Source organism: the organism of the source record quoted next, unplaced genomic scaffold (assembly GCF_019419815.1).
Source record: "Pyrus x bretschneideri cultivar Hongxiangsu unplaced genomic scaffold, Pyrus_bretschneideri_v1 Contig69, whole genome shotgun sequence".
NCBI lineage: Eukaryota > Viridiplantae > Streptophyta > Magnoliopsida > Rosales > Rosaceae > Pyrus > Pyrus x bretschneideri.
In genome coordinates, this window is record NW_025999808.1 from 573,482 (window position 1) to 717,660 (window position 144,179).

At 37.4% G+C, this 144,179-nt stretch overlaps 7 protein-coding genes, 1 long non-coding RNA gene and 3 pseudogenes across 25 annotated transcripts; 2 read left to right on the forward strand and 9 right to left on the reverse strand.

Annotated features, from left to right (window-relative positions):
* Positions 1 to 33,673: 33,673 nt before the first annotated feature.
* Positions 33,674 to 48,083, forward strand: LOC103941649. Of its 14 annotated transcripts, none has more exons than XM_048573554.1 (17): positions 33,674 to 33,867; positions 34,011 to 34,072; positions 34,216 to 34,247; positions 34,673 to 35,144; positions 35,837 to 35,902; positions 35,997 to 36,065; positions 37,398 to 37,625; positions 37,897 to 37,954; positions 38,065 to 38,273; positions 38,793 to 38,910; positions 39,652 to 39,752; positions 39,835 to 39,902; positions 39,974 to 40,114; positions 40,626 to 40,657; positions 40,931 to 41,089; positions 47,614 to 47,715; positions 47,801 to 48,083. In XM_048573554.1, the coding sequence occupies exons 8-17, from the start codon at positions 37,934 to 37,936 to the stop codon at positions 47,927 to 47,929; spliced, it is 1,080 nt and encodes a 359-aa protein (XP_048429511.1). In that variant the 5' UTR covers positions 33,674 to 33,867; positions 34,011 to 34,072; positions 34,216 to 34,247; positions 34,673 to 35,144; positions 35,837 to 35,902; positions 35,997 to 36,065; positions 37,398 to 37,625; positions 37,897 to 37,933; the 3' UTR covers positions 47,930 to 48,083. The 14 variants fall into 14 exon arrangements, with proteins under 14 accessions (XP_048429511.1, XP_048429512.1, XP_048429514.1 ...); XM_048573555.1 differs by having other exon boundaries at positions 37,514 to 37,625; XM_048573557.1 differs by having other exon boundaries at positions 34,926 to 35,144.
* A 1,446-nt stretch (positions 48,084 to 49,529) lies between these two features.
* Positions 49,530 to 52,930, reverse strand: LOC125468189 (annotated as a pseudogene).
* On the reverse strand, positions 52,894 to 55,597 carry LOC103941643 (folate synthesis bifunctional protein, mitochondrial-like). The gene is made up of 4 exons (XM_009351850.3): positions 55,439 to 55,597; positions 55,035 to 55,190; positions 54,855 to 54,940; positions 52,894 to 54,650 (listed from the first exon to the last, which is right to left on the reverse strand). The coding sequence occupies exons 3-4, from the start codon at positions 54,919 to 54,921 to the stop codon at positions 53,167 to 53,169; spliced, it is 1,551 nt and encodes a 516-aa protein (XP_009350125.2). The 5' UTR covers positions 54,922 to 54,940; positions 55,035 to 55,190; positions 55,439 to 55,597; the 3' UTR covers positions 52,894 to 53,166.
* A 4,944-nt stretch (positions 55,598 to 60,541) lies between these two features.
* LOC125472293 (26S proteasome non-ATPase regulatory subunit 13 homolog B) lies at positions 60,542 to 66,796 on the reverse strand. Its single transcript, XM_048573525.1, has 6 exons — positions 66,519 to 66,796; positions 64,257 to 64,703; positions 63,115 to 63,195; positions 62,160 to 62,356; positions 61,966 to 62,065; positions 60,542 to 61,057 (listed from the first exon to the last, which is right to left on the reverse strand). The coding sequence occupies exons 1-6, from the start codon at positions 66,666 to 66,668 to the stop codon at positions 60,872 to 60,874; spliced, it is 1,161 nt and encodes a 386-aa protein (XP_048429482.1). The 5' UTR covers positions 66,669 to 66,796; the 3' UTR covers positions 60,542 to 60,871.
* Positions 66,797 to 76,856: 10,060 nt separating this feature from the next.
* LOC125472302 lies at positions 76,857 to 83,683 on the reverse strand (annotated as a pseudogene).
* A 5,399-nt stretch (positions 83,684 to 89,082) lies between these two features.
* LOC125472278 (protein FAM170B-like) lies at positions 89,083 to 89,883 on the reverse strand. Its single transcript, XM_048573504.1, has one exon. The coding sequence runs from the start codon at positions 89,881 to 89,883 to the stop codon at positions 89,083 to 89,085; it is 801 nt and encodes a 266-aa protein (XP_048429461.1).
* A 5,162-nt stretch (positions 89,884 to 95,045) lies between these two features.
* On the reverse strand, positions 95,046 to 100,085 carry LOC125472303. Its single transcript, XR_007254222.1, has 3 exons — positions 100,018 to 100,085; positions 99,878 to 99,942; positions 95,046 to 95,237 (listed from the first exon to the last, which is right to left on the reverse strand). It is a non-coding gene; the product is annotated as an uncharacterized LOC125472303 (long non-coding RNA).
* Positions 100,086 to 109,516: 9,431 nt separating this feature from the next.
* LOC103940770 lies at positions 109,517 to 110,549 on the reverse strand. The gene is made up of 3 exons (XM_009350947.3): positions 110,216 to 110,549; positions 110,076 to 110,129; positions 109,517 to 109,974 (listed from the first exon to the last, which is right to left on the reverse strand). The coding sequence occupies exons 1-3, from the start codon at positions 110,532 to 110,534 to the stop codon at positions 109,820 to 109,822; spliced, it is 528 nt and encodes a 175-aa protein (XP_009349222.2). The 5' UTR covers positions 110,535 to 110,549; the 3' UTR covers positions 109,517 to 109,819.
* A 5,185-nt stretch (positions 110,550 to 115,734) lies between these two features.
* LOC108866725 lies at positions 115,735 to 118,774 on the forward strand. Of its 5 annotated transcripts, XM_048573490.1 has the most exons (3): positions 115,735 to 116,056; positions 117,952 to 118,086; positions 118,124 to 118,774. In XM_048573490.1, the coding sequence occupies exons 1-3, from the start codon at positions 115,926 to 115,928 to the stop codon at positions 118,239 to 118,241; spliced, it is 384 nt and encodes a 127-aa protein (XP_048429447.1). In that variant the 5' UTR covers positions 115,735 to 115,925; the 3' UTR covers positions 118,242 to 118,774. The 5 variants fall into 5 exon arrangements, 1 of the variants encoding a protein (XP_048429447.1); XR_007254192.1 differs by having other exon boundaries at positions 117,963 to 118,774; XR_007254193.1 differs by having other exon boundaries at positions 117,975 to 118,774.
* A 6,147-nt stretch (positions 118,775 to 124,921) lies between these two features.
* On the reverse strand, positions 124,922 to 126,831 carry LOC103940774 (annotated as a pseudogene).
* Positions 126,832 to 130,833: 4,002 nt separating this feature from the next.
* Positions 130,834 to 134,196, reverse strand: LOC103940771 (plastoglobulin-1, chloroplastic). Its single transcript, XM_009350948.3, has 3 exons — positions 133,594 to 134,196; positions 131,511 to 131,706; positions 130,834 to 131,413 (listed from the first exon to the last, which is right to left on the reverse strand). Exons 1-3 carry the CDS (start codon positions 134,145 to 134,147, stop codon positions 131,102 to 131,104), a joined length of 1,062 nt encoding a protein of 353 aa, XP_009349223.2. The 5' UTR covers positions 134,148 to 134,196; the 3' UTR covers positions 130,834 to 131,101.
* Between the last annotated feature and the right edge of the window lie 9,983 nt (positions 134,197 to 144,179).

The following is a 144,179-nucleotide window of genomic DNA, read 5'->3' on the forward strand; positions in this document are numbered from 1 at the left end:
GTCCTGTCGTACAGACCACTTTAGGTGGTTCCGACTCGTGTGCAGGTATAGTTAGCGAGATGGAGATTTGAGCTCTAGATTTAGCCGTACAGGTCACGTTAGGTGACTCCGGCTGACAGATTACATGGCATTGATTTGACATTTCCTGAGCACTTGCATTTTATTTCGAGGCTTTTGGCATGACATCTTTTTGAGCGTGATTTATATATATATATATATATATATATATATATATATATATATATTCTATTTTTCTGGGAAGTATACAGGTTTTACGACGAGGGGTTAAAACTTGTTTATGAAACGGTTTTGAAAAGCTTTGTTTTTGCCCACTCACACTTTTTGTTTTGCGCCCCTCTAGGTTCTAGTTGGCTAGCACTTTTGGTGGCTTCCCAGAGGATTTCCCCGGCATATCTGACAGATTATCACCAGTGTAGGATCACCTTTGGGGTGTGTTTTGTAGTGTTATTTCTCCCAGACTGCATTAGGTCTTCGTGCTCTGAAATTTGTTTTTCACTCTTACGCTTGCACATGTATGTTCTTACTTTGTGTAAAGTTGGTTTTTAATTATTCGTACTTTTATTATTAATTTATTAGCTTCCGCACTGTGCACATGGTTACGTCACTTCCACGTGACAGCCAGCATGCCCTGATCTCGATCGGGGTGTGTCATATGGTGTCGGTTCAGTGTTTGTCAAAATCTATATATTTTTAGATTAAAATGTTTATAAGATTAAATTTGGATAGTCTACATAATTTTTTTTGTTTTTAAAAAAGTTACTTTAAGAAGGAAAAAAATAGCCTAAATTCTTTTTTTAATAATCTATGAATAAAATTTTAGACAAGAAGGGTTTGAATAGAAAAGTTATTTTTGGGTTAAAACCTAAGGGTTGTTTGGTATTGGATTTGAGTCCAAAGTTTTTAACTCAAAAACAATTTTTAAGTTTTAAGGTAAAAAAAAACCTATTTGGTAGGACTATCTTGTAAAACTGGACTAAAATTTTTTTAAAAACAACCGTTATAATTTGAAAACAACAAAAGTCAGGTTTTATGGGTTTTTTTTTCACGATTTCATATCCTGCGCCGCGCAGGCAGACCACGAGCAGGCCTTACACCTCACCAATGACGAATGACGAACAACCAATAATAAAGACGAATAGGTAATCCCTTTTTTCGAGTTTCTGGGTCTTTGAGACTGCAATTCCTCAATCCAATTCGAAGAGACCATTTTCACATTGCGTATTTGTGACTCCAATTTCGGATGTAATTTTCTGTAACTCTCTCTCTACTTTCTCTCTCTTGTATTATCTGTTTGTGTTGAATTGCATGAATGTTTGATTGTTTGTATAATTGGTCAATTCTGTGTTTTGATTGGTGGTTTCAGAGATTTGTTGCATCTGCATGTGACAATTAGTAGTCACTTGAAAAGTATTACCCACTCAAAGATGTCTCCAGTTGTTAGTCTTTATTGAAATCGACTTTGTAATAATGATGCATTTAGGATGACACTGAGCCAGCTAAAGTAAAATGGGTGAAATTGTAGTCATTGATTAGTGTACTGCAGGTCATCTGTTTTCAATTCTTGTCTAGACTGGTTCTTCTACCAATGCAATGAGGCATTCTTGCTAGCGTTGTTGATTTCTTATTCTCTGTGTATTGGGTTTTTGTGTGTATACTATTTGTCCGATTGTTAGATCGAAGAAGGAAATTCAATTTATCAAGGATCAAGTTTTGGAGTAGCAGACGCCACGCCACCTTTGGTTCGAGGCATGGAAATCTCGAACTTGGAATCTACTTGGAGTTATGGTTTTATCTGGAATTTACTTGGAGACCCTGCAATTTTTTTTTCTTTTCAATTTTGTTAAAAAACGTATTGATATGATTTTTCCTTATAAGATACATATAACAGTTGCTAATAATTATACAACTACAAAAACTCCGTGGTTTGAACTGGGGAGATTGTGGGGAAGTTTTGATTTAAATTCTTCATATGAAAAGGGTATAGTTTTCCTCTGTGCATTCATGTATTTGTGCCCTATTCTTAGTGTAATCTGTTTATTCTTTGTGTAATATGTTTCTTCATATGAAGTGGTCTCATTATTCAGCTCGAAAGCATAAGGAGATAGAGAGACTTCTCGTCATACATATACTTTCGACATCCTTTGTAAAACTTATAACATATTCCCCTCAGTGACTCTGCACTTTCTGCCAAGCCTTGTATATGTTTCCAAAATAGCATAATAGCAAACATCAATACTTCAAGTGCCCAAATTGTGTAGAGTAGCAAGTGTCGGTTAAAAGGTCTTTTTTGTTATGATCACTGTTATTGTTAGTCACAGTGACCATCTGCAAAGTTGTAAGCTTTCAATGTGTTGTTATATGCTTGCTGCTATAGTCAACATTGTATACCTTTGCGTTTTGTTCATTGGAAATGTTGGTGTTGGTTTGACCTTTTGTCGTTACCATCAACATTCATATTATTTCAATGTATTATATTGTTTTCAATTTTTAGAACACCAAGTTTACATATGCAACGAAACTGCAAAGAAAAAGAATTTCTTATATGTATATTGTAACGACGCGTCCCCAATTATTACGATTTTTATAATTTTTAAATGTGAATTTACAAAAATGCATTCGAGGCAAAGTGTTGACTTTTGTTGACTGCCATGTCGTGTCACATAAGGTTCATTTTCTTGGCGTATCCTTGTAGCACTCGTCACCACGAACCCGTGGGTGCAAACGGATCGTGATTTGGAATTATAACAAAGGAGATATTAATCTTTAAAGCTGGGGGCATTTTAGTAAATTGGTTATTTTATGGAATATTCCATATTTTTGGAGAAAAATCTAGTAGCCACATGTGTGGCCCAGATTAAAGCAGAATGGTGATGAGCGGTGGAGATAGGAAAGTAAAGGAGAGAAGGAGGGAGAGGTGTAGGCAAATGGGGAGATGAGAGAAAAGAAAGTGCCCAATCAGAAATAGAGAAATGAGGGGAAACAAGAGAAGATAATAGGTTTCCAATGCCTAAAGAAGGTACAAAGTCATTGACACATATCAAATTACTTATAATTTTTTTTCTTATTGTATTTAGCTCAAGTGAAATACTTACATGCATTGTTCTTGGAATAGGAAAATATTATGTTGTTGATTCCGACTATGCCAACATGAGTAGGTTTCTTGCACCATATCACAAAGTGCGTTATCACTTGCGTGATTTTAGAGGAAGAGGTAAATGTCCAAGAGGAGCAACGGAATTGTTCAACTTTAGGCACTCATCACTACGTAATGTTGTTGAACGAAGCATTGGAGTGCTTAAGAATCGTTTTCCTATTCTAAAGTTGATGCCAAATTATCCAATTAGGAAGCAAAGACGCATTCTCGTTGCATGTTGTGCCGTGCACAATTTCATTAGAATGCAATCAAGGAATGATATTTTGTTTCAACAATTTAAAGACAATGATGTTGATGTGATAGATGAAGAAAGCTCGGGGCGAATCAAGAAAAGGAAAACATGCATTTGAATGGCGACAATGTTGTGAATGATGTTAGAGACCACATAGCCGGATCAATGTTGCTTGATTATGTCAATAACAATTAGTCTCAAAGTTTATTGGTTTTCTAGAATGTTTTAATGTAATATTTATTACCTAAGACTTCAAGTTTATTTTGATTATCGAGCATATATGTGTTGTATTAGCACATGGATATAAAAATAGTATGTTTAAGGTTTAATTTCATATGTTATGTATATCTTAAAACAAATACATAATTGGAAGAAAAAAAAAATTAAAAAATTGTTTTCAAGAGTTAAACCAAACAAGTTTTCAAATATTTAGATTCAAAAATAACTTTTAAGGTCAATGCCAAATGCCAAATACGTTTTGTTGCAACTCTAAAAATTTGGGATTGGAATTTCATAGTTTCGTAATATACTAGATCTAATCCTTAGACATCATTTTTCACTTTGATTAAGATGTGTGCCTGCCTTCTCAGTACAAAACTAGCTTACATATCATTTTACACCATATTTTCATGTTTTTTTAATGCATTTTTACATCTAGTAGTTTCAACACTCGCATCAATGCGCGGGCACTATTACTAGTTTTATTCCGAAAATTGGACTCTTCGTTTCATAGTAACCGGTCGAACCCCAAAGCTGTACAAATTAGGACTTGCAGATTCTCTCCTCGAGAATTCTGATCGCATCATATCCCTTTGTCTTTAATCGAACTTGGTTTTCGATACCTAGGGCTTGAAGGCAGAGGAATCAGAATCGCACTTTTAGTGTCTCCGCATAGTTCATCCTCGATTTCAGAGGCCTCAAGATTTTCGATCGGCGTTGTGCTTGAAAGGAATTTCATGTGAGTAGTTTCGTTCTGATTTTCAGTTTAAGGAGATTTGGGATTGGAATTTCATAGTTTCGAAATGAAATTTATGCATCCGGACTGCGGATTCAGCATTGGTTTGGCCAATTTCAAAATTAGGGCACAAATGCGATGCCAAATCCATGGAATCGAACAAAGCCTATATGGGTTTTGGTTATAATTGTTTGATTTAACGAAAATTGCCGATTTTGAACAATTGTTTCAATTCAACATGATAAAAATTAGAGTTTTCTTTTGTGAATTTTCAGGTACTTTGCATTTGTAATTGTTCAATTCGAGAGGGAAATGCAGGGATATGATAAAGATGTAAGCAAATTTTGGATCTTCATCTATCTGTTTTTTATTATATGTAAATTTTTGATATTGATACTCTATTAGTTTTAAGAGAAAATTAGTTTGACAATTTTTTGGGATAGGATTATGGTCCGTTAGGTGACAAATATGAGGATTATGAGGACGATGAGGATGGTGAAGTGTATGAAGAGGAAGAGGAAGATCCGAAGCCTACCAAGGAAGCATTGGCATACCTTGAGTTGAGACAACGCTTGAAAGTACAATTACGAAAGAAGAAAAGTGGTTCTTGTTTGGCCAACTCCAGTAATAAAAAGAAGAACCTCCCTTTTGACAAGTGAGTAACTACTATATAACTGCTATTTTTCCTTCGTGGAAAATCCATGCTTTCTTAGTAAGACAAGATAGGTGGTTCTGTTTGTTTCTACTACTAAGTTCAATGCTTCCTTATTGTAAGTAACTAATGATTATTTGATGAACAATATCTGTCTTTGTTATCTGAAAATATTTTTATAAGAGTTGCAACAAAATACTTTTCTGCAACAAGATTTTAGGCATGTAAAAAATCTTATTAAGCATATCATTATAAACATTAGCGTGTTCATAAAATGAAGAGAGTTCCAAGAAAATATTTTTTGTTACATAAAAAGCAATAGCTAATGCTAGGGTTAAAAACTAAACAAAATAAGCAGCAAGACACAAATCAAGCATGCCAAGTAAGTCATAAGTTTCAAGATATAAACCTATGCGGGTAAATCTAGAAATTCCTAGACCCTCACCAAGAATCGAGTGATTGGTAACCCTTTCATCAAATTTAAGATTAGAACCAATAAAAGAGGTGGAAAGCAAAAGCAACTCCAAAATGGTTCTAGCAACAATAAGATTGTATATTACACCACATGGAAAGAAGAATCTCAAATAATATGCATGTCAAATCAATTTCTTTTAACAAACTAAAGTTCCCAAAAATTTCCACAAATAACAAGATACGACATAACACAGAAATTACAAGGCCAAAACTATCCCATAATCATTTTGGGATAATGACGGCATAAGTGGACTCATTATATGTGTAAAGTGTAGACCAATTGTATATGACAGGTACAGAAAAAAGTCAATATGAGCAAGTAATGTTATGAATTTATGAGCTATATCAAAAAGAGGGAGTAATAATACATGCATGAGGGAAAGAGTTGGTAGCACTGGATGTTAGGTGCTTGGTTTCTAACAACGATTTGCTTTCTTAAATCACTCTCACATCAATAATTGGTTGAGATGGGCCAAAGAAAGATCCAAAACTGCAAAATAAGTAGGGAAACAATTTAAAATCAATTTCAAAACTTCTATTTTACCAATTACCACTATATTGTCCACAGAAAAATTATGAAACAAAATATCTGTCTGATAAGCTTATCACAAAAAAAGAAAACAAGGAACTGCAAATAAAGTTGCAAGGATGACAACTCTTCAGAATGTATTCTCATTTCTCTATATTACTTTCAGATGGTTATACCCTTGAAAAAGAAAACATTAGCCTGTCCTAGAAATTCCAACTATAAAACCTATATCATTACAGGCTTTGGTAGAATATAAGCAAATCAATACATTACAGAACTATTTTAGTTGCATCACTTACTGCTTCCCTAGAACTTCAGATAACAAGGCTAGATATTGTTCATCAAATAATCATTGGTTACTTACAATAAGGAAGCATTGAACCTATTAGTAGAAACAAACAGAACCGCCTGCCTTGTCTTACTAAGAAAGCATGAATTTTCCACAAAGGAAAAGCAACGGTTATATAGTAGTTACACACTTGTCAAATGGGAGCTTCTTCTTTTTATTATTGGAGTTGGCCAAAGAAGAATTGCTTTTATTCTTTCGTAATTGTTCTTTCAAGCGTTGTCTCAACTCAAGGTATGCCAATGCTTCCTTGGTAGGCTTTGGATCTTCCTCTTCCTCTTCATACTCTTCACCATCCTCATCGTCCTCATAATCCTCATATTCGTCGCCTCACAGACCATAATCCTATCCCAAAAAATTGTCAAACTAATTTTCTCCAAAAAATATTAAAGTATCAATATTGAAAATTTACATATAATAAAAAACAGATAGATGAAGATCCAAAATTTGCTTACATCTCTATCATATCCTCACATTTCCCTCTCGAATTGAACAATTACAAATGCAAAGTACCTGAAAAATCACAAAAGAAAACCCTAATTTTTATTATGCTGAACCGAAACAATTGTTCAAAATCGGCAATTTTTGTCAAATCAAACAATTATAACCAAAACCCATATAGGCTCTGTTCGATTCCATGGATTTTGCATTGTATTTGTGCCCTAATTTTGAAATTGGCCAACCCAATGTTGAATCCGCAATCCGGATGCATAAATTTCATTATGAAACTATGAAATTCCAATCCCAAATCTCCTTAAATTGAAAATCAGAACGAAACTACTCACCTGAAATTCCTCTCAACCACAACACCGATTGAAAATCTTGAGGTCTCTGAAATCGAGTATAATCTGTGCGGAGCCACTAAAAGTGCGATTCCGATTCCTCAGCCTTGAAGCCCTAGCTATCGAAAACCAAGTTCGATTAAATACAAATGGTTACGATGCGATCTGAATTCTCGAAGAGAGAATCTGCAAGCCCTAATTTGCACAGCTTTGGGGTTCGACCAGTTACTTTGAAACGAAGAGTCCAATTTTCTGAATAAAACTAGCAATAGTGCGCTCGTGCGTTACTTCAGGTGTTGAAACTATTGGATGTAAAAATGAATAAAAAACATGAGAATATGGTGTAAAATGATATGTAAGCCAGTTTTGTACTGAGAAGGCAGGCTCACATCTTAATCAAAGTGAAAAATGATGTCTAAAGATTAGATCTTGTATATTCTGAAATTATGAAATTCCAATCACAAATTTTTAGAGTTGCAACAAAACGTGTTTGGCATTGAACTTAAAAATTATTTTTGAATCTAAAATTTTGAAAACTTGTTTGGTTGAACTCTTGAAAACAATTTTTTTTTTCCAATTATGTATTTGTTTTAAGATATACAAAACATATGAAATTAAACCTTAAACATACTATTTTTATATCCATGTGCTAATACAATAATAAAGATTACATTAAAACATTCTAGAAAACCAATAAACTTTAAGACTAATTGTTATTGACGTAATCAAGCCACATTGATCCGGCTATGTGGTCTCTAACATCATTCATAACGTTGTCGTCATTCAAATGCATGTTTTCGTCTTCTTGATTCGCGCCCGAGCTTTCTTCATCTACGACATCAATGTCATTGTCTTCAAATTGTTGAAACAAAGTATCATTCCTTGATTGCATTCTAATGAAATTGTGCACGGCACAACATGGAACGGGAATGCGTCTTTGCTTCCTAATTGGATAATTTGGCATCAACTTTAGAATAGGAAAACGATTCTTAGCACTCCAATGCTTCGTTCAACAACATTACATAGTGATGAGTGCCTAAAGTTGAACAATTCCATTGCTCCTTTTGGACGTTTACCTCTTCCTCTAAAATCACAAAAGTGATAACGCACTTTGCGATATGATGCAAGAAACCAACTCATGTTGGCATAGCCGGAATCAACAACATAATATTTTCCTATTCCAAGAACAATGCATATAAGTATTTCACTTGAGCCAAATACAATAAGAAAAAAAAAATTATAAGTAATTTGATATGTGTCAATGACCTTGTACCTTCTTTAGGCATTGGAAACCTATTTTCTTCTCTTATTATTGCATCCATCAACACTCTCGAGTCATTAGCTGTTCCTTCCCATCTGGTGTAGACATATGTAAACATCATGTTAAATGAACATGCCAACATAATATTGTGTCACACTAACTTTAATACCTCGGTATGAAATTTGTTTTGATGAAGGAGCCCATGCACTGATATGTGTTTCATCAATAGTGCCAGTGCAATTCTACCATTTTATAGTTCAAATCATAACATGTTAGTACACAAAATATAGTTTACTTCAACCTAAGTTGTTATTCTAGAGCTTTAAACATGTATCTTTCTAGGTTTTGTAGAAAAATAATAGTCATGATCTAACTAAATGATAAAATGTACTTTATCAATACATTACCTAAAATCATGGGTCGTACTTCGGATTTCCCAAAATCTCAGAAGGTGTTGCATCCATATTTGGAGGTTGAATTATACGAGTACCAAGTCGACATATTGCTTTGAGAACTTGGTTAAATTGTCTTGACACAGTCTTTTTAGAATGTTGAAAAGTTTCAGCAATTACCCTGTTGCGGATTGTATAACTGATAGTAAACAAGAACATGCATATGGCCTCCTCAACACAAACTGATCTATCATCTTGTAGAAAGTTTAGTTCTCTCAATGTCGAGCACAAATTCCTGAGTGTGTTTATATCCATCCTTACAATATCAAATAACCTATGTGGATGTCCATTCAATAAGTCTATGACACACCGCGACCTGGAAAGTCAACTTGGACTCCAAATCAAGTTATGCTGGCCAACACCAAAAGGGTGACGAAGCCATAAAGTATAGTGATGTGGGAAAATGTAAATAAATTTAAATATAAAAGTGCCCAAATACGAGAGTGCGTTGTGAGTGGAAATAAACCCATTTCACACGTGATGTCAGAGCATAAGTATAGTATAGTAGATTAAGAATCATACCATCGAAGGTAATCTCCAATACCAAGATTTGCCACGAATCCTCGTCGATAAAAAAACTCAGCTAAAAAAAAACATGGAGGGTAGAAACAAAACAATGGTGAGTGGCCCTGGAAATAAAATTTTAATAAAAACCTTCTAAATCGTTATAACCCCTCGCTGTGACACCTGTATAGTTTCCAAAAAAAATCATACCACATATCATTGTAAAATCAAAAGTATATCAACAGTAAATCCATAAATATACCACGACACAGCATCTCATGAGCAATATAAATAATCATGTGCTTAATAAATCAATGCTAGCACATAAGTTGGAGTCACCTATAGTGACCTGTACGACTCATCCATATATCATCAATCAATGCTAGCATATAAGTCGGAGTCACCTGTGAGTTCCCAGAAACAAAATCATGAGGGCGTGGTCGGGGCCCAAAGCAGACAATATCATCCTATCCCAGGCCAGGATGTGACAGTCTATCACATATTGGAGGCCTGAAAAATGTGAAGTCATGCATGGCTCTTTATTTAAACATGAGCAATGATCATATAATCTTGTAACTAAAAGCAACCATCCAAGTGAATCATCCAAGATGATGAATCACTTTCTGAACTTGAGCCACTGTTGTCCACTTCATTTGAATCTATCCTATATAGACATACAAATAATTATATTATACAACTATTATGTAATTAATAGCTAAACAAAGTGACAAGACAATACTATAGGATAATAGCATAACAATAATCATATTACCAAAACTAGTCATTTCCATACTCATTTAATTATAGTTCATCATAAAGCAAAATATCTCAATACCAAACACAAAAGCATATTTATAGTCATCTTACTAACCATTATATAATACAATAAATACCTTAATATAAGTTGGCCAATCTTCGTCCGATGCTTGAATAGTGTTTGCAACAAGGTCCTAACCCATCCCAGTATGATTAACAAGCTTGGCAAACTCATGGTGAATCTTCCGCAACCGATTATATTTTTGCTTCAATTTTTCACGAGTGTATCTCTTACCATATTTGTCAAACAAGTTCATGCCAATAGCATCCCACTAATTCTTTTCTAAAGTGTTGGTTTGCAAGCCTTTTTTCTCTTCATACAACATACTAATAAAGTACTCTTCAATAGGTTTTGGCCAATTAGTTTTATCATCAAGGTCATTTTCAAAGTCCTTGTTTGACATCCCTCAAACACATGCTAGAACAATGTAAACAGAAACATCGAAATTAATGCAAAGCTAAAAACTACATTCACTTAAGACCAAAATACTGATATTCACTTTCACACACTTCCTACTTAAAAAGAAGTTCTTTAGCATTTTCTGCAGTACAGATTATTAATGTTAAAACTTAGGCAATTACTAAAGATAATAAACTAATATCCAATCTTTCTGCATAAATATTAAGTTCACTAAATTTGGTGTTACCAGGTCAAAGAAACAACATCCTTTTCCTATGCCAATACATCAAGTTTCTCAATACATCAACTTCAGGTGATGGGGATCAACTACTGAATGTTATAGACACTCTATCAGAAATTTAGGGGCAATTAGGTAACTACTGCAACTATAATATTATAATGTATACATATAAGAAATTCTTTTTCTTTGCAGTTTCGTTGCATATGTAAACTTGGTGTTCTAAGAACTAAAAACAATACAATACATTGCAATAATATGAATGGTGAGGCTAACGATAAAAGGTCAAACCAACACTAGCATTTCCAAAGAACAAAACGCAGAGGTATACAATGTTGACTATAACAGCAAGCACGCAACAACATATTGAAAGCTTACAACTTTGCAGATGGTCATTGTGACTTATAGTAATAGTGATCAGAACAAAAAAGACCTTTTAACCGATACTTGTTACTCTGCATAATTTGGGCACTTGAAGTTTTGATGTTTGCTTATTGATGTATGTTATTATGCTATTTTGGAAACAGATACAAGGCTTGGAAGAAAGTGCAAAGTCACTGAGGGGAAGATGTTATAAGTTTTACAAAGGATGTCAAAAGTATACATATGATGAGAAGTCTCTCTATCTCGTTATGCTTTCGAGCTGAATAATGAGACCACTTCATATGAAGAAACATATTACACCAAGAATAAACAGATTACACTAAGAATAGGGCACAAATACATGAATGCACAGAGGAAAACTATACCTTCTTCATATGAAGAATTTAAACCAAAACATCCCCACAATCTCCCCAGTTCAAACCATGGAGTTTTTTACATCTTAAGAAAAATATATGGAATTGCGGAGGTTGTTGTTGTAGTTGTATAATTATTAGCAACTGTTATATGTATCTTATAAGGAAAAATCATATCAATACGTTTTTTTAACAAAATTGAAGAGAAAAAAAAATTGCAGGGTCTCCAAGTAAATTCCAGATAAAACCATAACTCCAAGTAGATTCCAAGTTCGAGATTTCCATACCTCGAACCGAAGGTGGCGTGGCGTCTGCTACTCCAAAACTTGATCCTTGATAAATTGAACTTCCTTCTACGATCTAACAATCGGAAAAAATAGTATTCACACAAAAACCCAATACACAGAGAATAAGATAGGCATACACAGAGAATAAGAAATCGACAACGCTAGCAAGAATGCCTCATTGCATTGGTAGAAGAACCAGTCTAGACAAGAATCGAAAACAGATGACCTGCAGTACGCTGACTAATGACTACAATCTCACCTATTTTACTTTAGCTGGCTCAATGTCATCCTAAATGCATCATTATTACAAATTCGATTTTAATAAAGACTAACAACTAGAGACATCTTTGAGTGGGTAATGCTTTTCAAGCGACTACTAATTTTCACATGCAGATGCAACAAATCTTTGAAACCACCAATAAAAACACATAATTGACCAATTATACAAACAATCAAACATTCATGCAATTCAACACAAAAAGATAATACAAGCGAGAGAAAGTAGAGAGAGAGTTATAGAAAATTAAATCCGAAATTGGAGTCACAAATACGCAATGTGAAAAGGGTCTCTTCGAATTGGATTGAGGAATTGAAGTCTCAAAGACCCAAAAACTCGAAAAAAGGGATTACATGTTCGTCTTTATTCTTGGTCGTTCGTCGTTCGTCATTGGTGAGGCGTAAGGCCTGCTCGTGGTCTGCACGGCATAGGATATGAAATCATGAAAAAAAAAAAAAACCCTAAAACCTGACTTTTGTTGTTTTCAAATTATAATGGCAGTTTTTATAATTTTTTTAGTCCAGTTTTGCAAAATGGGCCTACAAAACATGTTTTTTTTTACCTTAAAACTTAAAAATAGTTTTTGAGTTAAAAACTTTGGACTCAAATCCAATACCAAACAGGCCCTGAGGTTTTAACCCAGAAATAACTTTTTTCCTCAAACCCTTCTTGCCTAAAATTTTAGCCATTGATTATTAAAAAATAAATTTAGGCTATTTTTTTTTCTTAAAGTAACTTTTTTTAAAAGGAAAAAAATTCTGTAGACTATCCAAATTTAATCTTATGAACATTTTAACCAAAAAATATTTCGATTTTGACAAACACTGAAAAATTACTAATCGACACCATGAAACTCGTTAAGCACTATGAAAAAATATGAAACAAATAAAAGATTTTTTATTTTTATTTTAGCCGTTATATTTAAATTTGGACTGTTAAATTTTTTTTTTACCATTGAATTTCATCAAATTAGATCTTAACCGTTGGATTCAAAGAATTTATAAATATAAAACTAAATAAAATGGCCAGCCCCACTAATCCTAGGCTAAATCCTGTACTAAATTTGGCTTTGTTTTAGGTTTTAGGTCCAATTTTAAGCTTGGGTTGGATTCGATTTCTTTTTTTTGGGGGGGGGGGGGGGGGGGGGGGGAGGGAATAGAAGGGGAAAAATAGGTTATAGGTCAGGGTTGGAGATGGTATTAAGAGTCTGTCCTATCAGATCCATCTAAATCGCGATTCTCGCTTAGACAAAAAATAGACAACTTTTATTTTTTTAATAAATTGTAAGACACTTATTGAATACTGAACACATATTATAAGCTTGTTTTCCACTTTTTCATTATATTCTAATACTTTAAACCTATATATCATTTTATTTTGTACTTTAGAATAGGAAAACGATTCTTAAGCACTCGAATGCTTCGTTCAACAACATTACGTAGTGATGAGTGCCTAAAGTTGAACAATTCCATTGCTCCTCTTGGACGTTTACCTTTTCCTCTAAAATCATGCAAGTGATAACGCACTTTGCGATATGGTGCAAGAAACCCACTCATGTTGGCATAGCCGGAATCAACAACATAATATTTTCCTATTCCAAGAACAATGCATATAAGTATTTCACTTGAGCCAAATACAATAAGAAAAAAAATTATAAGTAATTTGATATGTATCAATGACTTCGTTCGTACCTTCTTTAGGCATTAGAAACCTATTATCTTCTCTTGTTATTGCATCCATCAACACTCTCGAGTCATTAGCCATTCCTTCCCATCCGATGTACACACATGTGAACATCATGTTAAATGAACATGCTAACATAATATTTTGTGTCATACTAACTTTTCTACCTCGGTATGAAATTTGTTTTGATGAAGGAGCCCATGCACTGATATGTGTTCCATCAATAGCGCCAATGCAATTCTACCATTTTATAGTTCTAATCATCACATGTTAGTGCACAAAATATAGTTTACTTCAACCTAAGTTGTTATTCTAGAGCTTTAAACATGTATCTTTCTAGGTTTTGTAGAAAAATAATAGTCATGATCTAACTAAATAATAAAATGTACTTTATAAATACATTACCTAAGACCATGGATCGTACTTCGGATTTCCCAAAATCTCAGAAGGTGTCGCATCCATATTTGGAGGTTGAATTATACGAGTACCAAGTCGACATATTGCTTTGAGAACTTGGTTAAATTGTCTTGACACAGTCTCTTTTGAATGTTGGAAAGTTTCAGCAATTACCCTATTGCGGATTGTATGATTGATAGTAAACAAGAACATGCATACGACATCCTCCACACAAACTAATCTATCATCTTGTAGAAAGTTCAATTCTCTCAATATCGAGCACAAAATCCTGAACGTGTTTTTATCCATCCTTACAATATCAAATAACCTATGTGGATGTCCTTTCAATAAGTCTATCACATATTGACGGCCTGAAAAATGTGAAGTCATGCATGGCTCTTTATTTAAACATGAGAAATGCTCATATAATCTTGTAACTAAAAACAACCCTCCAAGTGAATCATCCAAATCAGATGATGAATTACTTTCTGAACTTGAACCATTGTCGTCCACTTCATTTGAATCCATCCTATATAGACATACAAATAATTATATTATACAACTATCAAGTAATTAATAGCTAAACAAAGTGACAAGACAATACTATAGGATAATAACATAACATTTATCATATTACCAAAACTAGTCATTTCCGTACTCATTTAATTATAGTTCATCATAAAGCAAAATATCTCAATACCAAACACAAAAGCATATCCATAGTCATTTTACTAACCATTATATAATATAATAAATACCTTAATATAAGTTGCCCAAGCTTCGTCCGATGCTTGAACAATGTTTACAACAAGGTCGTAACCCATCCCAGTATGATTAACAAGCTTGGCAAACTCACGGTGAATCTTCCGCAACTGATTATATTTTTGCTTCAATTTTTCACAAGAGTATCTATTACCATATTTGTCAAACAACTTCATGCCAATAGGATCCCACTGATTCTTTTCTATAGTGTTGGTTTGCAAGCCTTTTTTTGTCTCTTCATACAACATACTAATAAAGTAGTCTTCAATAGCTTTTGGCCAATTAGCTTTATCATCAAGGTCATTTGCAAAGTCCTTGTTTGACATCCCTCAGACACGTGCTAGAACAATGTAAACAGAAACATCGAAATTAATACAAAGCTAAAAGCTACATTCACTTAAGACCAAAAGACTGATATTCACTTTCACACACTTCATACTTAAAAAGAAGTTCTTTAGCATTTTCTGCAGTACAGATTATTAATGTTAAAACTCAGGCAATTACTAAAGATAATAGACTAATATCCAATATTTCTGCATAAATATTAAGTTCACTAAATTTGGTGTTACCAGGTCAAAGAAACAACATCCTGTTCCTATGCCAATACATCAAGTTTCTCAGTACATCAACTTCAGGTGATGGGGATCAACTACCAAAGGTTATGGACACTCTATCAGAAATTTAGGGGGTAATTAGGTAACTACTGCAACTATAATATTATAATATATATGACACACCCCGGCCCAAAATGTCCACTAGGACTCTGAATAGAGCTTTGCTAGTCGTCACTTGGAAGGTGACGAAGCCATAAAGTATAATGATGGACAATGTGAATAAATTTAAACCTAAAAGTGTCTAAGGACAAGAGTGCATTACGAGCGGGAAGGAGCTCGTTTCACATGCAACGTCAGAGCATAAGTAAAGTACAGTAGTGTGGGTAAGGATCATACCCTCAAAGGTAGCCACCTATATTGAGATTCGCCACAAATCCTTGTCGATATGGACTTTCAGCAGCTAAAACCTGGAAGGACGCAAAAATAAGGGTGAGTAGGCCTAAAAATAAAGTTTTTAATAAAAACCTTTTTGAAAACATTATAAGCCTCCGCCGTAAAACCCCGTATAATTTTCTAGAAAATAATAATACATACATATATAGAAAATCATGCCCGAGAGTAGTGAATACCAAGTATATGCCATGTCAAGTATCTTAGCAATGAAATAAGTAAGCCAGGTAAAATAAATCAATGTAAACTGATATGCCAGCTGGAGTCACCTAACGTGACTTGTACAGCTCTAAACCTTCACACGAGTCAGAACCACCTAATATGGTCTGTACGACATGTTGGATGTAAATAGATACGCTCAAGTGCTACGATCACGTGAAGGTTGTGCGAAGTATGGCAAGTCACCTACGAGTCGGAACCACTTAATGTGGTCTGTACGACAGGCTGGCACCTACCTTGAATCTAAGGTGAGCATACGGTGCGGGAGGTGAACAATCACATGAAGGCAGGCCCAGACCTCGGGCGAAGCACTAACACCTTGGTACAGGATAATGAGTACCAAATGCATCCAAGCATAACCATATACATCACAACCATTAACAACATAATGTACTCACATATAGCTTACCTGGGCTCCGCAACATCACATAACATTATGCAAAGCTATACTAATGCATATACTAAAATATAACGCAAGTATGACATGACATTTCAATCACATTTCATTTAAAACAATTTCTGGGAAAAACGTAAAGTATACATACGTATATATATATATAGAAAACCAAAAACCTGCTCACCTAGAGTCCGCGCTACAACTCCTAGCAAAAACGTCAAGGCGTCACGAACGATCGGCGGCTAGAATAATTATCAAATCATGTCTTAGAATTCTTATCAATAGAATATATAACTTACATGTCCTAATTAGGAAGATCCGTACGTCGGATTCCCATTCCGTAAGTTTTTAATATCTTTAAATATTACGTGTTATAATGTATCAAAATTTAGTGACTATCCAACGGTCAGATTATCGATTACTATAATAATTAAGCGGCGAACTTTAATGGAACTACGTTCAAATGATGGAAATTCGTCAATCGGACTTCACCAATAGAATTAGAGTATTCAAATTTAACCTAGGAAGGTCAGGGGACGTCTCGACCCATGTGTAGCCGCAGGTGGCGATTGGCCGCCCAGACTTGCCAGAAAATTCAACTATTTCTAAAAATTACCAAATTTTATAGGAATGAAGATCTCAATGATTGGAGCAACTTTCATACCTGTGACTAAGGCCAATTTGGCTGGGAAAAGCCCCAATTTCACGAAAACCCGTTGGCACCTTAGAAATGGGTGGTTCTTGATTGGACTACATACAAGCTCCGACGCCTTAACCAATGATTAGGCATTGTTTCTAGGTTCAAGGAGCCTAATGGTGGTAGAGATTGAAGGACTTTGCTTCAAAAATTGGCGAATTGCCACCAAGAACACCATGGTGCCACCGGTGCCATTCTCATGAAACCAAGACCAAATCTTGTCTAATTTGTGTGGAAAATCAAAAGGGAAGGCTGGTGAGAAGTTCCCAGGTGATAACTCAGTGTAAATCGTCGGAAATTGGCTAGAAACCCATCGAAACCCATCGGGTTTCACAGTTTCCATGGGTCGGGTCTTAGAGAACCGGTAGGGATCCATGATCCCGTGCTTCTCACCCTTCTCCTTTCCCCTCATTTCTCTATTTCTGATTGGGCACTTTCTTTTCTCTCATCTCCCCATTTGCCTACACCTCTCCCTCATTCTCTCCTTTACTTTCCCATCTCCACTACCCATCACCATTCTGCTTTAATCTGGGCCATACACGTGGCTACCAGATTTTTCTCCAAAAATCTGGAATATTCTAGAAAATAACCAATTTACTAAAATGCCCCCTGCTTTAAAGATTAATATCTCATTTGTTATAATTCCAAATCACGATCCGTTTGCGCCCACACGTTCGTGGCGACGATTACTACAAGGATACGCAAAGAAAATGAACCTTACGTGACACGACACGGTAGTCAACAAAAGTCAACACCTTGCCTCGAATGGCATTTTCATAAATTCACATTTAAAAATTATAAAAATCGTAATAATTGGGGACGTGTCGTTACAATATACATATAAGAAATTCTTTTTCTTTGCAGTTTCATTGCATATGTAAACTTGGTGCTCTAAAAATTGAAAACAATATAATACATTGCAATAATATGAATGTTGAGGGTAACGATAAAAGGTCAAACCAACACCAGCATTTCCAATGAACAAAACGCAGAGGTATACAATGTTGACCATAATAGCATGCACGTAACAACATACTGAAAGCTTACAACTTTGTAGATGGTCATTGTGACTAACAGTAACAGTGATCATAACGAAAAAGACCTTTTAACCGACACTTGTTACTCTGCATAATTTGGGCACTTGAAGTTTTGATGTTTGCTTATTGATGTATGCTATTACGCTATTTTGGAAACATATACAAGGCTTGGAAGAAAGTGCAGAGTCACTGAGGGAAATATGTTATAAGTTTTACAAAGGATGTTGAAAGTATACGTATGATGAGAAGTCTCTCTATCTCCTTATGCTTTCGAGCTGAATAATGAGACCACTTCATATGAAGAAACATATTACACCAAGAATAAACAGATTACACTAAGAATAGGGCACAAATACATGAATGCACAGAGGAAAACTATACCCTTTTCATATGAAGAATTTAAATCAAAACTTCCCCACAATCTCCCCAGTTCAAACCACGGAGTTTTTTACATCTTAAGAAAAGTATATGGAATTGCGGAGGTTGGTTTTGTAGTTGTATAATTATTAGCAACTGTTATATGTATCTTATGAGGAAAAATCACATCAATACGTTTTTTTAACAAAATTGAAAAGAAAAAAAAAATTGCAAGGTCTCCAAGAAAATTCCAGATAAAACCATAACTCCAAGTAGATTCCAAGTTCGAGATTTCCATACCTCGAACCAAAGGTGGCGTGGCATCTGCTACTCCAAAACTTGATCCTTGATAAATTGAACTTCCTTCTTCGATCTAACAATCGGAAAAATAGTATTCAGACAAAAACCCAATACACAGAGAATAAGAAATCAACAATGCTAGCAAGAATGTCTCATTGCATTGGTAGAAGAACCAGTTTAGACAAGAATTGAAAACAGATGACCTGCAGTACACTGACCAATGACTACAATCTCACCCATTTTACCTTAGCTGTCTCAGTGTCATCCTAAATACATCATTATTACAAAGTTGATTTCAATATAACAACTGGAGACATCTTTGAGTGGCTAATGCTTTTCAAGCGACTACTAATTTTCACATGCAGATGCAACAAATCTCCGAAACCACCAATCAAAACCCAGAATTGACCAATTATACAAACAATTACACATTCATGCAATTCAACACAAACATATAATACAAGAGAGAGAGAGAGAGTTACAGAAAATTACATTCGAAATTGGAGTCACAAATACGCAATGTGAAAAGGGTCTCTTCGAATTGGATTGAGGAATTGCAGTCTCAAAGACCCAGAAACTCGAAAAAAAGGATTACATGTTCGTCATTCGTCATTGGTGAGGCATAAGGCCTGCTCGTGGTCTGCACAGCGCAGGATATGAAATCGTGAAAAAAAAAAAAACCCTAAAACCTGACTTTTGTTGTTTTCAAATTATAATGGCTGTTTTTAAAATTTGTTGAGTTCAGTTTTGCAAAATAGGCCTACCAAATAGGTTTTTTTTTTTTTCGTTAAAACTTAAAAATTGTTTTTGAGTTAAAAACTTTGGACTCAAATCCAATACTAAACAGCCCTTAGGTTTTAACCCAGAAATAGCTTTTCTGCTCAAACCCTTCTTGCCTAAAATTTTAGCCATAGATTATTAAAAAATGAATTTAGGCTATTTTTTTTCCTTCTTAAAGTAACTTTTTTAAAAAGAAAAAAATTATGTTGACTATCCAAATTTAATCTTATGAACATTTTAACCTAAAAGTATATAGATTTTGACAAACACTGAAAAATCACTAATCAACACCATGAAACTCGTTAAGCACTATGAAAAAATATGAAACAAATAAAAGATTTTTTTTTTATTATTTTAGCCGTTATATTTAAATTTGGACTGTTAAATTTTTTTTTAACATTGAATTTCATCAAATTATATAATAACCCTTACCCAAAATAACCTAGATTTCATTGGGCCAAGCCCAGCCCCCTTTGTGTTAACTTAAGGCCCAAGGTTAGGTTCGATTACCCAACCTGTGAACTCTGTCTCATTCCTCTTTATTCTTCTGAAATTCCCTTTCTCTCTCTCTAACTCTCGGAAACTCTCACTCTCCCCAGAGCTCCGAGAGATCTCGTCCCCTTCCCTTTTCGAAATTTAAACAAATCCAACAAAATAACCACATATCTAGAATCCTTAGGGCTTGAGGAACTCAACTGTAATCCTGCATGCATCATTAGAACACCTCTATGTGTTCTGCCATTGAAGCCGTGAACTTCAAATCTCTAAAACTTGAACATAGGTAAGGCTCACTGCCTTATTCTGTTTTGTTGAGTTTTTCTCAATCTAAATGGAAGGGGTTCTAATCTGTGCATGCAATCTAATTTCGTTATTCCAAAACCCGGCATGAAAATCTGGTGAGCTCTAGGACCAAACTCGGCCAATCTCGACCCCATTTGATTCTATTTGTGGTAAAATCTTGCTTCCTTTCTTTTTCAGCATCATTTTTATGATTTAACTTCCTATTTTTACTTAGTTTTAGGTCCAAATTGGAATCTGGACGAATCCCGATCAAATTTTCTGGCGTTCTTCTTCGATCAGCACGCAGGCCCTTCAGGCCGTTTTGGACACCCACGGGCTTTGGGCTTGTAAACCAAACCGAGCCGGTTCTATTTTTTTAATTAATTTTTTGGTTATTTATTTTAATGACCCAAAGGGCCTTGGGCCGTTTTTATTTAGAAAGGGCTTAAAGCCCGGCCCCGTGTGTGAGGCTTTTGGGCTGTGCAGTGCGTGAGTGTGTGTGTGTGTATGTAGACTGTGTGTGTGTGTGTGTGTATGTGTGTATGTGTGTGCATGCCGTGCATGCGTATGCATGTTGTGCATGTGTGTGTGTTTATGTAGTGTGTGTATGTGTCTCCGTGTGAGTGTGTGTGTGTGTGTGTGTGTGTGTGTGTGTGTGTGCGCGCACGCGTGTGTGTGTGTGTGTAAGCATGTGTGAGTGTGTGTTGTGCCGTGCGTGCGTGTGTGTTGGTTTGGGCTTAAGCTCAAACCACCCCTTTTCACCCTAACCCTTTTTAACCAAAAATCTTAGGACCCAAAATCTCTCCTAGGCCAATTTCGATGTTCCGAATCCGTTTTTGGCGTCCATTTCCTAGAATTATACCGTTTGGGCATAGTTTGATAAATTGTACATTTTTGTGCTTAGGTGAACTTGCTAGTGGGGATTTCCTTAATCCTTTTTCCGCACAACTCTGCTGCTACGGAGTATCTGTGAGTGGACCCCTTCTAAAATTACATGATTTGATAGTTTAATTGCATAAATGAAAAGCATGCCTTACGAGTTTATGAACTGATTTTATGTTCAGCATGTTTATTGAAATGTTGATTATCGTCTCATTATTTAGTAAGGAATTAATTGTTGGCCTATATTGAGCTATATTTTAATATATCGTATTTTCTATAAAAACCATGAACTGGTAGACTATATGATGGATGGCGATAGAATGCTAGAACATGTTTAGAAACCCCTCTTTATAGTATAGACGATGGATGACTTTATACTATGAAGTTATTATTTATGAGAGGCATAACTATTTGTGCGTACCTAGTGGACACTATGCCGCTTGGGGCGAGGATCTGGTGTTGGCAGTTAGGTCGGGAGAAATAATCCCTAGCTACGGGCTAAGGGACATGGAGCAGGCATTGGGCCGGGAGTTGGTAATCTCTGGCTAGGGGCGCATAAACCACGGTGCTAGCATAGGGCTGGGAGTTATATTTATTCAGTGATCTTACTAGCAACACATCGCGCTTACGAGACGATCTGTGAGACGATTGATATTTTGATTTCCGCGATGTTTTTCCGTGATATGTCTTTTCAGATGTTTTTGGCATGCTAGGGTTTTCAGTAAAACTATCACTTATTATGCTAGTAGTTTTCTTTATATAAACTGTAGGGGTTAGTATCTTGATAACTGTTTTATTATTATTGTATATATATGAACCTGGTCCACTCACCTTTGTTTTGCGCCCCCATTCCGGTCTTAGAAACAAGGACTACGACACAACATACGAGGCATTTCCTTACCAGTAACGGTCTATCATTCACTTGTGTGATATCTTGTAATGATCTTTTCTTTGTGATCTTGTTTTAGAGTGTGTTCTGTGCACTCTAGCTATTTTCTTAAACTCTATTTAATTCACTTAATTTCCCCTATGTTTATTTATTCATGTATATTTCCTCCTAATCATTACTCTTGTATTCAATAAATGGCTTTCGTCACCGTCGGGTGTCAGCCAGCACGTGCTTATCCTGGTATTCGAGGAATATCGGGGTCGGGACATGTCAGATTGGTATCAGAGCATGGTGAGGATTTCTTTCCGCCAATTTGGTAAATTTCAGCCCTTCTAAATCTTATTGTCTTTGTCAGAATCATGGCTAATCCTAGTGGGAATGTACCTCGACGACCTTGTTCTTCTATAATGGGGGGAATCTAGCAGTTTTCCTCTGCATTAATGAATGCTCTTCCAGGTCATTGGCCGAATCAAACGTATATAGAAATCGCTAAAAGTTATGGAGTTACTGAGTTGAAATATATGGGAGATTATGAATAGGCTGAGCAGTGGTTAGAAAAAATGGAGGATACTCTGAAGGCTATAAAGTGTCCGCTAAATGAGTGGGCAAACACAGTAGGTTATTTTATTCAGGGTAATGCTAGGAGTTGGTGGAAATCAACGAATGAATCTTGTCCACCTGGTTCTTGGATGACATGGGCTACCTTCAGGAAACGTTTTATTGCTTACTTTCTAAGCCCCAACTACAAACTGAGAAAGAGGCAGGAGTATTTAGAGTTCCGACAGGGTGACCTCAGCATCACAGAATTTGACAATACCTTCAGGCGCTTGGCTAGGCATCATGATGAGACTTATGATAAAACGTAGGCACAGTTAGACCAGGCGATGCTTGCACTGAACCAGGAGTACCGTACACTGGTAGTTGCTCAGAAACCCAGAACTTATGAAGAGAAAATTGAGATAAGTCTGAGTATAGAACAGTCTAAGTGGGTTACGGAGATGCAGGATCAACCTCAAAATTGGAGTTAGCCCTATAGACAGAATAGACAACGAAATCAAAATCAGAGGAGCCAAAATTTTCGATCACAGGGTACCAGAGAATCAGCTAACCCCTCTAGTTCTGTAGGTCCCAGACACTTTTTTTCATTTAAACGGCGAGGTCGGGGCTCAGGATCGTCTAGTGAAGGCTTAGGTAACGAGTCGGCGAGATGACCTTTCAACCATTTCACTTCGAGTTATCCAGTCTGTGATCGATATGGGTTACGTCATTGAGGAAATTGCGGGATAACTGCTGTAGTTTGTCACAGGTGCGATGGCACTGGGCATTTTGTTCGTGATTGTCATTCAGCATCACCACCTGGTGATTTTGCTTCTAGTTCAGGTTACAGTGGATATCAGGCCGTTCAGAATTATGGCGGTCAGCAGAGTTATGATGGCAGTGGCAGTAGTAGATGTTCACACAGTTTCTATCATTCGAGCAACTAGGTTGTTGAATAAGGGTTGTGTGGGGTTTTTAGCCTACGTAGTTGTGAAGGATGAACCTTCTTTACGTCTAGAAGAGGTGCCAGTTGTAAAGAACTTCATTGATGTGTTTCCTGATGATTTACCAGGATTGCCACCTGCGAAGGAAATTGAGTTTACTATCGATTTACTCCTAGGTACAAACCCTATTTCCTTGGCACCTTATTGAATCGCACCAGCGGAGTTGAGAGAATTGAAGATCCAACTCCAAGAATTGGTAGACAAAGGTTACATCCAGCTGAGTACATCTCCGTGGGGAGCTTCTGTTCTTTTTGTTAGAAAGAATGATGGATCACTGAGACTCTGTATTAATTATAGACAGCTGAATCAGGTGACGGTAAAGAATCGTTACCCTCTGCCTTGAATCGATGATTTGTTTGATCAATTGAAAAGTGCTCAGGCATTTTCCAAAATTGATCTTCGATCAGGTTACCATCAATTGAGGATTCGTGAGGATGATGTCCCGAAAACTGTTTTTCGTACGAGGTATGGACATTGTGAATTTCGTGTCATGCCTTTTGGATTGACCAATGCACCTGCAACATTTATGGATTTGATGAATAGTCTTTAGACCATATCTGGATCGGTTTGTGATTGTGTTCATTGATGACATTCTAGTTTATTCTAGAAGTGTTAATGAGCACAAAAAGCATCTGAAACTAGTGCTAGAACGGCTGAGGAACAACCACCTTTATGCCAAGTTCAGTAAGTGCCAGTTTTGGTTAACTTAGGTTGGTTTTCTTGGACACATAGTTTCTGCTAAAGGAATTAGTATAGATCCTTAAAAGGTGTCAGCAGTGTCTAACTGGGAATAATTGAAGAATGTCACTGAAGTGAGAAGTTTCCTGGGTTTGGCAGTTTGGCAGGGTATTATCGAAGATTTATTCAAAAATTTTCTACAATTGCTCTGCCTCTCACTAAGTTAACTCGCAAAGGTGTGAAGTTCGAGTGGGATGAGGATTGTGAATGAAGTTTTCAGGAGCTTAAGCAACGTCTCACTCAAGCCCCTGTTCTTACTCTTCCAGATGACAGTGGTGAATTTGAGGTGTATACTAATGCTTCTCTATCAGGATTTGGGTGTGTACTGATGTAACATGGAAAAGTTATCGCCTACACTTCCAGACAACTTAAAACTCATGAAAGAAATTATCCCACTCATGATTTAGAGTTAGGAGCAGTGATTTTCACTTTGAAGATTTGGAGGCACTACTTATATGGAGAGAAATGTCGTATTTTTACGGATCATAAGAGTCTTAAGTATGTGTTCACCAAGAAGGAGCTGAATTTGAGACAGAGAAGGTGGATGAAGCTTATCAGTGATTATGACTGTTCGATCGAGTACCATCCTGGGCATGCTAATGTCGTGGCTGATGTTCTTAGTCGGAAACATCATGAGTAGCTTGCATCACTTCAAGCTGTGCACATTCCATTACTATTTTCTCTTCGAGAAACTGGTGTCAATTTGGAAGTAGGTGAGCACAGACCTTGGCTAGCACATTTTCAGGTAAGACCTATCTTCGTAGACATGGTCAGGGAAGCTCAAGAACTTGATCCGGAGTGTGCAGAATTAAAGGAACAAGTGTTGAAAGGGGAGAATGAGAAATTCGTCATTTGTAGGGACGAAGCTTTATTGAAAGGGAACCATTTGTTCACGCCTAAAGATAATGAAGCTGTTAAAAAAGAAATTATGGATAAGGCACATACTTCAGCTTATGCTATGCATCCGGGAAGTACTAAATTGTATCGCACCATTTATCCTTTCTATGATTGGGAAGGGATGAAATGAGACGTAGCGGAGTATGTGAGTAAATGTTTAATCTGCCAACAGGTTAAAGCAGACAGACAAAGACCCGGGGGACTGATGCAGAATCTTCCGATACCAGTTTGGAAGTAGGAAGATATCACTATGGACTTTGCGTACGAACTACCTAGAACACCGTCAAGGTACGATGGTATTTGGGTAATTGTCGATCGGCTTACCAAGATCGCTCATTTCTTACCAGTTCGACAGACCTACTCGTTGGAGAAATTGGCGAAGTTATTTATTGATAATATCGTTCGTCTCCATGGTGTACCTGTTTCCATCGTGTCAGACAGAGACCCTACATTTACTTCCAGGTTTTGGAAAACCTTTAATAATGTTATGGGTACCCAATTATTGTTCAGCATTGCTTATCATCCATAAACTGATGGTCAATCCGAGCGGACGATTCAGATTTTAGAGGACATGTTCAGAATATTGGTTTTACAATGGAAGGGTAGCTGGGATAACTATTTGCCATTGGTTGAGTTTGCCTACAATAACAGTTATCACTCGAGTATTGGTATGACACCTTTTGAAGCACTTTACGAGAAGGTGTGTAGGACGTCATTATGTTGGATGGAAGCAGGAGAAAGGTCGTTGGTGGAACCGGAGATCGTGGATACCACTAATGCTAATATACAGATCATCAAAAGAAATTTGAAGGCTGCTCAGGATAGGCAAAAGAGTATTGCAGATCAGCATTCCAAAAACTGAGACTACAAGGTTAGCAATTTTGTTTTCCTGAAATTTTCTCCCTGGAAGGGTGTAGTGCGGTTCAGAAAGCGAGGGAAGTTAAGCCCTCGTTATGTGGGTCCCTATCAGATTTCAGAAAGAATTGGTGCAGTGGCTTACAGATTGGAATTACCGCCAGAATTGTCTCATATTCATAATGTATTCCATGTTTCCATGCTCCGGAAATAAGTACCGGATCCTTCTCACGTTATTCAACCAGAACCTCTGGAAGTGAGTCCAGACTTGAGTTATGTGGAGGAACATGTGTCGATAGTTGATAGACAAGATAAAGTGTTGAGGAACAAGACCATTCCACTAGTAAAAATACTTTGGAGGAATCATGCAGTTGAGGAGGCAACGTGGGAGACTGAAGAACAGATGCGAGCACAGTATCCATTTCTTTTTACTTAAGGTAATTAAATTTCGAGGACAAAATTTTCTTTAAGGGGGGTAGATTGTAATAACCCTTACCCAAAATAACCTAGATTTCATTGGGCCAAGCTCAACCCCATTTGTGTTAACTTAAGGCCCAAGGTTAGGTTCGATTACCCAACCCGTGAACTCTGTCTCATTCCTCTTCATTCTTCTAAAATTCCCTTTCTCTCTTTCTCTCTAACTCTCGGAAACTCTCACTCTTCCCAGAGTTCCGAGAGCTCTCGTCCTCTTCCCTTTTAGAAATTTAAACAAATCCAACAAAATAACCACATATCTAGAATCCTTAGAGCTTGAGGAACTCAACTGTAATCCTACATGCATCATTAGAACACCTCTGTGTGTTCTGCCATTGAAGCCGAGAGTTTCAAATCTCTGAAACTCGAACACAGGTAAGGCTCGCTGCCTTATTCTGTTTTGTTGAGTTATTCTCAGTCCAAATGGAAGGTTCTAATTTGTGCATGCACTCCAATCTCGACCCCATTTGATTCTATTTGTGGTAAAATCTTGCTTCCCTTCTTTTTCAGCATCATTTTTATGATTTAACTTCCTATTTTTACTTAGTTTTAGGTCCAAATCGGAATTGAGGCGAATCTCGATCAAATTTTGTGGCGTTCTTCTCCGATCAGCACATAGGCCCTTCAGGCGGTTTAGGACACCCACGGGCTTTAGGCCCGTAGACCAAACCCAGCTCGTTCTATTTTTTTAATTAATTTTTTTTGTTATTTATTTTAATGACCCAAAGGGCCTTGGGCCGTTTTTATTTAAAAAGGGCTTAAAGCCCGGCTCCGTGTGTGAGGCCTTTGGGCTGTGTGCAGTGCGTGAGTGTGTGCGTGTGTATGTGGACTCTGTGTGTGTGTGTGTGTGTGTGTGTGTGTGTGTGTGTGTGTGTGTGTGTGTGTGTGTGTGTGTGTAAGCATGTGTGAGTGTGTGTTGTGTTGTGCGTGTGTGTGTTGGTTTGGGCTTAAGCTCAAACCACCCCTTTTCACCCTAACCCTTTTTAACCAAAAACCTTAGGACCCAAAACCCAAAATCTCTCCTAGGCCAATTTCGATGTTCCGAATCCGTTTTTGGCGTCCATTTCCTGGAATTCTACTGTTTGGGCATAGTTTGATAAATTGTACATTTTTGTGCTTAGGTGAACTTGCTAGTGGGGATTTCCTTAATCCTTTTCCGCACAACTCTGCTGTTACGAAGTATCTATGAGTAGACCCCTTCTAAAATTACATGATTTCATAGTTTAATTGCATAAATGAAAAGCATGCCTTATGAGTTTATGAACTGATTTTATGTTCAGCATGTTTATTGAAATGTTGATTATCGTCTCGTTATTTTGTAAGGAATTAATTGTTGGCCTATATTAAGCTATATTTTAATATATCGTATTTTCTATAAAAACCATGAACTGGTAGACCTATCTGATGGATGACGATAGGATGCTAGAACATGTTTAGAAACCCCTATTTATAGTATAGACGATGGATGACTTTATACTATGAAGTGATTATTTATGAGAGGCGTAACTATTTGTGCATACCCAGTGGACACTATGCCGCCTGGGGTGAGGATCTGGTGTTGGCAGTTAGGCCAGGAGAAATAATCCTTAGCTACGGGCTGAGGGACATGGAGTAGGCATTGGGCCGGGAGTTGGTAATCTTTGGCTACGAGTGCAGAGACCACAGTGCTGGCATAGGGTCAGAAGTTATATTTATTCAGTGATCTTACTAGCAGCACACCGCGCTTACAAGACAATCTGTGAGACGATTGATATTTTGATTTCCGCGATGTTTTTCCGCGATATGTCTTTTGAGATGTTTTTGGCATGTTAGGGTTTTCAATAAACCTATCACTTATTATGCTAGTAGTTTTCTTTATATAAACTGTGGGGGTTAGTATCTTGATAATTGTTTTATTATTATTGTATGTGTATGAACCTGGTCCACTCACCTTTGTTTTGCACCCCCATTCAGGTCTTAGAAACAATGACTACCATTACTAGAATTATGCTCATTACACACCATTTTTTGCCCACCCTTTGCAATTGGTGGCCATAGATATAGAGTTGCTACTCTTACTAATTTTTGGTGGCTTTACAGTGGGGTGCCACTAATATCAGTGGCCTTAAAAAATCAGCCCCCAATATTGGTGTCTGTTAACTAACTTTATTTCTTAAAATTACTTTTCTTCTACTTTTTTATTTCATTATTTATTTTGTTGGCGCCTGAGTGGTGCTAGTTAATTATGTTTTTTTCAAAGCTGGGATATATATTGTTTCTCAGGACCTACGGATGCAAGTCAAATACAAAAGGGAAACAGAGAGGCCAAAACCCATAGAAGGACAGAGCCTTGGACCATAATCGTATCTCTCGACCATTATTGCATCGGTGATGAAGTCGGACGGTTTCACAAACTAGTCGCATTCGCAGTAAAAAAGACACCATTTGTTATCGGTGGCCATGTAAAAAGAATACCACTGTTGTTTATTTTTGGTGTCTTTTAAGCACAGGTTGGTGGCTTTTAAGTTAAGAGCCACCAATGATCGGTGCTAGGCTAACCCTTTCGTGCAAAATACAATTAAAAAAACAAAAAAAACTGAAAACAAAAAGCTGTTAATGTTCTCTCCCCTTTAACAAAAGACAAACTCCTATCCTACATTCTTTATCCTCTCTTCCCCCTTCATACCGTCTCTTCTCTCTTCCCCCTTCATTATGTCTCTTCTATCTTCCCCCTTCATTCTGTCTCTTCTATCTTCCCCCTTCATTCTGTCTCTCCTCCTTTCTCCCTTCATTCTCTCCTCCTTCCCGTATCCTCTCTGCCCCTCTTCTCACGAGACAGCACTGCCATCCACCGGTCGCCAATGATCGTCATATTATACCTCCATAATCCTCTTCCCATCCTCTTTCTAAACCCCAAGTTAGTTTCTACAAATTCGTTGCCGAATTTCCTCAATTTAAGATCTAAGAAATGGTGACCGCGGGCCTTCCGACCAAGCTTGCTGGAGTTAGACCTCCAACGGTCTTAAGTACTACGTTGGGATGTTTTCCTTTGTCGATAAGGACTAATTGGAGCCTGGGTGGGCGATTTGATGAGTAATATGGTAATTGGAATTCTGGGTTTTATGGTTTTTGATTGGGTTGATATTGTTTGGTTGTTGATGCTTTTCTGTTAATGTTTAGCTTTTGTTGGTTCAAAAATTGAAACTTCGAGGAATTTTGATGTGAACTTGTTAGGGATAGGTCGGCAGTGGGTGTGATGAGGTTAGAGCCGGTTCAACCCCATCACCGCAACAAAAACCATTGCAACCAGAAAGCCTCGTCAGCCTCAACCATGAGTTTACATGCAAGGGGTAAGTGACTGAAGCTTGTAATGTTCAGTCTTTTTATTTTAATACTAAAGATTTTTTTTTGCTTGATGTAATTAAAGATCAAGTAACGCTCCATTGACAGTCAAGGGGTGGAAAGAATTAACTATGAATGAGAAGATGGAAATGGCGAATGGTTTGAAGGTGAGTTAACAAGTTCTTTGGCAATAATTTTATTTATCTGATTAAAGTTTGATAAAAAGTTGAATTGTGGAAGTATGTTTATTTATTAATTTGAGTGTGAGCAATTGTAATACCCGGTGAAGAAGTAAGTTGTTAATGTTCCACTTCTTAATTTGTTACTTGTTTCTAGTAGCTGTGATTATTATTGAAATATACACATATACATTGTTGTGAAATACTATTTAACATATGTGATTACTCTGTAATGTTTGAGAGCTCTTCTTGTATTCTATGTTCGGAGTCTAGAAACTGAAAAACTATTTGTTTTTAGTGTTTGTTTTATGCTTGAAATATGCTTCAAGGTTGATTTGCTTTTTTTTTTAATATGTTTCAAGGTTAGAGAAAGCTGATTAAGGGATCATGGCAACTATAAGAATAGAGTGCCCTGTTTTGGAGCCAAGCTCTGGTAATTTCTTATCATCGTTACTTGCTACTACTCCATAATTAGTTTGGTAGTATTATCATGGAATTCATTTTTATTTATTGTGTTTTGGTTGGTCTTATTTCATTTTTATGTTACATGTAATCTCTTCATAAAGCTAACTCCAAATCTTAGTTTCTCTTTTGGTTTTGGTAATCTGTCATTCTCTAAAGCTCTTTTCGTTGATTTGTGAAATAAATTTGGAGCTTTTACATAAACTGCAGTCTTAATTAAATTTTGTTGTTACCGGTCATAGAAAAGTTGATAGCAAAGGTATCCTTTCGAACTTGATTTTAATTTTTTAAGTTTTTGTTCTTAATTTTTTTATGTATTATTTTTTGGAAACTTCAAGCATCTAATTTGTGCATTATAGTGCACTGATTTGGTAGAGAACCTACCTGAGGATCATTCAGTGGAGAACCTTAAGAGTATACTTGGTGAAGCTGGAAAGTATGTTATTTTCCTTCTTTTTCTACCCATACTGTGGCATTACTGTTCTCTTTAGTTTTGGATATAGCATGGTTTTCAATCTTTCAGTTAAGAGTATACATATGAAGTTGTATTTCATACGATAAAAGTGTAACATCTGTGTCTTTCTATCTCAATCTCGCTCTCAGTTGCTTATAATTTTTTTTTTCACATGTTAATCACATTTGCTAATCTTCTGCTATCCAAAATTTTGTCTTCCATTGTTTGTCTTTCCCTTCCTTATATCTATCACTATTACTGATAATCAAATGTTTTTGTTCAAGCTATTAGTCATGCAAGTCTGCACACTAAGTAAGTTTTCAAGACATTGAAGTTACGGTAAGTCATCATACTTTATAAAGAATTTATAACTTTTAAGTGATTGCAAATTTGTTTGACAGTGGAAACTATGAAGATGTAATGGATTTTCGAATCATTGATCCAACCAAAGTGGATATTTGTGTCACCTATTTCATAAATAGAATAAAAAACTCATTTATATAATTGACTGATATTTTGATTCCTATTATTGTTTAGATGGTGAAATGTTGGGTCAAGCATGCATACTCTGTTGCTCCAACTTTTAATTGTCAGACTGTAGTTGGACTTGAGTTAACGTTATTCTTACGAAATTTGTGGGTTTGATTTTGGGTGCAGGCTGCAGCTGATAATCAGATTCAATAACTATGATTAAGCTCTTGGAAACAAAGGGTTCGAAGACTTTGTAAAGTTTGGTTCCAACATTTGTACAAAATTTTATAAAATATCAGTTATGCAAATTTATAGTTGTATTCTTATATTTTAATGATATAACAATTTGTTTTCTCACCAAAAATAGAAAAAGAAATATGATACTCCAATTTGGATGCCCACACACGGCATCATTTTTTTAAATATTATTTTGCAACTTTGCCACCGATGTGAATTAGGATGGCACTATAGGAAATGCACCAATGCAATATTGGTAGCCATTGTTACAATAGAGTCATCTACATAGATCACACTCTTTAGTTTAATGGGTGCTTGGTGCTCATAGAGGTTTGCCACCAATGTGAGTGGCAACACTTGACAATAGCCACCAAATGAAAAGGGTGGCTTATAGCCAAATTTCTAGTAGTGTACGACACAACGTACGAGACATTTTCCTACCAGTAGCGGTCTATCATTCACTTGTGTGATATCTTGTAATGATCTTTTCTTTGTGATCTTGTTTTAGAGCGTGTTCTGTGCACTCTAGCTATTTTCTTAAACTCTGTTTAATTCACTTAATTTCCCCTATGATTATTTATTCATGTATATTTCCTCCTAATCATTACTCTTGTATTCAATAAATGGCTTTTGTCATCCTCGGGTGTCGGCCAGCACGTGCCTATCCGAGTATTCGAGGAATATCGGGGTTGGGACGTGTCAAATTAGATCTTAACCGTTGGATTCAATGAATTTATAAATATAAAACTAAATAAAATATACATATGTAGTGGGCCAGCCCCACTAATCCTATGCTAAATCATGTGCTAAATTTGGCTTTGTTTAAAGTTTTAAGTTTTAGGTCCAATTTTAAGATTGTGTTGGATTGGATATTTTTTTGTTGCGCCGGGGGGGGGGGGGGGGGAGGGATAGAAGGGGAAAAATAGGTCATAAGTCAAGGTTGGAGATGGTCTTAAGAGTCTGTCCTATCAGATCCGTCTAAATCGCGATTCTCTCTTAGACAAAAAATAGACAACTTTTATTTTACTTTTTATTTTTTTAATAAATTGTAAGAGACTTATTGAATACTGAACACATATTCTAAGCTTGTTTTCCACATTTTCATTATGTTCTAATACTTTAAACCTATACATCATTTTATTTTGTAGTTTTTGTTATCTCAATAGGATTATATATTGTTATGTATAAATTAACACTTATGTAGATGATATATAATAAATTTATTTGAACTCGCTTAATTCGCTTAGCGCTAAGCTTTGTGCCTGAACGCGAAACTCCAGCTGGCTACCCGTCCAGCGCTTAGTGTCTTTTTAAACCTTGAATACAACGTAGAGAAAAGAAATAGGGACAAGGAAAAAAAATGAAATTGTGAAATTTTCGCCAAACTGTCTGTGGAAACGAGAGGCAAACTGAAAGGACAATACTTGGGTTATAGACTGACGTCATGATGTGGCGAAATAAAAATAACTCACATGTCGTACAATATTTATTTGATGGAATGCATTTAAATCATCATTATTTAAATCATCAATAGTTCACGGACAGTAAAATGGCAAAAATACTCTCGATTTGGTTTATTTGCTGGCCTTTTTTTCACTTGGTTGAACAGTTAAAGGGCGGATTTGCCCTCCTTTGCCACGCGTGTTCTTCGCAGACCACAACGTTTCTCTTCCGGATTCTTCTTTTCTTTTCTCTCTCTCTCTCTCAGAAGCCTTTTGTTTCTCTCAAACCTCTCTTTGCCTTGCTCTCCGATCTCCACTTCTCTATGTGCCTTGCTTTCTTCCAGAAAACGCTCAAGTCAGTCAAATTGGTTTAGATCTATTCGGCGGGGGTTAAAACGGCAACGCTCTCTTGCTGAAAAGTAGCGAATTTGGTCTCGATTTGAAGAAAATTTGAAGCCCATAAAAGATTGCATCTCCTGCTGCCGATTTGATTTGGGTAATTCTTTGCTTTGAATTTTATGTTCTTGCGAGTGTAAATTGGGATTTTAAATGGGGTTTTTGTTCTGATTTTGGGAATTTTCTTTGTAGCTTCGGATTCTGGGTGATGATGGTTAATTTAGTTTTTGTTTTCGATTTCAGGAGATTGGGTTTTTCGAGTTTGTGACTTTTCTTTGAAGGCTGCGAAGACCTCTGTGTTTAAGGTGAGTGGTTTTGAAATTCCATAGTTTTGATTCTACTTGCAGCTTGAGGTGTGATTTTAGATCTGAAATTTCCAAGCTTTTTGATTAATCTTAACCCAGATTAGTTAAACTATAATTAAATTAATTTTTTTCCGGTTATGTAGCTGAAGTAGCTAAAGTTAAGAAAGAACAAAAGGTAAATTCTTTTCTCATCCTTACAAAATTTGATATTGATTTTGAAAATAGTGAAAACCCAATAAAACAAACTGACTTTCTCAACCGAAGATTATGATATATGTTTCGCATTTGATTATTTAGGATAATTACATGCGTGAGGATTATTAAATGATATATTTGATAAATACGTCTAATTTTAAGGTAGGAGCCTTTAGATTACAACTCACTTTATGGTTTTGCATTAAGCAAATCTGGAGGAAATCTGCTCTTAGTTGATGCTCTGTCTCCATCTTTTTTGCCTGCTTTAATATGCTTTCTTATGATTTCTGCTGTCTTCTGCTCTTAGTTGATGCTCTGTCTCCGTCTTTTCTGTTCTTATGTAAAAATATTGGTTTTGTTCTAACTTCTTGTATATACTAAACGTGAGTTTCCCCGGCACTGTAGATCACCAGTGTCCGGACGGAACTGCCCTCGCTTCTCTGTTTTCTTTCCGTTTGTGTCCCTGTTTTCCACGAGGCGCTCATCTTATTCTCTCGACTTTGAGAGTCATCTTGAGTTAGGGTTTTGTTCCTTCGTTGCTTTTCTTGATTTCGGCTTTTGCTCTTTTCGTTTTGGCTGTTCTTTCTTCCAATCCTCTGTTTCCTGTGATATCCGTGCTTTCTTTCGCGGAAAGGGTTTCTGATTTTCGTGGTTTAAGGGATTTTGTGGTTGCCAGGCCGTTGTGCGTCTATTTAGATTCGGGATTTTTTGCGTTCCGAGGGTTTCGACATCTCTAATTGGGGTAAAGAATTCCTGCTGTTTCCCCCTTTTTCCGTTTGGGATTTCTGGGTTGTGGCTGGGTTTTTGGCCGATTTACACCTCTTTTCAAGGGTGGCGTCTTTGCAGCCCGCTGTGGAACAAGTGTGATCCAACTAAGGTTTATTTTATAATCATTTTCTTTTGGTTTTTATTTTTGGTTTTTCCTTTGTTTTGATGAAACCTTAATCGTTTCCTTTTATTGTCAATTGTGGTGCTCTCTTTGGTTTTCCCTGTTAAAGGAGAATTTTGCGTTTTTGTTTTTCAGTTGGCAAATCTCTGATTTGCTGGTATTTGCAACGTTGCTGTAATTTTTTGGGTATTTTTTTGCGCTTCTGCTTTTTTTCCGATTCGGATATGGATTGGTAATTATTGGATTTAAACGGATTCGTAGTTTTTGATGAGAGCAGTTGTTGAGGTTGTGTGAAGGTTTGTTTTTCTGGGTTTTATGCTGCAGGGGGTTACAAACACGGAGAGGAGAGGAAACATTAGTTTAGATTGTGATTTAAATTTTTTTTATATGTTCTTGGTGATATAAACTGTGTGAGTGCGGTTGTTTTAAAATTATTTGCGTGTGCTTTTTTATAGTTTTGCTTTTTTCCAGTTTGGATTAAAATGGATTTTGAATTTTTGAGAAGAAATTAAAAGGGTCGTTGGAATTTTGGAAGCCTTTGTGTTTTTGGTGAACACGCAGACAATCTTGAAAATTTGTGTTAAAAGACTAATGTTTGTACATAAAAAAAGTGAGTTGGCTAAAGAAGCCCTTTGGATGCTTTTTGTTAATATCTCATGGGCTTTGCTCTTTGATTTCAGAAATTTTGTGCCCATCTTGGGTTCGCTTCGAACTTGGTTGAGACCGATCTAATCCGGCGTTTCCAGGTGAGTTTTGCATGTTTATCAGCTTATATGGTTTGGATCTTCTTTTTTTTCGTTGGATCGTTATTGTGCGTGTCTGATGCATTTTGTTTTCTAGATTCGGGAAACCGTCCCTTTCAGATTTTTGGATTTTCGATTCTGATTCTTGGAACTCTCTGTGCTAAAGGTATATAAATGTATTATTTGTTTTCTTTGCGGCTAAATTTTACTTTTTTTTTGGTTTTGTTTTGGTGATTTGGGACCTTTTTTGTGCATGTTTGGGTTGTTAATTGGTAATGCATGTTTTCTTGCTGATTTTTGTGCTAGCAATTTTATTTAAATCCACAGCTGCTTTTTTTTCATTTGACTTGCTGTGATGGTTATGCTTGATTCATAAGATTTGAGGTAGTTGTGATAAAATTAGAAGAGTGATATCTATGTTATGTTGGATTTGTGAGAGTGATTTGTCAGAGCAATGAGTAAATTTTCATATGTAGTGTAGGGTCAAATTTAATAATCATTAATGGGATTTGGTATATGTCTGGTAGAAATGCTATCAAATTGTAGATACACAGTTTGTTGGTGCAGCAGGGGGCTGGAAAATTTTTTCAGTATGTTTTTTATGGTTTGGCTTTTTTCTGTTGGGCCTTTCCCCGGCTAAAACAGTACATTTTGGTTGCTCGGTTAATGAATTTGAGATCTGGTGGCACCTGTGACGCTCTTCTTATATTTTGGATAAGTTTTATGTCCTGCTTTTTTCCAGTTTTAAAATGCATTGATAATTGTTGGATTCAAATATATTTATGATTTTTGCGAAGAAATGAGAGGATTCGTTGGAATTTTGGAAAGCTTTGTCTTCATGTTTTACGAACAGGGAGAGGAAGAAAGAAAACATTAGTTTAGATTGCAATTTTAAAACTTTTTATGTTGTTAGTGCTGGAACCAATGTGTTTTGTTGCTAAATTGATAATGTGTAAAGTTATTAGAATTTTGGAAAACTGTCTTTCTCACTTTTATCTGGCAAAGTGAACACAACTCTTACGTGTATGATTTCAAGTTTTTCCTTTAGAAATTTAAGCTCTATTGGATACATGAGGTATAAGAGTCTGTTTGGGATATTTTCAAGTTTTACTGATTCGTGAAAAAAAGCATGCTTAAGGGTAATCATGTTTCAGTTTTTATTGAATTCAGTTAGCCATCTTCAGTTTTTTGCTTTGGTCTGAAGGCTTTGTTTTGTTCAGATATCAAAGTTGGGCATGAATTCATATGTTTTTCAATGTTTTTATTCCGATTTAATAATGTCATTTAATGGTGCGATGCTGATTTAGGCTATAAATTCAGAGGCTTTTCAATGGGCAAGTTTGCAACATGGAATTCAGAGGCAGTTGTATCATTAGCTGAAATATACTAGATCTAATCTTTAGACATCATTTTCACTTTGATTAAGATGTGTGCCTGCCTTCTCAGTACAAAACTGGCTTACATAGTTTTATTCTGAAAATTGGACTCTCCTTTTCAGAGTAACTAGTCGAACCCCAAAGCTGTACAAATTAGGGCTTGCAGATTCTCTCTTCGAGAATTCTGATTGCATCGTATCCATTTGTCTTCAAATCGAACTTGTTTTTCGATGCCTAGGGCTTGAAGGCAGAGGAATCAGAATCGCACTTTTAGCGGCTCCGCACAGATTATCCTCGATTTCAGAGGCCTCAAGATTTTCGATCGGCGTTGTGATTGAAAGGAATTTCAGGTGAGTAGTTTCGTTCTGATTTTCAGTTTAAGGAGATTTGGGATTGGAATTTCATAGTTTCGGAATGAAATTTATGCATCCGGACTGCGGATACGGCATTGGGTTGGCCAATTTCAAAATTAGGGCACAAAGGCGATGCCAAATCCATGAAATGGAATAGAGCCTATATGGGTTTTGGTTATAATTGTTTGATTTGACAAAAATTGCCAATTTTGAACAGTTGTTTTAGTTCAGCATGATAAAAATTAGGGTTTTCTTTTGTGATTTTCAGGTACTTTGCATTTGTAATTGTTCAATTCGAGAGGGAAATGCGGGGATATGATAGAGATGTAAGTAAATTTTGAATCTTCATCTATTTGTTTTTTATTCCATGTAAATTTTCGATGTTGATACTCTATTATTTTTTGGAGAAAATTAGTTTGACAATTTTTTGGGATAGGATTATGGTCAGTCAGGCGACAAATATGAGGATTATGAGGATGATGAGGATGGTGAAGATTATGATGAGGAAAAGGAAGATCCAAAGCCTACCAAGGAAGCATTGGCATACCTTGAGTTGAGACAACGCTTGAAAGAACAATTACGAAAGAAGAAAAGCGGTTCTTCTTTGGCCAACTCCAGTAATAAAAAGGAGCTCCCCTATGACAAGTGAGTAACTACTATATAACCGTTGTTTTTCCTTCGTGGAAAATCCATGCTTTCTTAGTAAGACAAGGCAGGTGGTTCTGTTTGTTTCTACTACTAGGTTCAATGCTTCCTAATTGTAAGTAACCAATGATTATTTGATGAACAATATATGGCCTTGTTATCTGAAGTTGTAGGGAAGCAGGAAGTGATGCAACTAAAATAGTTCTGTAATGTATTGATTTGCTTGCATTCTACCAGAGCCTGTAACGATATAGGTTTTATAGTTGCAATTTCTAGGACAGGCTAATGTTTTTTTTCCAAGGGTATCACCATCTGAGAGTAATATAGAGAAATGAGAATACATTTTGAAGAGTTGTCATCCTTGCAACTTTGTTTGCAGTTCCTTGTTTTCTTTTTTTTTGTGATGAGGTTATGAGACAGATGATTTGTTTCATAATTTTTCTATGGACAATATAGTGGTAATTGGTAAAATAGAAGTTTTGAAATTGATTTTAAATTATTTCCCTACTTATTCTGCAGTTTTGGATCCTTCTTTGGCCCATCTCAACCAGTTGTTGCTGAGCGAGTGATTCAAGAAGGCAAATTGTTTTTAGAAACCAAGCACCTAACATCCAGTGCTACCAACTATGTCCACCATGTATGTATTATTACTCCCTCTTTTTGATATAGCTCATAAATTCATAACATTACTTGCTCACATTGACTTTTTTCTGTTCCTGTCATATACAATTGGTCTACACTTTACACATATAATGAGTCCACTTATGCCGTCTTGATCCCAAAATGATTATGGGATAGTTTTGGCCCTGTAATTTCTGTGTTATGTCGTATCTTGTTATTTGTGGAAATTTTTGGGAACTTTAGTTTGTTCAAAGAAATTGATTTGATGTGCATATTATTTGAGATTCTTCTTTCCATGTGGTGTAATTTACAATCTTATTGTTGCTAGAACCATTTTGGAGTTGCTTTTGCTTTCCACCTCTTTTATTGGTTCTAATATTAAATTTGATGAAAGGGTTACCGATCACTTGATTCTTGGTGAGGGTCTGGGAATTTCTAGATTTACCCGTATAGGTTTATATCTTGAAACTTTATGACTTACTTGGCATGCCTGATTTGTGTCTTGCTGCTTATTTTGTTTAGTTTTTAACCCCGGCATTAGCTATTCCTTTTTATGTAACAAAAAAAATATTTTCTTGGAACTCTCTTCATTTTATGAACATACTAATGTTTACAATGATATGCTTAATAAGATTTTTTACATGCCTAAAATCTTGTTGCAGAAAAATATTTTGTTGGATCTTCTTTTTTGTTTTGACACAAAAACAAGTCTATAAGTTATAGTGCATTAATTTGATGATGGCACTTGCCTCTGCAGAACAAGAAGGGGTCTGGATCAACCTCTGCTGGATCGAAATCTGTATCGAATTTTGAATTCGAAGACAAAGTTATCAACCTGTTCAAAGATTTCATGGCCAGGTAACTCCTCTCTGATCTTTTATCACTAGAAGAAATTCGCTTTTTTCATCTGGGCAATCTTTAAAATTCATCAAATCTGCAGACTCGGCAATTTTGACGAGTTGGTGGCCACTGGAAGCACATTACTTGTCGACTTTCAGCAGGGGCTGGGTAAGTAGCATTCTGGGTTTTGTTTCAAATTTGATTTAGTTTCTTCGTAAGTAATATTTTTGTTTTTGCAGAGTTTCTTCGACGACCTCAGATAGATGAGACATCGGATTTGGTTAAAAATGTAATCCGAGGTAATGAAACAAAGAGGGTTAAGTCATATGTTGAAGCTGGATGTCTCAACGCTGACGATGGCAGGCGAAATATAAGCAAGTGTGAGTGCAATTCTGTATATTTTCTTATGCTTTCTTTGGATTGTTGGTTAGATAATTGAGTGTTAAGACCCTCCCAAGCTCTTATCAGTTTTATATCAGCAAAGATTTATAATGTTATAGAAATATGCTTAATTATTTGTTAAAACTGTTATCTTTCACAATTTACTGGAAATAATTGGAATGAGTTGATAGCTTGATAGTCTCTTCTTTCTCTTTACTTGAATTCAGTTCTCCATTAAAAAAAATTGGATATCGGTTAAAGGCCACTGATAGTACTTATGCTCCCGCAGTAGTGACAGTTTGTTTGTAATTGGCTGATAATTTGTAGCATTGATTTACCGAGTATCTAACTAACGAGCATGTTTTTCTGATATCTGCCCTTGAATTACTATCCTTTGTTTTTGTATGGTGCTGTTCCCTTACTTTGAGTTCTGCCACTTTCTGATACGTTATTGGTGTGGACTATGAACGTGATGTATTTCTTATACATGGTGAAATTCTTGTAGAGAAGTGCATACATGCCAACTTGGACTTTGTGACCATGTAAGTAAAGGTAACATGTCTTTCCGAAATTGTCAGTATTGTTTCTTTTATTATATATCACAAAAGAATCTTGTTAAAGGGAAAGCGAAGTGGTGATGCCTCTACATCAATGAGCTGTTTTATCTGTTCGTAGTAGTAGTTCTTTCATATCTCGTGTGCTGCAGTTTGTAGTTTGAATGTTTGATATATGTTGCAGTTTGTAGTTTGTTAATGGTACATTTCCCTACTTGATGCAATCTCGCACTTGATGTACTCTTGAATTTTTTGTTTAAGAATGCAAGTGCTGTTGTAGGCAAAAACGTACTTAATGAACTTGAATGCCTCCTGGAGGATATAAATGGCGCAATGCGAACTGCAATGGGAAATTTACCCGACTTTCAGGATGACAGTTTTGCGGACAGGTTGAATGAAAAAGCATGCAACGGTGACAAGGTAGTCTTTATCCTTCTTTTCTCTTATCCCAAGGAATATCTTGATACTGTTTGTACATTCAGTTCTGATATGTTTCTCATCTCTGTTTGTTCCTTCTCCTAGTATAACTCTGTTCTAACCTTTGTGTTAAAAAAACCCCGACACTGGACCTTGTTCTTTGATGTAACCAACGGCAATAGACTAAACTAGCAAATATAGAAAACTTAGAAACACACAAGAATTATACTGGTTCGGCAGAACTTATGCCTACGTCCAGTTGTGATTTCCCTAGGTAGAGAAATCACCGCTTCTTTGATTAATAATAGAGATTACAGAACTTATGCAAACCCTAGAACTAATCTCAAACCTCTCTGCTGTTTGGCTGTTTTCTCTCTGCTGTAAATCAGCCTTGCCGCACCCTATTTATAGATATAGGGTTGGCTTACATGTCCTTTACAGATTATAATTCCTATTCTAAGTGGAATAGGAATTTAGACTTCCTTTCCAATTCCAAATAGACTTCTAGGATTTCTAATCTACATTGAATAAGGAAACTAAGATTCTTTCCTAGCCCTTTTAGGAGAAGAATTGGTGCACCCTTTCCCTAAAACAATCCTAAACAGAAAAGGACACAAAATTGACGAGCCAAAAACTAATAATCTCCACCTTGGTGAGTCAAACCAAGTCTTGATCGTTTGCACCCCAGAGTATCTTTGAACCTTCTTGAAGTAGCTCTGGAAAAACTTCAAGAGTCTTCACCTTGGCAACCTCCTTCTTGCCTCATTGCACCTCAGGTGAGGAGGTGCTCCACTTTAATCAATCAACGAGATTGATCAAGTTCAAACAATGCTTGAACTTCTTGGCCGGCACTATCTTTGTAAGGAAATCTGCGGCATTGTCATCCGTATGAACCTTTTCAATCCAAATTTCCTTAGACTCCCCAATCTCTGATTCTGTGATATCTTGCTTCAATGTGCTTTGATCTTCCAGAAAAAACCTGATTCTTTGCCAAGTGAATGGCACTTTGACTATCACACTTAAGCTTCACACAATCTTGAGTGATTCCCATTTGACTTACCAAGCCACTAAGCCAAATTGCTTCCTTTCCAGCTTCGGCCAATGCAATATACTCTGCCTCTGTGGTCGATAAAGCTGTAATTGGTTGCAGTAGTGCCCTCCAACTGATTGGTCCTCCTGCGCATGTAAACACATAACCAGAAGTTGACCTTCTCTTGTCCAAGTCCCCTGCATAATCGGCATCCACATATCCTAACACCCCTGCATTATCCTTTTGCTTCTCAAACATAATCCTTTGTTGCCAAGAACCCTTCAAATAACGCAAAATCCACTTGACTACATCCCAATGTTGCTTTCCTGGATTTGCCATGTATCTGGAAACGACACTGATTGCTTGAGCTATGTCAGGACGTGTGCATACCATTGCATACATGAGGCAGCCCACGGCATTAGCATAAGGCACCTTCTTCATTTCTTCTTGCTCTTCCTCGGACGTAGGACACTGTTGTCCACTTAACCTGAAGTGAGTTGCCAAAGGAGTCGAAACTACCTTTGCTTCTTGCATGTTGAACTTCTCAAGAACCTTCTGAATATACTTGGCTTGTGATATCCAAATCCTTCCAGCGGTCCTATCTCTCTGAATTTCCATGCCAAGGATCTTCTGTGCGGCACCTAGATCCTTCATGTCGAACTCCTCGCTCAACATCCTTTTCAAGTCTTGAATTCTAGAGTTGTCTTGACAAGCAATTAACATGTCATCCACATATAGCAATAGCAATATGATCATCCCATCTTGGAACACATGATAGTACACACAACAGTCATACAAACACCTTCTAAAATTAATTTTCAGCATGAATGAATCAAACCTCTTGTACCACTGTCTTGGAGACTGTTTCAGGCCATACAGGGACTTCCTTAGCTGACATACTAGGTTTTCTTTCCCATATTCAACAAACCCTTCTGGCTGAGCCATGAATATCGTCTCCTCTAAATCCCCATGAAGAAACGCTGTCTTCACATCCATCTGCTCAATCTCCATGTCATGCTGAGCTGCCATTGCTAAAAGCAATCGGATAGAAGTATGCTTGACTACAGGTGAAAAGATCTCATCATAATCCACCCCTTCCTTTTGTGAGTACCCCTTAGCCACGAGCCTTGCTTTGAATCTCACGGCATCTTGTTCATGTAGTCCTTCCTTTTTCCCAAATACCCACTTGCATCCAACTAGCTTTTTGTCTTTGGGTTTAGGAACCAACTCCCAAACAGAGTTCTTGTAAAGAGACTCCATTTCCTCTATCATAGCACTTATCCAACTATCTCGCTCATCACTTGCTATAGCTTCTCGATAAGTAGTCGGATCTCCTTGACTAATGTTAAGAGCATAATTAACTTCGTTTTGGTCAAACCCAAACCTGTCAAGTTTCTTCTTGTTCCGCTTAGGTTTGTCCAGTGCTATGCATCTTTGAAATGCAGGTGGATTGTTGGGTGGAGTTTGACTCCTTTGGGATATCTGGCGGATTGGAGTACCTTCAATCTGTCCTGTTTCTTGCTCCACCTGATTCCTAACTAGTGAATGATGCTGATGCTCTTCTTCTTCCTCAAAACCATCAGATTCGGCCTCTTGCTCAATTTGCTCCACCTGAGCTTCTTCTTCATCTGAACTGATTAACGGAATCTTTGTTGCTTCAATTCCAGCATCATCCTTCTTCTCCCTATTGCTCTCGACTTTATTCAGAGGCATGGTTGTCTCATCAAAGACAACATCTCGACTGACAACCTTTTTCCTGTTGTTGAAATCCCAAAGCTTGAAACCCTTCACTCCTTTCTCAAAACCTAGGAATATGCAATGTATAGACTTCGGTTTGAGCTTGGACCTTTCATCACTTGGAATATGTGCATAAGCACTACAGCCAAACACCCTGAGCTTGGAATAATCCACCGGCTTCTCAGACCATACCTCTCTGCACTCTTAAAACCGAGAACTGTAGATGGTGATCTGTTAATCAAATAACTTGCATGATTAACAGCCTCTGCCCAAAAACTATCAGGCAATCCTGCATGAAATCGCATGCTCCTTTCTCTCTCCATGAGAGTTCGGTTCATCCTCTCAGCAGCTCCATTTTGTTGGGGATTCTTCTTTACTGTGAAGTGCCTTATGATGCCTTCCTGCTTGCAGTAATCGGTGAACTCATTACTTGTATATTCACCTCCATTGTCACTTCTCAGATACTTGATCTTTCTTCCAGTTTGATTCTCGGTTTCTGTTTTCCATTCCTTGAACTTTGCAAAAACCTCGGATTTCTGCTTCATGAAATAAATCCAAACCTTCCTAGAAAAATCATCCATGAAAGTAACAAAATACCTGGCTCTACCATTTGATTTAGTTGGAGCAGGACCCCAAACATCTGAGTGAATATAGCTGAGTTGCTCCTTACTTCGGCTATCTGCACTGCTACTTGCGAATGATACCTTTCTTTGCTTCCCAAGAACACAGTATTCACAAAAGTCCAGTTTGCAAGCTGACACGCCTTCCAACAGGCCTTGCTTGTGTAATTCTTGCAATCCCTTCTGGCTTATGTGCCCGAGCCTATGATGCCATAGTTCAGTCTTGTCTTCTATACTTTGATTTACAGAAACAGCTGCTCCCCTGACTATAGTGGTCCCAATTAACTTATACAACTTATTGGGTTGTAGGTCACCTTGCATTACCACTAGCGATCCTTTGGTTACCCTGAGTCTTCCTTTTTTAGACTTGTACCCATAACCGGCCTCATCTAAAGTACCCAAGGAAATCAAATTCTTTCTTAGTCTAGGGACATACCTGACGTTCCCTAAAGCTCGTATCCTCCCATCGAACATTCTGATTCGAACAGTGCCGATTCCTCTTACAGGACATGAAGAATCATCCCCCATTAAGACTTCCCCGCTGCTGACTTCTTTGAAAGTATCGAACCATTCTTTTATTGCACACATATGAAACGTGCATCCAGTATCCAAAATCCAATTGAAAGCCTTGGAGCCCGATGTTACCGAAAGAAGTTCCCCGTCACTCTCATGTTCGGTGACTGCACTAGCGGAACCTGAGCTTCCTTCCATCTTGGCTTTCTTTTCTTTCCAAATCTTGCAGTTCCTCTTCCAATGATCGGCTGAACCACATTCGAAGCAACCTTCCTTCTTTTCCTTTTTCTTCTTGGATTTTGACCTACCTCTGTTGCCAGTTTTCTCTTCTCTTGTCTTTTCCCGCCCCCTCTCCTTGCCTTTGGCATAAAGGCCTTGAGAGCTTTCAGTTATATCATCTAGTTTAGCATATGACTGAAGAGCTTGAATTACGTCTTCAAGCTTCAAGGACTCTTTTCCAAACATTAGAGTTGTTCGAAAGTGCTTGAAAGACGAAGGTAGAGACCTTAGCAGGATGATAGCCATATCATCATCTTTGTAAGTTTCTTCGACTTTCTGAAGATTAGCTATGCAATTCTGGAACCTGCATGTGTGATCTTCAATATCACCTCCTTCTTCTAGTCGAAGCCCGAATAGTTCATCCTTTAGAAAAAGTTTATTGGACACGGTTTTTCCCATATAAACAGTCTCCAATTTTTCCCATGCTTCCTGGGCAAACATCTTTTCGGTGATGTGTGACCGAACTGATCTTGTGAGATGGATCTCGATGGAACTCTTGGCCTTCTTGAGAACCTTATTCCATGCTACTTCTGTCATGCTTTCCGGCTTCTTACCATCAAGAGCATCATCCAAATCCTGCTGTTTCAGTACGTTCTTCATCATCCTTTGCCAGTCCGTGAAGTCATCCTTGCCGTCAAAGGGTTTTAACGTAGATCCTTGATCCGCATTCATCTTCCCTTTTAACATCGTACAACACCTTGATCCTAGCTCTTGATACCAATTGTTAAAAAAACCCCGACACTGGACCTTGTTCTTTGATGTAACCAACGGCAATAGACTAAACTAGCAAATATAGAAAACTTAGAAACACACAAGAATTATACTGATTCGGCAGAACTTATGCCTACGTCCAGTTGTGATTTCCCTAGGTAGAGAAATCACCGCTTCTTTGATTAATAATAGAGATTACAGAACTTATGCAAACCCTAGAACTAATCTCAAACCTCTCTGCTGTTTGGCTGTTTTCTCTCTGCTGTAAATCAGCCTTGTCGCACCCTATTTATAGATATAGGGTTGGCTTACATGTCCTTTAAAGATTATAATTCCTATTCTAAGTGGAATAGGAATTTAGACTTCCTTTCCAATTCCAAATAGACTTCTAGGATTTCTAATCTACATTGAATAAGGAAACTAAGATTCTTTCCTAGCCCTTTTAGGAGAAGAATTGGTGCACCCTTTCCCTAAAACAATCCTAAACACAAAAGGACACAAAATTGACGAGCCAAAAACTAACACTTTGCACTCGTATGCTAATACTTCTCTGTATTATTGAATACCAATGTTTACAAAATCACAAATCACCTTGCATTGCACAGATGACAAGTATTAGTACCTGACTCGCAAGCTAAGGTTAGCCATAACAGCTATAACCAACTCCTAATATCCATCTAACAAACACTAAACTAAACCAATGACTACATGACACTTGGCAATCAATATCGACAGATTATTTGTACAATTATCAGCATCGTATAATCTACTCTCCCTGCCTCCGAGTTCAGTAATTATCGTTGCCCATCATTGGACTTCTGTCCAATTGTCCGTACATTTCTGTTGTATTTGTACCTGTATATGCACAGACACATGTATCAGTGGTAATCACTGATTTAAATGTATCACTAAATTACTCCGATAATTGCATGCTTGGAATTTTGTTAGGGTTGCTGAAACATGTGTGCCTCTTTGTAGCTTTGGTGTTTAAGGAGTTACTGTCTTTTTTATTTTATCGGGTTGGAGATTTTTGGCAATCTTTACTGTTATTGAAAATCAGAGTGCCTGCACTTGCCTATAAGCATGGTTTAATCTGCAGAGTTTCGGTCAAAGTTATATGATCCGTCATTCACATGTCTCCTTTCACTACAAAATTCATAGTACAACATTTATACTGTGTATCCGGCTTAAATACCCTCCTTTCTTTACAGTTTTTATTTCACTGCTTGCCTATTTTGAAGGTCAATCCTTAATATCTCTGATTTCCAGATTATCCCTTATTTTACAAGTTTTTCTATTCATTTCCTGATCGAGTTTGCTATGGTTGGAAAGTAGGAAGAGGAGCGGTACATAGAAGTGTTGAATGCATATTTCTGTCGCAAAATATTATGTTAAGAAAGTAAGATTTTTCGGGAATGAGGGAGCTATATCTTTGAGTTCTAAAGATATTTGGCTGATCTTTCCATCACCTAATTTTCTCTCCTTTTTTCTTTTCTTTCTGAATGTTCATTCCACACTAAGTATTCCGTTCCTAGTTCAGATTTGCATGCTGCTCAGTAAAATTCTTACGCCAATTCTGATTTCTTATGGTTGATGATAAATTCGAAACACCTCTTACTGATGCCTAACTTCTATAGGAGGAATTTACGTCATCCCATCCCAAAAGAAATGAAGTTACCGATTATGCTGTCGTGATGGGGGTCATTTACAGTATGGTCAAGCAAGACTATATGATGCAGGTAATTAAGCTCTCACCCCGAATTCCCACTATCTGTGCCCTTTGGTATGAACTTTTAAAACATCCAATGTAACAACTTGATGCAGGAGAGGATCGTCTCTGCTGTTAATCTCAAGTCATCTTCGGGAGAATTAGAGAGCTACTGCCTGATGTGGTCTTTGCGTCCGTTCATAAATAATGAAATTATGGATTATGCTTGGAAACTTATTCCCTGAATGTTGCGGGAATCTGAATGCCAAGGTTTGCTTACTGTCAGATTGTTAAATTAATTGTCATAATTTAGTTTATTTCACAAAATTATAAATAGAACTTAAAAAAAAAATTAGGGCTTTTTCTTTAACAAGGAAATAAAACTTTCTTTATATTGAATATTAGTTTACAAGGTTAGTGTAATTTACAATCCACTTCTGTTAGCTTGTTTTCCTCACCAATCTGATAGTGAAGGTCTCAAACTTGTTCCTGAATAGACCAGCCAACTTCATCGGTGTCTCATTGTATGCATTCCTGTCCGACCACTGCGAAACCGGAAAAGAAAAAAAAATGAGAGAGAGGCAAGTCGGATTGGAACTTCCTATTCTTACCAATTCCAATTTGAAAGTCATTTGAGTTTGGAACACCCAAATCAAATTAGACATTTGAAATTGGGTTCGGAGTTGGACTATTAGTATTAGGAATATGTTCAACATTGCTGCGTCTTCTCAGTCAACATTGCTGCGTACTTGGTAGGATGCAACATAAAAATGATGCTCCTTAATACCCTCCTCGGATCCAGCAACCTTGTAATTAATCAATAATACAAATAATAATAATGTATTCGATGGGGTAGGCTGCACGATTGGATATGAGAAATGATTTTCACGCTCTCTCGTTACCTGTACGAGATTTGTTTGAATAATCCACCACCCGGGCATGCTCGTCGAACACGACGTTTTCCAACACTGCCCCAAACTTGATGGCTTTGAAAATGTCAGGCTCCTTCTCCCTTGAGAGGTCAATGCACTTGGTATAGCAAGCACCTTCGATGTTGGACAGACCAATCTCACTCCAACAGTGGTCATCGTCTTCAATTAAGAACCTATTGTGATCCGTTTACAGAGTTGTCTTTCTTGTACCTAATTATTCAAACATGCTAGCAAACATTTATCAGAACCAACTAGCCTCTTAGCATGCACTCTACGATCAAACATCAGTTGGTTCTATATCCCGACAATCCAAACAAGAGCACGACATCTCCGTCTTTCCCCATATTGCAACCAGAATGTAGGGAGAGGATACTGTCCGGCACTGTAGATGGTGAAGTCCGGAGTTCCGAAATTCTCCGGCTCTTCAGGAGTGGGTGGGATACACCTGCAAATGTACACTAATGAAGCTCATGCACGAGTTTTACAATGACATCAAAATCAATCGTTCGTGGGTCTTTATGTATCTTCGTACAGGTCTCCGACGTGGAACATGCCTCAAAACTTGCATGTTGCGCATGAACAATGAATGGAAAGCCCTGGCAGACATGATCCGCACTTTGATTTTGTTTTGTGGATTGCATCATCCCAGTTCAAGAATTGATCATTTAGAAAACCTGCAAATCGAAAATTCAAGACACAAACAACGATCTTGTACCCTGTTGAGAAGAACGACACCGTCTTCGCTGGCTACCAATGAGGGAGGCGGGGTTCTTGCAAAAAATACTGTCCAAAACTACTCAATTTTGTTAATTGGTGACTGGAAACTGCCTTCTTTTCTTTGTTTCCTTTTAAATTTGTGTCCAGAATTTCAAAAATTAACTTCGAAACAGATGAATTTTGAAGAAAATGAGGGGAAGGAAATGGAGAGAAACAACCTCCTTTGATTATATATATTAATAGGACCTTAAAAAGTACAAAAGAACCGTTTAGCATATCTAATGAATAGAATAACAATACGCCTACTTCTGAGTCTGTCCAATTCTTATTTCCATCAATTGCCTTGCCCCCCAGCTTCCCTAGAGTTTCTAGTTATTCTTCTTTTCTGCGAAGGTTTTAGAAATTTGTTCCAACCGCAAGTATCTCCTCGGTCAGCTTCTTGTTCTTCCCAGTCTTGTAATTTGTGAAAGTCTCAAGGTTCCTCTTGAACAGGCCAGCCAGCCTCATCAAAGTTTCATTGTATGCATTCTTGTCCGATCACTGCAACCACAAATAAAGATTCGGATATCACATTAACAATGAAGGTCAAGACCGAACAAGGAAACGGTATATAGAGAGAAAACCAACTTACAGTGTTCACTGGATCCAGTATTTCTGAAGGCACTCCCTCGACCTCAGTGGGGATTTCAAGTCCAAACACTTCAGTCTTCTTGTACTTCGCGTTTAAGAGGCTGCCGGAGTGGATGGCGTCAATGATTTTCCTGGTGTAGGGCAACTTAATGCGCTTTCCTGATCCATAGCTGCAGGAAAGAAAGATGTTTGTTTGGTTAATATTTTCTCACGGAAATGATTCTCTAAAATTATGATGATAATCGAATGAACATATACCTTCCACCGGACCAGCCACCAGCCATCCTGTTGCACTGTGCTTCTGCATCTTCTCAGCCAGCATTGCTGCATACTTAGTAGGATGCAACATTATAAATGCTGCACCGGAGCATGCTGAGAATGTTGCTGTTGGCTCCTTGATACCATCTTCAGTTCCAGCAACCTATAAATTTATCAACAATTAGTTAATATAGTAACCGAAATGTTAAGTGTTCACGAGTACAAATGCATCGCACGCCAAAAGTTTGACGTTCTTTGGATGTGGACCAATGCGTTGGGAATGTATTCGATGGGGTAAGCTGCACGAGTGTTCCCTGCAACCGGAAGAAAAACAGCTCAATATATTATATGGTCCATCAGAATTATGTATAAGCATAATCAATCACCGTATCATGAGATTCAAACTCAAATTGTGTGAATTTTGGGATGAAAACAATTGATATTTACCTGTAGCAGATTTGTCAGAATAGTCCACCTCTCGTGTATGCTCATCAAACACGATGTTTTCCAACACTGCCAACGAAGAAAAATCCGATAAATTCAAGTCGAATTCAAAAGACCAAACAAATTAAACACTATTACTTCTTCATCATATTGATTCCATCATATCCACATATCCAAGAAATCAAGGTGACATATTACCAGCGCCAAACTTCATGGCGTTCCAAATGTCTGGCTCTTTCACCCTTGACAGGTCAATGCACTTGGCGTAGCAACCACCTTCGATATTTGACACACCGTTCTCAGTCCAGCAGTGTTCATCATCTCCAATCAAGTACCTATTGTGATCCGTAGACAGAGTCGTCTTTCCAGTACCTAAATAGTAAAATGAAAAGAAAAGGCAAATACCATAAGAAACAATTAAACTGTCATACGCTAACAGAGAGCGAGCGAGAGTAAGAGAGCACATATCATATGGCTGTGAGACCAAGATGACAACCGCAATCTATTGATGATACTATACCTGACAATCCAAAGAAAAGGGCAACATCTCCATCTTTCCCTATATTGCGGCCAGAATGCAGGGATAGGATTTGTCACTTAGGCATGAGATAATGCATGACACTGAAAAGACCTTTCTTCATTTCCCCAGTGTACATGGTGCCGAGGATGACCATTTCCCTCCTAGCAAGATTAAGGTCTATGCTAGTAGAGGATGTCATGTAGTGGGTGTAACGATTACACGGGAAGTGGCCAGCATTGTATACAGTGAAGTCCGGAGTACCAAAATTCTCCAGCTCTTCAGGAGTGGGTCGAATACACCTGCGACCCACCAAGTTATAGAATTGTACGTACACTAAGCTAATATCACACGTGTTTGCACCTAGCTAGACGGAAAGCTACGTGCTTAGGGACGATACATAGAGAATACTCGGAAAAGATTACATGTCAAAACTTATACGCAACGTTAAGAGGACTTATCTGGCAGGCTTACCCAAAGGAGGAGGGAACGTATACAGAAAAATACACTGCAGAGAAAGCAAATTGTTCATAAAAACTCTAAAGCTTTACTTACATGTTGTGCATGAACAATGAGTGATAAGCTCTGGCAGACACGACCCGAACTTTGATTCTGTTTTCCGGATCTCAGTGACTATATTTGACAAGGCGTTTAGAAAACTTACCACACTGGATTTCTTCTCTTCATAACCTGGTGAGACTCTTTTTGAAATGGAGTCGGCTAAAGGAGGATCCTCTAGTACATCTACAAGGTTTGCCAAATCTGGTACATCTTGAACTGCTTCAGGTTTATGACGGGGAATGTTTGCATTTTAAGGAAGGAGGGTTTCCAAGTCTAAAGGTATTAGGTATGACAAATTAGGAGTGGAAAAGATTATCACGGATGAGGGAGTAATGCCTTGTCTAGAAAAGTGAATAATCCAGCGCTGCAACTTGTTGAAGAAGGACCGATCAGGCATTGAGCATTTAAAAAATTTAAAAGTTGCTAGAATTTTTCGATATGCCAAATGAATTAATCCAGCCACTACTTCCTGATAGTGGGGAAGATCATTGGAAAGTTGCTCACGTTCCAGCAGTTTACTTTTCTTATTGGAGAGGTGGGGCAGGGGATGTGAATTCATTAGAGATGATTCATCCAGTAACTTCTTCTGCCATGAGGAGGCTTCAAATATCCTATGGAAGGCATAGTTTAGGCTATGGCCTATATTTATTTAGTTTGTCATTCCCGGAAGGGGAATTCTAACTCGCAACCTCTTCAAACATTGTGGACGAGAGATAACACTCGACCAATAGAAAGTTGGTGGCTTTGGCCTATGATCAATAATTATAAAGAAGTCTATCATGAATTCATGACTCAGCTTCTACTCCTGCTTATAACTTGAATTAATTCTTGTACTCTTTTACAACCAATAATTTTTGGCTTTTTATAATCATGCTTTCGGTTGACTGAAAAATAACTTTACTTATATGAATTATGCACAGCATCAAACAAAAGTCACCGTACATGGGATGGGCTCCTCATGTTCAGTAGTGAATTTCCGAATGTTGTGAACGCCTTCCTACTAGTACAAAAAGACCAGGGAAAATGGTTCCTGAATGTTTTTTAGTTTTTCTTTTCAACCAAAAAAACAAAAGAAAAGAAGAGATGTTACGCCCCATAGCTTCAGTTTCACTTTAAGCAGTTAATGACTGAATTGACAATAAAAATAAAATAATTGCAATTACCTGGCCTGGGCATGGGCAGGGCATTTCTTAAATATCATTTATCCTTTCCTCTGAAAATTGTAATAGCACCCTATGTGGTTGGTCACAGAAACAAAGACAAAGTAAAACTGAGAGTCCTAGTTACTTCATTGGCAGCCTCCCTACATTGCACCTGAAAACAGATGCTAACTCATCCATTCTCTCTTTGTGAGCATTATTCCCGGCTACCAAATGCTTTGCTCCAATCTCCGTTTTTATGCTTTTCATGGGCTGAGTTGTCATCATTTTTTATTACTTGGAGGAATAGATCTCCTCTGTCTCAGCATTGCATCACACAGCTTTACAGCATCTACATTATCTCTTACATTATGTACTCTTACAATATTTGCTCCGCCCAGGACTGCGGCAGTGACAGAAGCAACAGTAGCAGCATCTCTCTCAGTTGCAGCAGTGCGATTACAAACTTCACCTAAAAATTTCTTTCTCGAAGGTCCAATTAGTATGGGCGCATGAGACAAAGCCAAACTTTTCCTCCCAATCTCTGCTTGAATATTTGGTAACCCCATCAAGATTTCCAAATTGTGTTCACAGTTCTTTGAAAATCCAAGTCCAGGGTCAATTATCATCCTCCAAGCTGGGATGCCTAATATTTCAGCTTCTCTCACCTTTGAGTATAACTCAGACACAACCTGCTTACAAACATTATCATATTGCAGGTTCTCGCTGTTCTGCATTGTCGATGGATCTCCCCTCATGTGCATTGCAATGTAAGGAACTTTAAGGTCAGCAACGACTTTTAACATGTTAGAGTCCAACTGCCCGGCAGATACATCATTTACAATATGAGCACCCTTACTGACTGCTTCTTCCGCAACTTCTGAATAAAATGTGTCCACAGATACAATCTTTCCCTCTGCTTCAGGCAGCCCAAGAACTGCTTCTAAGACAGGAATTAGTCTATCCAGTTCTTGTTGAACTGAAATCCTAGAAGCCATTGGCCGTGTAGACTGTGCGCCAATATCAATCATATCTGCCCCCTCTGAAATCATTGAACGGACCTGAGAAATTGCTGCCTCCACAGACTGAAACTTTCCTCCATCACTGAAACTATCTGGAGTCAAATTAAGGATACCCATTACCGAGGTTCTCGTTGACCAGTCCCAAAAGCCGTTTCCAATAGGCAAAACCCTCTTTAGTCCTTCCTTTCCAATGAGTGGTTCACCGCCCAATTTCTCCCAAGAATCAAAAAGCCCATCAGAATGGTTTGAGAAAGAATGCCAACAAGAAACTGTATCGCTGTCAATACTTGAACCCAGCAAATCCATTAGTGGGGCCATTACAAATGGTCTTTCCCAAATTCTTTCATGGGGGACCATAAGAATCTCAGAACTGATTCTTTGCTTTCCATAGAACAATATATCCAGGTCGATTGGCCTGGGACCATACCTAATACCATCAGTACGACCCATGTCCTTTTCAATTTTCTTCAGTGCTCCTAACAACTCATGAGGCCCAAGTTGTGTAACAGCTCTAACAGCAGAGTTGAGAAAATTAGGCTGATCAGTCACATAGGCTGGTGCTGTCTCATACAAGCAAGCATGTCTTGTGATGTGTATGCCCGATTTTCTCATTAACTGCAAGGCTTCATTGAAATTATGCAGTCTGTCACCCACATTGCTTCCCAAAGCAATCACTATCTCCTGGTCTGGAGAATGAACTTGTGCTGAGAAGTTTGGGGATGAATGTATGAAAGAAGAACATGATGCTGCATTGAAAGTGTAAACAAGCATCAGGAAGGCTGTTTAGGCCTCTATACTCAAAATGAAGCATTCGTGATACAAATTCATAGTCTCTTTTCCCATCGACGGCCTTTGTCGCTATTATACATGCAAGGATTTCTTCACCAATGAAAACATATTTTTATATTGCTACGACATAAAAAACACGAGTGAATGGAACTTGGGTTTACCTCGACAATACTTTGTGACATCATTCAATCGCTTCACTGTGGGCACGAGCTGCTTGACTATATTCATGTTAGAACTAGGAAGCAATCTACAGTCGTATTACTATTAGTCAGTTTTTGACATTTCAATTTCTCAAACACCAAACTTGAAAGAAACAGAAATTGAGCGGGGGGAAAATTAACCTCACTCAAAGTTGGAAGTTGAATCGAGCAGAAGAGGAGAGCAGGGCAGCCACTTGGCGGGCGATTATTGTGAATTACCTTCAAGGTGACCAACTGTTTGGAATGGAGCAGGAGCAAGGGCTAGGGCTAGAGAGGTAGCCCTCCCATTGAATTATTCTGCAATGGCATTGGGTGTGACTCAGACTCACAACAACAACAGAAGCTAAGAAAACAATCTGGAGAAGACAGCTCTCAACCAATTTCCCAAACCATATCAACACAACACTGCTAATCCCAAATTCACAAATTCTACTGCACCGAAATTTAATAAAGAAAATCACTTGGACCAAAATTAATTTTATATATATATATATATATATATATAGAGAGAGAGAGAGAGAGAGAGAGAGAGAGAGAGAGTTTACCTTGTTGGGAGATAGGAGAAGTTGACAGTGGAGCGGAGAGCGCATAGAGAAGAGAGAGACGAGAGAGTCAGCGCGGGTTACGTTAAAGAGGGAGAGGCTGCTCGGGAGAAAAATGTGTGGAGCTAAACCTAGGACTCTTCCTAACTGCAGTTCCACCGTTGCTAAGGCCCGGGCTATTCACCGTTTAATCCAGAACAGTAACTATTTTTAATCAACAGTAATTATATTTTACATTTCCATTCTTATATTGAATAGCTTTAGTAATAAGTAATAAAATATTAGTATTTTTTTTTAAATAATACAAACAAAAACCTTTGTTTTTTTTCACATGGTGCCGATGCACTCCAAAATCTTTTTTTTTAATTATTTTTTTCTTCTTCTTTTCACATGGTGCCAACTAAGGGTGGTTTTGGTACATTACCGTACCAAAATTTCTATATCAATTATCATACCAAATATTTGATACGGCAAAATCTATTATCATTACCGTACCAAACTTTCAGTATACCAAATAGTTGGGTTGGTATGGTATACCAATAGTAATTGTCATTTTGTTTTACGCCACTTAGTTTATCCAAAATATAATATTTTTTAAATTAATGTAGAAGTGTAAAAAATATAGAAAAAAAATATATAAATGCTCGTAATGACAAGCTTTACAACTTTCGTGAAGAGCTTAACTTTGAAATTTGCCATTATAATCATATAAATCATAGATCAAAATTTAACCGTTGATTGTTGTTTACATTCTTCATTTTTCTCATCAAATTTTGTTTTTTTCGGATTTTCTTTTTTGAAAACATGTTATATTAGATGATGTAGAAAGATGAATTGGATCGTTGACATTATCTTCAGAGTTTTACGGTTAGTGAAAATATTGCTTAATGTTTATAAAGTTTCTACAAACTATATGGCATCGACTCATATTTCTGTTAACCATAAATATTGAAACGTGATATCAAAGATCTGAACCGTTCATCTTCTTACACCCGCCAGATGATCATGTTTTCAAAAAAAGAAAATTTTAAAAATGAAATTCAATAAGAAGAATAAAGCGTAAATGACAATCGCCAGTTAAATATAAATTTAAGGTTTATGGATTATAGTGTTGGATTTTGAAGCTGACCTCTTCATGAAAGTTATAAAGTTTGTCAGTACGAGTGATTGTATATATTTTTTTACATTTTTTACACTTCTACAATAATTATTATTAATTTTGCCCTCAAATAATTATATGAATAAATACATAATATAATATTAATATTATTGGTAGGTACGGTATACCACCGGTACTGATTTTGGGTACCAGTACTGTACTGAAACAGTATGGTACGGTACAAATACCGTACCATTACCAATTGGTACAAATTTTTAGTAATAATTTGGTATGGTATGGTATGGTTGGTAAGGCGGTTGGTATGGTAATTTAGTAAAAATTTCCACCCCTAATGCCAACACATCATTCCAAAAGCTGTGTTTTTTTTTTTCCTTTCTTTTTCAAGCTCAACAGCTCTCTCTCACTTGAGCTCCGAAGGCAGGGCCTCAGACTCTGACAACATCAATAGCCGATCCGCACAAAAATTCACAATTTTTCCTTAGTTCGCCACCTCCTTAGTTAAAATCTCTCTCTCTCTCTCTCTCTCTCTCTCTCTCTCTCTCTCTCTCTCTCTCTCTCTCTTCCCCAAAAACAAATCCCAAGTTGTGACAGTCCGTCCCGGAATATTTGTACTGTAGGTGTGAAAAGACTAAATTGCCCTTGAACGTTAAATTGCGTGTGGGGTGTTGTTTAGTTTGTTTTTTTGGTTGTTGACTCAACTAGGACCACACACACACACCCACATACACCTAAACACCCGTGGACCCTCCCTCTCTCTCCTCCTTCTCGGATTTTTTTGCATTTCCGTACAAGTCATACGGACATCACCCAAATCAACCATTTTAGGCACGGATCGCCGTCTAGAAGGTAAGATTCGAACTCCTTGCAAGTTCTTGAGTTCATTTATACCATTTGTGAGACTTGAAACCTTCGAAAACCTCGAGAACCCTAACCCCATATTTCATGCATTGTTCATGCACACATGATCGTGAAGTTTTTAGGAGTTTTTAAGGTCGTATAAAGCTTTAGAACACTCTCACGAAGCTCAGAGAAGAAAGTTGAAGTGTTTAGGATGTAGGGAAGCCCAGTTTCAATGAGTTGCAGGTTTGGTTGGAATATCGTGGGTTTTTCGGGCGAGATTCCGTTGGTTTTAGGTCCCCAAAGTGGTAAGGTTTTGTTCTACTCTTCGTAAGCTTCATTTTCATACAAAATTCATGAATTTTGATTGAGAAACGAGTGAGATTTGAATGGAAGTTTTTCCCAGTTTTTCGGCGACGGCGACGAAGTCCGGCGGCTAGCCGGAGAAGAAAGGGGAATATTCCGTTAGTTTTAACGGAATATTCATAAAGACAGTAACGGCGTCAGGTTAGTTTTAACGGAATATTCCTAACGGCATTAACTACCGCCGTCAGTGTGCTAGGCACGTGCTTGTACATGGACGGCGCGTGTGGCCGTGCCTTGGCCGACACGTGGGTAGTCATAAAATTATTTTAAAAATATGGGGATGTTCATGAGGTTGAGTAGATCATGTTGGTATATTCAAACACCCCATTTGAACATTGTATGAGAAGTTATTACTTAGTTTTGGTTATGTGCTTTAAATTAACATTTATATAGTTGTTTCGCATATAGGTGAGACCTATCCTGAGGACGAGCGCAGTCGCTCGAGGCTTGAGGGCTACGACCCTTCCACATACCAGTGAGTGGGCTTTTGGTTTTCCGTATATATCTATATACTTGAGAGTTTTCCCAGAAAATGAAATTGAATGTTTATTTGTTTTAAAATGCCATGCAAAGTGCCTGCCTATTTATTTATGCATTAGTAGTCGCATATATGTATGTGTGGTGCTGCGGACGCACGGGTAAGTGCCAGATAAGTTTATAGTTTATGGTTGTGAATTAGTGGTTAGGTGAGATGCATTGAGAGCTCATAAACTTGCACCCCGGTGTTAGTGCTCCCGCTTAGAGTTAGGGCACAATTCTTCACGTGATGTTCACCTCCCGCACCACACGCTCATCTTGGATCCAAGTTAGGTGCACAGTCCTGTCGTACATACCACTTTAGGTGGTTCCGACTCGTAGGTGACCCACGATTATTCGCACAGTCTTCACGTGATCGTAGCACTTGAGCGTATTTATTTACACCCAGTCCTATCGTACAGACCACTTTAGGTGGTTCCGACTCGTGTGCAGGTATAGTTGTTGAGATGTGGATTCGAGCTCTAGATTCAGCCGTACAGGTCACGTTAGGTGACTCCGGCTGACATATCATTTGCATTGATTGATATCACCTAGTTTACTTATACTTTATGCTGAGAAATTTGTCGTGACATATTTATGAATGTTGTTATTCTGAGCATGATTTCGTTATATTCATATATTCTATTTTCTGGGAACTTATACAGGTTTTACGGAGAGGGGTTAGAACTTTTGAGAATGAAATGATTTTGAAAAGCTTTGTTTTTGCTCACTCACACTTTCTGTTTTGCGCCCTTCCAAGTTTTAGGTAGAAGCGCTTTGGTGGCTCACGAGAACTTTGACGGTGGTTCTGACAAACAACACAAATGTAGGATCACCTTTGGGTGTTGTGTAATTAGTATTCGTTCTACTGGACTACACTTAGACTTTTTGTGCTCTGATTATATTTATCACACTTAGTCTTACACTAGCGTATTACTTTAACTAGTTTATCTAGTAGTTTGGTTTTTATTTATTCGCTTTTCTATTATTATTTATACTTCCGCACTGTGCACATGGCTACATCACTCTCACATGACGGGCAACATGCCTTGATTTCGGTCGGGGTGTGTCACAAATCATGCGATCTGGATGCGCGAGTGGAAGAAGGGGGATCGCGAGTGCGTGGAGGTGAAGGCAGTGTGAGGTGTGGCAGCAGCTGCAGCGGAGGAGGGACTGGGGTGCGACGACAAAGGAGGGGGATCGCGAGTGCCCGTTGGGTTTTACATTCTTTTAATTTTTTTAAAATTTTAAATTTTTTATTAATATTTTTTATTTTTATTAATTTTATATTGTGGTTGACGTGAGCCCATGTCACATTGCCTTCAGGAGCTCGGGCTAGCATGAATCGTCGGGCCTTTCCCTCGGGCCTGCTCAGGCTCGCTTGCCAGCACACGCTGGGCTTCATCACTTGGGCTACATGGCCCTGTTCTTGCGCCTATCCCTCGGGCTGGAGCACACAGTGGACTTGCTCTAATTAAGTTTAGATACTTCTATTTACACACATTTTTATTTCTCACTTTTTAAAATTTTTGGTTATTAATCTTTTTAAATTCATTTGATCCAACAATATTGTGTGATAAGCATCATTCTAAAAATTCTCACCTAATGCTACTTAGCCCTAGTCTTGATACTAGGCGACTGACTACCATCCTGATTAGTTCATAGATGTTTGAAAATTAAAAAAATACGCCTACATCTACTTAGCCGTCCGCCTAGCTCACCTAATCTCACAAAGAATCTTCGTTCAATAAGAATAAAATGACAAAAATTCCCTTAGTTTTTGTTGGATTAATTTGGTTTATTTTTTTTATTCAATACGAAATGATCAAAATGATTAACGGTGAACAATCTCAATGACAACTTCTATCAATTTCAAATCACAATGACAAAAATGAAAAGTTAGCCAATCTCAAGGGTCATTTCAAGCTAAAAAGCCAAAGATTTATAATAAAAGTACTTCTAGTAGAAACACTTGTGAGCAACGCCACTTTCTGCTTTCTTGAAAGAAGCAATCTCCAGCTGCAACGGGCACCAGAGAAATACTCTGAATTTTGTCAAAGCTGAATTCATGCAACCAACCCTAAACCCTAAAATACATGTCACACAAATACTCTGATGCAATGTAACCCCATTTTGGCAATGCACGCACTGCAAAAATGAAGGATTTTTAGGTTCAAACGGTCATCCATCCGCGAGTAACAGAACACGAAACATTTACCGCGAAATGAACCAGTAGCGAGAAGGAGAAAATCATTAAAACTAAAGAAAAAGCATAAAGTTAGGTTATCTAAGGAAAGGAAAATTCAAAATACAAAGGTATAACGACAGCGCGTTTTAATCGATTCACCACGTCTCTAGGCATGCCATGCCACTAAACAATGGAGTATTACTCCCAAGTACAGTACACAAGGCCGCTCCTTCCAGGAAAATGATTCAACAAAAAAGCATCACCAATAAGAAAAGCAGCATAAACAAAGTTGGCCCGAAGTGCTCAATCAACCGAAAACTAGTGTTTCCTGGCCGCCCTTGCATTTTGAACCCCCCATTTTTCCGATAAGGATTTGTTACACTAGGCAGAAAATAAAGCAAGAGGCGACTCAAGACGCAACCAAATCAGGTGTTTCCGCCTCGATCGATAACAAAGCAGTATGGACTTTGTCCAACCAACCGTCCAGCCTATCACGCAAAGATTGGATCTGTGGAATCCCCAAAACTCTTGGCTGCACCCAGGACACATGCACCGTCTCCTCAACCTGATCGATTATTCCCTCAATCAGATGAACCTGCAGTCAACATCTCTCCCATAATTATTAAATAGAAAATAGAAAGAAAGCAACACTTTCTAACTACAGAATAAGCGAATAAGTCATCTAACACCCTGCTTGTCTGCAATATAGAAAATCCAAATGCAAATCAGATTAACAAAGAAACTACCAAATCATAACGTATTCAGTCTCCTTTTATTTATAAAATTAACTGTGCCAAGTCTTAAGTAAACCCCGCAAAAACAGAAAGAAAAAAAAATCCGATTAATTACTTCCTTGTTAAGGCAGAAACTACTATCCTAAATCTTCCCTTGTTACAACTATTGTACAAGACAGCTATACAACTACAAAACAATTGGATGCAATAAAGGCCTTAAATTTATTGTCTGAAACTAAATTGTATGTAAAATAATATTACAAATAAATACAAGAACAACATATAATTATTTCTACTCATTTGCATGTCACATGCTGCATGCTGCATGCAACATACAATATATCCTAGGTCAGTTATATTGAATTGAAAGTGTGGAACCCACAACATATGTGCAAATAAGATTTGAAATGCCAATACCATATACATAGGATCTAACACGTCTCAAACGTGTTCATGTGATCAACTTTAGAATACTAGCACTTTACCAAGTAAAAAGTTCAGTCTCTCAAATCATAAGCTTCTCATTTTTTTTTTTTTTTTTTTAAAATTCCTATTCTGAATGCAAGAGTTATGAAAAGTATCGTTGTGAGTACTTAATCTTTACTTGTTACTAAGACATGCATTGAGAACTGTCGTCATAAAAACCATTCTTCTCTACTGGTATACATCTGCAAGTGGGGAGAAATGAAAGGGCAGGGGTTGTAGAACTTTAGTTTGGACAATCCAAATTAATTCACTGTCCATCAAGTTTAAGAATACAGGAACTTACGGAAAGGCTCTTCACAAGAAGATGCTCCACATCCTCAACAGAAAGTTTGGTGCGCTCTGCAATGATACTCAATGGTATAGTCCGATCTTCAGATGGCCGGCTGCAAGGACCATATCAATTTAGTGAATAGTAGTTCAAAAGCACACACCTTTGTTACAGATTACAAGTGAAAGGACAATCTAGAACACACAAACCTGAAGATAATTTCCATCAAGCATAGAATGTTAATCTTCTCCAAAAGCTTCTTCTCATTTTCAACTAATGCTGGTTGTGCTCTCAAAGCAGCATTGTGTACACGACATAATTCTTGATACCGAACTAAATCACCAGAGTTGAACGCTTGAAGAATATAGTAAAGCCACTCTACCTTTGTCCCTAGAAGGCTCTTAATCTGGATAGATTGTTAAAATTTGTCATATATTAAAAAAGAAAAGTGAAGCACAAATAACTTATAATGTAGCCTACAGGCTACACATATCAGAAGAAACACATGGCAACTACATAGAAACTTTTTAGGTATGTAATTAATATCTATATAAGCAGTAGGTCTTTCTAGTTATGTAATTAATATCTATATAAGCAGTAGGTCATCCACTAAAACACTAATGGACGGTGCAAGCGTCCACGGTAGGGTAGATAAGAGAAATTCAGATCCTAAAACCACATGGTTCACTAAATCATTATGCAAACCCAATGTACAAACATTTATCCATGTAAAAAGAACCATGTATGCACATATCATACATAGATCCAGGCAACTAGGTTTGAGATGACAATCACTTCATGATAGTCTATAGCAGTAGAAATCAAAAGTAATTTATCAGGCTCTAGGTGGGAAAGTGAAAATAAAACCAAAGTAAAAAAAGGTACATGAATTGCGGTAATAACTGGTGACTGTACAGTGTATGATAAATAGCAGTATCAACAAGACTGCATTGCGAATCTACATACAGGCTTAGTTGCGCATGCATTACTTAGTTTCTGATCAATTTCAAATCCAATGTCCTAGTATTTGGTGCAAAAATATTTCATATAAAGTAACAAAAACACCTTGTGCATCTTGAAAGGGAACTCTTCCACGTAACACGCAGTGCACAGGAAGCAAAATATTATGAAACCAAACAAAAAACTCAGCAAAAATGTTCTTACGATAGGATGCGCAAGCAGCTCTCCAAAGTTGTAGATATTATCTCCCAGGAGTGCAGAAAGGGACAAATCAAATGCCAGATCCTTAAATACGATGCAAACAACCAAACCGTTAAAAAATTATCATGGATTAAACAAAATAAACTACCAATCAGTCACTCAGAAGTAAAAGTAAAATTAAAAAGTTACCAAATATGAACAGTTGACTCATAGGAATCTGAAAGATAAATATTACTGTCGGCAGAGGCTATCACTCACACCCTAATCACAACTGTTCAAATGCAAACTGAACCAGTAAAGAGTAAAAAAGTATGAAATGAGACCCTTAATTAACTATGGGTTGAACAGAGTCAATGTTCAAGGCAGCCTGCACACTACAAGTGCACTTAGCCAAGTTAATGGATTCTCCTAGAAGGGTACTAACATGTAACTACAAACCTTTCCAGTTCTTGCAAACCAGAAATGCCCAATTAACTGACAGAAATAGAATTGAATGCATTTCTCCTCTTTCGTCCACCTATGCTACAATAAATAAAAATTATACTACACCATTTCTATTCAAGAACATAAAAGGTTAAGTTCCCTGACATTAATCCTATTCCATATTTGTCCAACCAATAACATCTTCACATTAAGTTGTATTCTCTAAACTACCCTATTAAAATTATGGCTACAATCATGGAACTCAACATTAGGTAACTGATGATGGCAGGAAGTAGAAGATTGTCCATTCTCTTTATTTTATTCCTTTGGCATAATATATTTATAAGGCAAAGCATGGTTTGGAAGATTTGAATCCAAGCATGGAACTCAACAAATTATTACACTTGATGCAAGAAAATGCTCTGTGTTTCTACAAAACTAGTGATTTGGTGAAAGCAAAGCCAAAAACAGTTTAATAAATACACATGCATTTAAAAGATCCTGCAGACAGGAATATTTAGAAGAGACGTTTTGCCAAGGGAGATGCAAACATAAGAAATGGAAGATATTTAAATTTAACAAACCATTTGTCTCTAGTATGTATGTGCAACTACAGATTTCAAGCCTTCTTGTAACATAACATTCCAAAATAATGATGGGATGTAGAACCTAGGAATAACTGCAAAGGAAAATGGTTCACGCATAAGACTATCAATGCATACCAGCTTGAATGATTCTGAGAGAGACTCCACTGATGTGTATGCTAGATAAAGAAGAGCACTTTTGTAGAACTCAGCAAATTCTTGACGGAACTTATGATATTGAGATGATACCCAATAATAGCTAGCATATACAGATGGATCAATGTCAGTCATACTGTCAAGTGTAGTCTTTCCATCTTCTAGAAGCCTTTTGCACTCTTTTTGGTCTTGTTGCTCAAGTTTGAATATTGCTATTTGCATCTTAATGTAAAGGATTGGTTCCTCTATGCGTTTCTCTCTAGTGGCTTGAAGCTTCTCAATCACCCCTTCTAGGTAACTGATAGCAGCTTCCTTCTCTGGGTACTGTCGAGAAACGATGACCGCAAAGTGTGCGAGCTTGAGAAGGTTGATTTTAGTCTCAAAATCGGTGATGAAATTGTGGTATAACTGTATTAAAGCATCACCAGCCTGATATTCAATAACAAGAAACAAAAGTCAGATGTGGGAAGAAAGGACACATCCAAGAAACAAAACGTCATACTGGAATGCTTACCAATTCAAGAAAAAATACAACTTGTACATACATCCACAGACATAATACTAGCAACTAGTATTAAGAGATCATACATAACGGCATTCAACAGACCACAATTCAACAACTGATGAATTCGATTATTCAAGAAAATGTGCCAGGTTAATGAAATTCTTCGTACAAATGAATTACATGATAAAACATAGAACCAGATGAATCCAATGCTAATTGGCTTTGTACTTTTTATCAATGCTATTGACATGTTCGGTCAAGTATAGATAAGTGCAATCTAATCTCATCTCAAGATGCTTGTAAAATAGCATTATCCTGATTAAGATCAAAACATACTTCAACAATTAAATTCCTTACGGCACACAACCATAACATGTGATGTGAAGGCACAAAGGAAGCTAAACATGACCAATTATAACTTACAAAGCAATCAAGCTACTGGCCTTGGGATGAGGATGGCAAACCTAGTTCCATGCAAATGCATGCCTAAATGTTTTTATTTTTTCCAGTTACATGCATGCTGAAATGTTATAAATGCATTTCTCATGATAAATGCACTGCACGGAGATCGAAAACTGAATAGAAAATACAATACCTATTGCGTCACATTTGTGACAACTACAATAAAGTACTTAAACTAACTTCAATTATTTGCGAGATAGTCTCTATATCTTATACAGTTCAAATTCCATTATTCTCACCTTTTAAACATTAAGGGTCTCCAATCTAATTCAGTTAATTCCTTAATCTACGAAAACAGGCATGTTGTAAAAAATACATTGAGAAAGAGAGAACATTTAGACTATGGGTTAATTTTGGTAGAGGCAGTTGGAAAGCATCTTCAAAGTAGCTTTTAAACCGTAGTTTACTTTGATATATGTTTCTATACAATGCATGGGTCATACTAAACACTTTAAACAACTTCGCTATAACTGCGTAACCTCATAACAGGAACCCATTTAACCTCCTATGAGCTCCTCCCCCCTCCAGGTAGCAATGAAAGTTAAATTGCACGCCACAAAGTATACATACAAAAATACAAATTATTTGATGCATGGAGCTACATGATAATTAAGCAGCCACATGCTAATTAAGCAGCTTACTTCAAACAGTTACAACCCACTTTGCGCCCAGACAAATAACTGTAATTGGAATGGGTTCCAAGGGAATTAAAACCCATAAAAAAAAAAAGGCATCAAGATTTAAGCCTTTGGCTCCAATCTAATAATTTAAAAAATTCGGATCAAAAGAATTAGTTACTCACAAAGAATAAAACTCAAAAGCAGAATGAATGGATTCCTAGTTCTTGGACCTCTAGTTACTCAAATTACCCGAAAAGAGTAGAACCACAACAAAGGCAAACGCTTTCAAAGACTTACACTAGGGTGTCACTTAATGCAACCAAAAGCAAAAATTCTAAAGATCTCTTCAAGCGTAACTTGTGCATCTTATCCAGTATGAATCACGATCTACAACCCAAGTGAGAAAACAAAACCAAATGGAAGAATCTCACACAAAAAAACCCTAGTTCCACAACAAAAAACCTAATTTTTCAATCCAAAAGCTCATTTCCCTATTAATTTCCCCTAAAACCCCTAATTCAGCATCAAAACCCAAATACCACTTGAAGCCCCCAACCTAACGATTTCACAAACCCTAAATCTCCAGAAAAATTGTCTCAACTCACATTCCTACACTCAAGCATCAAGGAAACCCAAAATTGGGGGTGGGAAACAGACCTGAAAGACGGCGAGAGCAACGAACTGCTCGAGCTTGAGAGTGAGCTGGTGCCATAGCTTCCTCTGGTACAGATCTGCGAGTGAATTGTACCATTCGGCGAGCTCCGGATGCGCGTTGCGCAGCAACTCCAGGTACTGCAGCGCGGCCATGGCTGGTTCAGAGAGAGTTTGCGAGGGTTGGAGACCCAAGGCCTGGTTTGGTTTCTATTTATGTAAATCCCCAAAAACACCTCATTTAGCTTGTGCTCAAAGAAAGAATACAACACAAAAGTGAGACATTTGTTGGAGGCCTTATTTACTTGGTTTAGGAGATGGATGTGCGGCATGCCAAGTCGGGTCGGGTATAAGTGATGCCTTGGTTCGTTCTAGATGGAACAAAAATAAGAGAAAAGAAAAGAGTACTATTTAGCGGTGAGCACGGTACAATTTTATTTTCAAATTGAAACCGAAAAGTATCAACTGTTCGGTTCGGTGTGATTTTGCTTAATTTTTTACAAAATTCGTAACAGTTGTTTATATCGGTTCCTGTTCGATTCATGTCGGTTTACGATTCGGAATACTAAATCATTTGAATATCAAATCACAACTTGTTTTTCGCATGCTTACATTCAAATATATCTTCTAAAATGGTAATACAAAGTTACAAACAAAACAAAATTCAAAACAAAACAAATTCTTTTGAAATACTAAATCAAAATGCAAATGTTCTTGGCATTGGCACCAAGCAAACAAAAAAAGAAACACGCTTCAAATGTCCTTGGTAGCAACAGCAAGCAAACCGGCCTTAGCACCTGAAACTAAACAGCAGCTCCTTGGTACCGAAAAGTAAAGAGCAGCTCTTTTTCAAGCAGCAAGCAAACAAGTAGTAGCAAACGAAATATACATTCACACACACATACTGAATTACACAAATATACATTCACACACATATATATATATATATACACACACACATTCACACATATAGCTTTGTGGTAGTGTGCAGATATGTTGGAAACTTGGAACAGTATCAGAACTCACATTCACACACATATATATATATCGCCGTGCCTCCATTTCTCTGCGTGTATGTATATGTTTTTTCTAAGTTTTGATTATGAAGCTCATGATATTGTGGTCCAAACTGCAGGAACATTTGTGAATGCAATCTCGAGAAGCAATAAAGCCGGGTCTCTAACATATACATATAAATTCACATGTACATGCATCTTCTTTATCATACAACTATTTAATTTAATTTAATTAATTCTTTATATAAATGGTTCGGTTTGGTTTTGAACAATTCTACCAACATGAAAATCGAAACTTGAGCTGGTCGGAACGATTCAGTTTGGTTCTTGAACCTATGTTGACTTTTTTATTGTTAATACGATTTGTTATAGTTTATTTGTCGCGGTTTGATTCGGTTTCACGATTCTGCGGTTTTTATGTTCACCCCTAAGTATTATTGTGTCTACACACCTATCTTAATTGAGGATTAACTATAATTTATATTACGAGATCTAGAAGTCATTTGTAAAATGAGTCACAAGATTTCAATGTCCTCATATTATACCATGTAGTTTTTAAAATTAACTAATTTTACCCCTCTGTCAATTTTAGCGCTTACTTAAATGTTAAGTGTTGTTGTGGCATAGACCGATTCCACATTTGAAGTACACATTGCAGCAATTTAACCTCTTGGTCACAACAATTTAGAGTATTGGGTTAGGAAGCATGAAGTGTTTTAGGCGCGAGATAGTTATTGTAGAAATTGCCCTTGGGTGGATGATAGTTTAGTCTACATGTGCTTCAAATGAGGACACAGTCTATACCACATCAGCAATTAACGTCTAATTAGACGGTGAAATTGAAAAGGGCATTAAATTGATGCAATTCAGATACTACGTAGTGTAACATGTGAAAATTGAAATCTCACGGGCCATTTTACCAATGACCCCCAAACTTTGTGGTGTAAAATGCAACCCCTTCTCTCTTACTTTATATTAGTTTGTCATATCTATGATATTAAGAGAAGAGGGCATATATACCCTTTTTGAGAGGGCGTTAAATTGCCCCAACTTATTTTGTTTTATTTCATGTATGCTACTTTTTCAGAAAATGAGATTATGTTATTCCATCGCATCTCAACTTTTTGGTTTTAAAATCTTATAATCACAATCTTTCATTCTGTGCCCTTGGATCCAAATGAAAGGACAATCCCATTGAATCCCAACAAGCGGTTGAATCAATCCTATTGAAGCCGCAAGTTCACCGTAGGCTTCATTTTCATCGTGACCATTACTTCAATCCAGCTGCCTCCCCTTTCCCCTCCACTTCTACCATAACATCTTGGGTTATCTCTGAAACCTTTGTAGATATTGAAAGTACTCTAGGTATATTGTATATTATCTGTGTAATAGGGTTTGTGTCAACCCTAGTAAGTGCTTTACCTAAAGTAAGTGCTTTACCTAATTGTATAAGAGTCTTGTCTTGTTGGCAGCTGTCTTGTCTTGTTGGCAGCTGGTTGGCAACTCCTTAATTCAAGGAGGTTAATTATTCTTCCTATGCCGACTTCCAGCTTGATTAAGGTTGTTCTAGGTTAGAGTCTTGAGTGTTGAGTGTTGTTTGCAACTCACTCAAACTCCTCTATATATTTGTATTATGTTTCGGTTCCTAGACATAACAATATATACAAATACACAAACTTCAAAAGTTAACATGGTATCAGAGCAGGCATCCCTCTGAAGCCTGTCTTTGAATATCTTACGCTGTGATTTCTCTTCAGCAAAACTATGGCTGATGAGCATTCGGAGAAAGAGAGCACCATTGCTTCTCCTTCCACTCACATCTCTGAAATGGATATCAATCCAAATCAACGACTCAGTTCAGTGTTACTGAATGAGTTCAACTATTTACCGTGGGCAAGAGCGGTTAGTCTCACACTAGGTGGAAGATCCAAACTGGGTTTCATCGATGGCAGCCTTCCTGCTCCTAGAGTCACTTCTCCTGAATATGGAGGGTGGCTTTGCAAAGATCAGCTGGTCATGTCATGGCTGCTTAATTCCATGGAAAGAAAGATTGCTGAGATCTTCAGCTATTCCGAGTCGTCACTCACTCTCTGGACAACAGTGAAGGAGATGTATGGTAATCAAAATAATTCTGCCCGCATTTTTCAACTCAAGAAGGATATCTCCAGCGTTCAACAAGAAGGTAAAACCTTTGTTCAACATCTTGGCTCTCTAAGAAGCATGTGGAATGAGCTGGATGTCTATAGACCTCACACCACTGATCCCACTGTGCTTCTTAAAAAAACTGAAGAAGATAAGATATTTCAATTGCTGTCTAGTTTGAGCTCAGACTATGAGGATTTGAGAAGCCATACCCTCATGAATCTTGAGCTACCATCCTTCACTAGCATTTGTGCAACCATCCAACGTGAGGAAGTAAGAAGAAAAGTCATGAACAATGGTACAAAAACCATTGTGACTGAAGCTAGGGCATATCTGACAAATGAAAAAAGATACAAAGGAAAAAACCCCCATCTAAAGTGCCTACACTGTGACAACATCGGGCATGTGATAGATAAGTGCTGGATTCTCCATCCAGAACTTAAGCCAGATTTCATGAAGGACAAAACCACGCAGAAGACAAGTCGAGCACATCCTCGTGCCAACACCTCAACATCTTCATCTTTCAACAGTTCTGATCCATACAAACAGTTCACTGCAAATCCTGCTACTCTTATAAATGAGTTCGCAACCTATCTCCATCAAAAGAAGGGTAGGGAAGATCGTGCTGCTGAACATGAAGATGGAAGTACCTCGGCATTGCTTGGCAAGTTTGCTGGTTTCCTGGCTGATGCTGATCGCTTACCTCAACAAGACATGAAAGGTATCATGAATGCTTTCAAAACTGCTCTTAAAATGAATGAGTTGCATGATTTTTGGGTTGTAGATTCCGGTGCCACAGATCACATGACTAATTAAGTGTCAAAATTGCATAAATTCGAGAAACTTCATAAACCATCACATGTGTCTGTAGCTAATGGTGAAGGTGCTAGGATTGTAGGCAAGGGAAAAATTCACTTAATATCTGATCAAATAGAGTCCATGGCCTTATACGTGCCTTCGTTTCCATTCCAACTTCTCTCAGTAGGAAAAATCACAAATTCCTTAAACTGCTTAGCCATTTTTTCACCAGAAAATGTCATTTTTCAGGATCTTGTCACCAAGAGGAAGATTGGTGAGGGATTTTACCTAGATGGTCTCTATTACATCTCGAAAAGCTCTCCCAGTGGATTACAAGCAAAGTCTATACCCGTACATGTCTCCATTCAAGACCAGTTTTTGTGGCACCAGCGATTAGCACACCCATCTCAACATGTTTTGTCCACCTTGTTTCCAGATTTAGACAAAGAACAAATTCATTGTGAAACTTGCCACATGTCAAAGGCAACAAAGCTACCCCTTCGTTCATCTTTGTCTAGAGTTTTTCATCTTTTTGAACTTGTACACTCGGATGTATGGGGACCAACTAGTGAGTCTTTTGATGGTTACAAATATTTCATAACCTTTGTTGATGACTATTCAAGAGCAACTTGGTTATATTTGTTAAAATCAAAGAGTGAAGTGATGGAAGTGTTTAAAGACTTTCATAGTCTTGTTAAAAATCATTTTTCCTCTCAAATCAAAACTCTAAGGTCTGATAATGGCACCGAATACATGTCCCAAGTCATGAAACAATATTTGAGCAACAATGGCATCATGCATCAAACTAGTTGTGTTGGCACACCTCAACAAAATGGTATTGCCGAGAGAAAAAATCGAGATCTCCTTGAAAAAACTAGGTCATTGATGTTTCAAATGAATGTACCTAAACGTTTTTGGTCTCAAAGTGTTATGGCAGCCACTTACCTAATCAACAGGTTACCTAGCAGGGTTTTGGGGTTCAAATCACCAATGGAAATTGTAAAAAACAGGAAAATAGACCTGTCACACCTTAAAGTCTTTGGATGCATTTGTTTTGTCCATGTTCAGTCCTTGCATCGAGACAAACTTGACCCGATAGCAACCAAATGCATTTTCCTTGGTTACTCATCCACACAAAAGGGATACAAATGTTACAATCCACAACTTAAGAGGTTAATTGTTTCCAAGGATGTCAGATTTCATGAAACTAACCCTTATTACAGCCAAGCTCTGGATAGTTCAAGTGAGGGGGAGAATTACTTGGATTTGTTTCCATTGCCAAGAACTGAAATCCTTGCCACTGAAGTACCTGATGCAATGGGGCCTGTTCATCACACAAATATCCCTACTGAAAATGACAACCAAGCCTCAAGTAATGATACCAACAATTCTGAATCAATCCACAGTATTGCTCCTGAGGAATCATCCTACGAGTTGCAATCGACTGCACCTCGACACAATCCTACTCGTGAAAGACATCCTCCAGCAAGACTGCAAGACTTTGTCACTTACAAACCAAGACATCCACTGTCTCACTACGTATCCTATCACAAAATGTCTCCTAAACACATTGCTTTCCTGTGTACTATATCTGAGCATGTTGAGCCTCAGTCATTCCAAGAAACAAATCAATCACCAGTTTGGCAGCAAGCCATGCAAGATGAACTGCATGCCCTTGATCAACACAAAACCTGGAGCATTGAGACACTGCCTAAGGGAAAGAAGACAGTAGGTTGCAGGTGGATATACAAGGTTAAATTCAACTCAGATGGATCCATAGAAAGACACAAGGCAAGATTAGTGGCTCGTGGTTTTACTCAAACATTTGATGTGGACTACAAAGAAACATTCGCCCCTGTTGCAAAGATGAACTCTGTAAGAGTACTCCTTTCAGTTGCTGTTAACAAAGGATGGCCTATGTTTCAAATGGACGTAAAGAACGCCTTCTTACATGGTGAGCTTGAAGAAGAAGTCTTCATGAGGTTACCCCCAGGCCATCCTCAAAGTCATGAACCTGATCTTGTGTGCAGATTACACAAATCAATTTATGGTCTTAAACAGTCACCAAGAGCTTGGTATGCCAAGCTAAGTTCAGTCCTCACAACGGTTGGTTTTAAAAGAAGCAATGCAGACTCTTCATTGTTCGTACGCACGGGCACTGCTGGGAAACTGGTCGTTCTTGTCTATGTCGATGATTTAATCATCACAGGAGACAACATGGATGAAATAACTAAGCTCAAGCATTCACTGCAACAACGTTTTGCCATCAAAGATCTTGGCATACTTAGATATTTTCTTGGCATCGAAATGGCTACCTCTCCCAAGGGTTTCTTTCTCAGCCAACGGAAATATGTTCTGGACCTTCTCAAGGAAGCAAACATGAGTGATGCTAAACCTGTCAATACACCCCTAGACACGAAACACAAACTTAGCTTGGAAGGGCAACCACTGCCCAACATCAGCTATTATCAGCGTCTTGTGGGTAAGCTGATCTACTTGACTATTACAAGGCCTGACATAGCCTATTCAGTAAGCATTGCTAGCCAATTTATGCACTCTCCCACCATGGAGCATTTTAATCTTGTCAAGAGACTACTTCGGTATCTCAAAGGTTCAATAGGTCGTGGCATCATCATGAAAAAGAATGAGAGCACTGAGATCACAGGCTATTGTGATGCTGATTGGGCTGGCAACTCTATTGATCGTAAGTCTACAACGGGGTATTGCACATTTGTGGGAGGCAATCTTGTTACCTGGAAAAGTAAAAAACAAGCTGTAGTTGCTCGATCCAGCACTGAGGCTGAATATCGCGCCATGGCATCTACTGCCTGTGAACTAATATGGTTGAAAGGTTTGCTGTGCGACTTAGGTGTCTCTACTACTCAGTCCATGTCTCTTTTTTGTGACAACCAAGCGGCAATGCACATTGCGTCCAACCCTGTCTTCCACGAGAGAACCAAGCACATCGAAGTTGATTGTCACTATGTCCGTGCACAGGTACAATCACAGGTCATCAAAACTCATTTTGTCAAGAGCTACGATCAACTTGCAGACCTATTCACTAAACCTTTAGCATCACCTCAGTTTCAGCGGCTTCTCGGCAAGCTTGGATCCATCAACCTTCTGGATCCAGCTTGAGGGGGAGTATTGAAAGTACTCTAGGTATATTGTATATTATCTGTGTAATAGGGTTTGTGTCAACCCTAGTAAGTGCTTTACCTAAAGTAAGTGCTTTACCTAATTGTATAAGAGTCTTGTCTTGTTGGCAGCTGAGTCTTGTCTTGTTGGCAGCTGTCTTGTCTTGTTGGCAGCTGGTTGGCAACTCCTTAATTCAAGGAGGTTAATTATTCTTCCTATGCCGACTTCCAGCTTGATTAAGGTTGTTCTAAGTTAGAGTCTTGAGTGTTGAGTGTTGTTTGCAACTCACTCAAACTCCTCTATATATTTGTATTATGTTTCGGTTCCTAGACATAACAATATATACAAATACACAAACTTCAAAAGTTAACAGTAGATGACTACATGTTGTGCTAATTTTAGATTTAGGTTGTCTTTAAATATGCCCCAACAGTCCTATTGTTGTGGTGAAGCTTAATTTTGGATTACATGTCTTAAAAATTAGTCCTTTGTTTGAAGTTTGAATTGAGGTTACCATTCCTAATGAAAATTGTTACACCACATAAATCCTCTTTTTAAAAAATTAGTCCGTATTTAGTAGCCATGCTTGAATACTTCTCTATTTCATCGTCACCCTCTTCACATCTTCATCTAAAATATTCTTTGACAAGTTCTTTGCTGCAAACTGAGCAGCTTTTGCTCTTCGTGCCCATCAAATATACCAAAAATCGCCTATAAACTCATCGGCTTTTTTATTTTGTGCATTTTTAGGTGGAAGGGTTGAAGGAGATTGAAACTTAATCTGAAACTCTAGATTCTGACGAGGTTTTCCAGCGAATTTGGAAGCTTCCCGACTTTTTGAGGCCCTCTCAGTCATTCAGTCACCAAATCATATGTATATTTTGATTCTCCTCCTCTTGGATTTCTTTGACCATCTAATTCTTATAGGTAATTGCGGGACCATAATTTTCCAGGGCTGAAGTAAGGCTAATTAGAATAGTGTTAACTCAGAAGTTTGGTCATAGATCATCAACTCTAAGTGAAGTTGTATTAGACGGAGCAGTGGTGCCACCATCACCCTGGTATAGGGCAATAGGCAAAGTCCGAGCGACTCCACCAAGATGACCATGCTTGTTCCGCAAGACACGTGGTCTAATCTGGATATGGGCATAATTAGATCCTTATATGTCTTAGAGTTCCTACAATCTAGGAATAGATGTACATTGCAAGTAATCACGCTTCTAATAGGACGTAATATCTAATCCTAGATATCATCTTGGATTTTTCCGATTGGATGAGAATTCTATCCTATAATGGACTCTCACACAGTCAATATAAGTACACCCTCCTGGGGTCCATTTAAGGGATCTCATTCTAAGTATTCTAATTCTCTTGCCCACACACTATCTGCGACTCTCCACCCTCCCTCCACCACACACAGTCACACACCTAACTTTCTCTCTCTCTAAGACTGCCTCTAATTCTCTCCAGTGATTTTCTTTGTGTGTGTGGGGTTTCGAACTAGGGTTAGGGTTTCAAATTGGGGCTTCTACAATGGGGTTTTGAATTGGGGTTTTCGTGTGTGGGGTTTAGAATCAGGGTTAATGTTTCAAAATAGGGCTTCTACAATGGGGGTTTGAATTGGGGTTTCTTTGTAGAGTAAGACCTTCAAATCTTGGCTTTGATTGGGTTTTCCAGTCCCAATCCATCCCGAAATAGTGAAAACATTTCAAGAATCCCGAAATTTGAGAATACCGAAAGTTCGGTTTGAGATCAGTATTCGGATTCCCCTCCCGAAAGGGATCGGTTCGGGACTTGGATTCCTAACCCTATAACTAATTACAAAAAAATAAACTAATTTGCTTAAGTATGTTTAATTTTAAGTGTGTCATTAAAAAAAATTTGTATTGTTTGTAAGTTTTTGGGATTTCTTTTACATTTGGATTAATTATGACTGTTGATTTCCAAACTTTCATTTGGATTAATTATGACTGTTGATTTCCAAATTATGGCTCTTGCCCAATTGCCTTCCCATTTTGTAACCGTTGAACCAAGTTTTTGAGACAAAAGCCAATTTAACCCAATTGTCCTGCTAATTACGCAATGGTGAGCTTGCTCACAAGAGGACCTGAAAACTGGTTAAAACCTTTTCTATCGACATGTAAGAAATGAAAGTTTGCAAACATATCATATAAATTAATAAATACGTTGTTTCACATGAATTAATCTTTCTCACTCGGCTCTTAAATTTCATGTCCAAGAAAAGAGGCAAGTTAGTCAATTTCTCTTATTTAAACTCTGACAATTTACATGTGATTTAATATCTTAGTGGACAGTGTAGGGTAGAACATGTGCCGCGAGTTTGAAACTCTTCATTTTCTGAATTAATGTAATACTTTTAAACCTTTCCCAGTTAATAACAACAACAAAAATAAATAAATAAAATAGAATACTGTGAGAATTTATTAGTTGACCATTACCCATGCACAAGGCTCTAATCCACAAGTTTCCAATACAAGTCCAAATTACAAGTTTCCGAGTCCCAAACACAACGGCTCCACACCACCACAAACACAAAGTGCCAGCAACAACCGCTTTTTTACAACCACCACTGTTTCTTTTTATTGTTCGGACTTAAGAGTTTGTGAGGTTTTCCACCAAAAAGTGTATAAATCAAAATAATTTTTTTTTGGGTGGTTTTAAGGGTATAACTACGTAATGAGAGTGTTAATTCCTATGCAAGAGAATTCAAATCTTGTCTAATAGTTTAGTTTTCAATCTCTTCATGCATTGTTCATTATGCTTAATAATATAATGACGTCATACACCTTAAATACAGTGAATTATCCAATCCAATCCAATCCAATCATAAATATGAAACGAGTCCTAAAGTACCGCGACCTGACAATCAAACCGAAGAATAGAAAAGGTAGTGTCTAAACTCAGAAAAAAAAAAAACCCAAGCCTCGTTAGCAAACCAAAGATTACATAAAGAATTGATACCCTACATATGATTTCGAATCAGATCCAGGTCAGGAAATCAACTTTCAAATGTTATCTGCCCACAATGAAAAAAAATGGCCCTACACATACACCCTTCTCTTTCAAGTTTCGATCTTTCAAAGGCATACTCCACATCTCACTAGAAATTTAAGCAAGCAAATTTCCATATATTTAACTTGAGACCCCGAGCATGCTCAATGTCAAATTAATTCGAGACCCCCTCGATATCATTATAATTTTATCAATTATGTTTACAAGAGTAAAAATATGCTCTTAATCCGATGAGAAGACTACAAAGAGCTTTACAATTTCCTCTCACTCTTCACTTTAATTAGGAAGCAAACGCAAACGCAAATATAAAGATATTAAACATCACCCCTACTTGGCATAAGGTGAGGAGCTCATGTCTGTATTGTAAAATGAATCCTCTGGTCCGCCATAATAGGTCTCCTCCTTCTCGTCATCCCACTTCAGAACCTCCTTTATGTACTTGAATGCTTCATCAACAGTCACTCCGTCCCTTCCCCGAGCTTGCCACACAAAAAGCTTTCGCCCTGTGATGGAAGCATAAAGATCTTTGAACTTCATTGCAACATAGAAGTAAGCTTGACGGTCTAGTGACTGATTATTGTTGTGGGGTTTCACCGGACTAAAATCATTGAACCATTCGCAACAACTTAAAGGTGCCTTATTGACTTTGTCCTGTCCTCAAAGAGATCATACTTGTTTAGTATTAATATGAAAGGGGTATCCTTAGAGCAAGGGTGCCTGACCATATTCTCAAAGAGCTCATTACTTTGTATCATCTTATTTTGAAGTGACGCTTCATTGCTGCTATTGTCTGGGGAAACCCACATCTGGTTATAATCACTAAGCGCGACGCAAAACACTACCACGCATACATCTTCAAACATTTCCACCCACTTGCCCCCTTCATTCATCCCCTTAGCATTTACTTTTATAAGTTGGTATCTGCAACATCAAGTACAGAAAGTTTAGAAGAATAAAAAATCCCCAGCATTTCTCATATAAACAGGAAAATCCCCAAGAGTTATATAAATCACACACACAAGAAGAAAATAGCATTACTTGGCTACATGAGGGGGTGGAGCTTCCAGATTTTCTGTGTATGTTTCAGACATCGGACTACGATCATCAAGAGAGAATTCTATGAGAGCCAATCCATTTGCTTGAGTGACCCCTTCTGCATATAGTATATCTCGTTCCGAAGGTTTATACTCATTGTTAGATACCTCAACAGCCTGAAGAAAACATAGCAAAATTATATTCTACTTCACCAAAATTTGTTACTACACAAGTTTCGATACATGTTACCTGGCTTAAAAAGTAGTCTGCAACATTAGGAAGGAAATGAAGCTCATCTCTTCTTTTATATGTTTCCTGAATAGCAGGATCCTTCCACACTTGTTCAACTAATGGAGCATATTCACGTGTCGCAGCAGGGAAGAATGCATCTAAATCTCCTCCAGGAGCCAGTCAGAGAAATGCTTCAATGTCAGGTTAATGGAGTAAACACATTTAGTAGTTTCATCTAGGTCGACCTCACCACCTGAAACAAGAATGCAATCAGATATCACATACTGAATTTTCCAAAATGCAGGGAAGAAAAGATGATTTATTTTGCAACTGGATTAATCAGCGTCACTCTTATCCAGAATGATTATCTTTAGCCTGCATAAATCATCAATGACGTAACTAAAACCTTACATTTCTATCACATGTGCAACAGATTATCCTCTTTCAGATGAAATAGTCATTAGTAAGGATAGCTTGAATGGTAAAAAAAACACACGGGTTTGAGTCTCTGCATAATAAAAATGATTGCTCCCCCAATCAAGTAAGATCGAGGTAATGTACTGAAATGTTGTGGCCAAAAAGCCCATAAGGATGCCAAAAAACCTTCTCCCTCCATACGAAATCCATATCCTCTCTTATCTTCAATATCCTGCTATTTTTGCCAAAACTTCACAATGGCACCAAGTACTAGCTTTCTTGTTCGACCTAAACACCCAAAGATCCTCATAAAGCAAGGAATAACAATCTCTGGGCAAAGCACCCACAACCCCAAACATTTTAGGAAACCTACCCCAAACAAAAGATGAAAAAGGAGAATGCAGAAAGATATGATTACACTCACCAACAGTATAGCACAAAGAACACAAATATGGCTTCAAGAAGGTATTTGGTCTTCATTTTGTGAGATCACATGTGCTAATTTTTCATTAGGCCACATTCCAAGCAAATACCTACCTGTTTCGAATACCGGGCATCAGGCATCCAAATCATCCAATAAGGCTCAACAGACAACAGGCCATGGTTTTCCAACAAGGATTGAAAGTAAGACTCGCAAGAAAAAATCCCCGAACTTGAAGGACACCCTACACGTCAAAGAAGCATTGGTTACGCGAGATGAGACAAAGGGTTAGTCAACTCTAAGAGAGTTATGGGTGTGCCTAAAGGTCAAGTCTCATGAAACAAATGGTAGAAGAAAGCAAAGCAGCAATATAAGAGATCACAACAGAAACGGTTTGTGGATACCCACTATAAATTAGGGATTAAAGACTCAAATATGATTCCCCATCGGATATCGTTGCTAAATCTGATTCTACAGTCATCTCCACCAACATATTGATCCTCTGGATGAAAGAAGAATATTAAAGATAAATGAATATCTAAGGACAACGAAATGAACCTTACTCCACAATCCTAGAATCAACCACAAGAATTTACTATTTAATTTATTGCAAGGAGAAAAATTCTGTGAGTGATTTTGGAAAGAATAGTGATAGACGGAAATGTTCTAGAGCAACCAACACTCATCAGAAAAGTTTGAGAGTACTCCCTTCTACACTAAAGTCCAACAACATATATGATATTTTCCGTTCCTCCTCCATTAGTACTGATAAATGCTCAATTGATTCATGCATATACAAGTTGAAAAAAGTTGGAGTTCTACCATAAAACCAATTGGCAATATGGGGAGTAGCTCAACCTCTTATAAGTTCATGCAAGGTCCCTTTTCGCATCAATGTGGGACTCATTCTCAACATGCCCCCTCACGTATGGCGAATTTTTGAGCCTAATAAGTGGACAACACAACGGGGTGACGTGGAACACATGTGGCCGTTTGGCTTCACACGTGGGACAACCTGGCTTTGATACCATGAAAAAAGTGGTTCCACCATAAAAGCAATTGGCAGTATAGGGAGTAGCTCAACCTCTTATAAGCTCATACAAGGTCCCTCTTCCCATCAATCTAGGACTCATTCTCAACACTAGTTTCCACTATATTGCAGTGCAGCAAAGATTACAATTAATAACCTTTCTACTTGAAATTTCTATTAAGGGAACAAAGCATGAGTGACTTTCAACTACAACTGGGGAATAAAAAGAACAACATGATTGAAGCAATTAATCAGTAGAAATTTGAGTTAAAATTGAAAATTCAATATTGTATCTGTATTTGCAAAAGTACCTGCTTCAGCGTTTTGATCATGAGAACGTCCTTCCATCCGAGACAAAGCCTCTTCTTCAAAGCGCTCTCGTCCATAAAGCAAAATGCTTAGATATTTGTACATGTTACTCTAGATCATCAGCTTTATATCTTGCAGTTCTTCTGAAGTAAACTTGTTTCCATACAAGAACTTGGCCTACCGAGTGACCACAGAAAAATACTGATTAACACCAGCTACAAAAACTAGTATTAAAAAGATCTATAAGAGTTTAGAGTTTAGAGCAAAATTCCATTGAAAATGGCACTCATGAAAAACAGACAAATGTGTAGAGCAAATGCAAGGCTGGCTGCCTCAGTTACAAACCTAATGGACTAAACATCAATGAACAAATTTACTCTTTCCGTAACACGGGGTGCAGGTTCTAGACATCCCTAGACCCTAGCCTCTGACTATATCCAAATAGCTATTTCGTAAATCAGTCCCAAGGTCGGGAAATGAGATTTCAAATGAACAGAAAGATAGATGAAACCTTAAATATAATACTCAAAACCCATATGAACAATCTGTCATAATAAGTTTTGAAAAGTTCTCTACTTAACCTATCTCAAAGGCAGTAAAGCAACAAACCAACTAAAAAAAGTGCCTCATTATTTACCAAAATAACATACACATACAAAACAAAGATGCTCAGCTCTGGAATCAGGTCAGCTAAATGAACTCTCCATTCCATTTGAACCTTTAAGGTGACTTGTTCTCGTCTAGTTTCTGACAACTCTGCTCATTACATGGTTATGACTAGATAAAACAACATATGCACTTATTTGTTCTCTAGACTGACAGGAAGTTCTGCCCTCCAAATAACTTATACAGGACTAGGAAACCGTGAAGGGAAAACATATATTTGTAAGAACAAATAAATTCTCAAAGCTCTCTTTTTTCTTTTACTTCCAGGGCTCCCACTCTATCAATCAATCATAGTAACTGCAATTCATAGAAAATCACAGTACAAAGATTTTAAATAAAGGGCTGCATCTGTTTGAAGATATGCTGGTCCCAGACCCTTGAAGTCCAAGAAGAATCAGCTTCTGAACTTTTTTCTGCTCCAAATAATTTGGAACAGTGGTATAATTGCTAGCCTCATCTTTAGGTCCATTAGGTTGACCTTGAGGCACAGGCAAAGAGAATAGGGAACAGACAAACCGTGGAGTTGCCTATCTAACATAAAGCAAATAAATATGCTTCATAAAGACAGCCATAATCAATATAGGCTCAGAAAAATCCAACTGAGTTTTCCAGTACATACCTTCTCCCAAATATTTCCTCTGATATTATTCCGACCTTTTTCCTAAGAGCGTCCATCATCATAGACCCAAAAATGGGTGTCACACGGACATTGCACATTTGCTACCTAACAGTGTAAAGATGTATATTAGAGTAAAGGCGGTACATCGATTTGCAACAAAAGCATTAAAGACAGACATAGACCTGTAAACGGATCGGATTTATTGGGTTTGGGTCGGGTTGAACCCGACCCGTTAAGTTAACCGATCATCTGAACCCAACCCGTTAAGCTAACGGATCACCCAAACCTGACCCATTTCACCCGTTAACAATTATTATTATTATTATTATTATTTTTTGCATAGAGTTTATTTTTTGTTGTTAAGACTTGACCGAAATTACCAAAATATCCTCAACTAACGGGTGCTAACGGGTCTAACGGTTTGACCCAAAGTGACCCGTTATTTAATGGATTCACCCGTTAGCGACCCGACCCGTTAAGCATCCACCCAAATACTAATATTAACGGGTCGGGTCCAAAATGTCAGGTCCAGACAAACAAAGTATTTAGGGGCCCTTATCATGTTATAATAATAAATAAGTTTTGAACTTATAGTATTCATAATACATTACGCACTACCAACAGTGCGCTTCAGCGTGGCATGCATGTAATGTGAACTGTGTCCCTGATTTCACTGATATACATCAAGTTCCTATGTATAGGAAACCTTTTAACTTCCATTGAACACTTACTCTCATTGCTGATTATAGCTTCGCGTCACCTTTTACTTCCTATTGTTTTTAATCTCATAAATGTAATCTCACCATGTGATGCAGCTCTTATATGCATGGTGATGATCCTTACGTAAAAGAACAAGAACACTCATATGAAATGGAATACCAGATTCGTAAGAGCAAAGACTAAAGGGTAATCTAAAACCTAGTTGCTTTCTACAAGCTTAAAAGTTACACCTTATGACTTTAAAACGAAATAATATTTTCATTGGAAATTCACGAGACATACCTTTAGCACCCTGAGTTCAAGTTTTGTAATTTCTCAGCCATTGATATAAACCTCAGTGTTTCCATTGCTTGCATCTGGGCTGAGTTTCTGGGAAAAATTTAGGTTTGAACTCATGATTCTATCTGGTCTTTCTCCCTCCTGTCAAATCAAAAGTTGAGATATACAATGGAATTCATGGCAGTACCTTCTTTTAGCAGAAATGGGAAAAAACGATGTCAAATATGAACTCACCTTTCCCCACAGACCAGATTCTTTATCATACCAATATCTACCAGGCTTCAAATTCCGGGGAAGTAAGGGGCATCCAAGTAATTCAGCCATCTTTTCTGACTTTAGAGGGAACCCATTCACTATCAGCTACTCTGGCCGAAGCTGATTGGCTGAACTCTTTTTTCTGCTTTCATTATCTGCTTAACTTCCAATGGGCTAAGCAATCTGGACAACACCCTTGACTGTTTACCCAATTTTAACTGCTTTGATTCATCAATTGGCTGACCAATACATGTCACACACTTACGCCCTTCGGGCATGGAACCCATAGCCCTAAGCACACAATTGCTGCAGTACTTAGCATCACAAACCAGACACGACTCCTTAGTTTCCCATTTTCCTTTTCGGCAACGGTAACAAACTCTACTTTTATTCTTCTTTTTCTCCTTAGAAACCCCAACATAAGCTGCAAAGCCGGCTTCTCAGCATCAACCTCTCTCTTCTGAGACCTATCCACAGTATTAAAAGTGACAACTTGGAGGATTATGAACTGAACCTGGAGATGCTGAAGGTGAGGCTGAAGAATAATCTTGGTTTTGCAAGACAGACACTACAGATTCTGAGCTTCCCGATAACCTTGGACTTTGAGTAGGGGAACTTGTGACACCAGCAATAAGAGACACTGGCAGAGGTATTGGTTCAATAACTGGTGGATCGGTACTGGTAACCGATCTTTGTGATTCAGATAGCGCATCTGCAGTTGGGATTCCATGTGAATTAACATCAAGGGGTTTGACCCTAGGTACATCATAAGGGACATGAGGGCCCTCATACTCCATGGCTAAAGAGTAATCAAGATTGGCAGCATCTTCAGGGATTGAAGAACTCGGTGGAAGCATCTTTCTCACCGATTCCTTCCAGCTTTCTCTCTCCTTTTGCTCCATTGACTTGTATCGGATTCCTTTATCCTCGACTACACTCAACACTCTAACTATAACTTGTTAGATATGAAGAACACCATACAACTCTACTCTAAGACATTTCTTTTTTCGAATAAAGAGTTTCGATTTCCTCCGAATTTAACACAACACCATATTGCTGCAAACTCTAAGAGATGCACAGCTAACAATATCAGCAAAACTAAGTTGAAGTACCAACTTGTATGAGATTTGGGTGATGTGGGACACCTTCAGAACCAGTAAAAGTCTCCAGGCCGTCGCAATCGTTCATACTTCAAAACCAACAACTAATCAAAGATTTAGGTGATGTAGGAAATTTGATGCAGGACACCTAATCCACTACTTTAGAAAATTTGTGCCGTTAAAATTTGATCCAACGGCTGAAGTTAATAAAATTTTTAAAGTAAGTTTCTGTTTATAGCAGTTGGATTAATTTTCAACTGCATAAATTTCCTATGTGCCCATATGAAATATACGACACTTCATCATGTGAGGTGTCACTCAGCTTTTCATGGATTGCCACTTGGCCTTGTATCCATGAGTCATCAACCACGTGTTTTACTCTCAAGTTTCTTCTCAGCCCATTAGTTTTTCTTATAGCCGACTATGTCTACCATAAATAGCATTCAACCTTTCATTGTTATTCATTCAATTCCTCCAAATCTTTTTATCTTGTACGTTGCATGTAGTTTCCATGCAGAGTACATTAGTTTGTATTATATATATATATATATATATATGTATGTATGTATGTATGTATGTGTATATATATATGTGTGTGAGTTAGAGAGAGATTAGGAAATAAAAGACCATATAATAAATATATGGTGTTAGGAGCGATCAAGGAGCTTCCTCAAGTATGTGAAACTTAGCTATTGACATGGATAAGTACGTGGAGCTTAGCTATTTTAGTAATGACGTGAATAAGTATGTGGAACTTAACTATTTCGGTAGTGACGTAGATAAGTACGTGGAGCTTAACTATTCCAGTAGTGACATGGATCTTTATTTTAGCTTTGGAATCCAGGTAGGGGAAATACGGCAAACCTTTACGGAAATTGATTCTATTAAATTTCGTGAAGTGTTATAATATTCTTGATCCTTTTGGTTGATTAATGTGATTGGATTTTAATTGGCTAATTTCTTCAGTTAAGTGTTTACTTGTTATTGGTTATGGAATTATTGCTGAAATGTTATTCGTTGAGAATATACTGTGATACATGTGAAATATGAAATGACATTATTTGTGCATCATTCATGTTGATGTGGTTGGAACTTCAGTGTTGAGATTGGAATTCGGGAAATGAGGGTAGTTAGAAAGGATCTTTTGTGTAGTTGAATCTCTTCGTTGTGAAACCAATTCCAGGCGAGCCCGGTGTGCACATTAGAATAGGATATCAGCGGGATAATTGTTGATGTGGGTGATTTGGGCTGGAGATCTATGAATTAGATGAGATGACTACCAAAAGGGGTTTATGAACTTGGGATATCGTAAAGGGGTTAGTTTCTATAATAGAACATTTGAACCACCACTACAGTGGTAAAATGCATGGAATGAGACGTGCAGGTCCACATGTTTTATTATATAAATTAACAGGTGTAGCTGAAGAGGTTGGATTGCATACATGCATTGTTATCAATAATAATTTGATATTTGGCTATATGATTTCATGACACTTAATTTAATATTGTCAATTTAATGTGATAAGGTTATGTCCCTACTGAGCTATTGAATCTCATCCCTCTATTATTATGCAGATTTACGAATTAAACATTCAAGAGGGTAGGCATGATGAGATGGATTAGATTGGAGTAGAGAAAGTTTATTCATCTTTTTTACTTTAGAATTGTAAAGAGTTCTTGATTTGTTTACAAATCATAAGTTATTTTATAAGAAGAAATTTATTTTCCAACCCGTTTCAATTTCCTTTTATTTATTTAGTTTTTAACTCACGTTTTAGATTCAAGTTCGAATTTTTATTACCGACCCTGAATTCGGAGTAGGACATCAATTTAACTAATGTCTAAGAACACTCTATTTTATCGGGAGTTATGAAGGTTGTCCTTAAGAGCCTTGATGATGAGGATGGAGGGAATAAAGAAATAAAGACTTCAAAGGAGAACAAAAAGGAAATTGACCTGAATACGATGCCTTTCACTGAAGAATCAAAATTGTCGTTAATTTTTTAAAAAATCACTTTTTCTTCTGTTTTGTCAAATGCATTTGATATTATAAATTTTTTAATAAGCTTCTTTTAAAATAAATATTTAAGCAATCACAAACTGAACTTAGCCAAAGCAAGCCCATCCTAAAAGCAGTTCCAAACTTCCAGTGTAGCAAGGCATCATTGGGCAATAGGCAACTTAATTAATTCCAATAAATGAACAGTAACTGCCCAAGTGCATCTCCATTCCTAAATTGAATAGCTCAAGCAATTCGTATTAAAATAATAATATCTTTTATTTTATAAAATAATAAAAAATAATTTTATTTTTAATTTCAAATAGGATTTTTAACTGATCTCATCATGTCATGTGTCATTATCCAATAGTACAATTGTTGTGAATAGATCTTTAACCAATTCTGTCGCCCACTACTACAATATATGCTATCACCGGCGGAGGAAAAACCGACGAGAAATCAAATTTCTGTCGAAAATTTGGCACAAATCCGACATTAAACAATGTAATGTCGCATTTCAATAGCGACACTATTGCTAGCGTCGCGAAAGGGCTTCAGTGTCGCTTTTTGAGCTTAATCCGACACTACACAGCGTCGGTTTAAAGCGACACTAACCTTAACGTCGGTTTAAAGCGATGCATACTTACACGTGTATCAGCTATTTAATTATAAAGTATGCAATCTACTGTCGCTTTTAATCGACATTATATTAAAATTAAATAAATAAAATATCCCTTAAACCGACGTTAGATAACAATTAAATAAATAAAATATAAAATCTAGTAACTGTGACATCCCGTCCCGAGATTATAAAAACGTACGTGTGAATTTACCTTTTTACCCCTAGTTCGTTACATTTACGCTTAGTGTTGCTTTGTGTGGTGTGGCATGTGTTGGACCACACACACACACTCACACACACTGTCTCTCTCTCCCGTGATTCCCTCTCCCTCTGTCTCTTTTCTGTCACTTCTCTCTCTCTCTCTCTCTCTCTCCCCGAGTTCCTCTCTTCTTCTTCTTCTTCTACATACGGACATACACACAAACATACTCAAATCTTCACCAATCGAGAAACCAAGACCACCCTCGTGCTCGTGAGGCTGAGAGGAGTCCAATGGTGCCAATTCCAGGTAAGAACTTTGACGTTTTCACGTCGATATCACCATGGCCGATTTGAACACTGTTCATGCAAACCTAAACTAGTGTGTTTTTGGACATTTGAAGCTTGTAGATGTGTTGGTGAGGTCCCAAGGAACCTCGGAGTGTATCGTTGGACGAGTTTGGACGTCGGGATCGTCCTGTTCAAAGTTGGCCGAACTTGGATTGTTGTTGCAGGTATGATCTAGTGAGTTTTAGCTTGTAAAAGTGGTCTAACGTTGTTCTACTAGTCCTAAGCTTCATTTTGGCGTTTGAATCATGAAAAACGGTTGAGAAACGAGTGAGAAAACACGGTTGGAAATTTTTCCAGTTTTCCGGCGCCGTCGCCGGCGCCGGAGTCTCGCCGGAGAAGGTGACGGAATATTCCGTCAAATCTGACGGAATATTCCTGATGCCGTTAACGGAATCTGTCAAGTTTAACGGAATATTCCGTCAGTTTAACGGAATATTCCTGACGGCGTCTGTTGACACCGTCAGTGTGCATGGCACGTGGCCGCGCGTGGGGGGCGCGTAGGTCCGTGCCTATTCAGGCGCGTGGGGGCGCGTGCGTGGTCCAAAAATTATTTTAAAAATATGGGTGTGATCCTGAGGTTGTGTAGAGCACGTTGGTATATTCAATTGTCCATTTTGAGCAATGTATGAGAAGTTATTACGAGAAGTTGGTTATGTGCTTTTAAATTAACGCTTTCGTAGCTTTTTCGCGTATAGGTGATTCGTTTTCCGAGGACGAGCGTACACACTCGAGGCAGGGGGGCTACGACCCTTCCACTTATCAGTGAGTGGGCTTTTGTTTTCCGTATATACCTATATACATTTATATTCCCAGAAATTAAATAGAAAAGGTTATTTGTTTTATGCCATGCATCATATGAATGTTGTTTACGCATCATCGCATGTATTAGTAGTGGCATACATATATATATATATGTGTATTTGGTGCTGTGGACGTGCAGGTAAGTGCCAGGTAAGTGGTATTCATGTTGTTATGCAGTAGTAGTTTGAAATGCTTAGAGAGCTCATAATCTGCACCCCCGGTGTTAGTGCTCCCGCCCAGAGAGGGGCAGAGTCCTTCACGTGATGTTCACCCGCACCACACGCTCGCCTTGGATCCAAGTAGGTGCTTAGTCTTGTCGTGCAGACCACATTAGGTGGTTCCGACTCGTAGGTGACCCGCGATTATTCGCACAGTCTTCACGTGATCGTAGCACTAGAGCGTATATATTACACCCAGTCTTGTCGTACAGACCACGTTAGGTGGTTCCGACTCGTGTGCAGATTCAGTTATTGAGTTGAGATTGGAGCTCTATATGTAGCCGTACAGGTCACGTTAGGTGACTCCCGGCTGCCAGATTATACGTTATTGATGTGAATTACGCTTGAGCATTTACATTTGATTATGAGATTCTGTTGTGGCATATTCTCGAGCATGAATGGAATATTTTGGAGCATGATTGACATATCTATACATACGTATATATGTTCATTTTCTGGGAAGTATACAGGTTTTACGGCGAGGGGTTAGAATGTATTTTGCTAAAGAGTTTTCAAAGAACTTTGTTTTTGCCCACTCATGCTTTTGTTTTTGCGCCCTTCCAGGTTCTAGTGGTCTAGCAAGTGCGGTGGTTTATCCCAGAGGGCGTCCCGGCAATTCTGACAGACATTCACCATTGTAGGGTCACCTTCGGGTGTATATATGTCGCATTTTTCCTTTTTGACTGCTGTAGACTTGCTCTGAAATTGTGTCTCACATACACTAGTACTTTGTATGCTAGTTAGTTTTTAATTATTCGTACTTTTATATTACTATCTTCATAGCTTCCGCACGCGTACATGGCTACGTCACCTTCGTGTGACGGCCAGCACGCCCTGATCTCGGTCGAGGTGTGTCAGTAACGGTCTTAACCGACACTATATTTGTTAATAATAATAAAAATAGATGGACAACTGCATGCAATTTTAATTAATTCCAACTAAAATAAATTATATAATCAAAATTATAAATTTTAAGATCTAAATAAACATTAATGAAAATAAATAACAAAAACAATAGTGCCAAACTGTACATCTAACATTTCACATAAAATCCAACAAGTCGTCCGTCGTAACAAACATTAAATCCGACATTACAAACATAACATAAAAAAACAAAAAGATAGAACAATTATAGTGTCGTATTTAACCGACAAGAAAAAGAACCAATTAAACTACCCAACCGAATCTGCGCCTGAACGTCGTCCAGATCCTTCTGCTTGAGAACCTTCTCCTTGAGATCCTCCTTCTTGAGATCCTCCTTCTTGAGATCCTCCTCCTTGAGATCCTCCATCTGATCCAAAAATCCTCGACAAGTCCACATCAAATCCAACACCTGCAAGCATTCCAGAAAACCCCCCAGCTGGAACTTCAGGAAAAGATCCACTAGGAGCAGCCATCTCAGGTCGATATACTGGCACTTGATAAGGTGGCTGCTGCATGTATGGCATGGGCGGCTGCTGCATGTATGGCATGGGCTGCTGCTGCATGTATGGCATGGGCTGCGCAGGCATCGGATACACAGGATATGGAGGTTGCTGATTATGGCCAGCATACGGATATGCAGGGGGAGGCTGACTTTGGCCCGACTGTTGAGGAGGTTGACTCTGGCCTGATTGTTGGGTTCCCGAGCTATACGGTGGTTGTGGCTGAAATCTTTGAAAAAACCATGCAAACAACTGATTTTGCTTGTTCTCTAGGTCCGAAATCCGTTTATTATTATTTTCGTCCCTCATTTTCAACTCATTATTTTGAGTCATCAGCAACGCCATTGAACTCTTAGATGATCTCCTGGAGGAAATTGATGTAGAAGATGAAGAAGATGCATAAGACACCATATCAGGAGTCACACCATGATCGTATCCTCTGACTCTATTATGCCTCTCAGGACCCATAGTATCAACATAAACTTGGGTCCTAAGATCTTCACTATCCTCCTGGCCCGACTCAATCAATGTTTGCAGATTGCTCTCCATTGTTGACTTGCATTACAATTTTTAAAAACAAAAATTCAATCGTAAAACAGAAAAATAAGCTATAGATAATAAATACTAATAAAATCAAATACTAACACGAAAAAATCTATTACCCCTGTACGCTCCGATGTTTCATCAATCCATGTTTTATCTTTTCGTGTATGACATTCATGAAAAAAGGTTACAGGATCTGCTTCTTTCCCATGCGTCTTCCGCTTTATCAAAAATAAAATTTCATACAAACAACTTAAGCAAACCTCATACTAAAAATAAATATAATTATTTAAAATTAATCATTTCTTCAAAATGTACAATCCATACATATTCTTCCAGCACTCTTGCAAAGGATTTTGTACCAGTGGTATGGTTCATTGATTTCAATCCCCGATTAATCTTATTTTTTTCAGCAACCTCCTGAAAAAAAAACGAAAGAAAAAAAAAAGATTATATTAGGCAACTTTAAAGTTATAACGAAATAAATCGTGTGAGGTTTACCTTTGTTTTGTCTCTATTCCAATATGCCAACAAATCTTCCCACTGGGCAGGAATCACATCAGGAGGAGGCTCGCTGCGCACCTCCTCTGCTCTTTTTGTATAATACTTTTTTTTTAACTTATTTCTAAACTCTTTATGCGCATGCTCCGCAATCTTAAGCGTCATATGACGGATCAAAGGCATTTTTACTATATTTGCATCTTCAAAAAAAATATTTCCCTACATACATAAAAACAAGAAACAAAAAAAAATCACGCTAGTCAATTATTATTACAATCATTGACTTATTCTTCTATTTTCAACTAAAAATAAAAACACCCATACCTTTATTCTATTCCAGAAAGCTTCCTTATCTTCTTCCGTAACCTTACGCCAATCTTTCTCCAACGGCAGATTTCTATAGTCCCTAACCTCTGCTGCTACATGTTTTGAAAAAGCACTAGCATTATCACTAATGCATTTTCCGGACGAATCAAACGAACAAAGCTGTTTCGTCCATTTAGGAATTGAGGGTCCACGCCTCCGTTGAGATGTACCTTGTTAATACAAACACACAATTAAAAACCAGGAAACAAATGTATATTTTCAGTTTAGCAATAATAATAGTTCAAACACAAACACAAAAAAATTAAAATAAAAACTGACATTAATAACAATTCAAAAAAGAACCAGCATCACCTTCGTCCTCTTCCAAGTGACGTTCTTCAGAACGTTGATCTTCACGAGAACTATCCATAGCAAAATTTAATGGAAGGAGAAGGAATATGGCTGAAATGGGGGAAAGAGACGAGAGACAGAAGTGGAAGGAATATGGCTGAAGTGGGGGATAGAGACGAGAGACAGAAGTGGGGGATAGCTAGAGACGAGATAGGAAATAAAGAAGATTTAAATATGGATAATTGCATAGCGTCGAATATTGTACACTTTGCGTCGGTTAAAACCTACACAAGGTCTGACTCGACCTAACAGCCTTTTGACAGAAAGCCTACACACGTAACTGACATAGTTTAGGCTTTCGCCTACACACGTAACCTGACATAAATTAGGCAGAAAGCCTGACAACTTTTCAGACCATTGCGTCGGTTAAAACCGACGTTATGTGGCATAGTGTCGAAATAAGGACCCATTGCGTCGGTTAAAACCGACGTTAGTTTGTAGAGCGTCGAAATAAGGACCCATTGTGTCGCTTAAAACCGACACTATGTCATTATTATAGCTTTTGACTGAAAGCCTGACAGTACCGTCTGACTCAACCATCATTATAGCCTGACATACTATGTCAGTAGCGTCGAAATTAGGCCACATTGCGTCGGTTCAAACCGACGTTAGACTGACAGATTTTTATAACGTCGAAATAAGAACAAGTTTGTGTCGAAATAAGATAAAATTTGCGTCGAAATAAGAACAAATTTGTGTAGTGTCTCTGACAGAAAATCCATTGTAGCAGATAGTCTCGAAAGTGTATAATTTTGCATCGGTTAAAGCCAATATAAGCATAATTTGACATGATAATGACTGACAAAGTGTTCCAACCCATTCCCCCGTGCAAAAAAACCGGGAAAATTCCCGCCCAACATAAAAAAAAAGTTTTAACTTACAAAAAAAAGAGAACAAGGATAAAAATAGAAACAAAAAAAATAAAAAATTTTAATCCAAAATTAAAAAGTAATCAGTTATGTTATCTCATATAATATTTTAATAATAAATTTATTAAGTTGAATCAATTTTTTTGCACTGTAATTGTTATTTTAATTTATTTTTATTTTGATAATTTTTTGTTGTTATTTACTAGCTAGAATGGATTAGATGAACATAATTTGAGTTGTTTTGAGAAAATGGAATGAATAATATTTATAAGCATTTATGTTAAATTAACAATATTAAATATAACATAAACTTATAATATTTAGTAATATAAGTATATATTATGGATTAGATGAGCATTTCTCAAAAGTTTAACTTTGATAACATTTGGTTGTTATTTACTATAATGGATTAGATGACTTTGATAACATTTAATTTGTTGTTATTTTGATAACTTTGATAACATTTGGTTGTTATTTACAATAATGGATTAGATGAGCATTTCTCAAAAGTTTAACTTTGATAACATTTGGTTGTTATTTACTATAATGGATTAGATGACTTTGATAACATTTAATTTGTTGTTATTTTGATAACCTTGATAACATTTGGTTGTTATTTACTATAATGGAGTAGATGAGCATTTCTCAAAAGTTGAAACATTATCAATGTAACTCAAAGCTTGCATTTTATTCTTTTTACAAAATCATCAATTTTCATTGATCATCATCCATTGTATTCATATAGGTTCAAGGAGTGTAGCTGTAAAAAATCATCAAAATCGGGCTTACAATAACCGTTAAATTGTCATTTTTAGTTGATAACCGTCGAAATTTTTTGTCCCGTTACTTCATCCCAGAATGTTTGTTTTTTGCGATTTTTTTCGTATACGATCTCGAATTATATACAAACATGTTTGACGGTTGGATCGTTGAAATTAGTTTCGTAGAATGCGTATCCCATCAAAACGATAGATTCACTAAGACTTAAGAGTTTATTCATATTTTCATTAAGTATAACGTAAGATTTTGTGGTATCCACTAGTATAAATATTTTAATTTGAAGATCGAATTCATTCATTGTATTCATATAGGTTCAAGGAGTGTAGCTGTAAAAAATCATCAAAATCGGACTTAAAATAACCGTTAAATCGTCATTTTTCATTGATAACCGTCGAAATTTTTTGTCTCGTTACTTCATCCCAGAATGTTTGTTTTTTGCGATTTTTTTCGTATACGATCTCGAATTATATACAAACATGTTTGACGGTTGGATTGTTGAAATTAGTTTCGTAGAATGCGTATCCCATCAAAACGATAGATTCACTAAGACTTAAGAGTTTATTCATACTTTCATTAAGTATAACGTAAGATTTTGTGGTATCCACTAGTATAAATATTTTAATTTGAAGATTGAATTCATTCATTGTATTCATATAGGTTCAAGGAGTGTAGCTGTAAAAAATCATCAAAATCGAACTTAAAATAACCGTTAAATCGTCATTTTTCATTGATAACCGTCAAAATTTTTTGTCTCGTTACTTCATCCCAGAATGTTTGTTTTTTGCGATTTTTTTCGTATACGATCTCGAATTATATACAAACATGTTTGACGGTTGGATCGTTGAAATTAGTTTCGTAGAATTCATATAATAATTATATATATAATTATTATAGTTTTTAGGGGTGTAAATGTCACATCCCGGCCTGGGGCGGATCCCTTCCCGGGCCCGCTCCACCACCGTAGCACGATATTGTCCGCTTTGGGCTTACCATTCCCTCACGGTTTTGTTTTTGGGAACTCACGAGCAACTTCCCAGTGGGTCACTCATCATGGGATTGCTCTAGGCCCCTTCTCGCTTAACTTTGAAGTTCCTACGGAACCCGAAGCCAATGAGCTCCCAAAAGGCCTCGTGCTAGGTAGGGATGGGAATATACATTTAAGGATCACTCCCTTGGGCGATGTGGGATGTCACAATCCACCCCCCTTAGGGGCCTGACGTCCTCGTCGGCACATTTCCGGCCAGGGATTGGCTCTGATACCAATTGTCACATCCCGGCCCGGGGCGGATCCCTTCCCGGGCCCGCTCCACCACCGTAGCACGATATTGTCCGCTTTGGGCTTACCATTCCCTCACGGTTTTGTTTTTGGGAACTCACGAGCAACTTCCCAGTGGGTCACCCATCATGGGATTGCTCTAGCCCCCTTCTCGCTTAACTTTGAAGTTCCTACGGAACCCGAAGCCAATGAGCTCCCAAAAGGCCTCATGCTAGGTAGGGATGAGAATATACATTTAAGGATCACTCCCCTGGACGATGTGGGATGTCACAGTAAAACTGTTAAATTAATATATAATTATATATAATTATTATAGTTTTTAAATTAATATATATAATTATTTACTCTAAATTATAGTTATTATAGTTTTTAAATTAATACTCTAAATTATTTACTGATTTTTCTTTCATTTATACCTAATACAAGGTCAGAAAAAATTGGAATGTGTATGGTGACATAAAGGGTAATTAATTCGATTATATGTCAAGGGACCATATATGGAATAGAAAGGAATCATATTAAGGGATGGAACTGGTTTCAATAATGTGTTTATCAAGGGACGGAACTGATCGACAATTGATAGAGCCATTTTCTTCCATGACTACCCCTTCACACTTGCAAAACAATATAAACACGTTTTAACTATAAATAATAATAATAATAATGACACCACACTTGGCATGCAGTAGAACATTCCATGGCCATGCATAAAAAATAGTATGTGGGATTATGCATGAGACAAATCAAGTCTTTAGGGGTGTTAAATTAATATATAATTATTATAGTTTTTAAGTTAATATATATAATTATTATAGTTTTTAAAACTGTTAAATTATATATAATTATTACATATGATTCACAACATTGCGTCGAAATATGATAATAATGCGTCGCATAAAACCGACGTAAGGTTAACATTGCGTCGGAATAGGCTAAGGTTGCGTCGGTTAAAACCGACGCTAAGTCTGACACACATGACATATCCCGTCGGTTAAAAGCGACAGGAAACAAGAAAAAAAAAAAAAAAAAACAGAAATATAATTTTATGATACGATATCATAGCATACAAAATGAAACAAAGTCTAATTAATACAAAAAATAATTAATATATTTATTCCCTGTCATCATCTGTTAACTCATCGTCGGTATTGGCATGATTAACGAACCCGGTAGGCAACGCTAATGATTCAAGAAAGGGAGTCTCTTCCACGCCAACCCTTGAATGGAAATTTTCATTATCAAGAATTCGATCATCCAAGTTCGGCATGGCATAATCATCAATAGCATCACTATCCTCTAACACGTCAAATAAATCTCTTGGCTGAGTTCGAACAACTACGTGCCAATCTTTTTCAATCGCGTCCTCCACATAAAATGCCTGTAATGCTTGTGATGCTAGTATGAAAGGATCCTCTTTAAATCCCAATTGATTGAAATTCACCATAGTAAATCCATATTGATCAGTCTTCATTCCTCGTGGACTTTCACTATTAACCCATTCGCACTTAAATAACATCACAGCTCGACCCCTATCTCCTGCTTCAGTAGGACCACAATATTTGACCTCGAACATATCTACAACTCTACCATAACAATTCACTTGCCCAATTGCTCCAGGAACATTTGCAGGTACAAAGACACCACAATTTTGATTCTTATGCTTATCATCCACAGATTTTATACGAAATCTAAATCCATGAACAATGTGACTTTTGTATCTACTCACAACCCTACTAGGATAATTAGCTAGCCAATGCAAGTCTTGAGATATCAATGTGTCATTAGCATCATATCTTGAATTCATCTGTAATAAGTATGAAAATAAAAATTGACAGAATAAACATGTTATAATTAAAATGCAAAACAATAAATAAATAATATGATTGTTATATCAACTCACAGGTTGCTTGAACCATTCTGGAAATTCTTTCTTGCTTAGCTCCTTAATTTGTCGCATAGTTAACCTTTCTCGACGATGTTTAGTTTTCAAGAATTCTTCATGTTGCCTACACAATTATGTCCAATTTAGATAATTATTTTTTCAAAGTTAAGAAAACCAATAAAACATTAAGACGTATGATTAAACGTTCTTACCTTCTAAATGGGCTAACCTCATCACAATTATTTAGAATGTATCTATGGCACTGATCAAGAACATTTAGATCGAGCTCCACATTTTCTCCTGAACCCATATAACATCCTTTCGAGTCAAAAATTGATAACCCACCAGATACTCCACGTCCAATACCATCTTCATTTCGGCCTCTACGGGTACGACGAGACTCAACGTCTCTAAGATACATGGAACAAAATGACAAGCACTCATCCACCAAATATGCTTTAGCAATAGAACCTTCAAGACGACCCTTATTACGAACATAGCGCTTCAGTGTTTGCAAATACCTACAATTATAAAACGAAATACAAATTATTATAATTATTAATTAAAGTTATGACTACAATTGTAAAAAAATTATAAAAATTTATTCATTACCATTCAATTGGATACATCCATCTATATTGAACAGGCCCTGCAAGAGCTGCTTCATCTACCAAGTGAACTGGGAGGTGCACCATTATATCAAAAAATGCAGGAGGGAATATTTTCTCAAGTTGACATAATGTCAAGGCAATTCTTGAATTCAGTTGCTTAAATCCTTCCTCAGACTCCTTACTACATAACTGTCTGAAAATTGCACTCAACTCTAATAAAACCATAGTAACAGCTTTAGGCAAAACCGGGCGTATTGCAAGCGGGAGTAACTGCTGCATTAAAACATGGCAATCATGACTTTTCAACCCATGTATTTTTCGTTCATTCACGTGCACACATCGCGACAGATTTGATGAATATCCATCTGGGACCCGAATAGTAGACAATACTTTACAAAACGCAGTTTTTTCTTCTCTTTTCAATGTGAACAATGCTGGAGGTCGAAATGTTCTATTTCCTTCTCTACGTGGGTGTTGACTATGTCTTATGTTCAAGAATTCAAGATTTGCACGTGCCGCCAATCCATCTTTAGACTTTTCTATATCTAGCAATGTTCCCACCACACTGTCACATATATTCTTCTCGATATGCATAACATCAAGATTGTGTCTAATCAACAGATGCCTCCAATAAGGTAGTTCATAAAAAATCGATTTCTTCTTCCACTGACTGTTACTACTTGTACTGCTCGAAGCTCTTCTTCTGCGTTGCCCAACTGAAGCATCCTTGTTTGGTTTTCCAAAAGTAAATCTCAATGTAGAAAGTTCTTCGAGACATTGTAAACCAGTCCACTGCCTTGGTGCACTACGATGCTCTCGACGACCATTAAAAGTGATGGTTTGCCTTCGAAACCTATGATTATCTTCAAGAAAACGTCGATGCCCCATATAACAAATCTTGCGACTCGCTGGCAAGTAAATAGATTCTTTATCATGCATGCAATGTGGACAAGCTTTATAGCCATGTGTACTCCATCCTGACAACATTCCATAAGCCGGAAAATCACTTATAGTCCATAACACGGAAGCCTTCATCGTAAAACTTTGGTTGGAATACGCATCATAAGTGGGAATGCCCACCTCCCACAACTCATTCAGCTCGTCAATCAATGGACGCATGTATACATCAATCTCTTTACCAGGACTGCGCGGTCCTGGTATTAACAAAGACAATAACAAATTTGGTTGCTTCATGCACATCCAAGGTGGCAAATTATAAACAGAAAGCACCACAGGCCATGTGCTATGATCATTCCTCATTTTCCCAAAAGGATTAAATCCATCACTGGCTAACCCTAATCGGACATTTCGAATTTCTGACGCAAAATCCGGATATAAATTATCCAAATGCTTCCATGCGGGAGAATCTGAAGGATGTCTCATAAACTCATCCTTTGGACATTCAGTTGCATGCCATCTCATATGTTCAGCCATATGCTTCGACATAAAAAATCGTTGCAATCGTGGTTTTAAAGGAAAATACCACATAACCTTAGCTGCGACCTTTTTCCTCGAGCTATCCTCTGCATTGGTAATTTTATACCTTGATTTACCACAAACTGAGCACATGGTCAAATCTGAAGTATCTTTCCAATAGATCATGCAATCATTGGGACATGCATCAATTTTCACATACGACAGCCCCAAGTCATTTATAAGTTTTTTTGCCTTATAACAGGATTCAGGCAAACAATTCCCTTCAGGCAACATTCTTTTAATTAACTCCAGTAAAGTGGTGAAGATCTCGTCAGGCATTCCCGCTAAACACTTGATCTGATACAATCTTACAACTGCTTCCAATTTCTTAAACTCCTTACAACCTGGCCACAAATCTTGATCTGCCTCTTCAAGCAACTTAAAAAAAGTCTGCACCTCTTCTGGACGCCCTTCCTCAATAGGGGGTTCAGTAGATGGCCCAACACCTTCTTCTGTTAATGGTTGGACAAATACATCATTAAGAAAATCATGCATGCCAATCACCTCATCTCCTGTTTCTTCTTCTCTAATTCCCACATTTTGCTCTCCAATGTTTTGCTCGCCATGATGTCACCAACAAGCGTTTTTATAATCTTTATCCATATCATACAATATGAGATGTTCAACAATGGTGTTCCTAACAAAAGTATATCGATTACAACATCTTTTGCAAGGACATCTAAACTTATCAGGACCAACACCATTTGCAACTGCTTGATCCAAAAACAAATTAATTCCAGTTGTATACGCTTCAAAATTGCGGGGTATTGTCAACCAACTCTTGTCCATATTTTACCACTTTACGAAGGTAAAATATTACGTTGACACTAAGATGCCTACAATCTTTCAATCCCTATCATGTAGGCATAACTATCAAAATTTTCAATTTCTATCTTTCACCCCTCGAACTCTGTCACGATTGCAATCTTTTAATTTTCAACACCTATTATAGTAAAAACAAATTAAAATAACAACAAAAAGTTATCAAAATTATGCTCATCTAATCCATTCTAATAAATAACAACCAAAAGTTATCAAACTTATCAAAATAACAACAAATTCAAATAACAATTAGAGTGCAAAAAAAATTAATTAATATATTCTTATATTCCTAAATATTATAAGTTTAGGTTATATTCTTATATGAAAGGATATTCTTATATTATAAGTTTAGGTTATATTCTTATGAAGGGTTATATTCTTATATTCTTATATTCCTAAATATTATAAGTTTAGGTTATATTCTTATGAAGGGTTATATTCTTATATTCTTATATTCCTAAATATTATAAGTATAGGTTATATTCTTATTAGAGTGCAAAAAAAAAAAAAAATTAACATAATATATTCTTATATTACTCAATATTATAAGTTTATGTTATATTTAATATTGTTAATTTAACATAAATGCTTATAAATATTATTCATTCCATTTTCTCATAACAATTCAAATTATGTTCATCTAATCCATTCTAGTAAATAACAACAAAAAATTATCAAAATAACAACAAATTAAAATAACAATTAGAGTGCAAAAAAAAAAAAAAAATTAACATAATATATTCTTATATTAATCAATATTATAAGTTTATGTTATATTTAATATTGTTAATTTAACATAAATGCTTATAAATATTATTCATTCCATTTTCTCATAACAATTCAAATTATGTTCATCTAATCCATTCTAGTAAATAACAACAAAAAATTATCAAAATAACAACAAATTAAAATAACAATTAGAGTGACAAAATTAATTAATTCGACTAAATTTTTATTAATTTAACAAAAATAGTAGAATTTTATCTAAGTGCTTAAATTATAATTTTTAAATAAATAAACTTGTGTATTATACAATTTAAAAATTAAAGAAGTTAGTGATACATACCTGATTTGTTGAAGAATTTCGACGTCAACAATTCTTTATGTACTCAACCAACTCAAATAAATTTCCTACAAAAATAAATTGTAACTAAAAATTAAACATAAGAGGAGAAAATAAAAATATTATAAGCAAGAAAAACTTACTGTTGTGAAGAGGAACAAATGAAGTTTGAAAACCAAAGGAGAAAGCTGAAAGAGAGAGAACACGGGAGACTTTTGTAAAAATTGGAAGAACGAATAAGAGTGCAAGAGAAGAAAAAGAAAACACGGGGGAGAGATATAAAGACCATCAATGTGTCACTTACAACCGACACTGGTTTTCAAAATATATGTCGCTCAAAACCGACGCAGGATTTAAAATATTAAAAACAATAATTAGTGTCGCCTAGAAGCGACACCCATAGTTTATGTCGCTTAAAAGCGACACTATTTTATTTAAAGCGACACCAGTACTTAAAAATATTAAAATATATGTCGGTTATAAGCGACACTAAATTTTTACGTCGGTTTAAAAGAGACAGAGAAATTTTATGGCGCTTATAAGCGACAGTAAATACGACGTCATCTTCAGTGAGTGTCGCAAATCTCTTTTTCGCCACTATATAATATTAAACCGACGCAACAACTGACACTATTAGGTCCTTTTGTAGTAGTGGCCCCACGTGTCACTACTTGTTTAGAATCGTAAAGGACAGATTTCCGATAAGATTTTTAACTAATCTCATCGTGCCACATGTCACTATTTGTTTAGTATCCTTAAGGATATATTCGATAAGATTTTTAACCAATCACGGCGTGCCACATGGTATTATTTACAACCTCATCCTTTTCTTTTTGTCTATATAACCCACCACCCATCCTAAGAAATCACACATCAAAATCAAAATCTCTCAAAATCCTTCTTAATAGTTTATAAATTTGGAGTTCTTACAACGTCTTCTTCGAGGATCTTGTGGGAAATCGTTGAGCAAGAAGAAGAAATGTTCGATCTCCAAGAGGAAGAAAATGAGGTGGAAGAAATGGAAGAGGAAGAGGATGAACAATGTAGAAGGAGAGATGATGAAGCAAGAAGCGAGAGAGCCTCACATTCCCGTTGCAATGACCTGTCCCAAAAAAACTATGGTTTTTATAATTTGAAAATGTGAGATTTTGAAAATGCCCTTCGAGGCAAATGCATTGACTTTTGTTGATCACCTTGTCGAGTCACATAAGATCCATTTTCTTGGCGTATCCTCGTGGTACTCGTCGCTACGAACGCGTGGACGTAAACGGAACGTAATTTGGAGTAATAACGAAGGAGTTATTAACGAATGAAGTGGAGGAAAAATTGTAAATTTATTATTTTCTAGAATGCTCCATATTTTTGGAGCAAAACCTGGAAAGCCACGTGTGTGGCCCAGATTAAAGGGAAGAAAAGATGGGCGGTGGAGATGAAATATAAAGGAGAGAAAGGAGGGGCGGGACACCCAATCAGAAGAGGGGAGAGAAAAGAGAGGACCAATGAGAAAGGGAAGAAAGGAAGGGAAGGGATGTAAGAGGGGGGAACGGGATCATAGATCCCTCGCCCAAAATCGTGACTCGACCCGTATTCCGGCAACTTCCCGTCGCCTTTCCACCATTTTTCAGACGATTTGGACCAATCTACCGCTCCCAATCATCATCTAGCCTCTCCCTCTTCCATTTCCACCCAAAATTAGGAGGATTTTGGTGCTAGTTTTGGGGAAAACCTGATGGTAGGGTGTGTGGGTGTACGGTGGTGAATCCCCAAAGTGTGAAGCTAGCCCAAACAATTACCACCACCAATAGGCTTCACTAAACCTCAGGAACAAAGCCCAAGTAGTGGAGGAGGCATCGGAGCAAGTATGGAGGTTGAATCGAGGATACCCAAACATTAGGGTTTTCAGTGGGTTCGAGTGAAATTGGGGCATTTCCCGGCCAAATTGGCCTTGGTCACAAGTATGAAACTTGCTCTACTCATTGAGATCTACATTTCTATAAAATTTGGTAATTTTTGGAGTTGGTCGGAAAATTGGGTTTCTGTTCGCCGGAAACCGCCACCCACGGTGGCGCGTGCGGCGGCACGTGGCTAGTGAGCCGCTGATGTTATTTTACGCTAAATTGATATCTTGACCTCAGATTTGATATCTGTATGATGTGATTTGATTATTGTGAACCTAGTTTGATTAAGGTACATCACTTGATTATTATATGATTTGACGATCCGACCGTTGGATCGTCACCAAACTTTAATGCATTGTAGAACGTAATATTTGAGGATAGCTGGAACTTACGGATCTTCCCAAATTGGATTTGTTAGTTCATAAAATAAAACGTTGACCGCCACTTGAATTTGCAATTGACAGAGATCCAACCGTTGGATCGTAATGAAACTTTAGTATGATGTTTTAGAAGCATAATGTGGATCTTTGGAAGTTACGGATCAGAAATCTGAGGAACGTATCTTTCAGATTGAGTTACGTAGGGTTGTGGACCCTACTTTCGACCTTTGATTGATAGTTGACTTTTAGTCAATGAATTTCAAATCATTCTAGAACGTCATTGGGGATGTGTTTTACGTAAGTTACGTGTTCTATCGATAAGAATTCTAAGTTGTGAATTGATATTTGTTCTAGGCGACGATTGTTCGTGATGCCTTGATATTCGTGCTAGGGAGTTGTAGTGCGGACCTCAGGAAAGTGGGTCTTTTTCCTTTTTATAGTGTGTGTGTGTGTGTGTATAAACTTTACAGTTTCCAGAAACGTTTTTTTTATATGGAACTATACTTTGCTTGCCATGTCGTAAGTAAGTTACATTTTAAATATTGCAATGTTACACTTATGAATTGTATTGTGTGATGCTACGGAGACTCAGGTAAGCTTCAGGTGAGTATTATGTGATTGAATGGGTTGTATTGCATTGGTATGCACACATTTATTTAGAGCTTATCATGGCTGCACCCCGGTATTAGTGCTCCCACCCTGGGCTAAGGCCAGCCTTCACGTGATTGTTCACCTTCTGCACCGCACGCTCACCTTGGATCCAAGTCTGGTGCCAGCCTGTTGTACATACCACAATAGATGGTTCCGACTCATAGGTGACCTGCATTTTATCGCACAGCTTTCACATGATCGTAACACTTGAGAGTACATATTTATACCCAGCTTGTCGTACAGGTCACACTAGATGACTCCGACTTGTGTGCTAGCCTATATTGATGAGCTACAGGTCCAGTCGTACAGGTCACGTTGGGTGACTCCGATTGGCATACTATTTTATATTGCTTTCACACCTGACTTACATTTATTATTGCTGAGATATTATGACATGGCATACTTCAGTTTTCGCTACTCTTGTGCATTGGTTTTTATACCTACGTAGTAGTATTATTTTCTGGGAACTATACGGATTTTACAGTTTGGGGTTATAACGCTTTCGAAAGGTTTTTTTTTATTATTAAAGATTTATTTTTAGGCCTACTCACCTTTGTTTTTCGCCCCTCCAGGTGTTAGTAGCAGAGTTTTCGTACCGACGAGGATTATTGGCAAATATTGGTGTAGGCGATTATCATCGATGGTATAATTCTCACCCTATTTTATTGTACTGTACTTATGCTCTGTCATCACGTGTGAAATGGGTTCACACCTGCTCACCGCACACTTTTGTATTTAGGCACTTTTAGGTTTAAATTTATTCACATCTTCCACATTGATACACTTTATGGCTTCATCACTTTCCAGGTATCAGCCAACACAGCTCGATTCGGAGTCCTACTAGACATCCTAGGTCGAGGAGTGTCACCCGTCGTGTCATGCAAGTTGTGAGTGAGATCTGCAAGCCAAAGCGTTCCATAAACCTCAATAGAAGGAGGAAACAACGAAGTAAAGATTTCTTGGACGATTATTTTGTCTCAAGTGCATACCCTGATGTGTACTTTAGACGTTGTTTTAGAATGCAACGACATTTGTTCAACAAAATCATGATTGCTGTTTGCAACCATGATTCATAACTTTAGGTAAAAGAATGATACTTTTAGTGTTATGGGTCTCCTTTATGAGTAAAATATTAATACTATCTTGCGAGTGATTTCATATGGAGCATTTGCAGAAGTGTGTACAAAATGTGGGAAAAGAAAAAATGCGGGAAGTGTCTACAAAATTCACATCAGAATGATTTGTTTTTGTTTTTTGCATTGTACCAAGCTTATGCATTAAGAGTCTACAAAATGCGGGCGAAGAAAAATTTATAGTCAAAGTAGTTAATGTCAATTTGGGTATAATACAAACTAAAAAAATAATATATTATCACCTGATCCGCTAAATTTTTGCTACTTTGAATATTAGAATTGGCTAAGGCTAGGGTGTCTCTCCAAGAAGTAAGTGATTGGTTGAGTGTTCTCCAATGACTTTGAGTAGCTTGAACCAACCTAGAACACAACGTAACATCTTAAATGATTAACCAATTAGAACCTGGATCATTAGCCCGTTTTTTATTTTTTTTGGTAAAACAAAAGGATATGAAAATTTTGTGAGAAAGATTGGTTAAAAGTATTTGAATATGTTGAAATGTGGTGTAAGGTGGAAGATTATGGTTAGGTATTTATAGAAGAAAAATTATTATTTTTTATTTATTTTTTCAGATTTTTAATTAATTTTTTATAGTTTTTATTAACTTAATTAATCTGGATTGTTGGATTACAAAAAAAAAAAAATTGAAATCCAACAGTCCAAATTGTGACATGTGGCCAATGACAGCATTTTTCATTTTTTAAAGCCAAAGAACATGTTCATTGAAAAATCAAACGGTCCAGATTGTGTCACGTCATTTAGTCGTTGGAGGAGAGTTGAAATTTTTTTTACCGTTATAAATCCAACGGCCTAGAAAAATAGCCATTTGAAATCCAACAGCCTGTGATATGATTTTTAGTACCTGTGCAAATAGAGTTAAAATCACATAAAATATTTGCAAGAGTACAAGTAAATTATAGTATAATCGCTCATGCAGGGTTGTTTACCACAAGGATTGTTTGACTAATACTTTTGCGAATATTGCGTTCTCAGGAAGCAAAGGAAGATATCATTCGCAAGTAGCAGTGGAGATAACCGAAGCAATGAGTATCTCGGCTATATTTACTAAGATGTTTGGGGCATTGCACCAACTAAATCCAATGGTCTGGGCCCTATCTAGACTATGGGTTGGTGCTCACCCCTCATGGGCTTGCACTATTGAAGCAACCACTTCGGCCTCGACTAGGGCTCGAGTCTGGCTTGCCTTTGGTGTCTTGGCCTACAACTTATGGGCTATAGCTGCTACTGCTTCTCCACCATAGGCAAGGGGTGTACCATGGGCTGTTGCAATGGCTACCGCCGCTACTGGCATGGCCGTGGTGGCACCCCATGGTGGTAGGGCTGCTACCTTTGCTGTGGTGAGCCTCGATGAGCATTGGCGTGGGACCACATCGCGATCTCCATCTTCCCATCAATATCTAAACATAGCATGTTCTGTTTGTCGTGGTTTCAGAATTTCCCATCATTGTATTTCTTCCCTAGGGCTGCAGATAGCCAAAACATCGGAGTTAATTTGGTTGGTTAAAAGTCTAATTTTCTAAGAAGTCCGAATTTCAGTTTAAATAGGAAACCTTTTATTTTCTGTTTTATTATTTTATTATGTTTCCTAGTTTTATTCTAAGACTTTTTAGGGTTTTATTTTGTAGTAGTATAAATAAGACTTTTTAGTCGTTAGGATTAGAAGGGAGGGAGAGGCGGAAATGCACGCACAAGCCTTTGACAATTCAAGTTTATTTTCTAGGTGTTTTCTATCCTTGTTCTTAATAATATTTTATTGTGATTGTTTGTAATTAGTTATTTTGCTAGGGCGAAGCCATGAGGCTTAGTGACACACCCCGACCGAGATCAGGGCATGCTGGCCGTCACGTGGAAGTGACGTAACCATGTGAACAGTGCGGAAGCTAATAAAATAAGAATAAAAGTACGAATAAATAAAAACCAGCTTTACACAAGGTAAGAGCATACATGTGCAAGCGCAAGTGTGAAAAACAAAGTTCAGAGCTCGAAGACCTAATGCAGTCCGGGAGAAACAACACTACAAAAACACACCCCAAAGGTGGTCCTACACTGGTGATGATCTGTCAGATATGCCGGGGAAATCTTCTGGGAAGCCACCACAAGTACTAGCCAACTAGAACCTGGAGGGGCGCAAAACAAAAAGTGTGAGTGGGCAAAAACAAAGCTTTTCAAAAACCATTTCATAAACAAGTTCTAACCCTTCGCCGTAAAACCTGTATACTTCCCAGAAAAGTAAAATATACATACATATATATATATATATATATATATATATATATATATATATATAAGTCATGCTCAGAAATATGTCAAATCAATGCCATGAATCTGTCAGCCGGAGTCACCTAACGTGACCTGTACGGCTGAATCTAGAGCTCGAATCTCCATCTCACTAACTATACCTGCACACGAGTCGGAACCACCTAAAGTGGTCTATACGACAGGACTGGGTGTATAAATAGTACGCTCAAGTGCTACGATCACGTGAAGGCTGGGCGAATAATCGCAGGTCACCTACAAGTCGGAACCACCTAAAGTGGTATGTACGACAGGACTGTGCACCTAACTTGGATCCAAGATGAGGGTGTGGTGCGGGAGGTGAACATCACGTGAAGGACTGTGCCCAACTCTGGGCGGGAGCACTAACACCGGGGTTGCAAGTTATGAGCTCTCTATGCATCTCAAACCACTATTGAATATAAGCATAAACCATACTCACCTGACACTTACCTGTGCACCCGCAGCACTAACATACATATATATAAAGGCTACTAACAATGCATAAACAAACGGCAAACATAATGCATGGCATAAAAAACGTATAAACGTTTCAATTCATTTTCTGGGAAAAGCATAAGTATATAGGTATATACGGAAAACCAAAAGCCCACTCACTGGTATGTAGAAGGGTCGTAACCCCCTTGCCTTGAGTGACCGCGCTCGTCCTCGGGATAGGTCTCACCTATATGCGAAACAACTATAAAAACGTTAATTTTAAAACACATAACCAACATCACGAAATAACTTCTCATACAATGCTCAAATGGGGTGTATGAATACACCAACGTGATCTACTCAACCTCAGGAACATCCCCATATTTTTAGAAAAATTTTCCACCGCCGCACGTGGCCACACGCGCCGGCCACGTGCAAGCACGTGCCTGGCACACTGACGGCGTCAGTTAACGCCGTCAGGAATATTCCGTTAACTCTGACGGATTCCGTTAACGCCGTTAGGAATATTCTGTCCAAACTGACGGAATATTCCGTCATCTTCTCCGGCGAAGCTCCGGAGCCGTCACTGGCACCAGAAAATCGGGAAAACTTTAAAACCTTGTATCTCACTCGTTTTTCAACCAAATTTCACAAAATTGGTACCAAAATGAAGCTTACAACAAGAGGAACAAATCCATACCACTTTCAAGCACTAAAACACATGGAATCTCGCCGGGAAAACACCACCAACTCCGACCAACCTTGTAACTCACGATCCCGATGTCCAAAACCTTCAAACGAACCACCCCGAGCCTCCTAAGGACCTCACCAAGCTTCCTACAAGCTTGAAATTTCCAAAAACACAAGAATTAACGTGTGCATGAACAGTGACCAAATTGGGGTATCCCGAGTTCGACGTGAAAACGAAGGTTTCCTTACCTGAAATGGGTATGGTTGAACTCCCAAGGACCTCACGAGCACGAATATGTAATTTGTTTCCTCGATCTGTGAAGGTTTGGATGGTTTTGGTTGTGTCCGTACAAGAAGGATAGAAATGGGAGAGAGAGAGGGCTCGGGACAGGGCAAGAGAGAGAGGGTGAGTGAGTGTGGTGTGTGTGTGGTCCAAAACCAGCCAAGCAACACCCAAAAACAACCACACAACGAAACCAACATACTAGGGGCAAAATCGTCATTTCACCCCTACAGTTCGAAAATCCGGAACGGGCTGTCACACTTAGCATGCATATGTGATTTTATTAATTTGCTTATGAATGGATGCATGCTTGCTTTGAATTATTAATCACCATGATTAAACTATCTAATTATCTTAATGATTCGCGACCATTAGGGTTTTTAGACAAGTAATTTGATGCAATTTCTGTTGAAACATCACCATGAAATTGAGGAAGGCTTCTTGTGATTAGTAATTGTAAGTTCACTTAAGGCGAACATCACGCTCTTAAGAGTTGCATGGTTTTTCAAAGGGTTTTCACAAAACTTAATGAGTCTTACATGTTTATATTTGATCTGAACATCACAGACGAGTTGCATGTTAGATATACGTTTTCGCTTGAACATCACGAGGAAAATATGTATTAGGAAAACCTAACATTCAAAGCATGTATGTAGAAACTCATAAGTAATTGATAAAATTGCATATATGTAGAAATTCTTATGTAATTGATAAAATTGCATAAGATTGTTAAGGGGAAACGGAATCCTAGGCTTTTACAAATTCATTTTCTTTAAATTGTTCTCTAGTTAATTTCTTTAATTGTTTTTAATTAAATTCATTTTTATTATTTTTAAATTCAAAATCAACATTTTCCAATCTTTGTTTTTAAATAATTAAGATTCGGTATTTAGATAAATTATTCATTTAATCCCTATGGAAAACGACCTTATTTAAGCTACTAGCTAACAGATACAAATTACAAAACATAAAAAAATTATTGACACGTGTAATAGTACCAGGCTCAATGATTTGCATGAGTACCAAATCAATTATTGAATTCAGTGACCAAAACAGTTGCCACGATATGATAACGCTGTTAACGGCGGTTGCAAATTATGCCAACGGCACCTGATTCCCACCCCCACCACCCAGGACACTAGTACATTTTTCTAGCTGGAGAACGGTCCACTGCGAACATCCAGCTGTACTCCACCAAGCGCAAGTTTAAGCTTTTTTTTGTTTTTTTTCAATTTGTAAAAATATTGACGAATATCTTGAATTCTGATAACAAAATCGGTTGTAAAATGATAAAAATTTAAAATAAAATTTTAAGGTCGTCATGTGACATCCCACATCGCCCAGGGGGTGATCTTTAAATGTATATTCACATCCCTACCTAGCACGAGGTTTTTTGGGAGCTCACTGGTTTCGGGTTTCGTTGGAACTCCGAAGTTAAGCGAGTAACGCGCGAGAACACTCCTAGGATGGGTGACCCATTGGGAAGTTCTCGTGTGAGTTCCTAAAAACAAAACCGTGAGGGCGTGGTTGGGGCCCAAAGCGGACAATATCGTGCTACGGTGGAGTCGGGCCAGGGAAGTGGTCCTGCCTGGGCCAGATGTGACACGTCAAACATTGATTTGAATGAAATATAATTTTTTTTTATATATATTTAACAAATGTGTTAGAAATAATGACGATATCTGTTGATTTTAAACTAAATTTAAGAATTTGTCTAATTTGACATGAAATTTAAACTTTACCCTCATTTTTATATCTTTTATTGATTTTTCTAATATTTTCATAAAAATATCGATTGTATTGCAGAAATTTTAAAAATACATACAACACACTCAGATGATTCAAAAAATTAATAAAAAACAAATAACAACTGTAAGTAATATAAATTATATAATCACGTTATTTCTCTGTTCGAAATCTTTCTATAAATTAAGCGACGCAAGCGCTTATGTAATATTTTTACACCAAAATTAGTTTTAAAAAAATTTAAAAAAATAAAAGAAAACGAAAGCCTTAAGCCTTAAGCAGCTTCTGTCCTGCAAGCGGAGACGCACGTGCGAACAGATGCTGACGGTGAGGCACGTGCGAGTTCATCCGTATGTGACCACCGACGGAGAGACTGCAGTACAGCAGTGGCGTAGAGATTACAGCAGAGAAAAGAACCAGCTAATGCGGCTTAAAAATCGGCGATTTTTCGATGAGAGCGAGATCTGGGGACGAGTTTTTGGGTTTGGGTGTCCTGCAAATTCCGGAGGCTGCGGATAGCCAAAACATCGCTCTTCCGGATGTCAATAAATCGCCCGATGTCATCGATTTCGCTGTCGGCAGAAACTACAAAACAAAAAAAAAATAAGCCAAAAAACAAATTTAAGGAATGAAAAACCGACGGTCAGGATTGAGTGATTGAGAATGATTTTATCTGCATTGCGTACCTACGCGTTTCGCCGATCCAGGCAGTTTAGTGAAGCCATTGAACTGAGCCAAATCTGAAGGAGAACAAAACGGACGGTCACGATTGGAATTCAAATGAGGAAGAGATGAGCTAAGAGCCGTTGACTGATCAAGAGTGTACCTGATTGGGAGGGGATGTGGGAGAAGAGGAAGAGGATGAGGAAGCAGAGGAGAGTGAGGACGGGGATAACGTGGATGGATTTGTGTGGTGTGATGGGCGGCGGTGACGACAGACGGTGAGGCTTCGATGCTTTGTGATCCTCGTCGTCTTGGTAGGCAGCAGAGATTGAGGAGGAGGAGGAGGCGGCGGTGGTGGAAAAGACTGACAGGTCCTTATTGCGGTTGGGGGAGTCAACGACGGTGAGGGTCTGGTCGTTGGGTCCGCCGTGTGTCTGGTGGAGCTTCGACGCCGGTGACCCGCCCAGTGACTGTCTTTGCATGGTCAGAGACTCACGGACGGAGAGAAATGCAGAGAGAGAAAGCGAAAGAGAAAGATAAGAAATGATTAGTCAGATGTGGCCTTGTGTGTAATGTACGACTCTAATGTGGAGTTTTTAAATTAAAACTTTTTTTTCTTTTTGTTTCTATTCTTTGTTTTCTTTAAAACAAAATAAAAGAATTATCATTAAAATTTCGCTCTTCTTGAGTAGTCTCATTCGAAATTTTGAGAGATTTTAATTTTTTTAATAAAAATTTAGGGGTATTTGATTGAAATTTTAATTTTTTTTAAATAAATGTAGTGTATTCAATTAGGATCTTTGAGTGATTCTTTAAAATTCAAAGTGTATTCAATTAAAATTTTAAAATAGTTTATAACATTCAAAGTTTACTCAATTAGGAATTGATTTTAACAAAGTTTAAAAAGTTGAGGAATTTGAGAGATTTTTTAGTGTATTTAAGCAATCACAAATCTCACAACTTCCCCTGATATTTCGAGGGAATTGAACCAAAAGTTTACATGAAACCTTTACAAATCAATTAAACTCCATCAAAATCTATGAATTTATAAATCAATTAAAATACCTCAAAATCCCAATTGAATACGCCTCACGAAATAAATTTGAGTTATTATACACTTACCAGTAGCGAATCTACAGAGGGACCTGTGAGGTCCCAGGAGCCCTCGGTGATTCTAGATCGCTGCTAGAAATTTTTCGGGGACCCCTTGTACTCGAACACGAGGTCTGTGCAGTGCAGGTTGCAAGTTGCAGCGGCATCTTCTTCTCGGAGAAGACGACTGCGCGCGAAGAAGAAAGAAAATCCCCTTTTAACAATTGGCCCAAAACGACAATGTTTTGGCCAATTGTTTTATTAAAAAAATAAATAAAATAAAACATTGGACAAAACGCTGTCGTTTGTCCATTGTTTTAAATTCCAACCCCACGAGCAAATGTCCCTCCTCTTTTTAGAGGAATGGTCAATTACGTAGTCACAGCTAAGGTTAAATGCTTTACTACCTGACAATAGTGGATCTACAGAGGGACCCGAGAGGTCCTAGGATCCCTCGGCAACCCTAAATCGCTGCTAGAAATTTTCCGAGGACCTCTTGTACTCGAACACGAGGTTTGTGCAGTGCAGGTTGCAAGTTGTAGCGGCATCTTCTTCTTGTAGAAGACGATAGTGCGCAAAGAAGAAAGAAAATCCCCTTTTAACAATTGGCCCAAAACGACATTGTTTTGGCCAATTGTTTTAACTTTTTTTTTTTTAAAAAAAACATTGGATAAAACACTATCGTTTGTCCATTGTTTTAAATCCCAATCCCAATCTTCTACTTCCCCTAATGCCCAGCTTTTACATATTCACCCAAATTCCAATCCCCAACTCTCCAAATTTTGAAACCCTAAAATTCTAATTTTATTACTCCAATAGCATACCTCCACTTGTTCCAAACTCTAGACCACCACTATTTGGTTCACAATTTAAGTAAGTTTTTTGGTATTCTAATCTAATCTCAATTAAATTATATTAGATATTGATGGAAATTTTTAGTCTATTATTGATATGATTGTTGATATGTTTTATGTTTATACTCATTTGATCATTAGAATTTAGATGGAATTTTTGTTTATTGGTTAATTGATATATGTTTTGTGTTTTTTTGTCATATGTGTAGTTTAGAAATAAGAAATATGGAAAGATTTTTCAAGCCAAAGCCAATAGGACCATCTATTTGTTCGGGTAGTTAGAGCTCAAGACAAAATGAGTGTGACATTGATTTTAATAATCTTGAGAGAGACCTGGGAAAAAGAATTCAAATGAAGGACTATCCTCTTAATATTCAAGATGAGGTCCGAAGAGCATATTTGTAAATGGAACCTTGTAGGCCTACAAAGCAAGAGTTCCCATACACTTTGCATGCAAAGAAAAAGCGACGATTTGTTGTTTCGTGGTTTGAAGAATATGATTGGTTGGAGTATAGTATATCTAAAGATGCGGTATTTTGTCTTCATTGCTATCTCTTTAAAATCAACTTTTCACAATTAGAAAGTGATGCATTCACTGGAGTATGCTTTAAGAAATGGACGAATGCAAAATAATGTTTTGACAAACATGTTGGTCTTATTGGTAGTGTCCACAATAAAGCTAGAGAAGCAGCTAGTTATCTCATGAACCAAAAGACACATCTTGAAGTAGTTGTGATCAAACAATAAGAAGAAGAGTGTATGAAATATCGTCGTTGCTTGAATGCATCAATAGATTGCACTAAGTTCTTGTTGCAACAAGGTCTTCCTTTTCGTGGCCACGATGAAAGTGACACTTCGAATAATAGGGGGAATTATTTAGAGCTCTTGCAATTCCTTGCGAATCATGACAAGAAAATAAAGGAAGTTGTGTTGGAAAATGCTTTGGGAAATCTCAAGCTAGTAGCTCTTTCAATTGAAAAAGATATTGTCAATTCATGTGCCTTCGAAATCGTTAAGGCTATTATGAAGGAAGTGAAAGAGAGTAAATTCTTTTTTGTAATGGTAGATGAATCACGTGATGTCTCAACAAAGGAGCAAATGACGGTGATTATGTGGCCAACAAAGGTCAAGTGATTGAAAGGTTCGTGGAAGTCCAACATGTTACCAAAACATCTTCAAGTGAACTAAAAGAGTCAATTGATGAGTTCTTGAAACTACATGATTTGAGCTACTCCAACCTACGAGGTTAAGGTTATGATGGCGAGAGTAATATGAGAGGTGAGTTCAGTGACCTTAAAAAAATTTGGATGAAGAAAGTTGTGCATTCTATGTTCATTGTTTTGCTCATCAACTACAATTAGCCCTTGTTGCCGTAGTAAAGAAAAACTTCGATGTTGCTGCTTTTTTCACATTGACTAATAGTTTGGTGAATGTTGTTGGATGCTCATGTAAGTGTCGTGATGCATTTAAAGAGAAACAACAAGAAAATCTCATGAATGCTATTGAAAATGAGTGTTTTGAAATGGGGCAAGGGTTAAATCAAGAAACTAGTCTCAAATGTGCTGGGGATACACGATGGAATTCACATTATGGCGCTTTGATTAGTTTGATTACAATGTTCTCATCTGTGGTGAACATGCTTGACATGATTGTTGAAGATTGCTATAATGATAGTGTTGGTGAAGCAAAAAGGTTATTAAAAGATATACAATCTTTTGAGTTTGTGTTTCTCCTCTTTTTGATGAAATCCATATTGGGAGTTACTAATGATTTGTCATAAGCATTGCAAAAGAAAGATCAAGAGATTGTGAATACAATGGCTTTAGTCAAGACATGTAAAGAACAACTACGTTGCATGAGGAATGATGAAAAATTTGATCTTTTGGTTGATAAAGTATTATTTTTTTGTGTCGAACATGAATTTGAGGTACCTAATGTGGATGATTCATATGTCATTCAAGGGAAGTTATTGCATAAGGCTCCAAGAAAGACCAATCATCATCATTGCAAAGTGGAATTCTTTTTTGAGGTCATTGATTTCCAACTTACATAATTAGATGATCTCTTCGCTGAAAGTAACACTGAATTGCTTATTTGCTTGGCATGTTTGAATCCGAATGATTCATTTGTAGCCTTTGATAAAGAAAAGCTTGTTTGCCTTGCTCAATTGTATCCTAAAGATTTCACGGATCGAGATAGATCAGCACTTGAAGATCAACTTGATATTTATACTCATTTTGTGCGTTTTGATAATGATTTTTCTCAATTGTGGGGGATTAATGATCTTGCTAAGAAAATGGTGGAGAAAGGGTTGCATCAAACATCTGCATATGTATATTTGTTTGTTCAATTGGCTTTGGTTTTACCGGTTGCAACCGCTTCAATGGAAAGGGCATTTTCCGATATGAATATCATTAAGGATTAATGTCGCAACAAAATGGGGGATCAATGGTTGAGTGACAGCTTAGTTGTTTACATTGAGAAAAATGTTTTTTTTTCATGTATTGGTAATGAAGCTATCATGGAACATTTTCAGACTATGAAACCTCGTCATGGACGCTTGAATTAGGATTTTATAGCTTTTAATGTTGTTTTGCGTATGATTTTTTTAATGAAATGTATTATATTTAACTTTTCAATGTTATGTTTGTCTATAAACTTTTTGACCTTTATTAATGAGACCCCCTAGTTTAAAATCCTGGATCCGCCACTGCTACCCGATTCCATGTTTTAAGATTAGCTCTTACTTGTTCGAGTCTAGGATAAAGTTCATGACTTCCAGATGTTTTATACAAGAAATCTACCAATGGAATACCCCTCCACCAATAGGGATACTACTCCTTTTGTCGACATGGCTAGTCCTAATTTAGCAGACGACTAAAGGACTTCTCCCCTTTAAATATCCAAGTCATTGAAAGAAATTTGCAATTCAGAACCCTATAAGGTACTTTGGAAAACATCACACTAGTGTTAGTTAATTGATCTTCGTGTTATCTTCTTTGAAAGTTTTTAGATCGTATCTGTTCTGATAGGAATTTTCTTCCACAATATGGATTCATCAACTTACTAGGTTAGTGATCTTCAAAAGCATTTAGTTTGTTTAGCAAATGGTTTTTAAGGCTTTCATTGTCATATGGAGAATAGAAATTGAGAACCAGACTGACGGGAGTGGACTAAGTCTCGTAATGAGCTAGCAATAATGTAGTTCAAATTCGCCTTTGGCGAGAATCGAAACTAAAACCTCTCACTAACAAATGAAGAGGAATATCACTAAATTGTAATACTAAGTGACATGTGTTTGACTAGTTTGGTCAGCCAAGTTGCTTTCATTTGGTTTTTCAGTTTCCCCACCCATACATGCAATTTTACTCTTAATTTTTACAAAAACATGGATGTGCTCAACAAATAAAAACTTGGAAGGCTGAATGTGGGCCTGAAGTTTCATTCACTCGTTTGAGCCTCTATGTATAAAAAGAGCCCATCAGCCAAACCAAACCGATTTGATGAAACCAACGGTTGAGATCAAACCAATATGATCCTCTCCGGATCCTTTTGGTGAAAATCTTGGAGATCTGTGAATCGTACATTGTGCGGTCAGTTTTTGTCAAGTATTGTTTATGTTTATTTTTAAATAAAAATATTAAAAATATTTTTTGACCGCATGATGTATGATAAACAAACACAATTCATGAATTTCTGAGATCCTTACAAAGAGGATTCGGCAAGGATTCGGACTGGAGATCAAAAGGCAATGAGCATGCCCACGTACACGATGACGCTTTATTTCGGTGATGCGAATCAGAGGGAAAACTAGAAGGATCAAAATTTGTGGCAGCCCCGCGAGAAAGCTTGCCTAACATCAAAACCAAAAGATCAGCGAAAGGAAACTCAAAAGCAGCGACAAAGAATCGATCAAAAATTCAAAAAATGGTGCTATGGGAGATCACATTAGCCACCGCCTATTTCTTAGGGCTCTGTTGCACTTACAGACACGCCCTCAAGATTCAGCGCCGCCTCATCGGCCCTAACCACCTTAAGATCTGTGAATTTGCTCACAGGTATTTCTATTTCCTTTTTTTTTTTTTTAAATTAGTTTTTACTTTTGAAATATTGTGATTTCTATCAAATCATTAAAATTGATAAAGACTTGTAATACATGTGATTTTTGTATTATTTTCTTTAAAAATTGATTAGAAAAAGTTGTATGTGATTTCGCTAGTTGCTCATCGAAATGTAGGCAGATTTGTGTTTGTTTTAAGGTTAGGAATTGGTTTTGATTGTGTTATATGATTTCAGAATGTTTTGTAATTGGATAAATGGTCCTCGTGGTGATACGGTATTCGGAAGATTGCCTAAAAAAATTCGGATTTTAAAACCTTGTGGTGTAGTTAACCCAAATCAAAACTTATGTTAGTTTCTCTGCAAAGTTGTTTTTTGTTTTCGGAAAAAGTCAGAGAAATATATAGTTTCATAGATATGCAGCAAGCTCCATTTGCCAAGGGATCCGGCAGCTCTAAATCTTCTTTGTGTCATCACTTTTACAAGCTTGACTACTATGGTAATGAGCCCCATAGCCTTGTTCTGGATCAATTAGCAACATGTTTAATCATCACTTTTACAGCTTTCAATCTTCTTTGCGTCGCCACTTCTATAATTAGCAACAGGTTTAGCTTCGTAGAACTGATGCTTATATCCTGTATCAATTCTGAGCAGCTCTGCATGCTTCCCTGATTTTGCTAATTACTTGAGAAGCATGTCATGTCCAATTGTTCCCAAAACATATGAAATTTTGGCTTGTGCATCGATGGTGTAAGACACTTCTTAATTATAATCAAATAAAAATTAATTAATTAAACAATATCATAGTTAATTCTTCGGACCAATGTCCTTGAGGCCTCTACTCCTTTCCCATGGCATACATGACAATCACCACAAGATCCTTTTCCATCATTAAACCCGTCCTTGATCTGGGTAAGTAGACTGTCATCAGTGAGAAGCCTCAGATCATCCTTGGTGTTTACATTTTCAGTCAAAAGACTCAATGGTGGTGGCGGAGGAAGCTTGGTTGTTGAGTGTGGAGCCATGGGTAATGGGTTAATGGAGAATCAACTGAAATTTTGTTTTTTGGCTTAAATCCTAACGGATTTTACCAAAAGCGTTTAAATCCATATTTCTTTTTACCACGGGCGCTACTTTCCAACTACCACATTACCACGAGGACCATTTATCCAATTAGGCCATCTTATTATGTCAGAAATTAGCTGTGAATGGACAGTGATTTATTTCTCTATTGTTTCAGACCTCAGTGATGGATTCATTGCTGTTGGGCAAGTCAGTAAAGCATTACTTATTTTACAACGAACTATATGAACCGAATAATAGGATATGGGGGCATTCCGCCATCCATTTTTTGTTGCATTGAACACTTCAAGGTTGCTAACATCTTTGAAGCCTTCATAGTATTTATTTGATGCTATCAATTTTTATATAATGCGGCTTTCCCACATTTGATCAATGTTTTTTTTATCCAAAAGGCAAAAATATTTGATAAGCGTTTGGTTATCCTGGATGGTTAATTTGAGTAGTTGGCATAAACACACTACTCACCAGTGCGGTGTTTAGTTTTAGCAGTAGGATTTGTGGTCATTGATCAATGATGTTTTTTTGTTGCTACTATCGAGTTTCTTTTCTTACTTGCTATGATGTTGCCAGGATGGTGCTATCCACACACCTATTTTTACCTCACACACCCCTCTCAATGTCCAACAGTCAAATTAGGTGAATTGAAGAAGATCAATGGACCAAAATTAACAAGGGTTCATGGGAGGTAAAAAAGAGGTGCGTGAATAGTACTACCCAGTTGCAATAGTTGTTCACTAAATAATGACTGCTTATCATTTTTGCTATTAGTTTATAACTGCTGCAACCACTGTTTTTCTTTCATTCAAATGAGAACACGTGCAGTGTTTGATGTAGCTGTCAAGGTTCATAAGAACATACAGGAACGAGACATAGAAGTTGGTAGAAATCTTGGCAACCGGATCCTGCGTTGGCTCAATCGGATGAAACCTGAAGTTGAAGATTCGGGGTCCCTTGGACAAACCTCCTGCTGGTTCTAACTCTAGCACGAGTATTACAAAGCAGGTGGAATCTTCCCAGCTCAAAACTCTTGGAAGCACCAAGATAACTAGAAATCAGGAATTTGACAGACATGTTTTCAACAATGACAAATATGTGGTCTAAACCGTTGCCTCCAATTACAATGATGATGAGATCACGGAAACCTTCGGGGAATATGACCCACTAACGCCACTTATGAATGAACGCACCTCAAGCATTAAGATCGAACAACAGTACAGGGGGGTTTGGAGGAGTTATACGAAAGGACATAATGCAGTGGATGTTGCAAAAATGATGGAAACGATGTACTTCCCCTTTGTGTTTTCGTAGAAGCCAAACAATCTTGGGATGGGATTGAGGAGAAAAAGGTTTTGAGGATGTGCGGTTCCTCTGAAGTTGATCGGACTGTTGTCTCTTCAAAATCTGCTTTCAGATAAGTTTTTGGTCTTTCTTTTTTCTGAAACAAACTACAAGATACTCTTTCTTTTGGTTGTTGTTCCTTGTTCTCTTTGTTTATTTTTTGGGATAGGTGGTAGCATAGAGTGACATGATGAGGTGATTTTGTAATTAAATAAAGGAGAAGTTAATCAATGAATGTTGCTCTGTAATAAGTTCTGACCATAATCAGCTCAGCTAGTTCTCATTTTCTTGTTATATTTGTTGATTAATTGGCCCGACGGATGACATTATTATCTTGTTAGGGTTTATTTTCTAAGCTTTAGGATTGAAGCTCTGAAAGCCTAACCTTGAACTTTAAAAGGGTACGTTTGGTGCACAAGACATGACTCAATTCGAACTTTTTTTTGCATCCGATTGGGATGGACAAGATAGAACATTTTCACATCTAATGTGCATCTTTAACCGATGTGACCAAATGTCACGTGTAGTTTTTAATGGTAACTTTTGACATCACAAGGTGCTCCAACCGAAGAATTAATGTTGACTAGGATTTGAAGGTAAGAAGTAAGAATCACGGCGCCATTTTGTCAGCAACCAAGAGCACCTCTAATGAAGATGTCAAAAGATACATGCCATATGTTAATTTAATAGCTAACGTGGTTTCTCTTCCTCCAACCCATGTGTTTTTTTTGTTATAAATGATACTAGGACCCATTTTTAAAAAGAAATCAATTAAAATAAAATTTTGATATGTATAATTGGTGCATTAGTGAGACCTACACAATAAAATAATTAAAAATTATTTTACATCACCTTTTCTCATATGTCAAATTTGACATATGGAAATTCATATGGCAATCCACTTATGATTGACTTATCTGTTGGAGTTTATTCCTACCTTCAACTTTAATTCTACATTCCACGTAGGATTTGACATTTGGAGATGGTCTAAGGTGGTCGTCAACTCCTATCTATATTTATTATGTTAAGATTGATTTTAGTGATGTCCCACAATTTCTTGAATACACGTGCCTTCAAAATTTTAATATTAAATGACTTATACATCTTGATATGAAATGGGTGAAGGATTTTTTCCCCTCTTTTTTTCCCTCCCCTTCCCTCCCCTCCTATTTGAACGGTCACGATTAAGTAACGCTAACATCTTATATTAATTTTTTTATAGAAAGAGAAAGACAAAATAGAGAATGTGAGAGGAGGGGATGGAAGGGGTAGAAAGAGAAGGGGAGAGAATCCTAGTCCATTGAAGCAGAAGCCGTTTTGCTTGTTCGAAATTTCACAGATAAAACAAAGAAATGGTTGCATGAGTAGAAAAGAGGTACAAAAAAAACTTGTCAAATATCGTGTGATGTGCCACTTAATACTACAATTTAATGGTATTCTTTTTTATTTGTAACTGAGAGATTTTAAGTTTGATTTTCGCTAAAGGTGAATTTGAACTACATTATTGCTAGCTTAATGTGAAGTTAAGTCCACTTCTCTCTCCTTAGTGGAAATAATATTATTTGTTTGAAAAAAAAAATATAGGAGTGATGTACGTAGCAAGTTTCAAGTGGGCCGTGGCCCTTGGAGATTTTGGGCCAAAAGGTAAAGTAAAGAAAATGAAAAATTTAGGGCTGTAGGATGGCAAATTGGCAATGGCATCCGTGTGAAGAGTTTCCCTGGCGTCTTGTGAGCTCAATCGTATCCTCTGACACACCCCGACCCGGAATGTCCAGTAGGACTCCGAATCAAGCTGTGCTAACCGACACCTGGAAGGTGACAAAGCCATAAAGTGTGATAATGTGTAAACTATGAATAAATTTAAACCTAGAAGTGCCTAAATACACGAGTGCGCGGTGAGCGGGTATGGACCCATACACACGTGATACAGAGCATAAGTAGAGTACAGTAAGGTAAGATAACGATTATACCATCATAAGAAGCCACCTATACTAAGAAGTGCCATGAATCCTCGTCGATACGGAAACTTTACTACTAGAACCTAGAGGGGTGCAAAAATAGAAAATGTGAGTGGCCGAAAACAAAACTTTTCAAAAACCATTCACTTATTAAAAGTAATAACCCCTCGATGTAACACCTGTATAATTTCCCAGAAAATCATACTACATATAAGGATGAAATCAATTGTATACTATTAGTAAATCCAGAAGTATACCACGATCCAACATCTCATCAACAATATAAATAATCAGGAACTTAATAATCCATGCTAGCACGTAAGTCGGAGTCACCTATAGTTACATGTACGACTTACCCATATCTCATCAATCAATGCTAGCACGTAAGTCGGTTACGTGCTAGCCACCTATAGTAACCTATACGACTTACCCATATCTCATCAATCAATGCTAGCACGTAAGTTGGAACCACCTATAGTGACCTGTACGACTGAACCTATAGCTCATCAAATATCCCTGTACACGAGTCGGAATCACCTTTAATGGTTTGTATGACATAACTGGGTGTAAATAAGTATGCTTAAGTGCTACGATCATGTGAAGACTGTGCGAATAATCGCGGGTCACCTACGAGTCGAAACCATTTAATGTGGTCTGTACGACAGGCCTGTGCACCTACCTTGGATTCAAGGTGAGCTTAAGGTGCGGAAGGTGAACATCATATGAAGGACTGTGCCCTGGCCACGGGCGAGAGCACTAACACTGGGGTGCAGGTTTATGAGCTCTAAATGCATCTAATATGGCATGTACGACTCACAAGCAACCTGTACGATAATGTCGGAGTTGCCTATCATTGCAACCTGTACGACAAGGTCGGAGTTGCTTAAAACATAAATATAGTCATGCCATAACTCAATCATTTCAAATAAAATGTAATCATAACCATGCATCTCACATTTCACGACATATACTCACCTGAACTTACCTATGCATCCTGCGTTCACCCTCGTACTTCAAAGCATTCACAATAATTATGCGCAGTAATATACCTATGGATATGCCATGATGCAATCCAAAACTTAACCATAACGTAGTGCTTTCAAATATATAAATATGTACATATAATGTGGCGTAAAATGCACAATCTATAATGCCCTACTCTCGAACTATTTATTTTCAAGAATAATTATCGGTGACAAGCCCAACTAAACACTAGCTTAACTAACTATCAATACTTACGATTCCTTACTTCAATTTCTCTATTCCCCACATACTGTTTTATGACCACATTTAACCAACAAATCATAAAGTTAAAACTCACATTTTCACCAATTCCTTCGCATTGCTTAATTTCCCAAACAAGGCTTTTATCTCAAATATTGTATGGCTACATCTAACATCTTGTTAGACTATCTACGTACCCTAAACAGGGATCAAGCCAATCGTAGTTCACCTTTTAAAAGTTCAAACCAAATCCAATTATATTCATTTAATCCAACATATACAACAATCACACTAATATTCAAACCACAACAATTAGGTCTCAAAGGCATAATTAGAATAAAAAAATTTGCATAAAAACACAAAGTTGACTCCCCAGCCGTGCGCCGCCGTACCAGCCGCCGCGGGTGATGGTCGGCCGCCCCAGTTTGCCGGAAAACTTAACTATTTCTACAAATTCTCAAAATTTATAGAAATGAAGATCTCAAAGGGTAAAACAAACTTTATACTTGCAGCCAAGGCCAATTTGGCAGGAAAACACCTGAAATTACCCATGAACCGTCGGAACCCTAGAATTGGGTGTGATTCAATTCGACCTCCAAACTTGCTCCGACGCCTCCACCACTACTTGGGCTTTGCTCCTGGGTTCTAGGGAGGTGTTTTGGTAGTGTTAATTGAAGGATATGGTTTCACAATTGGTAGATCACAAGCAAGGGTCCCATAGCACCCACGGTGCAGATTTCCCAATTTCAAGCCAAATTCTCTCCAATTAGGGGTGTAATAGGTAGAGGGAAGAATTCTAGGATGATTCCAAGTGATGAAGGGTCCTAATTTGCCAGAGAACCACCGGAAAATGCACCGAAATCCATGGTGCCGCCAGGTTGGCCCGAAATGGAAAAACTGGGTAGAGGGATCCGGTGTATCCCTCACCCTCCTTTCCCCTCCTGTTTCCCTCTTCCGGTTGGTCACTCACCTTCCTCTCTCCACTCCCCATTTGGCCACTCTCCCTCCGGATTCCTGGGAGTACTCTATTCCTTTCCTCTCATTCGCTGCCATCAGGCAGCCTTCCCTTTTTTTTTTTTTTTTTTTATCCCCATTTTAAAATAACTAAAAGATATTAATATGAAGATTATAAAAATATAAATAGTAACCAATACAAAAGTACTTCTCGGGTTTGCAACTCAACAAAACTTTAACCGTAACTATACCATTATAATCTGGACTCGCAAAATATATTTTTAGTTGACTTGTTTGTAAAGAAATAACTAAGAAATAAAACTTACCCAAAAAGATTGAAGTTTTTTTTTTTTTTTAATTAATTAAGAAAGCTAATGAAAATGGCTTGAAAACATTAAATTTTAACCAAAGACAATCTAATAATTTTATTTAATTATTAGGACAAAAAATGGAATAAAAATTGAGTTTTTATCACAAAATAGTCCTTTAAATTTACCCACACTTTCAACATGGTTCCTGAAATTGAAAATTGATCAATATAGTCCGTGAAATAGGGTGTCACAAATCAATGTGGCCCTTCGTCATAAATTTGTCAAAAATTCTGTTATATGCTAATTAGGCATATAAATGGGTTCCACAAGATTAAAGGATTTTTACCACAAATGGTTTCTGAAAATGATGCACACCATCAAGATGCTCATGAAATTGAAAATCGATCAACGTTGTCCTTGAAAATAGGTGTTGCAAATTAATGTGGACCTTCCATACAATTCTGTAAAAAAATTGTTATATGCTGATATGAACTTAATAATTTAATAATAATTATAAAAAGTTGTCAAAATACTTTTTGCACAGTGATATTATCTTAAGGTAGAGATCGCTGTTCTCCGCATCACCAGAATCACATGGAGAGCATCCAACAAGCTCTCTAAGATGGAGGTTGTGAGGCTGTCGATTCTCCAAATGTTGACAGTGATGTCACATAAGTCATTGCCAATCCAAGCTATCAACAAACATGGTCTCGATCTTGATCCTATTCGGTGAAGGGTGTATAAAATGGTTGTCTTGATTTTTTATTTATTTATTTTTTTTCCAAAGAAAAGACAATGAAGGCTGCACGAGCTCCCATGCATGTGAAAGATTTTTTTTAATCACGGGCTCTACATGCTCCTTAAGATGTTTGCATGTGTTTAAAAAATAGAGAATATAATCTTTACTAAATAATTAATTGTATTATGATTTGATAAACCAATTGCAACTTTACATAATAAGTCATAGCTGTTATAAATTGAAAGAATTGTACATCACATCATTATTGAATGTATTATTGTGTGCTACAAATAGAAAAGAATTTGAATAGTTAGACGAACTTAAAGAATTGTACATGAGCTATTGAATTAGTGACAAAGTCTTATTCTAATAAGAATTAATTGTCACCACTCAGTACTACGGTTTAGTGGTATTCCTTTTTGCTTGGAACTGAGAGGTCTTAGGTTCGAATCTCAATGGTGAATTCTATACAAAATTAGGTTGCCCATTATGTGGCTTTTGCCAAACTCCCCCTCCTCTTAGTGTAAAAAAAAAAAAGAATTAATTGTCTCTACTTTCTTCTTTGAAGTACTAAACAAAGTCAAATAATACAGTAGTTCTAGTAACTCTTTCTTGATCAAAAAGCAATGTCTTGCACCTATTTTTCAAACACTCAAGCCTTCATAATTGCTTCTGCTCAATGAACATGAAAATGGATAAACAAAATCAATGATGCAAATAATCGATTAGTAAAAAGCAACTATATAGTACTTAGAGGATGAAAGCTGTCAACGAATTCAGAGGTTGTTGCCAATGAGGAAGGATTTGATTTGCCGGAGCTAGGAAAGGTAGTTGTGTTCGTCTAGCTTGAGAAGTTCTCGGGCGTTGAGAGAGGGAGAGGTGAGGGAAATAGAGGAAACAACGGCAGAAGTATGGGAGGAAGGAGAAGCCATGATGGCTGACAGAGAGGATAAAAAAGACTCTGTGAGAAGGAAAGAATGAATGATATAATGGAGAATTATGAACACTTGATGATAGAGTTTACAATCCTAGGTTATATATAGTGATGATTATCTGTATCTAGTCTACTACTTAATTATGCTATTATCTATAATTAGGCTAATGATAATTACAAGTGCAGAAAACCATGGTGGAGAAATCAAGGTGATGAATCTTGACTGGTTTCTCTAACACTTACCATGTTGGATGAATGAAGTTGTGAAAATGAATCGACTAGTGAAGGTGGAAGGATCAAGGATGATGGTCATCTCTAACAGTCTATGACCAAGAACTATCAAAAGCAGCTGAAGTAATGGCATGAGAAAACTCATGGAAATTGATTCTTCCATCCCCATCCGTATCAGTTTCATTAATAATCCTTATCAACTCCTCTGCCATAAGAGCATGACCCAGTTTCACCATGGAGTGTGCCAGCTCAGCTATTGTGATGAATCCATTGCCGTGCATATCAAACATCTAAAATAATTGTCTCAGTTGATCGTTTGTGTAAGGAGACTTGGTCGATAGAAGCTCTAGTGCTACCAACCCTATGAATTCTGAAAACTTCACGAGGCCATTACTGTTTATGTCTGCCTTATGGATCAAGGCATCGACCAATGAGCGGAGAAGCAAACCCAGTATCAGCTGTGCTAGGCTTCCATTGTTGTTTCGATCAAACGGCCAGAATATTTAACGTAGGTCTGCGATTTTGTCGTAGTCCAGCTTCACTGGCTGCTCATTACCAACTACTCAAGTTCGAGTCCCCCTTCACCTGTAGTTTAGATGAATTTAGCGTACAATATCACTTGTATAAGAAACAATGCAGATCCAAATGAGATAAAATGAAATTGCAGCTCTTTCGATTTGAATCTAAATCGAAGAAAATGATGATGATGTGTTATTGAATTCACACTGTTGGGATTGTGGTTGTGATGATTTGTGTGAAGATTGGATCCAACATCTCTTTGAATGTCGAAATTTTTCTCCTTCTTTTTCAATGGAATCAATTATTGATCTCGACTCAGAGTCTTGACCCAAATATCGAATCAGATTCTAATATATGATCACCCACAATCAATTAGTAACACAAGAAACACAAGGCACAAATCATAATTTGATCAAAATTTACAAATAAATATATGAAGAAAGAAAGTGGTGAAAATGCGGGAATTACGCACTCGCGCAAGTCAATGGTAGTGTTAATGGTGGTGATAAGTGTTAATGGCGGTGCTCAGTGACAGAGATCAAGTTATTCTTTCCAAAAGTGTTTTTCTCTATCTATGATTGAAGTATAGTTGTAGATATGAAACTTGCTGCAATTTTTAAGGCATGAAGCCCTTAGTTATTGAATTCTTGAAGATTATTGAAAATTTTGGCACGAAGCTATATAAATTGTTGTTGTGATAAGTTTTCTATATATGGATTGTTAAAATTGGTGATTGCAAGAAGCAATTAAGCACGAAGCTTATTGAAATTGTTAAAATCTTGAAATTTGATAAAATTAGGGCAAAAACACTTTTGTTTGAAGATTTTCGAGCACGAAGCTCTCTGATTTGTTGCAGATTGTGAGTTGTTGTGTGGCACAAAGCCTGTTACTGTAAAATTGTTTCTCTGATTCAGCATTATATTGTACTTGTTGATATGGTGTATACACCTTTGAAGAATGATGGATTACTTAGAATGCTTACTCTGTGTTTACAAGAAGATAACTTTGCTAAGTGGTCTTTTCAGTTTTATTCTGTGTTAGAAGGATATGATTTGTTTGATTACTTTGATGGTACAAATGTATATCCTCCTAAATATGTGATTTCACTTGATGTTGGTGTTACTAAGGATATTATTGATGCATATAGACAGTGGATTAAGACAGACAAGGTTTTACTAAGTCTTCTACTTGCAATATTGGGAGATGAGGCTATTGAATATGTAGTTGGGAGTAAAACAGCTTATGAAGCATGGACACATTTGTATGATTGATATGTTACTGTCTCCAGGGCAAGAATTAATCATCTGAAAATTGAACTTCATACCATCAAAAAGGGGACTGATTCTATTGAAAATTATCTTCTCAGACTCAAGCATCTTAAATATAAGTCACTTGCTGCAGGAGAAAGAATTTCTGAGAATGATTTGATTGTGGTTGCATGAGCTGGATTACCTGCATAATATAATATGATTAGAACTGTCATTGTGGCTCGGGAATCACCTATTACTCTTAAGGAGTTTTGTGCACAGTTGCTAAGTTCTGAGAGGACTGCAAAAGAGTTACCTTATTCTATTCAGTTTCCAATGTCAGGTATGTATTGTGAAAGGGAGTCTTCCAACAATGGAAATCAAAGACATTTATATCAGGGTGAGTCATCCAACACTGGAGCAAAAAGACAAGTACATTAGGGAGGTCCTTTAACTCAGAATGGTTTTAACTTCAATGGTAGTGCTGGCTTTGTTGGTTAGTATCAAAGATCTCCAGGTACAAGTACAATGGCATTGCTGGGAATAATTACAATGGCAATGTAGGTGGAAATCAAAATTTTGGGGGGTTTTAATGGTCCAAGAAACAGTTATAGACCTTGGAACAATGCAGGGTATAATAGTGGCAATCGAAACAATGGAGGCTTTTCTGGTTCCTCAGGTAATTATCAATCTAAGAATGGTTCATCTGGTGGAGGTTCTTCTAGTAATTTTTGGTCTAACTTGAATGGCAATAATGGTCAAAGATCTAATGTCATACTTGAGTGTCAAATTTGCAGCAAACGTGAACACACTGCACCAAACTGTTTTTACATAAATGAGCAACAACCTGTCTATGGTGGTTCAATTCTAGAGTGTCAGATTTGTGGAAAATGAAGTCATGTAGCACTTAATTGTTATAATAGGAGTAACTATGCTTTCCAAGGAGCTAATCCACCTCCATTACTCACTGCCATGAATGCAAGTGCATCTTCTAATTTTGATGCTAATCAAGCTTGGATCATTTACACAGGTGCTACACACCATATGACAGGAGATATGGCAGACTTAAACTTGGTCACTCCTTTTAAGGGAGATCAAAAGACCATAATGGGAAATGGAGAGCGTCTTCCAGTGAAAAATACTAGTTTAAATTTTATTTCCACTACTTTAAAACCATTGCATTTGTTAACTGTCTTACATGTTCCTCATTTATCTGCAAGTTTATTGTCAGTTTATACATTATGCAAAGATAATAATTGTTATGTCATCCTTAATGAATTTGGCTTTTAGGTGCAGGACAAGGCAACAAAGACAATATTAATGAGAGGAAGGAGTAATGGGGGCTTGTATTACATTCCAAAACAGCTGTTTTTCAACTATAATAAGTTGTTGCGGACACCACCAATTGCTTTTCTTGGGCAAGTAATCAAGGCTTCAATGCGGCATCATAGACTAGGTCATCCTAGTAATGAGATCTTACATAGTATGCTTTCTGTATCCAAGATTTCTTATAAAGCTGATGTACAGAAACATGTATGCAAGTTCTGTCTCAGTGGCAAGATGTCTAGACAAATGTTTTCTTCTAGTTCACATGTGTCTGTAAAACCCTTTAAAAGGATAAGTAGTGATGTTTTGGGGCCATCACCAGTTGTATCACTTGAAGGATATAAATACTATATTAGTTTCATTGATGAATTTTCCAAATTTACATGGATTTTTTCATTGTGCTATAAATCTCAAGTTCAGTTTGTTTTCGAGCAATTTCATGCTTTCATTGAGAACCATTTTCAAGCAAATGTGAAGTATTTTCAATCAGATGGTGGTGGTGAGTACATGAGTTTGAATTTCAAGAATTTTCTTGCTTCCAATGGTATTCTACACTTAGTCTCTTGCCCTTATACTCCTCAGCAAAATTGAGTGGCTAAGAGGAAACATAGACATGTTATAGAGACTGTTGTTACTTTGTTGTCTACTGCCCATTTGCCACATAATTTTTTGACTTATGTTGTTTCTCATGCTGTGTTTCTCATCAATAAAATGCCTTGTAAAGGTTTTGGTATGCAGTCTCCATTTCTTAAGTTGTTTAGGAGTCTGCAATATATTCACAAGAGATTACTTCTTCAAGAAATCTGAATAATGGTTTTGATACTAGTTCTTCACTACAAACCTCCCCATAACATACTTCCTCTCAAAGCTCACATATTTTGTTGCCTGTCTAAAGTCTTGCACACCTTGAGGTACATCTTTCTCCTAATAATAGTAATGCTCATGTTTTCACTTATGCTAATTCTGCTGCTTCTATTTCTCCAATAATTGCATCTCATCATCCTATGCAAACAAGACTTAAGTCAGGTGCCATTGTAAGGAAAGATTATAACTCTTTTGTTGCTACAACTTCTAATTTTTCTTAGTTATCTGCCAATACTTCATCTGATATTGCTTTTAAGGGTTATACTGTTGTTTTAAGTATTTAAGATTCTGTGGAGCCTACTTCCTTTAGATCAGCTGTTATTCATGATCATTGGAGGAATTCAATGGTTAAAGAGTTTACTGCATTGCAGAAGTAAGGTACTTGGGAATTAGTTCTACCACCTACTAACAGGAATATCATTGGTAGTAAGTGGGTTTACAAAGTCAAAAAGGATCAACATGGAAACATTTCTAGGTATAAGGCTTGCTTAGTTGCTCAAGGTTATAGTAGGAGCATAGGTTGGATTATGATGATATTTTTAGCCCAGTGGTAAGACACACAATAGTTCGAATTGTTCTGGCTATTGTTGCATCAAAGAATTGGCCATTAAGACTATTAGATGTCAAAAACTCTTTTCTTCATGGAGATTTACGAGAAGAAGTGTTTATGAAGCAGCCTCAGGGTTTCCAAGATTCAGTTCATTCTCAGTATGTTTGTAAGCTTGTGAAGTCTCTCTATGGACTTAAACAAGCTCCAAGAACTTGGAATGCTAAATTCACTAATTATTTGCCAAATTTAGGCTTTGTGGTTTCTGATTCAGACATTAGCTTGTTTGTCAAGGCTCAGGATAGTGAAGTTGCTATTCTACTTCTCTATTTTGATGATATTATCATCACTAGATCAAATACTGGTTTAGTACAGAAGGTGATAAATTGGGTGAAGTTTTTGATATGAAGGACATGGGTCCTTTAACTTTCTTTCTAGGTCTTCAGATCACTTACAAGAATAATAGGGATCTATTCATTTCTCAATCAAGGTATGTGAAGGATTTACTGAAGAAAGCATCTATGGAGTCATGTAAACCATGTTCTACTCCCTGCAAACCACACTCAGCTTTTGAAGGATGAAGGGATACCTTTGGCTGACCCTACTATGTTTAGAAGTTTGGTAGGTGCTCTTCAGTACCTTACCTTCACTAGACTTGATATAGCCTATTTAGTTAACTATGCTTGCTAATTTATGACTACTCCTACATGTACACATTTTTGTTTGGTGAAAAGAATCTTAAGGTACTTACAGGGAACATTGTAGTGTGGTATTACATTCTATGTTGCAGACTCTACGGACTTAACAGCATATAGTGATGCTAATTAGGCCTCTGATATCAATACCAGGAGGTTAACCATAGGTTATGTTGTCTTCTTAGGCCAAAATCCAGTGTCCTGGCAATCGAAGAAACAAGGGAGTGTTTAATTCTCAAGGATTTGCATGTTTTCTTGCCTTCTCCTCCAATCTTACACTATGATAATGTTTCTACTTTAGCTTTGTGCTCTAATCCTATGTTTCATACCAGGATCAACCACCTTGATATGGATTTTCATTTCGTTCGTGAACGGGTTCAGATATGCGATTTACTATTTGAATATATTTCTACTTCAAATCAGGTTGCAGATGTCTTGACTAAAGGCTTACATGGTCCACTGTTCTTGCAACATTGTTTCGATCTCAAGCTGGGGTTCTCTAGTTGAGATTGAGGGAGAGTATTAAGTGTACGAATGTAATTAAACATTTGTCATAATCTTGGATGTACATGTGTCACAATCTTGTATCTTTTGGTAGTTAGAAGATTACTTAGTCATTAAGTTTTCTAGTTACTATAGTTAGAGAGATAACAGTTGTAATCTACTTTTCACAAAGTAATGAAAACAGTCTATACACTTTATCTCTATAAACCTTTCTCTCAGTTTCCTCTTTGCTTAATCTTCCGCTGGTTTGATAAGAGGATTTATTTATTATATTTACATATTTGATACGAATAAAAATCCCCGAACAAAATAGCTCACTATATTTTTTTTGCTTCTCCTTGTTAGTCAAGGACTCAAGCTATTCCTTATTGCGTTTTTATCCTTGGCCTCTCAGCAATGCAAACTGGAAGCGGAAGCTACAAAATACGGATACATTTTCATTTCTGAAAAATATTCTAGTATACAACATAAATATACCATCATTTTCCTTTCGTACACGAATTAGACAAAAAAAAAGTGACTACGTATATGACCTCGTATCCATGACACAACCGAACTGAATGTACCACGTTACTGATATAAAAGCACGCTCCCTTCTCTAGCAAGCACAAAAAGACCACCATCCCCCCTTGAGATCCGGAGATCCTCATCAAGGTATGTAATAACAAGCCAAGACTTCGTCCGCTCACCTGGAATGGAAACCTTAAGCGGTGGCTGACCAGAAATAGTCCTAGAGATACCTGCAACGGCGTCCTGCAAAGGACTGAGAGTTTGCTGGACGGGCGATAAATTGACTTTCTGCCCAAATACATCCACTTCTTGCGGGAGATCAATGCTTGATTTAATCTCTGGAGGCTGAAAGCTGCCTTCCTTGAATTCAACCTGAGTATGTACAGAAGTAAACTAGTAAGGTTCTGGTACACATCTACCCATGTAATAACTTGATGTTATTCAGTCTGATTTCGAGTGCAAGTGATACCTGGATTCTTAAAGGACTTCTAACTTCAAAACTAGCAGATGCACTGAATGAGAAACTAGCGAAAGGGCTGGACAACGTGGTGGAGTTCAAAATAGTCAAGCTGCTTGTGTTGATCGCTTGGGTTATTTTATTTACCTTCAAAAAAGGTGTACTACCTGTTGCCAGAAGTGGCAACAGCTCGGAAGATGCAGTGTACCTGATTTATAGCGATGAAAACAGATAAACAAGATCAAAGAAATAGAAACTCTCTGTTTTATGCTAAAGTACTACTTCAGATGAACAGGGAATTACATTGCTCCATGATTTGAAGGGTAAAAGAGAAATAGAAAACCATGAACCATTCAATCTTTCAATCTTTCAAAAGGACAATCATCAAATTGTTTCTAGACATCAAGGTGAAAAGCAACTAGTTATAGAAATGTTTCCATCAATGGTAACACATAGTTTGAGATACATTTGGTAGCTACCACGTGTAAATACGTCAGCTTCCAACTAGCTTGTCCACTGACTCTTGGTTCAGTTTTGGATACACGCAAGGCTGTTACGGCCATCCAAAACAGAAAAAAATTGAAGTTGAAAAGGGTAATAATGAAATCTTAAAGTTGTAACTTCACTTAATATTTAAAAGAGATGAAAGATTAAGGACAACAAACTGACACAAATGTCTTTATATATACATATATTTCACATGAAAAACGTTAAACTGGAATTCAGTTAGAAAAGTGGAAGACCAAAAACAAGAAAATAAATAGAGTTAAAGCACATTACAATACACATTTGAAGAGTAACCCTACCATGCCACAACTTTGGACATCATTTGAAAGGTTCAATTGGTGGAAGAGAGCATCACAAAAATCAGAAACCTTCTTTAAGAGCAAACTAGTACTTAAACCAACAACCTCAGGGGAGCACGACTATTATTTATTAAAAAAAAAACAACTTGGATGATTCCTCCCTCCATACCAATAAGATTAGAGAGGAAAGGTCAATAACAATAGCATAGTCAATCAAATGAAGAAAGTTGAATGAACAATAGCATAGTCAATCCAACGTTTTGTAAAGAGATGCAACGACCAAGGACTTTCGTGCCTAATTTCTTTGATCCCAATGCGGAAACCACCAAATCACAAACTAAAAGATCAGCAACTCAAATTGTTGCGACACCTATAAGAAACACAATTTCAATATGATTTTCAATTCCAACCGAAAACCCAATCAGCATGGTGAAAAACAGTACAAAAGAGAAGCACGTTCTATTACTGTATTAAAATGTAAATTTGAAATAAACATAAGATAATCAGTTCCAACTCCAATGCCTACATGTCAAGTGTGTAAAATGTTTTATGAAAACTTATGCAGGTAACGATCAGCCTAACAAATTTATAGCATGCATGATCATATTTTTAGCTTAACCAAACTATGACATGATGGAGACATTGACTAATAATGATGACTAATCAGCTATTGTTCACTCTTCTATCCACATTTGCCAACAGCCCTAACCATTTTACTTCATCTTGCCTATCCACATACACCAACAGCCCACTTCTTATACACTCCTGTGACTGCACCCCTCTTTTCTTTACAAATTTTATTTAATTCATTTTTAAAATGACTTCAAATTTCCATAAGAAAACTCTGGATATGTCAAATGCCACTTTTATCGAAATGCACATGTCATCTCATATTTAAAGAAGAACAAGTATTTGTATCACCGCCAGGCGGTAAGCACCACCACACATTGGTTGCCGTTACATGAGTATAACACAAATCTCGAAATTTAAGTCATCTAACAACAATCAATGCGACCACCACTTAAAGGTGGTAAGCAAAAGTACATTGGTCATAAGAAATGCTTTTCTTTGTTAAACATGTTTCACTAATCTTTCCAAAACGACTTCAAATTTGTATAACGAACTCTGTATGAGTCAAATGGCAATTTGCCCACAGCAAATTTCATCTCATTTCTAAAGAATTGTGTTATTGAGTTCAAAAATGTCATTTGAAAATTAAAATCCATCTAAGTGCCTGTAATTTTAGTTCTATGCGTGCACTAATAGTATAACACAAAAATTGAACTTACAGCAAAACCCAGTTGCCATCAAGGAGGCCCAGATTCTCCGTCGGAGCCGGGTTGGGATTTGCCGCCTCCAACTGGCTTACGAACTCCATAACCTCCGCTCTCACCTCAGACCCAGCCCGAAACCCGAATTCAGTCCCATAAACCGTGTCTACCAAACCCCTCTTGAGCTCAGTAAGCTTAGTGTCCACCTTCTCCTCAATCGCAACCTCAGATTTGGCTGCACTTCCATTCCCAACTTCTACAACCTCATCTCCTCCGCCTCCCCACTCGTCCTCGTTCTGCGGAGGGTCCGATTCGGAGATTTTGGACAGCGGCTCCGGCTCGGGGTCGGTCTTCTCGCCCCACTCGTCGGTGATATTGGTGGGGCGGTCGCCATCGGCGGGGGTGTCGTCGGAGAGAGAGGAACGTAGGCGGAGGGAGGGGAGCTTGGGTTTAGGGTTTGGGGAGAGGAGAGAGAGAGATTGAGAATTAAGGGTTGGAAATGAGGATGGGGAATTGACGAGGGTTTTGGAGAGGAGAGAGGAGTGTGAGGTGAAGATCAGAGAGAGAGCCATTTCTTTTTCTCCTTTCTTTTTCTCTTTCAAGTATTTTGGGTTTTTTTATTTGGACTACGATCTCTGCAGTTTTATGCAACACGTCATCTGCTATTTAAACCTTACAATTTTACAAACAAATATTGTTGGATCCACTCTTTTTATATATTTTTAGCATTCGCCGTTCAATTTTAACTCAATTTAAGCAATGATTTCTTCATTAAAAATTCATGATCATCCGTTTCCTAACTCATCAAAATGTGCATTTATAATCTTTCTCGTCAACTCCATTAGAACTTTCGTCAAAATGAGTTACTATGTATATGAGACTAAATCAAATGGCAAATATGATAAACTAAATGAGAAAATTGTAAAAATGGTTCATTAACTTTAACCTAATTGGAGAAGTCACTCAACTTTAACCAACTAGAGAAATGGTCTCTTAATTTTAACCCAATTGAAACAATGGACACTCAATTTTAACCCAATTGTGGCAATGATTCTTTCAACATGACTCATTTTAACAGAATTTCTGACGGAGTTGACGAAAAAGACCATATAACTGGACGTTTTGAGAAGTTAAAAAACCAATGGTTGTGAATTTTTAATTAAGGGATCATTGTATTAATTGGATTAATGTTGAAAGATTATTGCTACAATTTTTTCTTTATTTATTGAACAGAGACAGAAGAATATTTTTGTTAAAAATGGAAGACAAAATATTAGAGCGGGAATTTTTATCTGGGGAAACCTTCAAAAGCTAGAATCTAAAGCGTGTTGCTACTGGCTATCTTAAAATGTCATTATGCACAAGGACTCTTATGAGACTTTTCTAGAGCGTTATATAACAACTATGATTTTAAACATGGTTTTTTTTTTTTCCATCAGTTTGATGTTAATTCATTCGAAGCAAGTAACTTGTCGTCCGATTGGTTAAGAGTCTTACCCCTTGTACCGAGTCGCATATTCGAATCTTACTCCCTGTAATTTATATGTAGTGTTGACTATCCTATCATTTAAAAAAAAATATTAGTTCACTGGAATAAGTTACATTCACACAAAACTACTCTTCTAAAGTCCTTATTTTGAAAACATGTTAGCTCTTTTTCATACGAGTCCTCAAATTAATTTTATAGTATCCAAATGAGGACTCCACAGATCCTCAAAATGAGAACTATAGAAGAGCAGCTACGTACATTCGCACTTGTATCAAGTATGTCAATTGGGTAGTAGGCTTGAACTCAAAGCGATCCTACATAAAGCTACGACTTTCCCTAACCACAATGCACAAAAGCAACATGTGACGCATTATTACATGATCATCTAGTCACGATCATCTTCCCATTATCGCTTCCATGAAAGTGGTATTAAATCTTCTTATGTAGTATGTACCACCGTCACCACATCTTTATCGATCGTATCCCAAAACTTTTAATACAACTTACTTATTAGTGAATTCAGTCGTCTTTGGTGACTTTATAGGGTCATTTGTGTCATTTACTTTTCCATCTCAAATCAAATGCACAGCAACAATTCTGTATCCGATAGTACATTAGCTTTTCTCCTCTTCAATCAAATTAAATGGAAAAGTAAATGAGATAAAGAGGCAAGCAAAAACTTTCACGTCCCTTATTTCCTCAGTTTGCGAGAACCAGGCTCAAAGCGTCCCGAAGAAAAGCGAGTATATGACAAATACCATGTTACCGGAAAACGCACGAGTGCACGTCGATCAACGACACAACTAGAATTCTAAACTAAGCTCAGTCTAATTCAATCTTATTTAAGCATTTTATTCTTGATATTATGAATTTGTTTCATTTGACTTAGCTGTAGTCATTTCATTTGAATCAATATGCTTGTGCAATGTTCCATAAAAAGTTAAAACAATATAAGCAAGCATAAATATAACAGTTTGCAAAAGCATGACAAGGAAATTAGTCAGTCTGAGAGAGATGGAAGAAAATCATACCTTGCTCATCCAACTTGGATGGTGGGAAGTGATAAGCAGAAACACCAGTAGTGATGGCCTTAGTTCAACAGACTGCAGCGAGAGCACATGAAACATTAAGCACGGGCAGCGGCATGGTGATGTCTCAAAAGGAAACCTTGATTAAGATGAAAGTGTTAGTTTGACAAAACCCTGTGATTTTTTTCGTAAGATTTTATTCTGCATGAATATGAGAATCTAAAATAGAATAAGAGAAAAATTGAAGCAAACTATGTCCACAGTCGTTGCAAAGAGGAGATAGCTAAAATAAAATTAAAGAGAGAAGACCCTTATCTTTCAATTCTTCTAGTTGGTTCACTGTAACAACATCATCATGATGAGGCATGCAGCTCACGATTTTGAAGCGCTAACTTCCTCTCGTTCCCTTGTATGCCTTGACTTTTTCGTGAACCTTCTTTAATTTGATTAGCATGGAGCTTCTATATCACTTGGATATAAATTTGGTTATGAAGCTTGTTTTGGAGTTTTTCGGCACCTCAGTGCCATGAAAGCATTGATATAATCAAGCACCCATTAACTCTTTCATAAGATTGCAATTAGCTTGGCAATATAGAAGTTACAGATAAAAGGGACATTGAAGGAAATATTTGCATATGATTGTTTGGAAAAAGAAATTACCAAAACAAAACTGGAAGGGAGGTGCTTTTATCTTTAATTTTCTTGGTTGCTTGTTCATAAAAAATCTGTGAAGGTAAGGAGCCACTGTAAGAGTAATGGCCTAGTCCCTAGTCAAGTCGCCATTTATGTTAGGGGGTTTTGTGTTGAAGGTTTCGATGGGCATATGAAATAAAGAGGCGAGCCAAAACTTTCAAATCCCCCATTTTGAGTTTATTTATTTTAATCAACCCCATAATCTTATTAAGATAAAAATAGAATTACAAATGAGGGGGACATAAAGCCAAACCTCATTGATGGAAATAACATACCAAGTAACACGATAAGGGAACCCCACTTACAAAGAAAACACATGAAAAAATCATCTGAAACGATAGCTGGTAGAAGCAGAAAGATCATGAATATAAGTGGACGTTGCACATGAAGGAACATTGGACCACCAGTAATATGCATCGTGATCTGCACCAAAGTTAGCTAAGGCATCGGTTACACAGTTTCCCTTGCGAAAAATATGGGAAACAAAAACATGCATATGCCTAATCTGCCACAAGCAATTGCTCCAATCAACACGCAAATACCAAGGAACAATACAACTATGAGAGTTTAAGTAGTGAATCACCATAGTTGAGTCCGTCTCCAACCAAATGTGATGCTATTCACGCACCTAGGCAACTCGAATAGCCTCAATTATAGCAAGAACCTCAGTTGCAATCGAACTAAAAAAATTCATGGACGACGCAAAAGCACCCAAAACAATACCTTGAGAGTCCTGAAATACACCACCATAACCTGCACAGCCTGTAAACTTGAATGGCCCATCAACATTTACCTTGATCCACCCCACCCTAGGAGGTTTCCATACAACAGGAATGAAACGCGGGACAATAGACAACATAGGAGAAACACCTAAAGTCTAAAAAATAGGAGCACCTGACGTCGAAGGAACCAAAGAAAAAACCAAAGAGGCAGATTCTTTAGAACACGTAAGAATCCTAGCCTTGGCATGAGCCATACATAGCTTAGCACCCTCAAAACGAATCTTGTTTCGAAAAGACCTCCTCATTTTTCAGTTTGTGAAGACTAGGCCCAAAGCATCTCGAAGGAAAAGCAAGTCCTAGGGAATGCTTTGGTGTCTTCCAACGTCTCCTAGGTGCTTGGTTTGATGTTATGTTAAATGCTTCCAGCATTAATGAAGTGCTCCCCACAACTATTGAGGTGCTTCTCGCGGCTGTTGAGGTGCTTCCCTCAGTCGTTGAATATTTCTTGCCATGATGAAGTGTTTTCGATAGCTTTAAGGATGATTTATTAAACTAACAAATACTTGGAGTTACAACAAATAGGCTTGGGATGAGAGCTTGAGGTGTGGGAGCTAAAGACTGACAGGTTTAGCAAATGAGATGGCATAATTCATTTTGGTGTAGTTAGGCCGAGATTTACGAGAATGATTTGTAAGAGACCTTGGTAGTGGTTGAGCATGGTGGCTGGTTGAGGTTTCTAAGGTAGAAGATGAGTGGTGAAAGGAGAAAGCTTAAATATGGAGTTTATGGATTACTGGAATACTTACAGCAATCAATAAGGATTTTTGCTATGCAGTAGAGATAGATGACACACCCCGATCCAAAAATTGGGACGTGCTGGCCGTCACATGAGGATGATGTAGCCAAGTGCGCAATGTGGAAGTAGAATAGTGAAAATACGAGGAAAATAAAGTCGACGAGATAATTTACAATAAAAAGATCATTGAGTGATAGTGACAAACATGGAAGGAGAAATGCAAAGTAAAAGTTCAAGTATCCTAGGTGCAGTCCAGAATAAACAAACACTACACAAGTGATAACTAGAAAGTCCTACATGGAGGGTGCTCTATCAGAAATGCCTCGATACCTCTTTCGTCACCCACGTCCTCGCTACCTAAAACCTGGAGGGGCGCAAAACAGAAAACGTGAGTGGGCAAAAACAAAGTTTGTTTTTCAAACCATTTCAATATCAAGTAATAACTCCTCTCTGTAAAACCCGCATACTTTCTAGAAAATATTATATGTACTCATATATCAAATCATGCTAAAACGATAAAGCTCAAATATGCCATGCCAGAATATGCCATGTCAGAATATCCAAACAAATAGTATAAGCATCAAGCAGGTAAGATAAAACAAATCATAATATGCCAGTAATATCAGTACGTCAGCTGGAGTCACCTAAAGTGATTTGTATGGCTGAAATTATAACTCCTCAACCACTATCTTGCACACAAGTCGAAACCACATATAGTGGTCTGTACGACAGGCTGGTGTATATAAATACACTCGGTGCTACGATCACGTGAAGGCTGTGCGATGTATCGCAAGTCACTTACGAGTCGGAACCACCTAAAGTGATATGTACGACAGGCTGGCACCTGCCTTGGATCCAAGGTGAGCGTACGGTGTGGGAGGTGAACGATTACGTGAAGGCTAGGCCCTACTCTGGCAGAGCACAGTCACCGAGGTGCAGGAATATAAGCTATGACTCAATCTCATCAACACCACATCTATCACTAACAACATACTCACCTAACTTACTTGAGCGTCCGCGACACCAAAGCATAACCAACACAATCACAATAATAATAATGACGATATTCGACATGGCATTTCAATTATAAAACCATTAAAACGTAATTTCTGGAAAGATACCAATCTATACACACACACACACACACACACACACACACACACACACACACACACTGAAAACAAAAGCCCACTCACTGATACGTAGAAAGGTCGTAAGCCCCGAGCCTCGCGTGGTTGAGCTCGTACTTTGGATAATCCTCACCTATATGCAAAACAACTATATAAACGTCAAATTAACGCACATAACCAACCTTAAGTAATAACTTCTCATACATTACTTAAATGGGGTGTTTGAATATACCAACAGGCTCTACTCAATCCCACGAACACCTTCATATTTTAAAAATAATTTTCCGACCTCTCATGCGCCGCCACGCACCGGCCACGCGTGGGTATGTACCTGGCACGCGTGTGGAAACCCTAACGGCGTTAGGGAATATTCCGTTAAAACCCTAACAGAAGTTAACGGCCGTTACCTGATGCCGTTAGAATATTCCATTAATTCTGATAGAATATTCGCCTCATTCTCTGGTGAGCCTTGCCGGTCGCCGTCGTCTGCAACTCGAAATTTCACCGGTTTCTGGAAAAACTTCAAGCCTTAATATCTTCTTCATTTCTCAACCAAATTCCATGAAATTTGTACCAAAATGAAGCTTACAACAAGTAGAACAAAACCTTACCACTTTTGGAACTTAAATCCAATGGAATCTCGCCAGAGAAACCTCGATAATTCGGCCAAACCTGCAACTAGATGAACTCGAGCTTCCCAACGTCCAAAACACTTCAAACTTGTTCCCCGAGCTTCATGAAAAGGTTTTAAAGCTCCCTATGACCTTAAAACTCGATGAAACCACCGCAATCACGAGTGCATGAATAGTGCACCAAAATTGGGTTTTCAGGTTTTCGAAGGTTTCACGTCCAACCAACACCACTAATCGACTCTTGAGCTCGAAATGAGTCCAAAAACACCAACAACAAACACGATCCGTGCCAAAAATGGTTGGATGGAAGTTGTCCACACGATGAGGAAGAAAATGGAAGAAAGTTCGAGAGAGAAGGGAGAGAGAAAGGTCCATGGGTGTGTGTGTGTGTGGGTGTATAGTCCTAGATGAGTTCACAACCAAAAAGAACAACTAAACAACACCCCAAAATGGCAATTAACCACCAAGGGAAAAATCATCATTTTGCACCTACGGTACAAATGATTCGGGACGGGCAATCACAACCTACCCATCTTAAAAAATTTCCTCCCCAAAATTACACAACAAAACAAACCACTAGTAATAAAAAAAACAAGAGAGGATACAAATCTCTCATCCAATCCTCCGTCTCCCAAGTAGCCTTCTCCATTGAGTGATTCCTCCACAAAATCTTCACCAAGGGCACTGTCTTGTTCCTCAGAACCTTATCTTTCCAGTCTAGAATAGTCACCGGCTCCTCGTCGTAAGTCAAATTAGGATTAATTTTCAACGGTTGCGAAGGTAGTACATGCGATGGATCCGAGACATAGTGACAAAGCATCGAAACGTGAAATACATCGTGCACTCAAGACAACTCTGGAGGTAACTTAAGTCTATAAGCTACTTTGCCGATCCGCTCAGTGATCACGTATGATCTGATATACCTGGGACTCAATTTCCCCTTTTTCTCGAATTGTACAACACCCTTCCTGGATGATAGCTTCAAGAATACCTAATCACCTACTTTATAGGTCCGATCGGTGGCATGTTTGTCCACTAAGCTCTTCTGACGGTCCTGGGCGCTTTCAGGTTAGACTTGATTACTTGAATATTTTGGGTAGTCTCATCCACTATCTTTGGGCCCTCCAAATCTCTTTCGCCTACCTCTGACCAACACAATGGTGTACGACAGGATTTACCATACAATGCCTCAAAATGTGACATACCAAGGCTCGAATGGTAACTGTTGTTGTAGGCAAACTCCATCAGATCCAGACGTTTATGCCATGCATCGCCAAACTGCAAAATAGAGGATTTCAGCATATCCTCCAGTGTCTAAATGGTCCTCTCAGATTGCTCGTCGGTTTGAGGATGATATGCCGTACTATACAGTAACCTCGAACTAAGAGCTTCTTGAAATGTTGTCCATAATTTAGAAGTAAATCTTGGATCTCGATCAGAGATGATGTTGACTGGTACACCATGGTACTTAACAATCTTCGACACAAAGAGCTCAACTAACTGTTTCAAGGAAAACTTCTCTTGAACTGGAATAAAATGCGTGGACTTGGTGAGCCGATCAACCATTACCTAAATGCCATCATAACCATTCCTTGTACGGGGAAACTTATACACGAAATCCATGGTAATATTTTCCCATTTCCATTGCGGAACGGGAAAGGGCTGCATTCGTCCAAACGGCTTCTTTCTTTCGGCTTTAACCTGTTGGCATACAATACATCTGCTAACATACTCGACAATCTCTCTTTTCATACCCAACCAATAGTAAAATGGTTGTATGGTATGATCCATTTTAGTGCTCCCCGGATGCATAGCATATGCCGATACGTGTGCCTCATTCAAAATATCCCTCTTTAACTCCGCGTTGTTTGGTACAAACATTCTACCTTCTAGCATGAACATGCCGTCTAATTCTTGAATTCGAAGATCTCTCTTTTTCCCTTCATTTCTTAGCTGAATCAACTTTTGAGTTTCATCGTCATCCATCTGTGCCTCGAGTATACAGTCAACCAAGATTGGCCTAACTTGAAAGTGAGCAAGTAAGGCTTTCTCTCGAGCTTCTACTTTTAACTTCACTCTGGTTGACCTTAAATCAGTAAGAAGAGGAACACGGCTTGCGTAAAAAGCATCAATTATGCCTTAAGATTTCCGACTAAGTGCATCAGCCACCACATTTGCACGTCTTTAGTGATACTCGATCGTGCAGTCGTAATCACTTAGCAGTTCTATCCACCTCCCTTGGCGAAGGTTCAAATCTCGCTGAGTAAACAGGTACTGGAGACTTTTGTGATCTGTGAAGATCCTACATCTTTCACCATAAAGATAGTGTCTTCAAATCTTTAGTGCAAACATGATTGCCGCCAACACAAGATCGTGAGTAGGATAGTTTACCTTATGAGGCTTCAATTGTCTTGAAGCATAAGCAATAACACTGCCATGTTGCATTAGTATGCAGCCCAAACCATTCAACGACACATCGTTGTAGATCTCAAAGTTACCACTATCATCTGGAAGTGCTAACACCGGTGCATGAGTGAGACAATACTTCATAGGTCATACATCGAGATGACTTGAAGATGCCGATGCGGAAGTGCCTTGATGCCGGGGTTGTACGCCTCGATTCTAACTCCTGAAGGGAGCGCAAAACAAACATGAGTGGATCAAGTTAATATAAATAGATAGTACTAAAGCGATTATCAACATACTAACTCCTAAAGTTTTATGAAAACTCAATAACATAATATGTAATAGGTTTTTCCGAAAACCCTAGCATGCCATAAAACCTTTTATGAAACATATCTCATACATAGTATACTAAATAGTGGTATCCACTAACAATATCTCCAGGTCCAATGCCAGCTACTATGTCTCTATGCTCGAAGCCAGAGATTATTTTTCCAGGCCCAATGCCAGCTCCATGCCTCTCGGCTCGAAGCCAGAGATTATTTCTCCCTGCCTGCAACCAACAACCATATCCCTTGCCCGTAGGCAAAACAATGACTACTAGATAGGCACAAAACCATTGAACATAGTCTTTCCAAACATAGGTACATATATCTTAAAACATCTTTGTAGTAAAAAGTTATCCATCATCTATACTATAAAGAAGTGTGTAAAAGCATGTTCATGAATAGTATATAGTCATCCATCGTATATACTACAAAGAACACCAGTTCGATAAAATATGATATTCCAAAATATTCTCAGTATAGCATGATAATCAATAAGTGTAAATCTAATTTACTTATAAAACGTTTCACAAAACGTAATCATCAAATCATGCTTTTCATATATGCATTTTTACTATTAAAACATGCATTTTAGAAGGGGTCCACTCACAGATACTCCGTCTTCGTAGAGTTGTATAAAATAAGAATGACAGAATCGCTGTTAATAATTGCATCTAAGCACATAAAGGGCACAATTAACAAAAATATACTCAAAGGATTGAATTTTGAGAAATGGACTTTGGAAATGGGTCCTGGACGTTGAAATTAGCCTAGGAGGGGTCCCGGACGAAGCCCCAAAAAAGTCAACAAAAGTCAACGTTGACTATTGACCAATCAAAGTCAAAGTCAAAGTCAACGGTCAACGTTGAATGGGTCAATGATCAGACTGGGTCAACGGGTCCGGGTAGAGTCAAGTCAACCAGGTCAAAGGGTTTGGGTCAACCGGGTTGGGCCTAAAGGGTTTTAAGGTTTAAAGGGTATTAGGCTTAGGGTTTAAAAAAAGGGTTTGGGCTTGTAACCCAACCCAAAGGTCTAGATTCAAAGGGTCACAGAAATGTGTCTAAAGGTTGGGCTTGAAAGCTCGGCTCGAGACTTGGGTTGAGGGTTTGATTTAAATGGGTTTTAGGGTTTAAAGCTCATAAGCCGAATCCGTTTAGTCTTAGGGCTAAGGGTTTAATGGGCCAAAGGCCTTAGGTTCCTCGGCCCAAAGGCCTTGGCTACCTGTTCTCATCGGGGAAGGAAGCCAGAGCCTCCCGTGCTCCTGTCAATGGTAAACTAACCTACTAACCTCCGATCTAACTACAAAAAAGAAGGTATGAGCGAAAGGAAAAGAATTTGTACCTTGATAATGTCGAATGGTGGTAGGAGGTGGTCGAATTTCGGCT

What these genes read in the sequence shown, in the direction of transcription:
- LOC103941643 (XM_009351850.3), bottom strand. Translation starts at nt 54,921, where the DNA reads ATGAATATAGTCAAGCAGCTCGTGCCCACAGTGAAGCGATTGAATGAT. An exon ending in TGTCACAAAGTATTGTCGAG is followed by an intron (nt 54,651 to 54,854) that starts GTAAACCCAAGT and finishes CTTTCAATGCAG; the next exon opens with CATCATGTTCTTCTTTCATA.
- LOC125472278 (XM_048573504.1), bottom strand. Translation starts at nt 89,883, where the DNA reads ATGGAGAGCAATCTGCAAACATTGATTGAGTCGGGCCAGGAGGATAGT.
- LOC103941649 (XM_048573554.1), top strand. Translation starts at nt 37,934, where the DNA reads ATGCGGGGATATGATAGAGAT. An exon ending in AACTTGGACTTTGTGACCAT is followed by an intron (nt 40,658 to 40,930) that starts GTAAGTAAAGGT and finishes TTTTTGTTTAAG; the next exon opens with AATGCAAGTGCTGTTGTAGG. An exon ending in AAGCATGCAACGGTGACAAG is followed by an intron (nt 41,090 to 47,613) that starts GTAGTCTTTATC and finishes TAACTTCTATAG; the next exon opens with GAGGAATTTACGTCATCCCA.
- LOC108866725 (XM_048573490.1), top strand. Translation starts at nt 115,926, where the DNA reads ATGGTGCTATGGGAGATCACATTAGCCACCGCCTATTTCTTAGGGCTC. An exon ending in ATCTGTGAATTTGCTCACAG is followed by an intron (nt 116,057 to 117,951) that starts GTATTTCTATTT and finishes CATTCAAATGAG; the next exon opens with AACACGTGCAGTGTTTGATG. An exon ending in CCTGAAGTTGAAGATTCGGG is followed by an intron (nt 118,087 to 118,123) that starts GTCCCTTGGACA and finishes TTCTAACTCTAG; the next exon opens with CACGAGTATTACAAAGCAGG.
- LOC103940770 (XM_009350947.3), bottom strand. Translation starts at nt 110,534, where the DNA reads ATGCAAAGACAGTCACTGGGCGGGTCACCGGCGTCGAAGCTCCACCAG. An exon ending in CCACATCCCCTCCCAATCAG is followed by an intron (nt 110,130 to 110,215) that starts GTACACTCTTGA and finishes GTTCTCCTTCAG; the next exon opens with ATTTGGCTCAGTTCAATGGC. An exon ending in TGGATCGGCGAAACGCGTAG is followed by an intron (nt 109,975 to 110,075) that starts GTACGCAATGCA and finishes TTTGTTTTGTAG; the next exon opens with TTTCTGCCGACAGCGAAATC.
- LOC125472293 (XM_048573525.1), bottom strand. Translation starts at nt 66,668, where the DNA reads ATGGCCGCGCTGCAGTACCTGGAGTTGCTGCGCAACGCGCATCCGGAG. An exon ending in AGCTGCTTGCGCATCCTATC is followed by an intron (nt 62,357 to 63,114) that starts GTAAGAACATTT and finishes CAATCTATCCAG; the next exon opens with ATTAAGAGCCTTCTAGGGAC. An exon ending in TTCTTGTGAAGAGCCTTTCC is followed by an intron (nt 61,058 to 61,965) that starts GTAAGTTCCTGT and finishes TGTTGACTGCAG; the next exon opens with GTTCATCTGATTGAGGGAAT.
- LOC103940771 (XM_009350948.3), bottom strand. Translation starts at nt 134,147, where the DNA reads ATGGCTCTCTCTCTGATCTTCACCTCACACTCCTCTCTCCTCTCCAAA. An exon ending in GATGGCAACTGGGTTTTGCT is followed by an intron (nt 131,707 to 133,593) that starts GTAAGTTCAATT and finishes GCTATAAATCAG; the next exon opens with GTACACTGCATCTTCCGAGC. An exon ending in GAAGTCCTTTAAGAATCCAG is followed by an intron (nt 131,414 to 131,510) that starts GTATCACTTGCA and finishes GTACATACTCAG; the next exon opens with GTTGAATTCAAGGAAGGCAG.